Source organism: Strongylocentrotus purpuratus, unplaced genomic scaffold, assembly GCF_000002235.5.
Source record: "Strongylocentrotus purpuratus isolate Spur 01 unplaced genomic scaffold, Spur_5.0 spur5_scaffold_7, whole genome shotgun sequence".
Taxonomy (NCBI): Eukaryota; Metazoa; Echinodermata; class Echinoidea; order Camarodonta; family Strongylocentrotidae; genus Strongylocentrotus; species Strongylocentrotus purpuratus.
In genome coordinates, this window is record NW_022145613.1 from 328,176 (window position 1) to 472,354 (window position 144,179).

General features: G+C 35.8%; 4 protein-coding genes and 1 long non-coding RNA gene across 12 annotated transcripts; 1 reads left to right on the forward strand and 4 right to left on the reverse strand.

Annotated features, from left to right (window-relative positions):
- Positions 1-1,399: 1,399 nt before the first annotated feature.
- Positions 1,400-33,624, reverse strand: GATAe (GATA transcription factor e). Of its 3 annotated transcripts, none has more exons than XM_011668971.2 (6): positions 32,148-33,624; positions 8,038-8,103; positions 7,422-7,567; positions 6,752-6,877; positions 4,710-4,919; positions 1,400-4,335 (listed from the first exon to the last, which is right to left on the reverse strand). In XM_011668971.2, exons 1-6 carry the CDS (start codon positions 33,301-33,303, stop codon positions 3,889-3,891), a joined length of 2,151 nt encoding a protein of 716 aa, XP_011667273.1. In that variant the 5' UTR covers positions 33,304-33,624; the 3' UTR covers positions 1,400-3,888.
- On the reverse strand, positions 26,146-28,086 carry LOC115920067. The gene is made up of 2 exons (XR_004062157.1): positions 27,554-28,086; positions 26,146-27,523 (listed from the first exon to the last, which is right to left on the reverse strand). It is a non-coding gene; the product is annotated as an uncharacterized LOC115920067 (long non-coding RNA).
- Positions 33,625-48,859: 15,235 nt separating the features above from the next.
- On the reverse strand, positions 48,860-63,262 carry LOC580755 (endoribonuclease LACTB2). Of its 3 annotated transcripts, none has more exons than XM_011668991.2 (7): positions 55,829-55,974; positions 55,507-55,670; positions 54,096-54,222; positions 52,978-53,080; positions 52,018-52,242; positions 51,131-51,212; positions 48,860-50,658 (listed from the first exon to the last, which is right to left on the reverse strand). In XM_011668991.2, the coding sequence occupies exons 1-7, from the start codon at positions 55,948-55,950 to the stop codon at positions 50,612-50,614; spliced, it is 870 nt and encodes a 289-aa protein (XP_011667293.2). In that variant the 5' UTR covers positions 55,951-55,974; the 3' UTR covers positions 48,860-50,611. The 3 variants fall into 3 exon arrangements, with proteins under 3 accessions (XP_011667293.2, XP_785886.3, XP_003724707.2); XM_780793.5 differs by lacking the exon at positions 55,829-55,974 and adding an exon at positions 63,080-63,262 and having other exon boundaries at positions 50,294-50,658; XM_003724659.3 differs by lacking the exon at positions 55,829-55,974 and adding an exon at positions 56,319-56,698 and having other exon boundaries at positions 50,294-50,658.
- Positions 63,263-63,325: 63 nt separating this feature from the next.
- LOC576378 (serine/threonine-protein kinase 4) lies at positions 63,326-85,926 on the forward strand. 4 transcript variants are annotated; one of them, XM_011668987.2, is made up of 14 exons: positions 63,326-63,487; positions 65,661-65,753; positions 66,200-66,380; positions 67,070-67,132; positions 67,728-67,892; positions 68,317-68,484; positions 69,664-69,801; positions 70,281-70,394; positions 71,234-71,263; positions 73,126-73,155; positions 75,684-75,876; positions 78,147-78,410; positions 78,905-79,173; positions 85,157-85,926. In XM_011668987.2, the coding sequence occupies exons 1-14, from the start codon at positions 63,474-63,476 to the stop codon at positions 85,313-85,315; spliced, it is 1,881 nt and encodes a 626-aa protein (XP_011667289.1). In that variant the 5' UTR covers positions 63,326-63,473; the 3' UTR covers positions 85,316-85,926. The 4 variants fall into 4 exon arrangements, with proteins under 4 accessions (XP_011667289.1, XP_011667292.1, XP_030830134.1 ...); XM_011668990.2 differs by having other exon boundaries at positions 78,905-79,080; XM_030974274.1 differs by lacking the exon at positions 71,234-71,263.
- A 10,945-nt stretch (positions 85,927-96,871) lies between these two features.
- On the reverse strand, positions 96,872-139,023 carry Sdc (syndecan). The gene is given in 5 exon segments (NM_001124761.1): positions 96,872-100,361; positions 101,497-101,704; positions 102,252-102,292; positions 104,754-104,898; positions 138,839-139,023. Coding segments are annotated over 5 exon segments (627 nt in total). The 5' UTR covers positions 138,905-139,023; the 3' UTR covers positions 96,872-100,194.
- Between the last annotated feature and the right edge of the window lie 5,156 nt (positions 139,024-144,179).

Here is a 144,179-nt window from a genome sequence, read left to right on the forward strand (position 1 = left end):
CATTTGCAGGCCAAAAAAATGAAAAAGTTAAGTTCCAACTGCATTTGAAAGATAATACTAATTTAGAACTTCCCTAAAAAAGGTGGGGCTTGAAAATGTCTTCAAGTGAGAAAATAACAACTATTAGTTTTCAAATCGACTTTAGGGCTATAGAGCCCAAAAGTAATAGTCTTTAGATTTTCAGACAAATATTGTACAGAATGGTCATACGTTTTATGCTGCGCAGAGATTCAATCAGTTTAATCTTGGCCATCACAAGAAGTGGGTTATTGATGTAGACAAATGCTCATGTACCCTTTACAACTCGTTTCATGTATGTTATTACCAAAGAAGAAAAAAGCCAGTCAGTCACTCAATAGTGTCTCACAGTGTAGTCTAGCAAGTAAACGGGTTTCCTTGCATAATATTCATAATTCCTGCAAAGTTCTACAGAATTTGGGGTTGGCTGCAAAAGGTACATAGTACCTTTAAGTGCCCTTTCTCGAAAAAAAAAAAAAAAAACGCCTATATACTTTACCTTACATGCATAATGTGTTGTAAGTATATCTAATATGCATGGATATGTCCGTTTTTATGATTAACGGTGCCATGTCCTTAATCAATAGGCCACTAGGCCTGGTTATGTATTTGTTTCATTTCTTCATTAGGTCAGTTTCCCCAGCCTCAAGGTGCCAATATAATTAATCCCGAGCAGCTCTTCTTTAGTATGCCTAATTATGGCGAACCAAAAAGAGGAGAGTTCACTTTTGGTGGTGATAAATCTATCTGTCTCTCGTGGGGTTATTTTTTTATTTGCCGACTACCATGAACCAATCATTACAAATTAAACCATCAACTAATAATGCGACTAATCAAAGAGGTATCATGAGACCAGCCTTTGAGATGGGGCTGCTGACAAGGGGGAGGCGGTCTTACATGTCGATGGGTTAAGGGGTGGGATTAGGTAAAAAAAATTATTCACCTTCAAATTCCTTCTTCTCTCCACATTTCTCTCTCTCTCTCTCTCTCTCTCTACTCTTCTCCCATTTTTCTAATTTCGCCATTCGATTATGGAGCACATGCACCCGTTCCCACTCAAGTCAATCAATACATCAATCAATAAACCAATGATCAATCAGTAACTCAATCAATCAATAAGCCAATCTTTCAGTCAACCGATCAATGCTCCAACTGATCAATATCACTTAATTTATAAGCCAACAATCAATTCTTCTGCTGCACAGCCAATCACTCATTCAGCAAATCAGCTTTACATTCAATCAATCAACACAGTTTTGATCAAGGAAGAAATCAATCATCATCAATCCATCAACAGTGAATCAAACAGCAATGTAACATCGTTTTAAAAATTTCTTGCGAAATATCCAAAACGAAATAATAAGGAATCGGTAGAAATGTATTTGCAATTGTAAACGATTATGATTTTGTTAACCATAAACATTATAGTTCATGTAATTTAGTTTCTCAAATGATACATCGATTAATAAATAACATCAGGATAACATATCACACTGAACTGGACAATGATTAAGTACTTAACATGATAATAGTTATGCTCATCATAATATAGTACACAGTAATTATAATCATCACTGTTAAGTCTTTGGTTTAATCCGTATGGACTTGTTTCATGTAATGTACAACAATATTGCCGCAATTAATGGACTCCTTTGAATTCATCATTATGTTTGAAATTACAAAATATAATCTAAAACAATTTAAATCTATACTTATATAACTATGGCTAAAGATTTTACCGTACGAGTACCATTTCGAGTTTAGATATACCCTATCAATTAATACATTCCGATCTAATATTTCGTTTCCCTTTAATTCTACAACTAGGGGATATATCTCAAATTTTGTTCATAGTAACGTTATTGTTTCTTTTTTCGCAATCCTTTTTACATGAAATGTTGCTTTATATTATTAGCAACAAACACAACAGCATATCCCTTCTGGTCAAACATTCGAACAATGGTCACCTTATGAAGATTAACACAGTAAAATATGAAGATTTTTTTAACTTATCGCCGATATCTGTTATGAATTTATGGTATATTACACGATTTCTGTTTCTAAGTTATCGTAAGCCGTTATCTTATCAGAAACAGTAATATCTACAACTTTCCCTAAAGATCGATAACTGAAAAACGACAGCACGCCTTAAGGAGCTATATTTATAATAGGGTACTTCCGTTAGACAAAGAAAATACTGACACATGTCTGTGAGGTTACAGATATAAACTCTTCGAAGATAATACCAAAACTATTTACAAGATATTACCACCGTTCATGAGTATACAACGATGGAACCAGATAGGTGAAAACGCGGTGATCACATGATATGAAAAGCAAAATACGTTTCTTGAACTAAAACAAAATAACATGAATAGAAAGGTTAGAAACTGCAACGCGACGTACATGTTTATAGAATCAAATTTACATTGATCTATCATTTAAATCGTTGCTCGTTTCTTAAGCATATTCCTTAAAATGACATAATCATTAGAAGCTCCTTGTTACAGGATAATCATACGTTGATAACAGGTTGCTTCGAGTGGAACAATGGAACATAAAGAAGAACAACCGAACATTGTAAGTTTACTTAAGTCGGAGGAAAAATGTTGTTCTAAAAGTTATGAAGTTCCGAAAACCGAACTCACCCCCACAATATAGTGACGATCTGAACTGGTATTCCCAACAGAAGTTCCACTCCTACATTTTTCTCAGTTCCCCAAGATGCAACGCAAAATCTATATTCAACGTTTTAGTGATTTACAAACGGACAGCAAACACATCTTCATTCTAATTAACTGTAGAATGCTAACATGGGCAAGTTTTTTCTTCATTATATCAATTTGGCAATATTAGAGAACATGGCAATGCAAATAAAGGTTGTCTGGCAAGTTTAGAATAATCGTCACAGCTTATCTTTTCAATTATCTAATTCGCAAGTGAGGCTTTGTGATACACATATACAGTCACCGTAAGTAGATAAGTAGTTTTTTAAGCAGTGCAGTCATAATGTTATGTCAGATGTTATGCATTATATAACTCTGATAATGCATGCAATCATTGGTGAGAAAAGATTTAAAAGGTTACATAAAACTATATTTCTCACTATCAAGGTTGTTCTGTTGACCTTTAGTTAAAGTACAACAATAATAGTTTGTTATAGTTCTTTAACTGGTCCGTATCCTGGACCTTGACTGTGAGTATATCATCAGTTTAAACGTGCATGGAGGTGGCACATAATCATGCTTGCAATCTATCATCCAATATTAGTCAGAGTAACGAGAGTGATCTTATCTTACTTTCAAACTAGAATTGTTTGAATCACATCATCAGTTTTCCTCCATTTAGAAACACGTCATGTCACACCATTTATGTGGTTGTTGGCAATTATCTGAAGGAGGGGTTTCATGAATGTATAACGAAGCTTAATTATGAGTGATCTGACCAATATGAATGTATCTGTGGTATGTCAGACCCTTGCTGGTATCAGATCAATATTGTATATCTTTCTGGTCACAACACAATCATCTTCGCTCTCATGTCCTTGTCTCTGGTGATTTCCTCTGGAAAAAGATCTCTTTCCAAGCTTTAAGAGTCATTTTCATGAAATCATTATTTATCCATGACGTAGTTTTGTTGATTTTCTTCACGTTTTTCCACAAAAATGTGTGGAATCAATAAGGAGTTGAATGAGGTTTATGTGGAAAATGAAACTATATACAATGACGTAATAATAACTGAAGCAATATCTTTGGAATCATGGCATAAACAACATTCGATGAAGAGGTAAATCTAGGTCAGAATGATGATTTTATTCTTCTTTCTATAATATGTCATATGAAATATTGCAGGGTATATAATTCATATTTCTCATTCAGAATCTACTTTGGAAACTGAGACTGGCACGGCAACGGCGGATGGTGGAGAGGGATTAACTCCACTGAACAAGACATGATGTGGTGAGGTAGAGTCCGTGTTGGTCATCTCACCGGGACTGCCTGCATGGTGGGACACACCACCATTGGTATTAGCGCTGAGATTGAGAGGATTGATAGCAGAGTTAGCTGGTCCATTGTGTAGGAGGATGGTCTGTCCTGGCTGATGGGTAAGATGTAGGGTTTGCTCACTGTTGATTCCATGGCTGATATGAGTCGGTGGTGCTCCTAGGTGAGCAGCATAGGAGCCAGGGTGATGGTGGTGGTGATGGAGGGATTGAGCTGATGAGATGGGTCCACTGTGGTGCACCAGGCCAGGGATGTAGGATACTTGGTTGGTGATCGGTGGAGGGGACAGTCCTACACGGTACTGAGGTTCTACCTGCAACATCAAGTTAAAAACATAGATGAACAAAGGTAAAGGTAAACGACAGTTCTTTCAAAAGTTCATATTACATTCTTAGGTTCACCATGTTTGTTCTTTCATAATGATTTGAAGTCCTTGAAGCCGGGCCTTGAATGTCTAAATGCTACACCCTAAATTTCTTTCCTTGCTGTTTTCATTAGCAATTTCATGAGGAAACAATTGAGAGTTGGTATCAAGAAATCAGATAGTCTGCAGACAAGGTCACCATGTGGGTTCAGATGTAACCAGCTAGGTTTGGGTAGGCCTACGAGTTCGAGTTCTGAGAGAATTAATAAGTTGACCAAGAACCTTCCAACTTGAACAGTCTGGACTCTGGAGGATATTCTTACTTTGATAGGGTGGCTGGTATAGGGCGAGGAGGTGGGCAATGGAGACGACTGTTTGCCGGTTGGTGAGGAAGCCTTAATGTTGACATCATTAGGTGATGATTGTCCACCGCCATTGCGTGCGTTGCTCTGTTGATTTCCTTTGTTGGGATTCTTAGGCTTCCTCTTCCGAGTCTGAATGCCATCCTTTTTCATCGCCAGAGGGCGGTTGACCTACAGAAACGAAAAGAAAATTGCCATTACAGGTGACTTGCGAGAGGTACTCTGAAGAATGTCCATCTACACTGTGCATATATGCCTGAAAGTTATATCATGATTTATGTTTATAAAGTACCCCTAAATAGACGGAAAAGATAAATTGTAATCCTTTTCATTCCCTTCTTCATCTAGAATCTTGATCCAATCTTTGTCAATCATTTTCTTCTTATTTGTATCTTGTATCTTATTTTTTTTTTGTCTTTTGTTAATTTGTTTTATAGTAATACATCGGTTGGGTATTTAATTTTAAAAGAGTTCGACAATATTTATCTTTTATAGATGGAAAAACATGAAAAACAAAAATATATTAAAATACCAATACAAACATAAAGAATGAAATGATAGCGTATTTTATGAAATAAACATGCACATCGTGAACTAATACGGCACATGTGACCTTCTGTAAGTCATCATAATGCAGCTGAACTCAACATCCCATGGCCATTACGAAGCATTCCGGTTAATGTCCAAGTAAATTTCTATTAAAAGCTTGCTTACAAGGTAAAAAATACCCTTTGTTATAGTCCATCCTCGCAAAGGTCTCGAGCATTCAGGAACCGAGTGGTTTTTTACAGATAAAATCGAATATACCATATATCTTGGTTTACTGCGTCATTGGACTCAAAATTTATTAGTCATCCTTGTATTCTAAATGAAACCGCATTTCATTTATTTGTGGATATGGTTTCTCTATCTCCCTTTTCTCTGCAACTTGCAAGTCCTACTTTGGTACTGCTTTTTCTTTCTTTTTTCCACTCCAACATTTTTATCAAAGACTTATTTTTTCTGTACAGTCTAGATTTATCTTCTTCACGAGATCCTTTTTCCTCTACACAACGAAGCAAGTCTGGTTTTCCTTCTAATTTGTATTTGTTGTTATCTCTTATTCTTCTGTCTCATTTTTATATCGTATTGTTCATTTCATATATAGCACTACTTTTATCATGCTCACAAGAATACTTTTTTTCTTCCAACTTGTAAGTTTTAAATGTATCCGATCTCCTCGATATTAAACTATTACTTAATCGAACAGATAACAGTCAACAGTGTATCCCATCAAATATTCTGATATCTTCATGCATGCACATGCTGTAAATGTGGTTATTTTCTCTGTTGAATCCTTTGATTCAACGTAATTTCCCATTTCGCAGTCACTTTGATATCAGTTCTACGACATTAAAAAAAGGTTCACCTTTCCAAATAAATAAAGAAAGCATCTATAATAATTGTGTAACACAGTCCGATCAAACAATGTCCCTTTACATTGACCCCAAATCTGCAAGGTCACTCATCTATTTGGTGCTAATCAAAAAGACGAAAGGAAAAAAGAAGAGGATATCCTTACGGTCACTCTCCAGTGATATTACGAAACAAATAGCTTATTATCATCCCATACAAGTGATAAGTGGAGATAGTAAGGTGCATTTCATTTGTTGTGGAAAGTCAGTTGTACTTTTAATGAGGTAGACCTGTCAAGAAGGCACCAAACGAAAAGTGTATCAAATTAAGGGCAAAGCGTGTCTATCCACTCTAACCAAGAAGTTACTAGCACCTTACCGATGTAGAATTATGCAACAACATTGTTTCTTTGTCATCTGCATGTATTTAGCTGGATCTCTGTTTGAATATCATCCAAGCAAAAACATCCAATAAGAATTATAATATTTCTGTTTTATTTTCATAATCATTATGATGAAATAGATTAATACACTATAGCTCATCTTCTTGGATAAAGAGTAATACAAATATAAATAATTTAAGAATAAAATCGATTGAGTTATACTTACGCCGTGTAATTTGAAGTACAAGCCACAAGCATTGCAGACCGGTTCACCGTCTTTATTCCTACGCCACAGTGTTGTAGTGCTAGTGTGACAGTTAGCACATGTAATTCCTTCTCGTCTTGAGCCAGACTGCTGAAAAGTAGTGGATCAGACAGAACATCATCAGATCATGAGCATAACTATTACTTTATTATTATTATTACTTTATTTCTTTCTCTCAACCAATACTTCATAATGGATTTCTTATTCAGTGTTTACTAACCTCTTATTCAGTGCTATCTCTTATTAGGTGTCTAGTGTCTACCAATCTCTTGTTCGGTGTTTATCAATCTCCTATTCGGTGCTTACAAATATTTTTAATTCTTTTCAATCTCTTAAATAGTGTTTACCAATTTTCTATTCGGTGCTTACCAATCCCTTATTCAATTCCTACCAATTCCTCATTCCCTTCTGATCAATCCATTATTCAATGCTCATTATTCTCTTATTCAGTGCTGTTCAATTTTGTATTCATTGCTTATCAATCTCACATTGGGTGCTTATTAATATCTTATTCAGTGCCTATTGGGCTCTTACTCAGTGCTTGCCAAACTCCCATTCAGATTTGCCAATTTCGTTTTTGGTATTTACCATTCTCTTATTCAGTGCTTATAAAATGTTTTTCAGTGCTTACCAATCTTCTTGGGTTTTTGATGAGAGGTCTGTTGTATCCATTCATCTTGTGGTAGAGACCGCATGCATTACATAGATAGTGACCGGTACCATCCCGGCGCCACAGTGGGGTGGAGATGGCTCCACAGTTCACACACTCACGACCCACTGCAGGTGAATAAGCAAATTAATCGATTATCAGAATGGAGGAAAAATAGGAATCATTGTCGTTCATGCTCTTTAATGAAAATAACACTACAATATAAATGGTAGTGGTAATATAGTAGAATTAGTAGTAGTAGCAGTAGTAGCAGTAGTGATAGTGATGGTGTAAGAAGTAGTAAAATAGAAAATGGGGGGGGGCATCCACCACACCCCCACAAACTTTATGATAAATAAATAACTAAAAATAAACAGAACAAGCGAAGGAACTATTATTCGAGGCGATGAAAAGGAAATGGTATAGACCTATATTGAAAGACTGCAGATTTTAAAACACTTAATACATGTATTTTGGTTTATTTCCTAATGTTTTCTAATGCACAGTCATATACTGCCTTTATGCAGTGGGTATATCAAATAGGAGGTTTTATTTTCATTCAGGAGAATAAAAGGCTTTTTATATTACTACTACTTACGTCCATACTCATTAGGCCAGACAGCTGTGTAACCTTCCATGTTCTTCATCATCTGAGCTTCTGCTTCTTTAGAGAAAAGAAAAGAAACGAAGAGAAAAATGTTGTCTTAGGTTTCAGCATAAATAGATTAAATCTGAGCTCAGCTTATTTTGTATAAAGCTGCTTGAAAAGAACGATAACATATTTCTATTTTTATAACTCCACGTCTCCAATTTTCATTTGTCTGTTTGTTTTTCTTACTTATGTAATACTGGTATGCTTTTCTTTCAATCAGAAAAGAAGTACTGACAAAAGCCCAAAGTGATTGGAGTATTACCAAAAAAAATAGTCTCTTCCTTGAGTAAAACTTATTCATAATCATAAACGTAAACCATCATAATATTTGCAACCAATAATGACTAAAAATGTATATATTTCCAGTTTCAGATAAATATATAAGAAAATGACAGATGCAATTATGATTTACATGATTTTGGTTACAGTATAACATAAAACGAAGGGAAATTCGTCACAATAAATGATATTTTGAAAATTAGCGAAACTGCGTTTCAACGTTCGGAAAGGACCTCGAGAATGAGATGTCCAGTAACAAGAATATAACAGTGATAAATTATGTCCTCTATTCCTTAATTTTTGGTGAAATTACGTTTCCTTTGTGGATCTAGTTGGGCTAAATTGATAAAAAGTTGTTTTAATTGTCTTTGAAATTAAGAGAAGATAACACAATTCGGGATATATGTCCGGCAGAACAATGTGCTTTCGATTTGTTTTATCCGAGAGATACCCCGATATTCAGACATTCAAACAATCATTCAACTATTTCAGAAGCCCCTTTTTTCCAAAAAATTGTTGTAGGTATAGGGGCATTCTTTAAGCACATTTTAACAATCGATCACCCTTTAAAACTCTATCCATCCTACGCCCGTATCACCCATAATATAATACGTTTCTAACCATACATCATAATAGTACCTGTGGTCTGTCACTTTTCGAAGAAATTATGCCTAAAAGCATTCACAAACTTTAAAACCTCACTCATCGAACAATTTGGACCAACCGTTCAGTGAAGAAGACATTTTACGACTTCATTCTGCCCTCCTCATAAATTTTAAAGGCAAAAAAACCCGAAGTCGTGTTATCTTTTATATTCTAAATATCTCAAGCTCTATCTTCAATACAACAATTTGCTTCAATGTCATCAAACTAATATCTCTTTTATAATTATGGTTTAATGTTAGTTTCCCATCGAATTTATTTGGATAGGTAACAAAAAATATTAATATAAGGGCAGGATTGCTACAGGAAAAATAAATGTGACAAGAATGTTCCTCATACATTTCTCTACATAAATTCCTCTATAAATTATTCAATTGACATATCATTTCAGTAAAGTTCGACAGTTTCTCATATTTTGATATCATAACATAATTTATATCTCAATCGCAATCAATCTATCGCACCTAAACTACTTTTATATTACTTTAGACTGTACATGTTTTGCTTCCCCTCTCCGCTTCTGAATTCTACATGCCATAATTTGTAAATCCATTTACGAGATGATCCATTTGACATTCGCCATTCTCTCTCGTTTTGAAGTACTCTGTTTGCATTCAACTTGAGAGGAAAAATATAAACGCATGTCACTCAAAAACATGGCAATGTTTTGCCAATCAAGACCGAGCTATAAAGCCTGTGTAGTCTACTGGTAATCCTACAACGAGCCGCTGAGCGCTCCAGCGGGGTGTGGTCTACAATCCCAGCCCTAACTGCCGGGGCAAGGCGACGTACCAAGCGACTCGTAAGACCACCAGATCGCAAGAGCTCCATTGAAGTTGAGAAGGGAAAAGCCTTGTCGAACCAAAGTGACATTGCATTGAAATATCTTCTAGCCGACGAATGGCAATGATATAATGTTTTCATTATCAAAGTGCCTTAAGCTTAAAGCTCATGATACTCTTAAGTTATTAGTTGTGATTGTGACCGTGAAAGTTATCTTTATCTATGATCCGAATAAAGACCTTTGCGATAATGAAGGTGACATGATCATCATGATGGAGGTCTAAACTAAAATTCACCCAGAGCTTGAAGTCTCCATTTGACATTGAATCAATTTAAACACTTTTGTTTTAAACAAAGACATCAAATTATTAGCAAGTAGAAAAAGAGCAAAAATTAAAGGTAATTTTATTCATAAACCCTTTTTACAGATCAAAAGATCAAAACAAGAGACCATCACTTCATATTCGATTATTTTCAATTGATGATGGTGCTTAATTTTTTTTTAAACTATAGACAGTTAGACACATGTAAATTACCGCGGCATTGCAGCAAACTAATATCGGCGTTCCCATAGTCACAGCCCCCCCCCCCCCCCCCCCCCCCCCCTCCCAACAGCCGTTCGCTAAACTTCGCGCGAATATTATTTCTCGGAACGTGATAATTAGAACAGATGTAGTTTTCTATCAAAATTCGCATCCGTGCCTCGGGAATTACAAGTTGGAGTTATGAGAAATTGAACATTCTCGAAAAGAAATAGAGGGCTCATGAGTAAAGTAGAGGGCTCATAAATCCGCGATGATCTGAGGGATTTAACGGAGTAACTCGAGAAACTAATCTTTGTATTACTTTTTGTCATTTTCCACGATAGGTAAAAACTCAAAATGAATTATAAATGTTTGAATCAATCCTAAAAGCCGATTCCTACAGTCATCTTATCTAATGTTTAAATCTTATGCTGATCATGCAATCATTCTTTTTCTTTTACAATCAAGATTTTTTTTCTTCTTTCTTTCTTGTAACAAAAAGATGTTTGGGGACGAGTAAGTTGATACATAAAGCAAGTAACTGCCATGTTACAGAACACGTATCTCTAATCGGGAATGTAAACCAGCAAAGTAAACTTAGTTGAAATTTGGCCACAAAGTAAATAAAAACTTCGGCTACCTGTAATTACACTATCAAAAATTAACTCAAAAGGTCGACGTTTTTTGCTGATTCCGTACAAGACCTTCGCATTGCGTGTATTTACATGTCTGTGTTGCACGCAAGGTTGTGCGAATCAACCGTAAAACAACGCCCCTTATCACCCGTTATCGCATCGAGCTGATAAAGTCTATTACAAAGTAAATCTTATAAATTAGTTATGAGAAAGGGAATTATTAATATTTGTCAGTTGAATGTGAGCTCAATGATATTGGTCTAAAATTAAAGTTTGACATAGTAATTATCAACAACCTAAAGACCCAATTCGAATCTCACTGATCTTTATTTAATTGTAATTGTGGCACTGAGTTCAAAATCAAATTGTGACAAGGTGTAGAGGCGTAGATATTATAATCCATTTTTCTTTGTTATTATCATGAATTTTACTCAAACTACATAAGAGAAAGTGAAATAACATGCATAGTTTCTCCAGCAACTTTGTAATCAGCATTCAGAAAATTGATAAAGCAGAATGTCAGATTTAAAACCGTTATTTTCTTAGTTGCAAAGTGACAGTTTCAACCCTCTTTAGAAAGAATGACATTTAAACAAAATATGTGTGATTGTCTCTGACTTTATTTGAAAAGAAGAGAAACATAAATACATTAGAAAAAGGACACATCCACGACCTGGGTTGCATTTCGAAATCGCCCTATGAGAAACCCATGTCAGAGGTCATCCTACAAGATACCTTCCAATCAAAACAAGGGATTGATTTCATGTAACCACATACTCGGAAAACACAGGAAACAGGGTTCAAATTGGCAACATTGTTCCGAGGCTTCATTTTGAACCTCTGACTTCACCGTGATCAATCATGTCTCTCATTCTTCACGTAGGCGTTCATCTATCTTCTACAATGTGACAAGAAGCGCATTTAATTAATCATGTCATCTCACCCAACAGGTAATCTATCATGTCTCCCAACTGAACTACGCACCGGCGGCACCGCCATCACCATACTCGTCAACTAAATCTATTCTCGGTTCCTTTTTAAGAAATCACTAAGAAACAATACCAATCACATGATCACTTCGAATGAATCCCTTACTCTCTTCACAGGTAGAATAACTAAACACTATTGTCAACGTACAGTCAGTAAAGGGCGGGCGTCGTCAGAGTTTTTTAAAAATAAAACTATTGGTCTGTAAGGAGGTGGGGAGGGGACGTCGGACAAAAATAAAATTCACTTTTGGCAAAATGCGAACTTAGAAAAGATAATCTTTTTTTGAATATGTCATCTATGGTTTAAAAAGCTCTAAACATTTTATCAACTAACCGACTATATTTGAGTTCATCTTTTTTTATTCTCTCTCTCTCTTGTTTTTTAAAAATTCCGTTAAACCAAAAATATTGAGTCCCTGCGGATAGCAATAGTAATATTGATATTAATATTAGTATACAGGGCCAGATTTCATATTCTCCATCACCCCCCCCCCCCTTCCCTATTTTTTTCTTCTTAAAATTAATCAAACCGTCTTGAACAGTTCCATGCAGAATGCATTAAAGGTGGATTTCTACACAGTTTGTTTGTTTGGAAACTAGGACGTGAAACTTGCTCTCAGGGTTTGATCCCATTATCATTTGAAACTTATTTTTATAGTTTAGAAGTATGAACGGTAAAGTTAGTCAAATAAGCTAATGTTTGGTGAGAAGGGTATGAGAGTGGGTTCTTTCAAAGGATGGATTGTAGCTTTAAGTGTAAACTATTCTCTGGTTAGTTAGGATTGAATGTATGTGTGTGTGAAAAGCCGCATCTGAGGGCATTTTGTCCCTCTTGAGATAAGGTAGATTTACTTACAGACTTAATGAATCACTCATTACTGATTGTCGCTCGCTCTTGTGCAAAGACAAATAACCCAAATAATTCCAAACCAAACCACTCATATTTTTCTGTTTTGTTTAAACCTCTCTTAACAATTTGACTCTGTATCCTGATTCTTACTGTTCACCTAGATTGTTTAAACTCAGTTTTAACTTCCTTCTATCATTCTTTCTTCCTTTATTTTCTCCATCCCATGTCTCTCTCTCTCTCTCTCTCTCTCTCTCTCTCTCATTCTGTTAAATAGTATCTGTATTCTGTATTGTCGTCTCTCTCTCTCTCTCTCTCTCTCTCTCTCTCTCTCTCTCTTCTCTCTTTCAATAACTGAGTTCAGAGAATCTTTAAACGGCAGTAAGTCAAGGCGTCGTTATCATTCAAGTTTTTGAATGATATATGAGCACAATGTAAACCGTAATCGAACTATATTTAGCGTAAAAGAAAATGGACAAATTAAATGCAAAATTAGTTAGAGGGGAAGATTACAAAAGAAGTTACCACTCCGTCTGAATTGCGATGAACTATACAAAGGCAATTATGATACACTCCACTTGAAGTGGTAACGTCTTGAGGTGGATGGGGGAGGAAAGGAGGTTGGTTTCGTGTTTTAATTGAAACTGGAAGAGAGCTGAATGGATACTTGAGTAGTGATTAGATGATAATTATCAAGCTTCTCGTTCTTCGATTAAAAGAGGATTAATCAAGCACTGTGTAACAGGTTGCTAAGCGAACATTTCTATCACTAATATTTCTCACGCATCCAATATTGACACGTGCATGACCCTTTTGAAATGATTTCAACTGACTGTACATTTTTTAACAACTTCTTTACAATTTGATTTTCAGACACATCAATAAATTCTTGCAGATACTGAACGGGTGGAATCCACAAAGTTCATTTTATGATCATTTTCTCCTGAACATTAACTCATAGAGTAAAGTCGGCTATAATAGTGTTCTAAGAAAAGAAGAAATGAACAAACGAATAACGAATAATTTGAAATAAATGAAAGAATAAAGTGTATATAGATTATAGAGCCAAACTTCGTTTTTGTTTTCACATCAGAATTACTATTGATTGAACACAGACAACTAAATCATTTATTGTATACAGAATGACAGATGAACGACGGAAATATGAAGAAGAACTATGGAAACTCAAATGCTCAAGCTCAATGAGACAATGCTGTGACCATACAATTATTTATGTATATATATTTTTGTTCATGCAAGCGATATCGTGAAAACATGGAGTTTTATCTTCATTTTATTTCTCTATTGATCATCAATACATATCTAATATTTGTATTATTTAGTTTAATCGAACAAGATTAAAGATTGGCTGAGAACAAAGATCTTGTTGTGATTTTGATGTATACTGTCTGCATCTGACAGATTTATATGGTTGCAGAGCAAAATCAAAGTTATCTCGATTTATAATGGGATAAATTAGGTAGGTAAACGCGCTATCGCTCCTAGAAATAGCAGTAGCACACGACCAATAGATAGAGTATCATTAGCAGTCAGATACTAGATCGGTATATCACTGTATGTTTAGTCATTCATATCTTTAGGGCACGTTAAAGTTATATAGCCTTCACAAAGATTATGGGTTGAAATCGTACTTAAACTTGAGATCTAATCACAAGTAAGATATACCTCAGACATTACAGCTTCGTTTTAATCGGCATGCAGCTTTTATCACCTCTGTATCAGTAATAAGACGAGATTGTGAAGGTATTAATAGTCGGTGATTCCCCCGGAAAAGATATTAAACTATTATCATCAGGGTTATAACAATAATCGTTTCTTATCCTTGAATTTTATTATGACGGACAGAGTGAGATGGATAAGCCACGCGAGACACGATTGGAAATGTAAGCAGAGATATAACATGTATTCTATTCTTCAGAAAATACAACTTAGAACTAGAAACTGAGTTTCAGGTTTCCAAATTTCAAATGTCAAGGTCAAGATTTAATTAATTCCTATAATCTCACAAAAGAAAAATATAGTATAGAGTTAAAATGACATACTCAAACACCAATTTGATATGAATCACCGTTCGCCGGATTCTTCTATAAAACATTCAATTTAATCGGTTTAATTTAATTAGTTATTGAATTAATATTATAATGTATCTTTCAGGTGATGTTCAGGTATAATGTAGTGCTTGTGTTTCGGGTGTTTCGTGCTTGCGCGGTGCCAGATTCAACGGGGCGTATACTGACCGGTAGACCGATAGTCATGGGCGAAATGTCAGCATACAGCCACAAGATAACTAGCCATGCATGCTAGCAATCATACTTTACTTTCTTCTATTCCGCATTCAAATCACAACTATAATAAATAAATATACTTAATTGAAATCATGAATGAATTCAATTAATTGCCAGTGTTTTATTTTGTGTTTCATTTTCAGTCCCGATAATGTTTTATTAGTGATTTGGTTATTTTCTCTTCGTGTCTACATTACTGTTGTTATTGTTCTTCACGTTGCTATGTTTATTATAATTTTAATTGTTATTATAATAATTAGTATTAATATTATTATTATTATCAATATTAATATCATTATTATGAGTAGTAGTAGTAGAAGTAGTAGAAGAAGTAGTAGTAGTTGTGTTGTGGTAGTAGTATTAGTATTGGTGTTCTTGCTGTTGTTGTTGTTGCTGTTATTATCATTAATATTGATATTATTATTATTTTTTATTGTTATTATTATTACTATCATTATTATTATTATTATTATTATTATTATTATTATTATTATTATTATTATCAATATTAATTGTGGCTTTTTTAGTCAGTGTCACGAAAAGGCACGTTTATTACAATAGGCGTGCTCATTCGATCAATTTGTCAAAAACCATTCAACTTCACGTACAAAGTAGAGTTGGTCTCCAACGTTTCGTTTATATTTATTAAACAGTTTGCAATCTTCTGTCATTTCAATTTGATCCAGAAACTGCGCCTTGAATTTAGAATAATATTAGGTATAACACGATCGCAACTAATTTTGAAAAATCAACCTATATACGGCAGTTTCAATACCATTGTGCGTCATATAATATTGAAATATGCGAACATGACAATGTCTTATTGCGTAATCGAACATGGCTTCTATTGCACATACAATAGGGTATAGGAAAAACGAGTTGATTTTTCAAAAACAAATGTGATCGTGTTATATTACGTGCAATTATCTATCACGTTTTATTTCATCAAATTATAGTGAGAATACCATTTTGTTTCTATATTTGGTAGATGTACCCCTTTAATCTGTCAATCAGTCTACATTCCAATCAATCTAGTGAATGTGACATGTGTCTTTCACTCCGACCACACGTGGTTAAAATAAAGTCTAATTACGTAATCCTAAGCAGGGGTGAAAGTGTGCCCCGATGGTCACCATCAACGGACACCCCTAATCCCAGTGGTGGGATGCTAAAACCAACAAACGCTCCCCGTCAAGGTTGGATGGTCTTCATATAAACTCAACCATATAAACTCCGTCTGGGCTTTATGTGTCTCTCATCCGCGTCTTGAACATTCATTTCCATTCCAACTCCCTGCACCACCGTAAAAAGGGATAGTTTTACGGGAAATTCTTTTAATATTGATGCAGTATTCTCCCACAAAATGAGAATTAAAAAAATCCTATACGAATATCGCCACCCCCATGCACGCAGAGACAACTGCTCTTGTTTTTCGAGTTTGTCAAATCGACAAAATTAACGCCTTTTTAAAAATTATTAAACCCATAGTAGAAAAAGTATTGTGATAACTGTAACATATTTTTTAAATTGTCTTTTTTCACTTGTCTGATTTATACCCTCGATCTTTATTTCATAAAATCAGCCTGGTTTTTCGTTTTGTTTTATTTTAAAAGTAGATAAGGCCTGCATGTACCTACAAATTTAGCGCACATTCGAAATGGCTAAACGCTGAACATACTTCTCGGGCAAGCTCTGCCTTGTCTGTCGGGCTGGAATATGACTATAGGCGCGGAGAAGTCGTTGATAATTATTCTTGTCTTCTAGGTATCAGATAAGGGCGTATCGTCAATTTAAATTGTAAAAAAGACTTCTACTATACTGGCTACTGCAAACATTAATTATTATTGCGTAATTATCGACGGTGCAAAATATAGAATGCAATGTTGTTGAATTGACGACAATCTGATAAACTTTCCGAGTTTGATTAAGAAGGAAATAAGAATAACTAAATGAAGGGATGACGATTAGGAAGCATAACATTACATATGGGATACATTGATTCCCATGAGTACCATCACGATCAGTTTAGTAGTGAAAAAATGGGTAATAAAAACGCATCGAGTAACAAAACGAAATATTAACACTACATATTTTTATCGCAATTAAGATAAAGATGAAAATAATGAAATATACACTTTCTTCACCTTTTTACAATCAGATCATGGATACTAGCGATCGGATTCAGATTCCGGTATAAGAGAAGTGTAGCATATCTCATGTCCTTTGTAGAAGTGCATATGTTTGTGTTCTTTCCGTTTCTCTGCTGATAAGACAGAGAGAGAACACTGATTTCTTTTATCATCACTCAGGAAGTGGCCATGGATGTCCTTTCCATGTTACCACACCTAAACATTAGTTCAATGATAGCGGTGAAAAACTATATTCTCTTGTAATGGTCCTTTCCTATCCTATTCGCATAATAATCCAAAACGTTATCTTCATAACATTCTCCATTATTTCCTAGTTTATTTGCTCTTGCATTGTATGACTTGAAATTTATTCATGAAAGTTACACAAACTGACACATTGCTCGTCATTAGTTGATCGGAGGCTATCCACAAAAATCGTTTTGCCGAATACCCCATAAACAAACAAAAATCACAACAAAATTTATTAACGGAAATAAAAAATATTTTACCGACTCTACAACACAGCTTGTAAAATCTTCTGTAATGTAAAGTTTAAATCTTATTCGCATATAATGAAAGATATGTTGCTCTCATCGCTTACAGCACACACAAAAATAAATATCACATGTCCTGAAAATAAACTTGAGTTGAAATGAGTCTGGCATTGGTAATTGACAAATTAGAATTCTGCAAGCAAGCATTTGACCTTTTAAACGTTTAAATACGGTTGTTTCTTAATTTCATCAGCACGTATGACTAACAAATTGGCGAAAGGATTAAGAAAGGTTATACACTTTTGGTTAAATTCATAATTTGTTTTCAACTCAAGCTGTACCATGGAGACAGGGAGTAAATAAATTAAACATCGTTTCTATTTGACCAAACTCGGTTTATTTTCTTTGAACGTTACTTAGCAAGCTTTGTGTGTGGTGACTCCGACCATAGACCTATATAGTATAGGTCCATGCTCTATAATGAAAGTGCCACTAAAATTATTTTCTTGATATTGTCGAACACCCAACATAGGTTTATTGACATTGCTAACACCGCACACACGCCTTTACTCGGAGAAGAGCTGGCATGATTTTCATAAACTGTGACGTAATAATGATAACAAATATACAGCTATGGCTCGTTAGCTGCTGGGAAAGGTGCTATCTTCTTAAAACAAAAATTCACGCGGAAGATGTTATCCTTTCTAAATCAGTGACGACCCAACAGCTTCATACACAAACTTTGTGAGCAGGTTAGCGTGTGCGGCTTTTACCTCGATCATCTCTCATAATAATTATAATAAAAGAACTGGCGCGAAAGACGGAATAATGGTAGAAGGTATTGTGGAGGAGGAGAAGGGAAATTGACTTCTTCTGGTTTTAATATACACAAGCGAGGGGAGGGGAGGGGGGGAATCGTATACTTCGAAATTGCCTTACCCTTCTCAATCCGCTTTCCTACTGACTCTCGTTTACGACTCGTAAGTCTCTTCATTCATGCACTCAAAGCTAATCATTGCATTTCATATCATAGACTCGTTATTCCCCTTATAATATCCGAAGTTATAAAAAAAAACGTAACTTTAGAGATTGGATAGTTCTTGGCAATAATAGTGAACACTAAACTGGTATCAACAAGGAAATAATAACAACAATACGATAATAACAGTAGGCTGCTACATGATAAGTATACACCATTATATTCGGTGACTCTGGTGCAATATAAAATAATCCAATCAATTGAAAAAGATTGAATGAGCTCTCCCTAGAAAATGGCATTCCTATAGATAAAATCAATCATGCAGATTGGCCGAAGGTAAATAGAATAAAATAATTTGTATGTACACTGAAGCAAAAGTTTAAAAGTGTTATAAATATAGGCCAACACCCGTGTACGATGTACAGCACTATACATCTACCAAATAGAACTGCCCAAGTTACAGCATTTTTATGTGGATTTACGAGCATTTCTTGACCTTATTATTATCAATCACTTCAATTCGACTGAATGGGTGTGATAGACTGGTCTGACCAGTGGTTTGACCAGTGGTGCGAGTAATTAGATCTTTCCTGGCCTGAGGACAATTTATTCTGACTGAAGATAGACAGCTCATGAAGGACAACAAAAGTGTTGCACTTTCCCAAATCAAGATATACCCACCTACGGTTATCATGTGGGCAGGTTGGAAGGAAAACCAGAGCTTTTTATCAGTTCGATATCCTTCTCTCAGCTCAACCTCTTTCTTCCCGCTATCTCTCTCTCTCTCTCTCTCTCTCTCTCATTTTCTCTCTTTTTCTCTCTCTCTCTCTCTAAATCTCATTTTCTTTCTTAATTTCCTCAATAATCATATATATTTTCTGCCTAGTAATATCATACTATCTTTTTCACGCACATGAGTGCATAAAATACTCTGAAATATAGTTTTATAGATACCACATTATCTTGTATAAAGACCTGATTACTCGCCACAATCAAGTTTGGTGCTTTTTGCGTTGTTGAATGCCATTTTACATTGAGTATTGTAGTTGCGTATGTACATTTAATAAAAGAAAAGTTTTTGTTAAACTGAAATAAAATGTTCGCATTTACGTCATTATAGGATACATACTTGCAGCAATTGATATTAACTGCGTCTTCGATATAATAGTGTAAGCCTATACTAATTAATACTATAAAGCTTGATGAAAGGAAAGTTTGTTCGTACATGTCTTCTCTACAGATTTAAACCAACTGACTGAAAAATTTGGTTTATGTATTACAGTATTTCCCCCAAAAAATTGATCATAATACCCTACAGTAATATTCGACTGTATATACTGTAATCAATAAAAAAAAAAAAATATATATATATAACAATATAGATGCAGAGTACAGATGTGTTTCAATGTCTCTTATTTAGAAGCTAAAACATAAACCCTAACGAAGACCGAAAAGTGAAAGATCGGTTGTGGACTGGATTATGGGACGCCATTTGTCAATGTTGTTTATTTTAGGTGACTCCTAATTAAGGTTTTATTGTGACTAGAAAGAATGTCGCATTTCTGTCGTTGTCGTCTTGGTAGTCATTTACACTGTCATTGACATGAAACACGCCATGGTCCAACGGGCCATCATACTCCCAGTTCATGACAGATGACCAGAATTGAAGAAGAGGAGAAAAAAGGCAGCAGAAAAACAGAATAATTGATGATATACCACCACGAAGATTCTTAAAACACTAATAGGATAGGTGCACGAACAAAAGAGGGAGAGAGAGGGAGGAACCGACAGAAGATTTACGGAAAAGAAACTAGAGAGAGAAAGAGAGAAATATCAAAAACGAAATATAGGCATTTGACTAAAACATGAAAGAAACGAGAGACAGCAAATAGAAGATAACACGGAAGTTTAAAAAATCCTGGATTTTAAATTCTATCTTGACCTTTATGCCGTGTTGTTTCTTTTACGGCGTTGCAAATCAATTTAACTTATAATGTCACAGTTTCTAGCGTCCTCCTTTTTATTCTCTTATATTTCCTCCATTTTCTTGTTCTGATTTAAACCTTTCTTCCCTTCTTTGTTAATTTGCCCATATTCGTGTCCCATTGGCAATAACGTCAAGCGTTGTTTACAAAGAACCACATAAATCAACTTTACTCCAAAATATGGATCCACCGGAGCCGCCGTACTTCATTCGAGTTTTACATGCTTGTTAAATAACCCTCGGTGAAAATAAATCACGTTTTACCATCTTTCTTCTTCCGAATCATGCCTTCTTTTCAAAATTCTAAACAGAAATGCGACTAAATTGACTGTCGCATTGAGGTGAAGACAGAAAAACGAGGCACTTTCAGACTCTGAAAGTTGTTCACTCTCCTTCTTTCGATGTAAACAAACATAGAAATCGAAACGTCGTTTAAACGGAGCGTTTCATACAAGTGTAACCATCAAAAGAGCGCGGGTTAGGATGCACTGCTAGACTTACACTCAGCCTATATTCTGCCAGAGAGAATCAAGCTTTGTTTGGTTGATGAACTCTATAACGGGGAAGCATACCCTTACATCAAGTTGAATCGAATAAACTCGAGAAATATGAGAAACTTTGCGATGAAAATTTGAGGAAATCCGATCAAAAAGTGAAAAGCTTGTATTTATTGTGTGTTTTTTCTTTTACAGAAAAGATACCAACTACGGCTTCAGGGTAGCAGTGAGGTACAGACAATGAAAACATCTTGCATGTCTTGTATGTGATTCACTGCGGTTTTCTATTAGCCAGAACACTAGTTTAACAAAGGAACTTCATTCAGACTTTCATATCGAGTAAAATCAAAGAAAGATCATGATTACTGGATAACAACATAATATACAGTGAAATGGCAAGCATTTGGTAATTATGGTGGCCCTGAAGGGACATCGCGAATAGACTAAATCGTGAAAAATATGCGATAAAATTCACGATATCGTCAATTTTATCGCATATTTTTCACGAAGAAATTCACGAAATTGACGATATCGTGAACTTTATCGTGAACTTTTCACGATGAAATTGACGATATCGTGAATTTTATCGTGAAAAGTTCACGATATAAAGTTCACGATATCGTCAATTTTATCGTGTACTCTATCGTGTACTCTATCGAGTCTATCGTGTACTCTCCTGACGGGCGCTTCGTAAACAAAACCAGCCCTAGCTGGAGAAGGAAAAAAGGGAAAGGGAAAGAGAAGATAAAAGGAAAGAAAGAATAATAAGAAGAAAAGAGGGAAACGGGGGGGGGGCGAAGGGCTCTTGCCTCCTCCTCACTCCCCCCCCCCCCCCCCTCCCCGCCAAAAAATAAATAAGGAGAGAGAGAAGGGAAAGGGAAAGGGAAAGAAAATATAAAAGGAAAGAAAGAAGAGGAAGATCAGGAAAGAGGGAAACGGGAGAAGGGCGAAAGGCTCTTACCTCCCCCCCCCCCCCCCCCGCCAAAAAAATAAATAAGAGAGAGAGAGAGAGAGAGAGAAGGGAAAGGGAAAGGGAAAGAAAATATAAAAGGAAAGAACTAAGAAGAAGACGGAAAGAGGAAAATGGGGGAAGGGCGAAAGGCTCTTACCTCCCCCTCCCCCCTCCCGCCATAAAGGGAAAGAGAAGGGAGAGGGAAAGAAAATATAAAAGGAAAGAAAGAAGAGGAAAAAGAATAAGAAAAGAGGGAAACAGGGGCGAAGGGCTCTTGCCTCCTTTCTTTTCTTTCTTTTCCTTTCTTTCCTATTCTCCCTCTTTTTCGTTTTTCTTTCTTTCTTCTCTTTCCCTTTCCTTCTCTCTCTCTCTCTTATTTATTTTTTGGCGGGGGGCGGGGGGACGAGGCAAAAGCCCTTTGCCCCCGTTTCCCTCTTTTCTTCTTCTTCCTCTTCTTTCTTTCCTTTTATCTTCTCTTTCCTTTTCCCTTTCCCTTCTCTCTCTCTCTCTGATTTTTTTTTTTTGGGGGGGGAGGGGGGGCAAGAGTCCTTCGCCCTTCCCCCGTTTTCCTCTTTTCTTCTTCTTCCTCTTCTTTCTTTCCTTTTATCTTCTCTTTCCCTTTCCCTTTCCCTTCTCTCTCTCTCTCTCTCTCTGATTTATTTTTTGGCGGGGAGGGGGGGGGGGAGTGAGGAGGAGGCAAGAGCCCTTCGCCCCCCCCCCCCGTTTCCCTCTTTTCTTCTTCTTATTCTTTCTTTCCTTTTATCTTCTCTTTCCCTTTCCCTTTTTTCCTTCTCTCTGTCTCCCCCAGCTAGGGCTGGTTTTGTTTACGAAGCGCCCGTCAGGAGAGTACACGATAGACTCGATAGAGTACACGATAGAGTACACGATAAAATTGACGATATCGTGAACTTTATATCGTGAACTTTTCACGATAAAATTCACGATATCGTCAATTTCATCGTGAAAAGTTCACGATAAAGTTCACGATATCGTCAATTTCGTGAATTTCTTCGTGAAAATATGCGATAAAATTGACGATATCGTGAATTTTATCGCATATTTTTCACGATTTAGTCTATTCGCGATGTCCCTTCAGGGCCACCATAGGTAATAATTAAAAGTGTTAGAAGATAAAGACTAGTAGTTTTGAGACGTGTGTTTGATGGCATATTAGTCAACATTTCAAATAAACGGATAGTGAACTTTCAAGCAGAGGTCGCCATGTCTAAAACCGCTGTATACATTATTAGGGAATGCTATTCGGCTTGATTTATTGCTTGAAGACGTTTCCCTTCTTTGGCTCACCGTAAAAAGGAAAAGTACTAGACTGCACCGTTGGAAGAAGGAACTCTTTTGTGATAACTGGGACCAAGACAAATTAACGAAAATTTAATTAGATATTAACCTCCAATCTATATCCATTTGAAAATAAATAATTTTAATCACAATTACCTAGCTAGAATATCTATGTTCACTTCGTATTACATAAAATCGTTGTTAAACTTTTCGCATTTGAAGTGCAAGCTTCATGCCTTTGGTTACGTTATTTTCATGCAATATATTTTAATTGGCATTGCATGGATATCATTAATAATGATAATTTACAGATGTGTCTTAAAACCGGATTTATATTTCTCATTCTTCCCCGAGAAGGGTGATATTCTTTCCCTCAAGATCACAAAGTAGGTCTGATGAAACACCTGAATGAGAAATGACATTAAAATGGCCCTTCTTTGGTGTGTGGTTGCGTGTTTGTTGTAGAAGGACTTCAACCTCATTTTGCTTGCTCTAATGACCCTGTTAGACAATGTTAGACTTAGGATACTGGTACGGAGTTTCATTCAATTATACGTCATCAACACCATCATGAATATCACTTTGACAAAGTTTAGTGTAGTTATGATTAATGTTAAATTAGTTCATTCACCTACATTGTTCGTCAGCGCCGATGTTACCGACATCGTTGTCGCCGTCATCATCATCAGTATATATCGTTATCAAAGCCACTCTCTCATTTTATTTGGGTTTTTTTTTTCTTAGTCACTGTTTAAATCGCATTCCTTTATCATTATGGCTAACTCCAATCTACATGTATATTAATACGAAGATCTTAAAAAAACGAATTTAACATCATCACACCCTCAGCTCCCGAATGTCCGAGTGAATTTCGTCAGCTTTCTGGACAACTCCCATCATTTCCCTTTTGGTCTCCATGAGGCCATGATACCGTCTTCCTAATGCCCCCACCCATCTCCTTCCCCCATCATCGCATCTCATCTATCTCTGCTCCCTTCCACACCTCCCGACCTACCGAGGTTGTGTGGCTTTGTTCAGCCAGAGACATGTCCCTGGTTCAGCTGCCAGGCACTGACGAACCATACCACACAGGAGCAAGACTTTAATCACCATCAAAATTTATTTACAATATTTGATCAAGACTTGTCATTTCACGACTCTAAAACGACTAGGATTAACCATACGGTCGTCGAGAGAATAAAGAAATCAAGACGATTTGTTTGGCTCAATCATGTCGCCGAACGGATTCAAGCTGTTACTATAGTATACTATCAATTATAGCGTTCCCGTAACCATGGTAACATGTCAAATAGCCTCCTTGCGAGGCAATGATGGCCACAGTTTTTAATTGTATCAAATAACCCATAATGAAGAGACTTATTAAAGAAGAAAAAACACTATTATGAAGAGACTTATTAAAGAAAAAAAAAATGTTTTATAAAAAAATAAAAGATACAAAGTACGATGGGTCTACATATCTGTTGCAGAGGTATTGACGATAAGAACAAGGAAGCGGCTACAAAATTGAGAAATTATTTACTTTGAAAAGTAGGAGGAGTTATGTTTTAAACGGTGTTGCACTTTTTAGGAATGAAATAAATAATGATGCTAGAAAACAATCAAACTCAAGACCACTGTGACAATATTAAAGAAAGGATGCCATTTCATTTTCTCCACTTCTTTCAAAAGATTAAATGAATTGGCATTTATTTTACTGCATTTTCACTATCGGCGAAAAAAGTCAGTCACAGAAATGATTGCAGTCATCATTACAGCGGACGGGCCGAGCTTCGGACGGGCCGAGCTTCGAGGGACAAGTTTGCGCTGGTTTGCGCTGGTAAGTATTTTACGAATTTCTTAACTTTTTCTCCCATTTTATATTTGCTTCAATCTGTTCGACACGAGAAGTCTGATATCACAACTATTCTCCTAGCCGTTAAAGTGTAGCGATGTCTTAATAGTTTGACATATATCTGGCTAATTCTTGTCACCACCTACTCCCCGAACCCACAATGATTAAAATGTCATTTTACTTGAAACTTTTCAGACAAAAAGAGACTTTTACAACCAAGCACTCCCTTGTTTACAGAATATGGCGACTGGATGCTACCATGAGGTGACCAAGCAGACCATGATTTGACAACCCCCCCCCCCCCTCTCTCTCTATCTCTCTCTCTCTCTCTCTCTCTCTTGTTCTCTCTCAATTTCACCTCGTCTCTCTATCTCACCTCTATTCATCTCCGTGAACAACGAAAAGTACATTTATTTTCGACGTGAACATTTTCAAATGATAGATTTGTCTAAAAGCAGAGAACTGAGCAAATTCAAGAAAACGTAATTCACTTAAATCATTTCAATTGTACACGTCATTATATTACCACTGCAGAGCTATCATACAAAACTAAGATTAACACCACCTTTTTGTGTAGGCTGTACTTGGCTATACTTGGCTATACTTGGCTATACTTATGACGTATGGAGAAAACAAATCTTCTCCAATCATTCACCCTCTTTTATAATCCAGAGCTACAACTTCTTTACTGTATAATACAAAGCTATATGTGACCTACCATACTGCGATCGAATGGCTGCAATGACCTATGAAAGGCCAACATGCCTTGCTTCATTGGAACCAATAGAGCCAAAGAGAATGAATAGATTAAAACAATCAAACAACTTTATGACAGTTATGACATATTTAATGATATGAAGATCGGTAGGCAGATATGACTAAGAGGGATGGCACATCGGTGATAATTTTTTCTCTCCAAAACAACAGGTGAATATTCCCATTTTAGGCTTTCGGTGACACCTTGTGGTAGGCTTACTGAAAAGGCTAACTGGTCAATAGTGATACATTATATCGGGCCTTTCAAACTCTTGATCTAATAGCCAATTTGTCACAATTCAATTCATATCATTGAAAATAAATAATTTTCTTATAGCTTGTCTCATTGTTTTCAAACTTTTTATCCATTTCTCGAAGTTTGCATACTTAATATATATCAATTTAAAAAATAACAAAATTTGAGGTCAGATTTCTGCTTTAAACCGTCAGTATGTAGCTTTAGCGTGATCTCTGCTAATAATGTTTGAAGATACCGACTGTAGGCAAACAGACGACCAGTTAATGTAGAATCCCACTCCTTAACGCCTCTATTCTTCTGGAATCTCAGATCCAGTTTGAAGGGTATAAATGACCCTCATCCCAAATCTCGGGGTCCGCAAGTCAAATATTTGCACCGGTTTTAAGAACCCGCCTCTTCTTCAGCTAGTAACATTTACCATTGTCTTAATGACTCGCTAACCATTTTGAGGTACTCGAGTAAATCCAGTTCTTAGGAATTCAATCAAAAATGATTGTATGCGCTGGGAGGGCGGGTAATATAACCTCAACAATTCTTTTTTTTTCTTCTACTTTTTTTGAGGGTGTGTGGATAATAAAGTCATTACGGACAGTTCTTAATATACTCATTTATGTACCTAATGACAATCATTAACAGTTCAGTTATTAAATGTAATGTTCAGTAAGTTGAATATTTAATCAATATCCGTTTATCCAGGGTTCTAAACTCACTTTCTGCACATGGATTTCAATTTCAAGGTCGATGTACTTACGCCCCCTAAAATTCTAAATTTGGGGGTTCCGGACTCAGTGAAATCCGAGGGCTTGATATTTCACAATTATTTGTGTGAAATAGGTTTTTAGTAATTTTTTGATGAAAATGCGGTCGTTATTGCAAAACAATATAGCATATCATTAACCATTCAAGTGAATATCCGATAAATTCTGAAAGATTTGTAACTATGGGGAAAATAACAATTTATCAAGAGAATATCTTAGCGGAATATTTATCGAAATTGTTCAAGTTTTCTTGAAAGTTAGGAAAGGGCGTTTCGGTTAATTTTTTAAATAATATTTTTCTTTTTCATAAAAGATAAAATTTAAACTACACTCTTTTTAATAGCGTTTGTAATGTTTGTAATTCAAATGTGTACATTCAGAACGCGTTCAAACTTTAAGGATATTCCCTGGGGGCCCGTGTACGCATATCTGACCACTGTTGGTGTCTAACTAAAATAAAGGAAGTTAATACAGTGGCACGGGACTCGAATCCGAGTCAGTAGTGCGGAGGCCTTTCCAACTGACCATACAACCTCTAAAATCCACCAGGTATATTCCGTGTGATTTAACTACTTCTGTATTGAGCCGATTCAACAGGATGGACAGAGAATCCGGTAGGACACTCCGAAAGCTGCATCGAATCGATACAGCGCCTCAAACTTTGAAAAGCGAAAGATTTTACGAGGGGTTTATGAGGGAGGTACTCCTGAATTTAATGATTGTTTGAACAAGATTCTAAAAAAGCCATGAACTACATATACAAGGATATATTTACATGAGGAAGTTTATTTCACTTAAACGTGTTCTTACTACCTTGATGAGTTAAAGGGTACAGCACTGGTTTCTATGCTTGGGTTGGTTCCTCGGATTGAAGCGCATTCTAAATGCTGAATCTGTCATTCTTAATTTTGTATCATACAATCAAACAACTCGAAGAGATTATTATGAATGCTATGGTAGAGGAGGACTTTTTTGCGCCTTCAGAAGTTCAGCTCACTTAAATACCAAATATCAGAATACCGGTAAATGAAAAAGTCAATTCAAATGTCCGTTGGGAAGACGGTCAGACTGCCGTTGTGAGTGGCCGCATAATCAAGTACGATTACAATGATCTTGTTAATACGACAAATCTAGATAGCAGATTCATTCGAGTGATAACGAAAATTATTATAATAATGATAATCATAATAAGAATAATGATAAGAGGAAAAAGAAGAAGAAGAAGAAGTAGAAGAAAACGAAGAAAGAAAAGAAAAGAAGAGGAAGAAGAGGAAGAAGAGGAAGAAACAAGAAAAAAGAAAAAGCAGGGGAAGAAGGAGAAGAATTTAGTTTACCCAGGTGTACTAGCGAAACGTTATCACAGAGAGTATCTTTCCCATTGTTTTATTCATAACAAAAATTGATTAGATCCTCAATTAAAGTAAATGCATCTTTCATAATTCTTTCAAAGTTTTGGAATTTAAACATTATGATATTATAATTGATTTACGGCCGAATCGTAAAAAAATATGAATTAAGCATTAATGATTCCTCGATTTATATTTAATTCCATCTGTCAAATTTAAGGTACAAACTGAATCTTTATTATAATTTGTAATTGTATATTTTCTTATAGCGAAATGGTATTAAACCAATCGATCGGTCTCCTATACCACCGCTGTGCCGTGCCATAACATAACCAGGTCGGAACCTGAATTGTACATGTTTGTCGGACGATGAACATTAACATTTTCTTCGCCTCTTTAATTCAGGTGAAGGGTAATTATTTTATTATAAAATCCACATATTTTCCAGACAAACAGGACATAGAATAGCATGTATCTGCAAGATTATTAGTCACCGCTTGAAGAACATCGGGAAGAAAATGCGGCGCTAATCAAAAAGGTTGTAATCCCAAGCTACCCTTTTATTCTAGCATTTGTCCAGGTTCATCCATTAATCTCTTACTAATCCCTTGTAACTGTACGAGATCGCTTTCATAGAAGTACAAAGCTTTACAAAGCAAAGTGAATTGTCTGCTTGCGATGGCATTCATAAAACACAGTTCACATGATTCATACGATTTGTTTTCAGCAGTTTGCGCCGGAGTGTTTTCTTTGTAGTGCTGTGATTATTTCGCGGCTCAAGTGCGACGACAAACAACATACGTATTTGCTCGATGAACAACGATACACGGGTAGAAGAACAAACCAACTTCAAAATCAAATTTAGCGACAAAAGAGAAAAAAGGAGGTGGGAGAATGAGTGTATGTAAGGATGGTGCCAGTAGAATGACTACAAAGCTTACCGCCAATCTACGGGTACACGTGCCAAGATTTATGTTTGAGTTCGTGTGCTTTAGCCCGCCGGTTTGCCGCTAAAACAAAAACGGATTTTGCTCAAAGTTCCAGAATATTGAATATTGATTTAGTGATGTACAACTAATTTATCAAAGTAATGGCTTCTGCGAGTGGTGAATACAAATCTAACATTGTAACAATTCCAATAAATTAATACTTGCAGTATTTCCAAGCTTTTCCCATTTATCATTTTAATTTCGTTCATCATAATTATTTTAAAGTGAAATATAGAAGATAACAAGAGAGTAGAGCTAAATTCTTTTCATTAAATAATTTAATGCGATAAAAACACCCAGACAGCCTATCGTATATATGCACTATTAGCGTCTTATCACAATTACTACAAGTGACATTAAAATTAGAGTACGATTTATCGGTATGATAAATTGTGATAAAATAGATGATACGTCAACATTTTATCTTGTTAACCGTTTACTGCTAATTTAATGGCATTGATGTTGATAAGGTGACAGTGCAGTATAGAGCCCACTGACTGACTGGTCTAGTAAGACTCCAAAATAGAGCTACACATATTTCAAAGTTTATTACCTTTTTAATTTCTTTCTCTGTTACGGATTTGACCATTTTTATTCTGATCCACTTTCCTTTCAACCTGGAATAAAGTGGTAAAATTCGTGTAGGTCGATATTTTATTGAGCAATGAAAGGGATTTAAGTATCGAAATTCGAAATTTAATAATTTCTTTTCAGAACCCTACCATATTCAGATGAAGATTATTTTACTTAATATCCATTTAAGTTTTTAACTAAATGTGTAAATTCGGCATCCATTCACGACCGGTAATAGCAATAAATATAGGCCTATATCATATTTAAAAAGTAAAATTTAATATATCAGGGCCAAGAACAAGAGAACAGATTATTTCTCCATCAAAATTTCGTTCGTAAAAGTACTGCACGGATTCACCTCACCAAAAAGCTCGATAGTTCTCTGTCACAACTCATGATATTGTTTGATAATAATTTTGTCTCTTCATCGTCTGAAAGGTGATACCCTTCCCCGTTTCCATGGTTACAGATAAAGGATACTTCTTGAGCATTCCATGTTTTTAGTTCTGCTAGTCATAATACCAACCAAAACTATATCTCGTGTTGGCGAAGAGAAGGAAAGATTGAACTGTGCAAAAACACGTTGATAAATCCCCTCTCTTATAATTCTTTGTTATAGAAATCGCAACATAACTAACCAGTACACAGAACAGATCCAGAGAGCGAGAGAAAAAGAAAGAGAGATAGACAAACAGAGAGAGGGTCATTTAAGAGAACGTATATCGAAAGATAATAGTCGAGCTTTACTGGAAGAGAGAGAAAGAGATAAAGAAGAGGAGATGACGAACAACAGTAATACTGTAGGGAGGGGGATAGAGAAAAGGAGATTTTATGAAAATAGAAAAGACAGTTTTAAGAACTGTATTTCAAACCTGTGAAGCTCATATCGTCACTATCGGTGATGAGGTTGTGTCTCCAACCCTTCTTCTTCTTCTTGCGCGATATTGCTTTAATATCTGATGCATAACAAACTAAATTCCTACCGAATTTAGTCCAAAAGAAATAAACTACCTTAAAACCCAGACCCGACTTTCCGAAAAAATTACTCTTTTGCTCTTTTGAATAATGTTGTGTAGGCTATAGTACCTTAAAATCTGATTGCTTAAAATGAAAACGTACTTCCAAACAGGTATTATTTTTAATTTGTATTTGTTTAATTAACATTTCTTTAATTTCTGTATGGAGTTTGTAAACGCACAAAGGCAGAAGGGAGATAACAATATCACATAAATAAATGATGATTATGATGATAGCGTTAAAGCGCTTTTACCTTACCGCTTTTCAAGAGACATTTTCATCAAGTTCTTGTACAGTTTATTTCTTGGAATATCTCTAAACACTGTGGATGGATATTATGTCACTGTCACAATGTCAAAAACGTTGAATATTGATAACCTTATTATTACTATCACTACCAGATTATACGACTATGCTATGAGAATACATTAAATGAAACTAAATGTTTTGATGATTATTGTCAGTCAATTCGCCACCATTACACATCACCAATATGCTTATTTCGCCTGTCATTTTGATCATTCCTCTCTCTCTCTCTCTCTCTCCCTTTCTCACTCCTTTATCTGTTTTCACCCGCTTTTATCTCCTACATGGCTAATTCATGATAGTATTTGTATCTTCCTCATTTCAAGTACATGTGTTTTTTCCCACATTTACTTTTCACTGGGCTATATTTAGTATCATCACATCTCTGTCACAAAGAAGGGTAAACGCAGATCTCAACTATCAAAGTTGTCGTTAGTTCACTCTCTACATACCGAGTTTAAGTTCATTTTGTCGAGTAATAATAGACGACTTAAACTTATGAAAGTTAATTAAACATCAGTAGCGAGTCATTAAGGAGGCGCGATGGCTCAGTGGTAGAGCAGCGTTCTTGTAACCGGGAGGCCCAGGTACCGAAACCATTGCAAGCCACGACTCACAAGCATTATTATACCTGAATTCTTAGCAGAGGCCAAACAATAATCAATCATCATCATCATCAAGACAAGAATAGGAGTCTTGAAGAATGCCCTTTCCTATCTTCATAAACGTTTAGTTCATCATAATTATTATACATTATTCATCACAATTTTATAATCAGTTTTAATGTCAATATTTTATCATGGTCATTGCAATTATTATCCATCAATAATTAATTTTGCTTACCTGTCGGTCTGCGTCCTGCAAAGTTTCCTCCAGCAGCTGCAGCTCTGCCCATACTCGAATGCAACATCGACCCATCAAAGCCCGACCATGGATCGGTATATGGCGAGTAGCCAGCCAGACCATTAGGTGTGGAGCCAGGGTGTCGACCAGACAGCGGACTGTTGGCTGTTGTTAACGCTGGACTAGGGGGGAAGGAGTACCCTCGATGATGGCCATCCCCGCCAACCACTCCACCACCACCACTACCATCAGACTGCGGACTCCACACGGCTGCAGCAGCGTGAGCATTGGCCTGGATCACGCTCGGGTTCTGATGATTCGGGCTGCTAACGGCTGGGATATGCTGTATGAACTGAGCTGGATGATGCATCCCAGAGAAAGTTGGACGGGTAGTTGGTACATAGACAGGGTTAGCTGATGAATGGATGTAGGAGGCAGGTGATGCCTCATAACCAGGCTGTTGAGATGGCGGCATGCCACCGGGAGAGACAGTGGGTTGCAGAGCACTCTGCAAGGAGATACTGGCGCTTTGATACATTTGGGATTCGCTTGTCAAATGATACTGGGGATAAAGATACTGCTGATGTAGTCCTGTGGCAGGGTTCTTATCAAGATTACTGAAGAAAACCTCCACGTCTTCTTTAGGTAGTAGGATGTTGCTGTTGTTATGTTCAGGTTGGAGATGACTTACACCGACCTGATGTGGCATACCACGCTTTGCTTCGTGTTTGGCCCAGAACTCTCGGCTTGACTCTCCACCGGTGAATGAGGTTTGTTGAACGGGTGACAAGGGCTCGTCTTTGATTGACTCAGAATCTACAGGAACGTGGATCTCTGTCTTCTCCTGGTTGTCTCCACTTCCAGGACTCCCCTTTTCTCCTTCAGTTCCCTCTTCGAATTCTCTATCAAAGCTGCTTTCAGCGTCGTCGTCGCTGTGATCGTCTCTTGCTACTCTCCCGCTGTCAATGATCACCTCACGATGACTCTCAATGTCCACCTCGCTTGGACGTCGTTCAATCACCTTGTTGTTGTTGTTGTTATTATTGTTGTTGTTATCTGAATGTGAGTTTTTGGTTGGTGTTGATTGATAAGGTGAGGCAGGCTTGACGGGTCCAGCTTCGACCGAGCTTGCCCAAACTCTAGCACTCTGTTCCATGAATTGAACAATTCGACGAAAAACGGGACATCTATATCAAAATCAAACAGTACCAACCGCGAGTAAAAGTATGGAAAGTAGAAAATGAATGGAAAAAATAGTCCAAAGGAGTTGTTACTCTCGACTATCAAGATTAACGAGGGTAAAACAAGGATAGCGGTTGCGATGTTTCACAAACAAACTCGACGTCCTATCTCTGCTGCAGGATAAAACACAACTGATATGATAACGAATCCCAAGCTCACTACCAGTTTGCACCCGTAGAGCTTACCGTAGAAGCAGGAGCTTTGCTGGACTGATAGTGGTTCAAAGTAAACTTTGCCAGGCTGTTAGAGTTGCCTTTACGAGCTCTGATTGGTGTGCTTACTCAAGCGAATTAGCGACGTGTGTTGAAGTAGCTAGCAGTGACGTATTGCCAGGAGAGTGGGGTGCAGTGGTGGGCTTTAGGGGTGGGGTAGTAATAGTGCTGGTGGTAACAGAGAGAGAGAGAGAGAGAGAGAGAGGGGGTGAAGAAAGGGTTGTTTTAGAAGATTTCTAAAAGATTTCAAACTCAGGGATATAGTGCCTGTAAAAAGTGCACTCAATGGACTGCTTCAAAAATACAGTCCAAAATGAAGTAGGCCTAGTGTACGAAGTAAATAGTTTGGTATTGGTATACAAATTATTAATCTTTTGGCAGGTATCATGATCATTGACCAAAGGCATTATTTTCGTCATCCAGATACCCACAATTTGAAGTATCACTTGATAACTCCATTAATATCTGATTGGAATATGATTGGCACAGTCATTCGTAAGAAAGTTAATAATGTGTATTAGCTGAAGATTTCACATAGAATGGAAAGAGGGGAAAGATTGTCACTGGTATATGGAAGGGTGTGTTTGGACGAATGCTCACTTGCTACTGACGTCCTTCTGACCATGGTTCAAATAAACCAAGAAGTCAATAAACGCGACCAAACTAGTCATCTGTAATAACAACGTATAGAGAACAAAGAAATACTGTCACGGTCACATGTTAAAAGGAGAAACGTTCATTAATATGTGATTGTTTGGATGATTGATGTACATAATGCTATTTACAATAGAACAACTCTTGGACATTGTACATACAACAACTGCACATCTTACTCAGCTAAAGTAGTCATTAACACGTTAACAAATTAATAATCATAATTTTCCCCTGATTCTGTTAAAATTTGACTTTCCGTCATTCTGACTCAGTGTTACCTATAACCTACTGGTAAATGTCAACTGTACGATTATACCTGTTTAAAGGTTCGTGTTATGGACTAAGCCTGAGCGTTGTAATGTTTTTTTCAGGTTTCTGGAAGAGATGAGGGATACGAATGCCAGAATAAGCCATGATACTGGATTATAATACAACGTAGTTTTGATTACCTCATAAAGTGAATTAACATTATAACTTAGCCGATGAACGTTTGCTACCACATAACACACGGAACAGATTAAATATCCCTGGAAAAGACACTGCATCAAGACGGAAAATAATTTGCCGGCTTTCATTTTCCATCGTCATTTTTTTTTTCTGGGAAACTCTTCAGGAACAAATAGATATTTTACTCCAAGACAGTTTTCTGTTCAGTTGGACTAACGTAAGTGCGCGCTTAATATAGATCCTTGGTTATAACATTGGTGCTTCTTCTGTTCTGTGGTAAAAACTGAACTGAGAACCAACATTAAAGGATGTGGGTGACAGGAGAGATTTCAAAAAGGTGCGAATGATTTATGAGGTTGATGTAGCTTCCGTGGAAGATGTAGAGATCATGTGACGAAAAGATGGATTGTGAGTCAAACAATGATGTCAAACAGCCCGGTGCTCATGGGGTGACACGACATGACTGGTGCGCTGAATGTGCTGGATGTGCTGCTCAAAGACCACACGAAGATATATTGAAAGGAAACATAAGACATGTAAGATAAGGATGTTGGTGATGATGATAATGATGATGACGACGATCGTGTTCCTCGAATCGAATAAAGAGAGACTTTCAAGAGTTGTGAAGCGTATTGGTCTTTTGGTATATTTTTTTTAAAAGATATTGAAATTATTAAAAAGCAAAAAAGAGAAAGACAGAAAGAGGGGGGAAATAAGAGATGATGAGGACATTGTGATTGCGATGGTTGTTGATTGTCACGATAGAAGATCCAAAGATTGGTGAAAAAAAATTAACTTTGAATAGTCGTGATATCATTATTATCTTAGTGATACACGCAATGAAAATAATAACAAAAGCAAAGTTACACCAGAGTTGAACATGTGACGTCGTAGAATGATTGAGAATCAAAGAAAGGACAACGTAACCATAAATCTTTTACTCTTTACAGAATCAATCTTGACAAAGAAATTGGGATTTTGTTTCTCTCAGCTCTCGTTATCAAGGCTAAATATTTTGCTTACGTTTATTTGTCAAATTAAACCCCGTGGGTACACCAACTAGAGAACAGACATATTGAATCTCGTCATGGAGGTGAAAGTTATTGGTCCATGTTCAGACCTTTACGCTTGACATTGATGGTGTCTTCAAAGGTGAATCCTACCAGTAAAAGTGATTGCGACGCTCTACAAGGAACAACCCAAGCGGGCCTATTACGATACCCCCTCCCTCCCCTTCACATCAGAATAAAACTTGTAGCAATACAACGACGTGCACCACTGCAAATTTGGAGATCGGGATGCATCTCTTTCAAGACAGATCTCTCTTTCTGCAGTGACTGTGCTTGTATGCATGGTTGTATACAGTTTGAACATGTGAAAGTGGAGCGTCCATTAAGTTGGCATAACTCTGCCAATCAAATCCTTGACTTGGCTTTTCCTCTTATCTCGAATAAATGAATGAGGAGAATGCGACAGATGCGTGTTGGTTAGATAAGAGAAGCGGAAGATGACTTCAGAAGATGTCCCATGCAAACCATTTTCATCTGCTCCCATCCCCTTTGTCTTCTCCTGGCTCCTTAAAGGGACATGAGATATTTTAAAGGGACTGGTTAGGAGGAACCAAACAATGAAGGGACAAACGACATTTCAAGAGATTGGTCTACAGACCTCAAGTGAAGAATCTCCCTGGAGCGAGGTCTATGCTAACAACAATTAGGAAGCGACACCACAATCACACCAGAATTAAATTCGTACCTTTTGTTAGCCCTCTTTTTATTCCAATTCTCATATAGAGAGTCTCTAGAAGCTTAGTGTAATGATAGAGTGCATGGTCGGTTAGAAGTATTTTAGTAATCTACATAGGCCTTTACTTTACATCAGTATCTAATGAAGTAATACATTAATGGCTCTTTGAAACGTTTTCAGGTAATGGAAGTAGAGTTTGCCTTTTCATTGTTAAAACCAAATGTTATCATGTTGATTGTCATATTAGCATATACACGAGACAAGACATTAAATATGAGACTATCATCATGATGTGTCTCTTCATCAATGGAATCATTATTATGTTGTCATCAACATTTAATATTGACTTCGATAGAGATACAATGCTGGCAATTGGAACGTTTCACACCATACATTTGCAGCGTTGCCGTCATTTACGTAGTAGGTCCATGTTTAAACTAACTTGAATTACTTCGATGAACCTCAAATTGGAGTCCTTTTATTTTTAAAAGGTGAAACAAACAACTCTTATTCTATATACCTGGTACATGATTGTAGCAAGGTGTGGGCAAGGGAGATGAAGAGAGCCTGTGTTTACTCGAGACAGAGGGAGTCATGGCTGACCTGTCGGGTTCTGATCTGGCTTGGCTCATGATGATGGCTGTATTGAGCGTTCATCTATCATGTTGGTTTGTTGTTCATTGTGTGATGACATCGCTACCACATACAGACTCACTCCCTTGACACTGTAACATGACATGGGGGCAACAAATTACCCCTCCGTGGCTTCTACCAACAGTGGTTGGTATAGGATTGGAAGACAACCCAGGTGCGATGAGTACTGCTCTATAGGGTCATCATGGTCATCATGGTATCTTGTTGCCATAGTGATAAAATGAAAGTCTACGTATGGACCCATAATATGATACTGATTCAATAATCGGAATTGTACTTTTAAACAAGAACTTGTATTAATTGCAATGCTATGGAACCCCCCCCCCCCCCCAACCATTGTCAATTTCAACCTAATATAACGCGCATCTGAAAAAAATTAGGGTAATGCAAAAAAAAGAGAGCCTAGTGTATGCAAATGCGGAAAAAAGTCGGGGAGGAAAGAAAGAGAGAGAGAGAGAGAGAGAGAGAGAGAGGGAGAGAAGAGAGAGAGAGAGAGAGATCGTCAAGCGAGTGAGATGGGAGAGGTAGAAAGTAATTGCCTCTTCATCTTGGTCAAGTCTTATCTGATAAACCCAAAATCAATTCAATCAATGGTCCGGTTTCTATTTTATCTCTTTATGGGAAAAACCCCTACCACATGCCTTTATCTTTCTTTGTACGTTCATCTACCTTTTCAAGACTTTACTCCTATGACATGTTCTCGATATTGTTACATGTATGATAAAATAGTGAATAAAATTGATTGAAACCTGAAAGAAAGTGCAAATGGGGTAGTCTCTCAATATTTTCATTTTGGGGCTGGAATTCGTCATTTTGGTTCAAGCAGCTTATTTGTCTGCTTGTCGTCAGCCCCTACCCCTTCCCCTCTTCCAAGGAGAACGATAGAGATGGATAACTCCACCCCCATTTGCCCTCTTCTGTCCCTCCCTTCACGCCCCCTCCCATCTCTCTCTCTCTCTCTCTCTGCCCCACTTTCCCTCTTCCTCCTTACCTTCCTCCCTCCCCCATCCACTCTCTCCCTCTCTCTTTCTCGCACACGTTCTCGCTTTCTATCCCTCTTCCCCACTTTCCCTCTTCCTCCTGACTCCTTCCCTCCCTCCCTCCCTCCCTCCCTTCCCTCCCTCCCTCCCTCCCTCCCCCTCCCCCATCCACTCTCTCTTCCGCTATCCCACACCACACCTAGCTCATCTACCACCCGCCTACCGGCAGACCGGAGAGGCCATCACCTCTTACCCGTGAGTTTCGGGTGCTACTTGTCTTGGGCTCCCGATCAGATGATGGATTACAGTGTCCTGCCTTAGTGATAAGCGAAATACATTCGGACCCACTCTTATTCCTTACCTAAGATATTTTCCAGTATCTGACCGCATTGATCAATGTTTCAATAATAACGTCGTGTAGTGGGTTGCATGCTCGTGACAGCAGCCTGAATTGTTCCAAATTTAGGAGACCGTGTTCATAAGATGCCCCTCCCTTTTTTTTTAACCATATCAAGCTAGCCAGGTAGTTTGATGAGGCCCAACAAAAATCAAGTTCAAAACAACCAGAAAACAGTTGAATTGGTTTTGTAATGCTTTACATTTACGTAATATATGTATAATGTTTCATCCTAATTAAAAGTCATTTGAACTTTGCTTACATGCATTGAGAAAGAAACATGGAATATTTTATCAGAATAGGAAATTAGGAACAATTGTAATATAAAACAATTTATTATGATTGATTAATGGAAGGAGAAGGATACAGAACTATTCTCTATTTTGACAATATTCATATTCCCATAATCATGATAAAGAAATTTAGAAAAAACAAGAGTGCGATGACCACATACCAAACAGGAATAGATACAATCTTTACTAACATGGATGCGATAAGATTGTGCACTGCTGGATACAACAACTCCATGATCATGAGGATGCTGGAGCAAGGTAGAGGTTTAACTTTACAAGTTTAGAAAACAATATGAGAGGAGTATTAATGGGTGAAATATTAACATGATTATCAGTGAAACTACATGATTCTCATGATGGCAATATGATTACGGTTAATAGACCGACGTAATGACGTGTAACCATTATTAGCAAAATGAAAATATTAATGAATCGAAATAATGAGGCATGATAGGCTTATCACTATGTTATGAATATGGCACATTATATCATTTCATGAGGAAGTCGACCAGTTCATACTTTATTTCAAAGTTTTAAAACATCGACTTGTCATACATTCCTCTTGGATTAGTGGATGAACGGACAAGTTGGGTACATGTTTTTATTGGTTCGGTTGGATTTTAAAAAAAGTGAACCACATAAACTTTATTCCGTCACAAATAGAAATCTGATACTAACCTCCAATATTATGATTATCCGATGTATCCCAAATAAATAAGGTCGCGTTCTGTTGAAATGCAGGGCTATATGTCTGTAGGTACATTAAAACTGACAATTTTTTAGAATCGGAAAGTTTAGGAATGACCGGAGATTGTCAGTTGTTCATCCGCTTTCAGTAATAATTCTCTGATTTGGGGTTTCCTTTGTGGCTTTCTATATCCCTCTTAATGAAAGTCCTTTAGCATAGACAATTGGTTATAATTTTTATGCAGTGTATACACGGAATATGGGACAAATTATGAATGAGCTGCATTGATTTCAAACTGTAATCCGGCTAGCTCCCTCCATTGCTATACTGTGGACTCTATGAAAATACTTGAACCAGAAAGCCCCAACTCCCTGCTTGATCTGGCAATATTCGTGATAATACACCCATTAGACCTAGGCCTATATGGAATCACATCATTTTAAAATTATATCAAGAATAAAATCAGTTCACCTCTCATTTGAAATGGGAGAATCGTGTTTAAGAGAGAAAAAAAAATTATAAAAATAAAATGATTATGATTATCCTAATTTGCTGTGTCCTTTCAGTTTGACAATATCTAAAAACTGAGCGAACACAGTTATTATTGTGATGTGTAATGTATTGGTTTGGTGAAGAATTAAACAAACAATTTTCCATTCCACCATGAGCCTATCCGCGAATACCACGAGACAATCTATCAGAAATCAGAACTCGGTTTATATTACGCTTCAACATGGCACAAATAAAAGCAGTGACATACACCATGCAGATTCCAGGGAATAATGACAAGATTATTCACAGTGGCTAATATAAATCTTCAATCCGACTTTTGAAATACAAAGTATGTCAAATTATTTTTCTTACCAATATTTAATTCCAGTCCAAAATCAGCGAGTCCGCAATGGCTATTGGTTATATACATTATAACTGAATGCCAATACGTCCATGTCAAGTTCAATATCCCGATATAATAAATAAAGGTGATGTTGTTGAATTGATTTCAGTTTAGAAAACTCTTTGACCATCCTAGGCATATATTTCCTAGTATAAACAAGAACTTCCATGATAAATATTTTTCAGGGAGTGTATCCGCGTGTCCATTCTGCCGTTTACAAATCATATCAAATACAATTTAGAAAACGTGTAGCGTAGGTAGGTACGGTAATATCATTATGATGCTAGGCTTTAGTAATTTTTGCTCAACTATAATGCTCTATGCCCACCATAAGAGGAGGGGGCACGGTTCATAAAAGGGTTACCAGACTTTTGAGTTGCCTTTTTTCACTCGAAATTGGACGTCTCTGACTCCAAGCAAGCAACCCAGCAAAGAAAAAGTAATGTTATCACAATTTGTGTCGTTTTTACTCCAATATTCTTCAAAAATTGAAAGGGGCAGACTTTGGGCTGTGTACTTAGGGTATAACACTTTGGTTGCAAAAGGGACAGGGGCACAGGCCGACTGTGCCCCTCGCCTAAATCCACCAGTGTTTTGCAATGGATGGGGTGGAGGGGGCGTTGTATGACCACGGACACACTTTGCGACCTAGAAGTGTTCTTTCAGGCCTTCAGTACCTCAATTCTATTGGTCATTTTCAGGTTTCTCTGTATTTATTCAAAACACTTTCTTCTTTATTCTTGAAAAGTTCTGTTGACACGAGATAGAACGATATCCGCTGAAACACTACCGGTTGTACTTTGTTACGTCACGTACAACGTCAGGTCGACCAATCATTGCGTAATATTATCCTCTCGATTGTTTTAACGTCCCTGAGAAGCCCACGTGTTTAGGTCAATTCAAAGAAAATTTCACAGATGTACCTTTATTACTAAAAACGTATTTAAGCGTGTTAAGAATCTGGTTCAAGTTTAGCAAAAACCTGAAATCCATGCATTTCGGGAAACATGAACATTATAGAGAAACAAAAGGTTATAAAAATTCATCGTTTCTGACCTGATATTCAACGTCTATAGCAAGTTTTACTTATTTTGAAGTATTCAAAACAATCAATGCCATTTTTTTTTCATGATGTTCATATAGCTAAATACATGGAAATTCATAATATAATAGAAAGGCATATCCAAAAGTGTTCTTCTCTTTTATATTCTTGCACGTTTAGTTATTTCTTCGTATTTTTTTAAAAATCGTATTGTCGTATGCATGACATTCCCAAAATTATTATTGATCAATACAAGGATGCCCATTGCGTTATTTTATAATTATACTTATGTGATGTAGATATAGGCCTTGTTAATCAGTTATTGACATGAACTATTTGCTTGTTTTGTGTAAGCCAGGAATTATTGTCTTGTGTGGACATCATTGTGTCAATTCAGCTACAAGGTCAATAGTTTGACATATTCCTATCCAATCTTTGCTTTTTATTCATAATACCTGATACAAGGAGCCCATGCAACAAATTTTTGAGATTCATATAGCTTATTCATTTCAACTTCTTTTTCTCCCGAATTGTATAAATATTTCAAGTCTTTCATGAGTGGATGAATCCATCTTGGTTGTACATCATAACGATTTGCTCTACCTTAATTTCCTACAATAACCTAATTCTTAATTTCAACCCTGAACCCATCACTATTCCTCACACTAATCCTAACACTAACCTAAAACTCCATTTAAAATCTTAATCTAACCCTATATACTTTTGACGAAACCAAGCCAGGAACATGCATTTTCGCAGGAGTAATATAATGTCGGATCACCAAATCTTTGTCCGAATATTTAAACTGCTAAATGTTCAAGCGAGACGCAAATAAAACTAAATTCTTATTGATTGATACAATATTTCATATAAAACCTGAAAAATTGGATCTTGAAATCATGGATAAATTAAAACAAGTTTACGTTACTTATACAAACAATTAACGAAATAATGAAAATATATTTAATGAGCTTCACTTGTTCAGCATTATCTGTTAGGTTATTGTTTATATATCTAAGAAAGTGAACTTGTATCTGCATATTTACTCATTTCCATTGTGTTTTAGTTGCTCCGGAGACACGATGGAATAGTAATTAGTTTTCCTTCACACCTTGGAGGTAATAGGAAGCAGAAGAAGAAATCATTATAGCGTGACCAGAGACGTATAGACGGACGTGGTCCTAATTCCGTCCGTTTGATTTCCGCCTTGACCAGTGGTCAAACAAGGAAAAGATGAAGGAAGGAATCCACACACTCACATGTCCGCTTCTTCTGACAATCCTTGAAAAACACATATCAAATCAAACACATAAAAAAGAATCCTTTTTATTATAGTAACCGAGTGTTCTCTGTCGATTAGCTATTGTATACCCGACAGGAAGGAGAACATAATTATTCATGATCTTACCTGCTCGGTGATTTGACAATAGTTGTTGGATTTTCTTTGGGGTTAAAAATGATGGGGATGCGGAAATGTTGTTATTTTGTACATTTTCGTTGTATTTTGTTATCATAGAATAGTATGCATTATACTTTTACATACTAAAATCAAAACATTAATGAACATATTTTATACGAAGAAATCCCCATTTTAAACTTAGAGTCGACTTGACAGTCCACAGGCTGATTCAATATGGAGGGAGCAATCCCCCGACCCCCCCTCCCACCCTCCACGGCTCCACCCACCACCACCACCACCACCACCACCACCACCACCACCACCACCACCACCACCACCAACATCATCATCGAATGGACACACAAAGAGGAAGAGGATCACATTATTGAAGCAATTCACACAAAGGTAGACAGAAGAACAATCCCTCTCGTGGGAAATTAGAAGTGGCGGTTTCGGATCCCCCCCCCCCCCAAAAAAAGAGTATAATTTATATTCCTTAAATTTAATGTAGATTTAATTTAGAAAATGTACTATACGATATTCTTTCATAGTTCTTCGAAATTCGAATAAAAACAATGAGAGCGCTTTTAAGATATTTTACCCTTGCTATTACCAGAATCAAGCTTTACATTCAGACTGCATGGGTGGCAGTGCATAGGGGAGGGGTATGTTGTGAAGGGATTGGGGTATAATGATGCCAAGTCATTCCTCTGATATAAAATCCATCTTCTTATAAATACCAAGAAGACAAGAGTCAAAGGTAGGCAATTTGTTTGTTTGTAATTGACATGTTTGGGTTAAGTACACACTGAACAGTCATAATCCAGTCATAAAAACCAAAGGTATGTCAACGTTTGGTGTTCAATCTTATACCAGTATATCCTCTCAATACACCTTCTTCGTTAAAACTTCGTTTTATTCAGTTTCCATATATTGTATACACGTAGCAGTTTTCCACTGTATAATGCTTGTTTGTTCCGCCATTTTGAAATTTCTGGTTATTATCTATCTTCTTTTAAGTGCAATATGAAAATCGTTTTTCATGAAAAAAATTTATTAAGCGATCTGTCTTCTAATACATTATCTTACAATCACAGTCTTATTTTATGTCACAAGGAAGATCATCCAGCCAAGAAAAACACATTTTGTTTTAAGGTTGCTTTTGTTCACAATGAAGAATTAATTTCAAACATTTATGCATATTTTCTTTTTGAAAGAATGGTCTATTTACTGTCCATTGAGAAAAATGATATTAAACGAATATTGAGAATCTGAATTCATTATGAACTAACATCTATGCTTATGATTATAAGTCTATTTTTTTTAAAAAACATTACTCGTCTGAAAGAAGGCGCGGTTTCAACTTTCAAACTGAAACTATAGATATTAATTTATTGATTTATTCGTCCACAATATGGAAATATACTTCCCACCAGCATTACAATAATACAAGAAACAGAGTACAATAATATGAGACATGCAAAACAATCAAGCAAAATGTTTTAACAGTATGTCTTTGTAACCTTCATGTAAATCGGTACGTCGTGGTTTTTAACTTGGCTCGATCGTCTGTCTTGCCTGTAGACAGGTTATCGAGAATACTCCTATCTAGTGCCCTGATTTAGGTCATCAGATTGAGATGATTTGTTACATCACCCTAACAACTAGAACATCAAACAGAATTTATCAGATAAATGTTGTTTTCGCTGTTGTTGATACTGTCAGCGCCTACATACCAAAATGTCTAGGACAAGTCGAGCCAACACGCATGATAATCCGAAACTGTGAATTATATTACAATAATTTGGTTTATTAATTGTGAATGCTTGACCCCCCCCCCCCACATACACACATATAAACACCTGTCAGGGGGTAATGTTAAATGTATAGGTTTATGTAGATATCTATCATGGAATGTATGACAGTGAGCTAGTTGTTGCTGTTGATTGTACCATAAATCATATATCCCAAATTACCCTTATAGATGTGTACAGCCCAAATATTTAGACCCCACCCCCTGTATAAGAAAATAAATCACCTCAAACTGTTTTCATTAGTTCACAACAAAATATGATATAGGTTAGACGAAAAGATTGGAAGTAAACATTAAATCGTATAGAACATTAAATACATATTTTTAATAGTTTGACAAGAAATGTAATGATTGTTTCAGCAGATCCAGGATTATGGTACCTTAAATGTCAAACGGGCAAAGAGAACAAAATACAAATACGGGATGTGGTCAATGTGTTTTTTAATTTGTATTATTTTCTTTTCAACCAGAGGGGCCCCTCTCTAGATCCGCCAATGTTCAGTCTAGTTTATTACAATGGTGATGAGACTTTCAAATATAAATAGAGACACCTTTTCGTCACGTTCTACACGCAACGTTTCCAAAACAAGTTACATTTCTTTAAAAAAAAATGTTCTTTTCATGTCCTCCACTTGACGTATATTTATTCATTTTGTTTATTTAATGGCGGATAATATAGTATTTTCACTTTATTAAAAAAATAAGGACATGAAGATGACACTCCTTGCAATGAAAGCTTGATAGAGTTTGTGTATAACCTTGCTGCATGCATGCCGAAGCAGCATTCATCTTATTCAATCTCAAATCCACGTGTTCAATCTTATCACTCACAACACTCATAAATAGCCTCTTTTATACACGCTCATATCTCTCTCGAAATTGAGACAAATTTAATCGAGCTGATAAAAAGACAGTTATGATAATAATGTATTATCATAATCGTTCTTTATCAAACCCACAATGTATTATCACAACATAGAAGATTAAGAACCATAAACCACCTCATTCGGCTATTCTAGCTTATCGTTTGGCTGTTTGAGATTAATCAGATACCGATAAGAACCAGTGGATATAGTTATGTCGTTAATATCCCGACAAATTTGTTTGTCATTACGATGAAATGATGATTAAATTATGAGGAATAAAAGGCTTCTTTATTGAAGTAAGTGTTGTATTGCTAACGCTTTGTCTTTGCTTTTGTGAAACTTTTTATTTTTATTTCTTGATATTACTTAGGACCATGCTAACATCCCCACATGACGTTACCAAAATTCTTTAAGTTAGGCCTATTTTGTTATAATCATTTAGAACGCCTTTGCTTCATTTTGCCTAGTCTCGTTTCACACATAAACCCTATCGTTCGTGTCTATGAGTATGAATGTATTTTCTAGCGAACATAACTGAGAAAAGACCCAAAGTTATAGGCTTGCGCACGGTCCTGTATACCAGCGGATGATGCGGATGACGAAGATTATGATGATGGAGCTGAGGAAGATGAGGATTGTGGTGATAATGATGTGGAGGAAAGAGGAGGAGGAAGAGAAGGGTGATGATTATAATAACGACGACGACGACGATGATGAGGCACTAAGCAAATGTAAGACAAGAACTTCAAAATGTGGTGTAAAATACAGAACGTCCAAGAAAGAAAAAAAAATCAAACGCTTTTTATATATATAATTCTTTGTTTTTCAAAAAGTAAAAGTAATTTCAAATGATATATTGATTACATTAATCCATACATGCTTCACTGAGCAACATTGTTTGGAAAATGGCATGTAAAAATCCATTTGTGCCGGAGTTTGGTGAAACAGTGAAAACGGATCACACTAGAACATGACCGGGAGAAAACACGAATTTTAAAACCTAATTAAAGATTGTTTTCATGTGCTTTTTTTTTAATAATCATAAAATAAAGGATAATTGATATAGTGATGATGGTGAGGCTAAAAGGCCATTATGTTGTGCTCACATGTAATTAGGTCTCTAATTTTGCAGTGATTTTTGCATTTTTCAGAACTACATGTGCAACTTTTAGGAAACGCAAAACGGAGAGTTGGATGATATTTCCACAACAATCACGAGTAAGTGGGTGTCTTATCTTACATTACAGTAAAGGGGAAGGTATGGTCTAATGGATACATAAGGCAGAAAAATAAACATCAGAATGTGTAAATTTTTCCTTTCAGGATGGGCACCTTTTCATTCACAAAGGGGGCACTTTTTCACTGCTCAAGGTTTATTTATTGGTTTTGTAAATTCGAAGAGTTTGTTTAAATTAATTAGTTCATTTTCTAATAATAAAACCTATCATACCTTTATAAAGAATTGCACGTTATTCCCCCTTTTATTGGAGGGGTGGGTTGGTTTATAGGCTCCTACAACTACATATGGACTCGTTCTGAGGTATATATCAAATTCTTTTTTTTTTGTCGACGGAATAATGTTTGCATAAAACAAACTAATCGATTTTGTTTAATACTTACTCACTTTGAAGACATTCAACTACTATGAGATAACAGTTTCTTCGTGTTTATGCTCTCCTCTTCTTGGATATTACTGCATCATTGATCAATTCAATAACTGGAATAAAATGAATCTTTCTATTGACAGTGCATATTAATAACGATGTTAATTCCGGTTTCAGTTCACTGTGTCTAAGATGACGCCATTGATGACGAGTATGAAGTCAACATGTGACGTGTTAGTACACTTGACCGACAACACCCAGCAGTTTACCCAACACTTCTACGTTGGAAGGATACTTTGCCCGTGGCATATACCACTTCAAACTTACCCACTCGAAGCAGAAATGTATACAACATGGAAACTTTCAGAAAATATGGTACTTCAAGTCGCTCGTCGACCAGCATAAACGTGTGCTACACTAATCCACTGTCATTAAGATTCATAACATCAGCAAGGTATCGTCTAAATTATCAATTTGTAGATTATGAGCTTTCAAGGAGGCTGTCGCTTTTAAAACTACTGCAAAAAAACGTTTTCTTTTGTTCGAATTAGACAAAAAGATTGGACTTTAAGGTCATTCGTGGAATGAACAACCATAATCTTTGGAACTTAAACATCATTAACTATGATATTATGAGTACATCTAGCGGGAAAACATATATTGTATTTGTTGAAAGTAAATGTTACGGTTAAAGAGCGTCTGTTTTAATCCAAGTTATAACCAATACTAAAACTATAACTATACTATAATTTACATCATTTAAATACAACATTTTTAGTGTGATGAGAGCAATGTTTTTTTTTTTTTTTTTTTTGGGGGGGGGGGGGGCAACCATTTAATCCAAGAGGAAAGTACTAAGCATTTGTTAATATTTCGAATCATATAGAACACCAAACAAATTACAATTTATAACTCCTCTCCAGTTTAATGAATTGTCATTGGGGGGAATCGTTGTTTCATGTATTAATGAATAATATGTTTTCCTGCACATTACTATTTCGTGTTTATAGATGTTGTTTGAAAAGATAACCGGAGGTTCTAAAATCATGCCACTCCATGCACTTGCTACGGGGTTCTAATGTCATATTTGGTAAAATTGGAAAACTGTAATATTTTGTATGGTCGGTTAAAAACAGTGATGATGGGCTACGCTTGGGTCACTGTCATAAAACAAGTGGTACCTGAAAAAATATCATGGGGGAAAGACGAAAAGAGAGAGAGAGAAAGGGAAAGAGAGAGAGGGGGAAAGACGGAGAGAGGGAAAAAGAAAGAGAGAGGGGCAAAAGTGGGAAAGAGAGTGTGTGTGTATGTGTGTATGTGTGTGCGTGTGTGTAAGTGAGAGAGAGACACACACAGAGAGAGACAGAGAGAGAGAGAGAGAGAGAGAGGGGGGGGGGGGGGAGATAGAGAGTTGAACAGTCTATAATTTGGTCACTAGATGGCAGTATATCACACACTTGATATAGCACATACAGTGTATAGAAAAATTACATTTGCCATAGTGTAGATGTTTGGCTACTCTAATTAAAAATCAATCCAAAGTAGCCACTATCCTAAATGTCTCGGGACACATTTTAATGTCCCATTAAAAAGAACTGATTCAGAATCAGTTTGCTGAAGACAAAATAAGAAGTCGAACAGCCTTCAACAAAGAGTTAGCCACTATGGTAACACACATCTCATTACCAGCAGTTATTAAAACCTTCTCATACTCCATATCAGATATATCATGATAGATCCTCATGTACACAAGAACAAGAAATTTGTAATAAAACCAGTGTAATGTATAGATTTATAGTATTTAATAAAATAACTTCTGTTAACATATCACCATATTATTGCCATGATCCAGAAATGCTCATCACCCAAATATTACCACATGCTCATTCTGCTGGTACCATTGTTTATACATATACATGAATAACAAATATTTGTACTGAATGATGGAATTGATCTACTTCATCAAACTCCATAAGTAATGGAATATGAAAGGTAAGCCAGTGTACATACAAAATAATTCATATGCTATTAAGCACGGTTTTGATTCAATCTTAACATGAAAATAAAAAAGATCATTCAGATGATCTACACTGAAGAATGTTTATATATGTATATATGATGGTAGGATATAATCTCAACAGTTTTGCTTTTTAAAATAGAAAAAAAAAAAAGAAAGAAAGAAAGAAAGAAAGAAAGAAAGAAAGAAAGAAAGAAAGAAAGAAAGAAAAAAAGAAAAGAAAAGAAAGATAGCTGGAAAGAAAGATAGAAAAAAGAAACAAAACATACTTAATGATACAAATGTTAATGAAATTTCAATACATGATAAATTATAATGTAAAATGGCTTTGTAAATATGTCATTACTTTGCAAAGTGACCCTTTAATACAGCTTGACCTACTTTTCTCTTTTTATAAACAAATAAAACAAAACAAAATGAAGATAGATAGAATATTCTACCTCCGTTAACAAGAATAAATCAAATGTCAATTGAATTTGTGAATTCTTAATCAGTAGATGCATCCATTGGGGTGATACTTGATTGAGTAATCCCTTTGGCAGCTCACTCAGGTAGCTGTACAGGCAATACAACATGCACTCATAATCTCAACAAATTGCATAGTTACATGAAATATTTCACTTTATCTATTGTATAGAACTAGCACTTAATAGTGTTTTAAGCTTTTTAAATTATAAATATTGTAAGTGTGTTCGATATTTTTGATGCCCAAACAATTCTAATATCATTAAACTCATGGCTCCTATGGTAGTTTGTGAATGCTGAAATGACATATGATGAAGCATAGTAAGATGTATACACAGACCTTCCAAATAAAATATAATTTGATAGAAGATGTAAAGAAAAAATAAAGAATAAGGACAATTTGGTTTGGACTAACTATTAAGACAATTCTATGACAATCTACTTACAGGCAATCAAATGCAATTATTTCAGTAGCTGACATCAGTTATAGAAACTTGAATACAAATTTATGAGAAAAGGGCACAGATCTTATATAAGTAAATGTATATATAGGTTTCTGTGTGTGTAGTTTACAGCTGGTTTTCTTTGTTTGTTGCAGATGTGAAAAAGCAATTAATATATGAAGATTGATTATTACATTCTGCGTTTTGATCGCAATTTCAGAGTGATTCATTTCATTACCGAACCTCACTGCCACAGTATCAATCACATCATTCTTCATGATCTAAGTCATTCAGTATACATAGCATTCTTTCCTTTATTGATTATTCACCATGGTTTATATTCACACCTCCGTACGGGCTGTGGATGGAAAAATCTGCCCAAGAGTTTTTAGCTGTAAAAAATGTAATTTAAATAAGAATTGCTACATTTCTCTTCATGAAGCAGAAACATGGGTAATATATTCCCATGGAAGATATATATTCCATGCCCTATTCGAGAATATGAGCTGTAAAAAATATCATTTGAAACATGGGCAGTATATCATCATGGACGGTTGCCCAAACTCTCCTAATCAATGGCACTGTCCTTGGTAATGCTAGGGCGCCCTCATAGGTTGCTCTTCCAGCAGTACTTCTCATCAGATGCTGCCCTCACTGTTCAAAGGAAGCATAAGACATGACATTAATGCAATGATTTAATTTTGGTATTTTACATACCGGTACACTTCTTTTTTTTTAATTGACAAAATATATCCAATGCATTGTTTTAATAATATTAATTCAAAGCACCATCTTTCATTTATACAATACAAAAAACAAACAAAAATACAATCCGATCTAATCTGAGAATGTGTAGAAGACTTTGGACTTTGCTAAACCAAAGGCATTGATGAGGCTAAAAAATACAGTATATATTATATGATTCAGAGAAAGGAAAAAGGCTAGCTGTATGCATTATCTGGATTTCTGAAAGCTGGATGTATATATTTATTTATCAGATGAATAAATCAACTTTAGCTTGAATAAGGAGTACTGACAAATATGGCATCATGAAATAATAAAGTAACCTACATATTCAAAACTGGAATTGGATTTAGGATTGTCATATTATCATCCATTCACTTACCAATCTTTCCTTCCTTCTCTAGTTTCTCTAGATGATGCGAGACATTTCTGGCTGCAGCAGGGTGAAGGATTTCTGGCGTTTCCTGAAATGTAACAAAGAGACAAACAGTTTTGAATGAATTGTGTACTAATTGCCCAACATAATACCAACCTATCAGAATTGAACATTCCTGAAAAATGTATGCCAGAATTATTGTTGAATTATATAAACTAAACAAGATGGGGAGGTTGAGAGAACTGATCTTAATCAACCATACATGTCCAAATTTCTTGGGTCTCCACGTTTAAATGTTACATGATCTACTCAAGGTCATCTGCAACCCCACTGCCATACACGTGGACCTCAATAAATTGACTACCGGTACATTTACCCATGTTTGACACAGAAAAACAAATATATCACACCAAATTTGTTTCAGAGACTTCAACCATAAGCTGTACCTGAAGTGAAGACTCTTCTGCATGGACCTCTATTCAAAGTGAAGACCAATCTGAATGATTAGGAAGATTGTGGATCATGGATAGAATCTAAGGGGCAGTGTTCCTAAAAGCTCCTGGATTTTAAGGGTCTCTTTTAGTCTTTAATGACTTCTTTCTCTGCAAGTATGTTTGATTCACTAAACAAAGTAATTAGTATACAAACATATTGCTGACCTTAATACAGTCACGTTAGTTTTTAGAGGGAGAGCACAAAGCTGAAGCAGGAGAGAATTATTTTTAAGCATAAAGGAAAATTTGGAAAAACCATCCAAGAACAGAAGATCTACAGCCTAAATAAGTAAAGTTGTTTTTTCTGTTGTTTTAACCAACAATTCATCTAACCCTTGAGGTTGTTTTCTTTCAAGCATGTCACCAAGACTGTAGAAGAAGAAGAAGACGAGGGCTTACTGTGTAGATGATCTTGACAAGATCCATGGCATCCATGTCTGTACTGCCATGTTCCTGAAGCACTGCACTGATCTGACTCTCTCTCAGGTTACGATGATCAATATACATCTGAAGCTTAGGCACAGCTTCATCAACTATGGGGCCGTGGCCGGGATAAAGCCGTTCAGGCTTGAGGGAGACTAGTAATTCCAGAGATTTCATGTATGTATAGAGGTCTTCAAACACCTGAAAGAAAGAGAGAGTTGAAGAGAGATAGAGAGAGAGAGAGAGAGAGAGAGAGGGGTGAGAGAGAGAGAGGGGGGGGTGGAGAAAAGGGGGAGAGAGGGAGGAGAGAAAACAAATCAGTGAATTACATGATCAAATATAGTAAAAGTTTTGTGTAAAGATGAATGTAATATGAAATTGGAATATATAAGTCAACCTTTAAGCCTCATAAAAGTATTGGTATTGTGTTTATTACAAGCCAACATGCAAAGATCAAGACATCATTGTCACATACTTCCTATGCAGGTATATTCAATCTATCAATTCTGAATTATACAGATAGTAACAAATATGTTATAATATCTGAGTGGATGTACGTGTGTGTTTGTGTGTGTGGGGGCACATGATTAAAAACGAATAGGTAAAAAGAATAAGGTTACATTTACACCAGGGGGTCATAAATGTGACAAAAATGATGACAAGTAAGAAAGGAGAAAAACTGCTCCTTTTGTATAGGCGTTATTAGTCACAAAAAAATTTAAGATATATTTTGCTATGGGGCACATGTATACAAATTCATACAAAATTGTATTCCATTATTTAGGTAAATGTAAGCCAGAGTGGGTTTCGTCAATTAGAATTTGAATTGTTGTTTTACATCCTCAAAGGTCTATTTCATTACGAATGAGTTTATGGATATCTCTCAGTCACCCTTATCAAGTGTTTGGTTCATAATAGCTTGGAGGTGATACTTACAGCTGTACCTTCTCCTAGAACACAGTCACCGGTAAATACTGTATTCTCTTCCTCTAGTACTAATATCATATGATCATCAGTATGGCCTGGAGTGTACACAGCCCTACAATCAAAGAAAAAAGAAGAAGTTTTATTAGTTCAGGATGACAGCTTTCATAATTAACATATGTCATACTTAATCAAATTGTTCTGAGTGCATTAGATGAAAATATGAAATATATCAAAAAACAAAGGCAATGTAATTGGTCACATGATGTCATGTGACTACTGTAAAAGTAATTCTGACATTCTAGTCATCTTTTCCCCTCATAAAGGATGGGGAATTATTATTCATGATAAATACAGGAAATATAAAGGGTATGCATTATGTGAATCGTGTTGACAAAATTTATCTGTTCCCCTTCACATTGTTATACAAAACATACATAATGATATACAGTAGGCTTGCGGGTGCACCATGTGAGAGAGAGGGAGGATTGAGGAGTCTTGAAAAGGACTTTCGGTAATCTTTCTTGAGGGTTTGTTAGTCCTGAAAAGGACTGTTGGTATAGTCTTGAAAAAGACTGTTGGTTATCTTTCTTAGCTTATAGTTCTAAGGAGAACTATAGCGCTTGGAGAGGATGAGTGGTGGGAATGGCTCGACGTTTCAAACAGGTTGACTATCCATCATCAAGATGATGTATGACTAATGATGCTAATTTCAAGAATTGTAAGACTGTTCAACAGCTCAAACAATCAGATAAACAACACCTCCTGAACTCATAAATGATAAATATTTTGTTTATGTTTTATGTTGCCTATCTTTTCTTCCTTATGATTTTTTTAAAATTTGATGCTAATAATAATAATAATATTTAATTTTTATGTTTTATGTTTTTCCTGTTATGATTTTTGATATTTTCTTACAATGTAAAATATGTTATGTGTATACTTTGTTAAGGGGTCATTTTCAATAAGCCAATTAGTGCTATTCATGATCCCGCCACTATTATTCATATGTATTTGTTATTGATTTGTAAATTGTTTTTAAATTGAAAATGAATTGAATTGAATTGAAGAGTGGCGATAGCCATCACCTAATACACGGAACTACATCATATAAATGCAGAGAAACTGACCTCAATGTAGCGCCCTCTGTTTGTACTTTCTCTCCATCTTGAAGGTAGTTGTATTTGAGTTTACCTCCACTGATCTCTTCATCTTGGTAAGGATGACGTGGCAGCTTCGACACCTTCACATCGTCTTCTGTTAAACAAATGGTAGTGAATATTGAATTCCAGATTATACTGTCAAACCAGAAAGTTTGCATGAAATATGCATGAAATATTCATGAACTTTGCAAGTGGTTCAAATTCATGAAATTTTTGTGCCATGAAATAATTTAATTGCAATTGAAACTAGATGGAACTTCGACTGCGCGAAGTTGAAAATGATGCCTCCGTCATAGAGCAATTTTACAAACCAAAACAGAAGAAATGTTTCAAATTCAAGTTTAATTGTAATCCATTAATAGGTTCTCAGAATATGATTACAAGCAATTTCTCATTTACATATATGACCCTTTGATCTTTGACCTCATGACCCTAAAATCTACTCAGTTCATTGGCTCTGCATAATGAGCCCATGACCTCTGACCTTTGACCTCATGACCCAAGAATCTACTCAGTTCATTGGCTCTGCAAGATACATACATGATCTAAGTTTGGCAGGAATCCATCGATCTGTTCTAATGATAATGCGATCACGAGCTGTTTTTGCATACATAATGAACCCTGTGACCTTAGACCTCGTGACCCCAAAATCTAATCAGTTCATCGGCTCTGCAAGATACATACATGACCAAAGTTTGGCAGGAATTCATCAATCGGTTCTTCAGATAACGCGATCACGAGCTGTTTTTGCATACATAATGAGCCCTGTGACCTTTGACCTTTGACCTCGTGACCCCCAAAATCTACTCAGTTCATCGGCTCTGCAAGATACACACATGACCAAAGTTTGGTAGGAATCCATCAATCAATCGGTTCTTCAGATAACGCGATCACGAGAACGGAACGTACGGACGGACGGACAACCCGAAAACATAATACCTCCGGCTACTTCTTAACAGAGGCATAAAAACAGTAATTCGCACAATTCATGAAAGATTCTTGACATTAAAGTTTCTGGTCTTTACAATAGTTCCTCTTAATGAAAATGATTCTCAAGAAATGCAATTGCCCATTAATTTGGGCAATTTAGTAAAAACTAATTGAACAATTACCAGATGTGGTGCTGCTCTTGTGACTGTTTAAAAACCATTGTTCATTCCCTTTACTTCCAAAGGAGAGGTTTATTCCTTGAAATACAGTGTGCTGATACTGGCTACAATGATAGAGCCAGGGAAATCATTTCTAAGAACAATTTATGATATGATTTGATGTGATTATAAAAATCATGTCATAGATGAATACAACATGCATGTATAGAGGCACTCTAAACATGCCGCGTTATTATGATTATTATTGATAAGCTTTCAAGTTCACTTACTTAATTGAAGTTCTTGAAAGATATCCGCTATACCTCCTACATGATCATGATGCCAATGAGTTACAAGGATCTCTTGTATTGAGGTACCATTCTCTGCAAGAGTACTCCTTAAATTCTTGAGAAACTCAGGTTTGTTTTCCTCCCCAGTATCGATCAACACTCTCCTATATAGACACAAGCAAAATAAAATAGCAAAACAAAAAATTATTTATACAATAAAGAAAGTAATACAACAAGTGCCCAGTTCTGATGGAAGAACATGTCAGGCATTAACTACCTGGTACGCTTTACAAATAATAGAAATTTGAATTTTGAAATGTACCTGTTTCCAGAACCAATTAAGTAACAATTGGTTCCTTGTAGATGCCCAGGACTGGCATTGTCTCCTAAAACTCTCCACACAAGATCAGATATTTGAGAAATGTTAGGAATGTATGCAGACATGATTAAAGCTGTGAAAGATTACATGTATGTGGTACAGTCCTATATCGGTTTGCTATCAATTAAAAAATGTGATGGTACCCTCATCTTACACACTTCCTGTCACTTTATCATGCATGAAGTAAACACTTTCAATTCTCATTGATTAGCTTTTTCACTTGTAGCAAAAGAGAAAATGAAACAAAATTTGTTACAAATCGTCTGTTGAGAGCCAGAAGGGTCTTAATTCTGTGTAATCAGTATAGGAGTTAATACCTTCTGGCTCTCAGCAAACAATACGTTACATGTAGGCTACCGTAATTGTTATGTATACCACCAATGTAAATTACTTAATGCACATTTGGAACATATGTTGTAGTATTCAACTATACCTTGTTCCTGTTCCAACTATATAACAGTTTGTTCCAGCAAGGGTATAGGGGTTAGGGTTTAGACCAAGAACTCGCCACACACAATTGGATAACTGTGATACCTCTGGAAATGCAGCGGCCATATCCTTGGTTTCAATTATAAATCATATATTTATATTCTACAATGAAAATATAGTCTGTATCCCGTTGTCCTATAATCACTGACACTGGTTAAAAATGCTGCTCCAGACAAGTTATCAAGTGAGTGAGATACACAGCTATTATCAATGAAACATGCAACAACATGCCAAAGATCACACAGAATTTACAAAATTAAATGAAAAAGCGAAACAGCTCAGTTGAAGCTGGTAATACATGTACATAGCCCAGCTTTTTCATCCAGACGAATTCCTATGTTTCATACCGGTAGAAGGAACTGAGGCAGGGGTGCATGTACCTGCATAATTGCTCAACCGGAAATATAGATTGTAAAAGCAAAAATCTAGCCTTTCCTCATGCCATAAAATTGTCAATCAACGACACTTAGGAATATATATATTGCCTGTCAGTAGAAAGTAGAAAGCAAAATAGTTCCAGATTATGCATGTAGATCATTGGGGTGAATAGCCATTTGGTCTACAACCAGTTTGTTTAATGCCCATTTCGTCTACTACCCTTGGTCTAATAATCATTTGATGATTAATTGTTATTTTTGATTAATGAATAAGAGCATATGAATAAATAGTAGATAAAGTGGGCATTTCTTTTTTTTTTGGGGGGGGGAGGGGTAATTTTTATTGTCTTTTATAATTTAAAAAAATCCTTTTTACAACTTCAAAAAAAAAAAAAAAAAAAATTACCGGTGGTCTATATACAGTACTTTAATTTGAAGGTAAGTCATTACATATGTTTTCATCCATTGCACTAACAATTTTTATTTAAAATAATAAATATCATGATAAGTTTCATGAAATAATGCTTTCCTGTAATTTTTGGATGCATGGCTATGGCAAAATCATGCATCCGGTAATTACCGGAAAGCATGATTTTGCCATGCACCTGGTAAATCTGTAAAATAACAGATTTTTGTATTTTTGACGATTTTTTTTTTGGCCCCATTTAATAAAATAGATGATGCACAGGTTTTAATTTGTGGGTCGGTGGAATTGTGTGCACGAGGTACCTTCAAATTCGGTCTAAAATCAACTTGGCTGCTCCTCGTTCAAAGGTACCTTGTGCACACAATTCCTACCGACGCACTCAAACCTGTGCATCATTTTTATACCGGTACATGTATATACCGGTAAATCATAATTTTCAAGTATCTTTCAAACCATATTATATTGTTTAAGATAGTCAACAGCCAGGCCCGAGTCGTTACAGGTTTTGCAGAGCCTCGGTTTGACTTTTTGAACAGGGACCAGGGGCCGTTCCTAGAAACCGTCATAAGTCTAACTTCTTGACTATCCTATTGAAACATGTGTTATAGAATTAACACACGTTTCAATGGGATAGTCAAGAAGTTAGACTTATGACGCTTCTAGGTATGGGCCCCAGGTTCCTGAATGGGAATTTCCCCCACACAAAAAGTTGAGTGTATGCAGGACAGGAGTTGAGATTAAATTAATATGCAATAGACAGACAGTTACTGCTTCCAAATCAATTTAAAAACAATACCGTAATCAACGTTGTATAAACTAGTGCTGTAACATCACGGATATCTCCAATTCCGTTTAACCGCCAGTCAAAACCGGACGGTTTTCGGTTAAACGCTTTAAAAAAATTATTTAAAAAAAAAAATAAAAAAAATAATAAAAAAAAAAAAAAAAAAAAAAAAAAAAAAAAAAAAAAAAAATCGTTTTTTTTAATTTTTTTTTTACCGACTCTGTCGGCAACTTTCATTTAACTGCGAGGTGCATTTAAAGGGGCCGATTTGTGCTTGTGAACTTGTCACAAATAGTAGTAACAATGTTGTTTTTAGAAGAATGTGTAAGATCATTAATGTAAATTAAAAACAGTAGAGGACCTAATGTAGGACCGAACCTTGTGTAAAAGTTGGATGAATTATTATTATAAACTACATATTGAGATGATGAGATCTATTACAAAGATTACTTTCAAACCAAGATGACAGACAAATTGGAGTGTTGTTCTAGTTTTGGAGTGGTGAGTCAACACACAGATTACTGAGCTGGGAGACATTGCCAGGCATAGTGCCAGCTGGAGGGGCATAAATCGAAACTTTAAAAAAAAAAAAAAAAAAAAAAAAAAAAAAAAAAAATTATAAAAAAAAAAAAAAAAAAAAAAAAAAAAAATATTTAAAAAAAAAAAAAAAGAAATCGGGAAAACGAAACCGTCCAATTGAAAACGGAATCCGCCATGGGCGGTCGGATACCGGACGGTTTAAACGTTTGACTACAGCACTAGTATAAACCGCCCTCGTGTATTAACTGTACCCCTCTTTTTCGCCCTTGGTGTACCGTGTATAAACCGCACCCCCGACTTTGAATTTTTTTCGGCGGCAAAAAGGTGCGGTTTATAAAAATTACGGTATACAAATGATGCACAGGTTTGAGTGCCTCGGTAGGGATTGTGTGCACAAGGTACCTTTGAATGGTTTGAACCCATGAAGCGCAGCTGAGTGGGTTTTAGACCATATTCAGAGACGCCAAGTTCAAAGATCGGCAATGCGTGACATTTTCATGATTCGGCACGCGAGCGTGCGTGCGAGGGTATAACATATGTATAAGGTATAGCGTTTTTTCACGTGATACTTGGTAGCTCTGCATATTCAAAGGTACCGCGTGCACACAATTCCATCGACCCACGAATTAAACCTGTGCATCATCTGTTTATAAGATGGGGCCCCAAAAATTGTCAAAAATACAAAATGTTGTTATTTTACAGATTTACCGGATGCATGGCAAAATCATGCGTCCGGTAATTTTTTTTTAAATTATAGAATTTTTCAATTTTTTTTTAACAGATTATAATTATCAAAAAACACGAAAAACTAATAATTATCACCAAAAAAAAATTATCAAAAAAATTATTTCAAAATTTTTTTTTTTTTTAAATTGAGAATTATTTTTAACAAAAGGATATCGGTGGTATCGATCGCCGATATCGCGTGCATCCAGTAAAAATAATTACATGGTAATTGACCAATCAGATTGCAGGGATTCTTCTACCCATCTTATAATCTAAATTGTACATCAGGAAGCAGGTGTACCATGAAGAAAGAAGAAAAAAGTGCCCTTAAACCAAGCTTCGATGTCCTCAAAATCTATAGATGTGTTATCTTATTCTTGTGTTTTGTATTTTCCTTGAAAAGCAATGTAATGGCAAATGATCAGCAAATTACTAAATTGTTCAAATTGTATTGAGTTCTCAAAAGTAATCAGACCATTAGCCGTGGTGATAAACAGGACATGACACTAACAGGGCTTTCTGTTTGATCTGATACCAAAATCATATTCCAGTCAAACTTTCTATTTTGGACTATTTTTTCAGCATCCTTAAAAAGTTCAGTATTTCACTCAAGTTTAAGCCCCACTTAAGTTTGAAAATTTCTCATTTTCGTCATATTTAAAGTAGTGCTGTAGTCAAACGTTTAACCATCCGGTATCCGACCGCCCATGGCGGATTCCGTTTTCATTTGGACGGTTTCGTTTTCCCGTTTTTTTTTTTTTTTTTTTTTTTTTTTTTTTTTTAGAGTTTCGATTTATGCCCCTCCACCTGGCACTATGCCTGGCAATGTCTTTCAGCTCAGTAATCTGTGTAATCCACTCAGAAACTAGAACAACACTCCAAATTGTCTGTCATCTTGGTTTGAAAGTAATCTTTGTAATAGATCTCAATATGTAGTTTATAGTAATAATTCATCCAACTTTTACAAACTGCGTACCACAAGGTTCCATCCTAGGTCCTCTACTGTTTTTAATTTACATTAATGAACTTACACATTCTTCTAAAAACCACATTGTTACTATTATTTGTGACAAGTTCACAAGCACAAATCGGCACCTTCAAATGCACCTCGTTTTTCTTTTAAAATTTTTTTTTTTTTTAATCGTTTAACCAAAAACCGTCCGGTTTTGACTGGCGGTTAAACGGAATCAGAGATATCCGTGATGTTACAGTACAGCACTAATTTAAAGTAAGGTACAAACTTGTAAGTTGTACTGAAATGCTCATTGATTTTTCTATTTCATGTGTGTAACAGTGTACCTATGGTGAGCTGAGTGTGTGTCAGTTATATGTGAAGTGCGTCACCTGTATAAAGCAGTGTGTTATGCAAGATGACGTATTTACTTTGATTTTACTTACTTTGATGTTGAAGCATAAAGATAAACTTATTTGCCCCTCCAGGTAATGCTATCTCTCTGGTATGGACTGTACTTAAGGGGGTGGCCGTACCAATATTTCCCAAGGATGGATTTGAACTGATTTACACTTGTTGCTCAGGGGCCGTTTCTCGAAACCAACTCCATGACAGTCATATCTTTGTCGCCGACCTACGGAGATGTCATGACGTGGATAAACCTTTTCACAAAGCCATGACAGACATGATATCGATATATCGCGATACAAGCAGCTCAAGAACATAATCTTTGTCACGATCCATTTGATTTATCACGAATAACCCAAAACAAGTTTTGGGGCTAAAATTGTTCAAAAGAAACATTTATATATTAATTCTCCTAAAATAAATAACAAATAGTGTCATTATCAAATGCAGATCATCAAATGATTTGCATATTTCTGTAAAGATTCCTAAATTGAAGAAAGAAACCGTGAGGTTTTTTTTTTCTCGACAATCCACTCACAAGGTAGTTGAAGGATACCGTAATGTGATAGTTTATCAATACATACTTTTTTTGTTTATTGTGACGAGGAATTTTAGGCAAAATACCTTTTCTCAGCCAGTTTTTATTCTAGAGTCTGATAATACTCGTTATATAATTGATTTGATATTGAAAATATAATTTGAAAGAAGTAATTAGAGAGGGAATAATAATGCACATAGGCCCCTAAGGTATGATGGTATCCTAAGAAAGACTATGGATTGACTATGGACAATGGTGTGTAACATTCTTATCTCTTCTATTTATATCTTATAGTTTCATGATTTTTGATTTAATGTTTATATTCAGCTTTTTTAAATTTCTGTATAATTTGTATTATCACTTCTGTACATTTGCATTTCACATCCCAGAGAATTACGTACCGAACTCGTCTATATTTTTCTCAAAATGATAGTGAAACTAATCGTACATTTCGCGGCACATGGAATACCAACAAACTGACTTGTGATGGCGCTTTACAGCAATTAAAAAGATATGATGGGTTCGGAGCAGTGACAACTCATTGTCGCGGAAGTTGTCGCTCATCTTGGCAAAGACGGCTTCGTGAAACACTTGGCTGACAAGTTGCGCGACAGTGGCGAGATGTCGTTGATCTTGTAGTTATGACGGTTTCGAGAAATGGCCCCCTGACTGCTGAGTCTGGTAAGACAGCATCAGATAAGACATGTTCCCTGAAAAGCATGGCTCTTCAAATGCCTTCATATTCTAAATATGTCATGTAACATCGTAAAAATCCAGGGTAGGATTTTTAGGCCACGTGTTCGTGTAGTCCCATATACATCTTTCTGTGTACAGTGTTTGTAACTTTACCAAGACTTAGCCAACTTTCTTATCATTTTGATGATTCCAGAACCTTGCAATACACACAAATTCTTATATGCTAGATGATCAACCTTTTCTGGTCGATTCCACACTGCTTCTTTCACAATGCAATCACATGACCAGAACTCAACTCCATCTTTAAAGAAAATCTATAATAAATTATTTGACAAAAACAGAATCACATTTTTGGTTTTTAAATTTAGGCCCACTTATTTAATTTAGGTGTAATGTAATGTAGCCGACCGTAGAGTGGCAAGTGACGGTCATGGCAAGTCTAGATTTCGACTAATATTTGAATTTAATAGGAACATTAATAATTAGACCTAGTGCCCGATAAGCTATGTGCAGTCATGCTTACCATAGTCTAAGTCACATTGCATATTTGATTGCTGCCATGCCAGTCTGTATTTAAAAACAAATTAATATCATCTTCTACATAGTACAGGGCTATCAACCCACCCAAATTTGGAGGGAGTCTCACGTCACCACGCTCATTCTCCCGCCGTCTCACCAGCTCGGAGTCGTACTAGCGGGAGAATCCCGCCACCACGCCCTTCCTACCGCTCTCCCGCTTTGATAATTGATGTAGATCTACAATGTAGAATCTCCTGGTTTATGAAAAAACTTCCTGTCAAACATGGGGGGGGGGGGGGGGGGGGGGGGTGAGCACTAAAAATAAAATCATTATTTGTAAATAAAATGTATTCAACACCCCCCCCCCCCCCCCCCCCCCCCCCCCCCCCCCCCCCCCCCCCCCCCCCCCCCCCCCCCCCCCCCCCCCCCCCCCCCCCCCCCCCCCCCCCCCCCCCCCCCCCCCCCCGCGGCGTTGAGCTATTGTACAAATACGATCTCCCTCGAAGCAGTTCCCCTCAGTTGACAACCCTAGCCCTGTCTTCTATTTTTCAACATTCCATCATTGCACTTCACTCCACTTTAGCTCTCTAGCCACTAGCCAGCATGGCGCCAGCTAGCTAGCTCTTTAACTCTTCAAGGTTCATCTTGTCAAGACAAGTCAAGTCGAAAATGACTTTCACAGGTATTAACGAGTGGGACTTAACATGGAATAAATTACTTGTTTCGAGTGGTATTTACCTCGTCCCTGTGCCAACAATGTAAGTGTTAGTGCCACGAAGCGTCATGGGTCCAGGATTGCATCCTAAAACTCGAATTATTCGAGCTGAAAGACGTTCGATATGTGGAAGTATAGTGCTCATTTTGCCGGAGTAAATCAATTCTTTTATCGTGTGACCTTTGACATGATTTTATTTGTTTTCTCTCGCATTTTCTCACTGTAAAAATCTCGTTGCAGTATGGTCGCACGATAACACTCGCAGCGAGAGAGATAGAGTGTGACCGATCTTCAAAGATTTCCGGTTTGTTTTGGCTTGGTAAAGTTGGTATATTTTCTTACTTTACCATTGTCTTTGATACCGAACAGATGTAAATCTGTCATGGTTTTCAGATTTATCACAGGATCACGGCAAAGATGACTTCAACAAGGTAAAAACATGACTCATTTGAGCAAGGATCAGTTTATATGTGACGTGTTTTTGCATTGCCATTGACTGAGTACGCATTGAATGTTGAATGGCATTTGACAAACCACACACGGGTTTGAGTGTGTGGGCACAGCCTTCCAATGCTTGCTGCAATACATGCAGCTAACTTCAAAAGGCCCAAGTGATCAGCAATGCTAACAATTTTGAGTAGATCTAAAATTAAACTATTGAAGCAACCATTATCTTTGGCCATTTGACTTACAAAATATCAGCAGAATCAAGGAAAAAAGTATCAATAAAACCCAAAAGATGAAAATTAAAATGTCACATTTTTTAGGGATTTACATTTTTTTAATTTACCGAGTGATCAAGATGATCAATGACACTGAAATACTCCAGGCGATTTTGGACAGGCTGTCTACATGGGCAGACAAGTGGCCAATGAAATTCAACTTTACCAAGTGCTACGTCCGGCCCTGACTTTACCTCATTGACGATACCGCACATATGTGACATAGCAGCATTACTATTAAACTATCCGGGCAACATTGTACTGCAGTACATTCACAGGGAAAAAATTAATATTTATTTTTCGGGGGCTACTTTTCAAGCTTGCCTTCATAAAAATAACACTCTAAAATTTGTTTTGCATTGAACTCTATGCAAATTTACTGGGGCTCTTTTCTGATTTTCGGGGGCTGTTTTAGGCATTTCGGGGGCAAATTCGCCCTGAGCCCCCGTGTATTTTTTTCACTGTACATTCATGTAATATTTTGTAAAACCCGCTGTATGAAACTTTCAAATGTTATGATAAACAATTTGATGAATCAATGTTGAATACAAATAAGTAACGAATGCGAATGGAACTTACAAGTTTTGTTGGTGAAAATTTCCTTTGTTTTGCAGATATTTGAGCCTACTGTTTGGGCCAACCATATTCAGCCAACTAAGTTCAACCATTTTCTGATTTTATGACTTTTTTCAAAATGAAGGGAGACCTCAGCGCTTGATTACATCGCATTGTTTATCGTTACGATTGGTTGTTAACACAGGTCACTTGAATGTTTGTAACTACAATGTCAACAGCTGGAGACGAAAGACACCAACACTGACGCTTGCAGAATACAACTGCAGATCTCCGAGAACAACGGAGGAAGAAGAAGAAGAAGAAGAGTGACACAGGTCAGCGGCAGGCTATCTGCTCATTTGAGATAGACAGCTAACCCTGTCAATTGGGGCTTTGATCGGATTGGAAGATCAGAGCGACACCCTCGCACCTGTGATTTTGGCAAATAAAATTGGCAGGTTTTTTTTTTTTTCATGCCGAAAATTTTCAAGTCTTGGGCTATCAAATGCTTAAATAGTACCTTTAGAAATAATTTTACAAAATTTCTTTCTATTTTAGTATTAAAATCATGTACTAAAATGGTATATGATTCAACCTAATGATTTGATTGTCCATGTTATGTTGTAATAGTAATAATAATAATAATAATATTTAATTTTTATATAGCGCTTAATACAAATGTCTCTAAGCGCTTTACAAATATACTATTACCCCGGTCATTGGTTTACACGCTAAAGCTAGTAGGAGGTCCATCCTGTTTATGATTAGACCAACATTCCAATAACTTATCCTGGGAGAACCAAGTGGATAAAGAAGTCACAAAGGCCAACTGTATGCTTGGGATGATTCGTCATAATCCGTCTGGTTAATCTTTCTAAGAGGTTCAGAAACCTCGTCTAGAATATGCATGTAGTGTATGGGATCCTTATTTAAGCAAACACGTCGACAAACTAGAGTGTGTCCAGGACAGAGGGGCAAGATTTGTCACTGGTAAATACGGAACAGATGTCCATGTATCAGACCTAAGGAGTGAAATAAAATGACAACCACTACAAAATCAATGTTAAGTAGCTAGGCACTCATTCTTCTTCAAATCCATTTAAGATCAAGTAGCCATACCCAGACCTGAATACATCACACAACCCCAGAAGATCCTGAAGGGACACCATGGTCTCTCCTTCTAAAACAAAAGATGCAACACGAATGCCTTCTTGAATAAAACCATTTGAGCCTGGAATCTACTTCCCCCTATCATTGTTGCTTGCAATTCAGTAGAAACTTTCAAAACCAAAATTCTAAGAAATGTTGTTCTGTTAATTTCTTGCAGTACCGGTACGTGTATGTTGAAGAAGCTAAGTGAAGATGCACTCACTAAGGAACCTGAGGAGGTCTTTGATCTCTTGGAGAAGCTTGGAGAAGGGTGAGTAAAATGCTTCCTCATGATTACACATTTTGAAATTTTAAGAAATGAAATTAACTTTAAAAATTTTTTTTTTCAATTGACCAATGTAATCATTGAATTTTTGTCCAATATATTGTGCTCTTTCATTACACTAATGAGATCATATGGCAGTTGGATACCATATATGGGACCCAGGAATGTGGTGTGAAATATCTTTGAGCTGATTCTGTGTACATAGAGGTCAGAAAAAGAAGACATCTGTCAATGCACCTGTAAGTGTTAAGCTTATCTGAGCAAATTCATTAGCATCTCCCGAAAAAATTATACAAGCAATTTTTTTTTCCACCAGAAAATATAATATTAGTTCATCAAAACTCAATTATTATACGTTCAAAAAGCAACATTGTTTGAGTTAGTCACCATGCATCTTATACAATAAACAAGTATCTCTTATATCCCTGTAGTTCCTATGGCAGCGTGTTCAAGGCAATACACAAGGAATCTGGGCAGGTACTGGCCATAAAACAGGTACCAGTGGATACAGATCTACAAGAGATCATCAAAGAGATCTCAATCATGCAGCAATGTGACAGCACATATGTTGTCAAGTACTATGGAAGCTACTTCAAGAACACAGACCTCTGGGTAACAATAGTTTGTTTATTTTTTTAGCCTCATTCAAATATAATATGGTAAGCATCATTTAAATAAAGAGAAAGAAGTCCAAAAAACCAGCTGTAGCAAAATAAGTTAAATGGCGTAGTATGCACACTTTTTAATGTCCTTTTTGTAACCTGCACGTGACATTCTATTTTTAATTTGTCGCTGTGATTTCCCTGAAGCGGTTTGTGTTATATCTAAAGGAAGCTTTTAAGACACTGTAGAGAGGTTCATATAAATGGTTAAAGATTTATTTGTATTTATTTGGCATGACATATCCTTGCAAAATAGAGTACAGATATTAGTAATGCTGAGAGCATATGAGACAGAAGATCACCAATATGAGGTAGGACCTGACTCAGAGTCAGAGATATGTTTATTCACTGGAATGTACATATAGGCCACAGTTTTATGAGACACAGAGAGTTCTTTTTGACACAGGCCTATTTTTTGTTATTTCATTCAATCCTCAAATGAATTACTAATAGAGTTTGGTGATTTCTCTCTGATAGCACAGGATATCAACAATTCTTGATAAATTGTTTGATGATTAGTAAGAAAGAAACTACATTGTTAAAGTTGTTCTTTTTTAATGTACATATAATACAAAATTACTAAACTGCACTTTCATCTTCTCTCTTAACTCCTTGCATGCTGTAACCTTTGTCCTGCAGATTGTGATGGAGTATTGTGGAGCAGGTTCAGTGTCAGATATCATGAGGAGAAGAAATAAAACAGTAAGTAACATGAATGCTATTCAAACATGGTTTACTATCTTTGTCTTAGTAAAAGTGACTTGTAGATTTTAGAGAGAGCATTCAAGTAAAGTTTAAACTTTATATTATTCTTTATTAGACTAACCCAATTTCACAATTAGTGAGTCTATGTAGTCTTTATAGGCATTTGAAATGTAACTGTTACAGTGATATATTTTTAATAAAACAGACACTGACTGCATTTTATTGTTTGTTTTCCTCAAATATGAATATAGTTACCACTTAGTTGTTCGGATGTTATTGTAGTACATGAAATTGGGAATGGGGAAAAAGGAAAGTATGTATTGATTTGTTACCATGACAACTACATTATAAAGGAATAGAATTATGTTTGAGTTTGTTTTTGTATATATTTTTAACCACTGCGGTAATAATATACCCCATTCCAGCTCTATTTTTACTCTCTTTTTTTTGCATTTGTGTTTTTATTCTTCATACCTAACTCCACCTCCCTTATATTTGATCCCTCCCTCATCTCTTTTTAACCCTTTTTATCGCTTTGTTCTTTTTTTCTAATCTCTGTCTTTCACTCGTTATGCCTGTTTTGTTTATCTAGTTAAATGAAGCTGAAATAGCAACCATTCTCTACTCCACACTGAAAGGCTTAGAGTACCTCCACTTCATGAGGAAGATACACAGAGACATTAAAGCAGGAAACATACTCCTCAACAACGAGGGCAATGCCAAACTAGCAGACTTTGGAGTTGCAGGACAGCTCACTGTAAGTTCTCTAAAACATTATTACATCATCGATTTAGACCATGTTGACTTGTCCTCCTTAATTTATATGCCACTTCTTGCTATTCTATATTGTCAAGTAATTGGCTACCAAGGTGAAATGTGATTTTTAAATTGCACATATTTAACATCATCATTTTACAAGTTTTCACAATAAGAAACATGAGTATTAATGATGAACTTTTATTCCATAATTATAGTGAAAAGAATATCTTTCCACAGGGCCACATGACTCTGGATTCCGAGAACATAATCACTGTTTCACTCAATTCTTATCACTATCAGTGAGAACTTGACCATTTTTCTAAAATGTATACTATTGCTTTTGTCATCTGAATTAAAGCCATGTTAAGTTCAAGTCCTCGTTAAACCATGATCTAATTGGGCTACATATTTTTCCCTTCCAGGACACCATGGCAAAGAGAAACACAGTGATAGGAACACCATTCTGGATGGCACCTGAAGTCATCCAGGAGATTGGCTATGATTGCAAGGCTGATATCTGGTCATTAGGTATCACAGCATTAGAGATGGCTGAGGGAAAACCACCATATGCAGAGATACACCCTATGAGAGTAAGTATAGAATAATACTTAGGGTATCAAATCTCCAGGAGATTGGACATGATTGCAAGGCTGATATCTGGTCATTAGGTATCACAGCATTAGAGATGGCTGAGGGAAAACCACCATATGCAGAGATACACCCTATGAGAGTAGGTATAGAATAATACCTGGGTTATCAAATCTCCAGGAGATTGGCCATGATTGCAAGGCTGATATCTGGTCATTAGGTATCATAGCATTAGAGATGGCTGAGGGAAAACCACCATATGCAGAGATACACCCTGTGAGAGTAAGTATAGAATAATACTTAGGGTATCAAATCTCCAGGAGATTGGCCATGATTGCAAGGCTGATATCTGGTCATTAGGTATCACAGCATTAGAGATGGCTGAGGGAAAACCACCATATGCAGAGATACATCCTATGAGAGTAAGTATAGAATAATACCTGGGTTATCAAATCTCCAGGAGATTGGCCATGATTGCAAGGCTGATATCTGGTCATTAGGTATCACAGCATTAGAGATGGCTGAGGGAAAACCACCATATGCAGAGATACACCCTATGAGAGTAAGTATAGAATAATACCTGGGTTATCAAATCTCCAGGAGATTGGCCATGATTGCAAGGCTGATATCTGGTCATTAGGTATCACAGCATTAGAGATGGCTGAGGGAAAACCACCATATGCAGTGATACACCCTATGAGAGTAAGTATAGAATAATACTTAGGGTATCAAATCTCCAGGAGATTGGCCATGATTGCAAGGCTGATATCTGGTCATTAGGTATCACAGCATTAGAGATGGCTGAGGGAAAACCACCATATGCAGAGATACACCCTATGAGAGTAAGTATAGAATGTTCCGTGGTTGGACTAAGTATGGAATAGTGCTCGGAAGGAAGAGAGTGTGTATGGAACGGTCTATTGTGGGATGGGGGTAATTATTAAACTGTTCTTCAGATACGGAGGGTAAGAAAGTACTTTGTATGAGAGTGTGCCAGCCTCTTACAGATGATAGTCATGGGGTTAAGTCAGAGGACATGTTTGTTTGAATGGTATTCATAAGCTACTCTAGCAGCTGAAAGCTCTGTGTACATAGGTTAGTGTACATTGCTCTTGATTGCGACTTGATCACAGCAGGCCCACATTGTTTATTCATGCGCCCTTGTTTCTCATCTCATACAGGCAATCTTCATGATCCCAACGAAGCCACCTCCTACGTTCAGAGATCCAGAGAAGTGGTCCCAAGACTTCATTGATTTCACCTCCAAGTGCCTCATAAAGAGCCCTGAAGACAGAGCTACAGCTACAGATTTATTACAGGTTAGTCTTGATCCTACTATCAATCATCAGATTACCTCAAATGATTATGAAAGATGTAAGTTGGGTAATCTATCATGCAAATCTGTAGTATAACTTCAAATGTTTCCTCCTAAAGGAAGTCCCAATTTTATTTTCATAGTTTAATAGTTTTATACTTGTTACTTGTTTCAGACTTGATCAACTAAACATACATGTATTACCAAGTTTGGCTTCAACAATTTGATATTAGGAGAGGAAGATATACTGTTTATGCCTCGGTTTGTCTGTCCCTCCATATGTCACGTTTTTTCAAGAACCAATTGATAGATTCCCGCCAAACTTGGGTCATGTATGTAACTTGCAGAGCCAAAGAACTAATTAGATTTTAGGGTCAGTCGAAGATCCATCTAGTTTTTATAATATAAAATTGAAAATGATGTTTGTGTTACTACATGCATGCACTGATGTGTCTATCTTGATGAATTATTTTCTCTCTATAGCATCCATTTGTAAGGGACGCTAAACCAGTATCTATTCTCAATGCCATCATCAATGAGGCCAATTGTATCAGAGAGAGAGAAAAGCTCAAGGAAGATGACGATGATGAAGGATCAGTAAGTATTGTCATAGCAATATGATTGTCTCAACTCATTAGAGGGTTTCTTTTCCTTTGTGTGTAGTGGAACCTAGAGATTAGCTCCAAGAAGTCAGATATGTATAGGCATCATTTTGTGGGAGCCTCCATCCATCTGTTCATTATCCACATGAACATGTTATGTCTCTATCACTTTGGTACTAGAGGTATTTTGTATTTGAGTTGTCCATCCATCCGTCTGTCCCATCGGTACCATGTGGGTTGCTTGAACAGTTCCAAGTCATTTGGACTTCTTGGGATCTATGAGGTGTAGGTATTATTCAGTGTATCCATCATTTCTCCAGTTGAATGTTGTCCATCCATTTATCAAGAGACTTTGAGGTGAACACGAGTTCTGGTAAAGACAGAAAATTGATTTTCACCACCAAAAAAAATTACCGTAAATGTTGAAGACAATTTTTTTTTTTTGTAGTCTTTTTTTCTTGTTCTTATTCTTCTCTTTCTTCTTGTTTTTCTTCTTCTACTACTTCTTCTTCTTCTTGTTATTTTTCTTCTTCATCTCCTTATCCTCTTTCTCATGTTACTCTATCTTCCTGTCCTTCTTTTCTTGTGCTTCTTGCTCAAATTTATTATTTGTACTAGATATTTTTGACCAATTAGTTAATTTTCATTGTTGAATATTTTTTTAGATTTTGTGAAAATGTATAACATGTCAAAACCAGAACTCAAGATTCATTCTACTAAACGATGTGTGCTGTGAAATGTCATCATCTTCAGTTTAATACATAGAACTCAATGATAATTCTGTATGTAATAACATGCAATATGTATTTCTTCCTAACATATTGGTTTTCTCAGGATTTTGAAGATGATATGTACACCATTGTGGTAAGGCTGTGCATGCATAGAATGCAAGAATCTTGGAATCTTTCAGCATAATACACAATAGAGGTCCCCTATCCATTATATCAGATTGGTATTACTGTCTAGTGACACATTTAAGATAAGAGAAAGAAAGTATAAAGCATACAAAGATACACAAATAGGAATATTCTTATTGTGCAATTAAGTCCATGCATCACGATGGCCACATAGCTTAATTTAACATTAATATCATACTTTCAGGAAGGATTACCTGTTACCTAATTATGATATGCCACAATCAAACCTTTAAATGTTTCTGTTTTAAAAAAACCCAACATTTGTATATAAATATATATATACATCTCACGTTCCTAGACTGTTTTCTTCACGCCTATATATATATTCATGTATATACATATACATATACATGTAATGACAACATTATAGAATGTGCATAGGGTCCTTATGTGAAAATAGGGTACTATATGAGTCTGCATTTGTAAGTTTTACCAAAGATTGTTATGTGTTTAATGATATCTAAAAGAAAAAGGAGCAACCAAATATATTTTGGTTCTATTCAAAGACCTAGGGCATGCTTTCATAGATGTGGTATGCTGAAAGTAAGATATTTAAGAATATGACTTCTAAAAGATAAGTGCATTTACATTTACTCATACTGTATATCTATCTGTATGTTAAGCATTCTAGCTGATTGTATTGAAGAAAGTGAGAAAATTAGAAAGGATCTAATAAGAAAGATAGAGAGAGAAAGAGAATGGGGAAGGGGGAGGAGAAAATCATTCTTCAACACAGGGGCTAAGGGGATTATTACAATTATTTTCAATGTGGTTAAAAGGTATAGGTATCTATAATGACAACTTGTAGGTGTGCACTATATCCCAATCTTGAGAGTAGAACATTGTTGAGAAACTCAACTTTGAATTCTCCTTGCACGTAATGCATCTTGAGCATGATGTATAACTTTTTGAATAAAAGAATCTTATTTAGGATGAAATTTGATAGTTTGTTGTAAAGGACATGTGGTTTCCCCTTCATCAATCACTGTAACATGCTAGACAATACATACTCTTTAAAATGATTGGATAGGGGATTTATTCAACATTTGTGAATTAATAATAATAATAATAGTAGTGAACATTTATAGTGCACCATGTCTGTCAAAAATGACACTCCTGGCGCAGTTGTGTGGAAATTTTGATTATAAATAGAACAGTCCATTTAGAATCTGCCACCTAGAGATATTCAGTGTATCATATTACCCGGACCAAGTCTTACAGAACCTGAGATAGAGCAACTCCACATCACATATCTCGATATTCCTTGACACACTTTAGTTAGTTTGATATTCATGAGTGATGCTTTGCTCTCTAGAGGACATGCCAGAAGTTTGTGTATTTATTGGTGCACTTGCATGGACATGTATATACGTGTCTTGTCACAAGTAGATAATCTGGATAAATAAACATCTTGAAGCTATATTTCAGAATTGCAAAATATATGATTAGAAAACATCTCAATCCTTTCTGTGTTATTGCCGGTAAATGTCGCGCAGGAATTACATGTTAAACTATGTGTTAGGACCTAGAAAGGCTTTATTATAGAATCCGCCACCTTTAGAGAGAACAAAATTTCCCATGGAAGGTATTTCATGCCAACTTTTATGAACAAAGCATTTAGAATATCAGTTACATGTACATGTATACTCTTGAAAGTTTGTTTATGACATTTTTTTTTAGAAAAAAAATGATAGATTTATTTAGGGTTGTCAAACAATAGGTTATTCTATAAAGTATTAAAAAAAAGTTTAAAGATGGCGATTGATAATGTTACATTCTTTCTACTTGGTTGCCATGACTACTAACCAGGAGGAGGAGGAAGATACAGAGGGTAGACTGGTAAGCCAATCAGAATCTAATATGCAAATGAATCAGCCCAGGGAATGCTTCATATCAATCAGAAAGTTTGTTTTCAGCATTGCATGTTTCTAAATTTCATTTGACTCCATACAGACATGTGTGTATTTTATTCTACAGAACTGATCAGTAGATTTTTAGTTTGCATGTTTTTGTAGTTTGTATGCATTTGACTCAAAAACCACCTTTTGAATATAATGTAAACTGACCCAATTGTGCATCTGTCCTCATTTTTTAAAAGCAAACTTCATACCATTATTTTTTTAACTGTACAGTATTTTGACAATCATATTTTAATTTGGTTGACTGAAGTTTCATTGTCATGGAATGCATATTCTTTCACGTTCTAGCATTTTTATTTCTTTCTAAATGTGTATGTGAACTAGTGATAATCATGTTGAAATGTCTAACTGTGGATGCATTTTTTTTCCAGTTCATTCTTAAGTAGCCTGTTTAGGCTCTGTTGTATGAATTGCAATTTTATTATAAATCTTGCTCTGCCTTTCCATTTCTGCAATAAAGAATTTAGGATCAAAAAAGTTTAGATTGTTTTAAGAACCTATGCTTTTGGGTGCAATCTTCAGAATAAGGTCTGAGCACTATCATATTGGTTAAGATCACAATGCTAAATCATGTGATCATGAATGAGAAATAGAAATGTTCATATTGACTGGGAAGTGCATTTGATTTCTCTGATCCAAAAGTAATTTATTTCATTGTGTCTTTATTTTATACCATCTCTTATTTAATTGTAAAATGTATGTATTTTCTTATTATTAAGATTTTTTTTATTTACATATGTAGACTTCATTATTTTCCTTTCTTTATCTCTCTCTTTCAGCAAGTACATTTGCAAAATTTAATCATAATACCGTATTGCAAGCAAAAGGGAGATTCCTTGCAATGTGTCCTGTGGAACATGACATTTATCCATTGATTTCATCAAATAAATGAAAATATCTTGATGTGACCACAGACTAAGGATTCTTTCAGGTATCCCAAACATTGTTAAAAGCTCATGTCAAGATTATTTTGTTCACTTTGGGGTGAAATAGGTGTACAAAAAAAAAGAGACATATATGTTGTTCGGGACACATGGCATAGAATCATCCAGAAATGAACTGGGGCTAGGAAGGCAAGGCTTTGTTTGATTTAATTTGCTTTCATTGCTCTATAAAGCCTCATCCAGACGTCACATGGAAAAGAGCATTTAAAAAGAGTGTAAAAGAAATGTATGTGAATGGCAATGGGCAATAATATGCCGGTTAAAAACCAAAACTTACATGTAGCCGTGAGCAACAAAGGACATTAAGCGTACTGCCTGTTCATGTATTATAATATGCCAATGTGTGAAACACATTGTACCCACCCACCCACCCTAATCTATGTTTCATATTTTTATAAGTGATTTACCATCATGGGTCTGAGTGGGCCCTAATAAAAATGATTAGAGTGTGTTTTCATTGTACAATGCTCCAGAGGTAAAGCTCATATTGTGGCTCTACTATTTAATATGTGTAGCCAAAATGTAATGTAAAGCAAACTGCAAATTCATCCCTCAAATGATGTGAGTAATCACAATTGTTCAAGGAAAAAGTATTGCAAGTGCATCCCCATCAGATTTGAACTCTGTTTTTGGCCTTTAATTGTCCATTCTACTTGTATACCGGTATTGCATATAATATCATTAGTGGAAAATCAAAGAGACAGTATTATGTGTTCTTTTAAATACTTGAATCTGTCAGTTTGATACATTTTGCAGTTTTATATCGAGTTACCATACTTTTATCATTATTATTTTTTTAATTATTAGAATATGTGAAAGCAAGCTTATGGACCATCACTTCAGCTAGCCCTGATGTGTAACAATGTAACAGTCTTGATAAAATAGAAATCATATAGAAACAAGCCCTTTATTTAGTATATTGTTGTTGTTCGTTTGGTATTATAATGGCTATTAGTCAAATGTGACTATTGTTGCCAATTTCATCGCATCTCTTTCTTATAATGTCTTGATAAAATTATTATTTTTTCTTTCTTTTTCCAATCTCATTTTAATATAATATTAGTCATAGTCTACAAAAACAAAAAACAAAAAATTATTTCAAATTAAACCACGATCCGCACACACTTCCAACTCACGCCGGCCCTGTCCTTTCTATGATGCCTTCTTACCAGCCCAGCGAGTTACGTTACATATTTTAATGTAGGGTATCCTCAACAACGACATACAAAATGAAAATAATATGATAAACAAATGTTTTGTATGCACTATACATTAGTTTTGGAGACACATGACATATATTGAATAATGGGCTTATTTCAATCTGATTCTCATTTCAACAGAATCACCACAACAACTTAAGAAACTGTCATATTGAAGCAATGTTTGATATAGATTAAATAATCAAAATTTATCAAAACCTTTTGTTTCATTGCATAGAATAGAATAGTATTGTAACAAGTATATTAATATCTGTGCATCTGCTATTTGATCTGTCTGGTTACAGGATGAAGATGATGTTGACAGTGGAACGATGGTCAGAGGGAGACCTCCTGTGATGAATGAAGATGATAGCGGTACTATTATCATCAGTGGCTCAGCTGGTAATACAGCTAATACATTCATTGAACATGATGATGTCACAGACATAGACAGTGGGACTATGATAGAACACGGTACTATGATTGATCATGATAGCGGTGAGTGCAGGCTCTCTTCTCCTTGCTTCCTCCAGAAACTCAATATTGTGCTAAATTTATAACAGAAAAGATAATTTTTATGCCTCCGCCACCGAAGGTGGTGCCGGAGGCATCATGTTTTCGGGTTGTCCGTCCGTACGTCCGTCCGTACGTCCGTACGTCCGTCCGTACGTCCGTACGTCCGTCCGTACGTCCGTCCGTCCGTCCCGTTTGACCGTTATCACAATATCTCAAGAACCATTTAAGATTTAAACTTAAGACTCGGGAATAGTATTTATCACCATAGGAAGACGATCTGATTAGATTTTGGAGTACGTAGGTCAAAGGTCACAGGTCACAGAGGTCAACTTATGAAATTCCTTGTATTGAGTTTGTTAGCGCGATATCTCAAGAACCATTTGAGACTTAAACTTAAAACTTAAGGATAGTATGTATCACCATAGGAAGACGATCTGATTAGATTTTGGAGCACGTATGTCAAAGGTCAAGGGTCACAGAGGTCAACTTATGAAATTCCATACATTGAGATTGTTATCATGATATCTCAAGAACCACTGGAGATTTAAACTTCAAACTTAGTGATAGTGTGTATCACTATAAGAAAACAATCTGATTACATTTTGGAGCACGTAGGTCAAAGGTCAAAGGTCACAGGGCTCATTATGTATGCAAAAACAGCTTGTGATCGCGTTATCTGAACAACCGATTGATGGATTCCTGCCAAACTTTGGTCATGTATGTATCTTGCAGAGCTGATGAACTGATTAGATTTTGGGGTCACGAGGTCAAAGGTCAAAGGTCACAGGGCTCATTATGTATGCAAAAACAGCTTGTGATCGCGTTATCTGAAGAACCGATTGATGGATTCCTGCCAAACTTTGGTCATGTATGTATCTTGCAAAGCCAATGAACTGATTAGATTTTGGGGTCACGAGGTCAAAGGTCACAGCGCACATTATGTATGCAAAAACAGCTCGTGATCGCGTTATCTGAACAACCGATTGATGGATTCCTGCCAACCTTTGGTCATGTATGTTACTTGCAGAGCTGATGAACTGATTAGATTTTGGGGTCATGAGGTAAAGGTCAAGGTCATGCGGCTCATTATGTATGCAAAAATAGCTTGTGATCGTATTATCATTAGAACAGATTGATGGATTCCTGCCAAACTTAGATCATTTATGTATCTTGCAGAGCCAATGAATGGTTCATAAGATCAAAGGTCATGGGCTCATTATGTATGCAAAAATAGCTTGTGGACGCATTCTCATTAGAACTGACAGATGGATTACTATTTAACTCAGGAAATCTTGCAGAGCCAATGAACTGAGTAGATTTTAGGGTCATGAGGTCAAAGATCAAAGGGTCATATATGTTTATGAGAAATTGCTTGTAATCACGATATTCTGAGAACATGTTAATGGATTACAATTGAACTTGAATTTGAAAAATTTCTTCCGTTTCGGTTTGTAAAATTGCTCTATGACGGAGGCATCATTTTCGACTGCGCGCAGTCGAATTCCATCTAGTTATTTTATAATTCCACGGGGCGATTTTTAATTTTGCAATCGCCCATCGCCCTCGTGTATTTTGAGCCGTGCTCTCTTCTCCTTGCTTCCTTCAGAGGGGCAACCACTTTTTACAGGACAGCTCCTACCAGAGGTACTCCCAGACTGTGGAATCTACTTTCAGATTTCCTTCATTAAAAAAAAACACACTCTACTTTATTCAAATATTTGAAAGCCTTTACCCCCAAAGTACCCTTGTATGTACCATTGATGAGTTTTTGTATAGCTGTGTCAAACAAACTTCTAGCAAGGTTTAAGGTTGTCGGTAGTATTCACATGGTAGAGAAATGAAGGAAAAGATTGATAAAATTGATCCTCGATGTGGTATAGGATTTTTTGGAGGGTATGCAGTTTTACCTGTTTAAATAAAACTAATTTAGATTGTTGAATGTATTTTGTAAAACTGTTTTCAGGTATTAACTTGTTGGTTACAGATGAAAACACATTGAAAATACATTCATGTCCAGATGCAATGTCCTCCTTGAATTTTCATGAAAGTTAAAACAAAAACTGAGTGTGTATGACGAAAAGTAAAAGAATATAAGCTTATATAAATGGAGTATGGAATATTATCAGTATCATTGGGTTACCTCTCAACATATAGTGAGTCTTGCAAAATTGTTTCTTTTAATCTCACATATCATGATTAGATTGTTCTATTTCATAAAGCTTGATGAACATGTATGTTGTTTCTTTGTTTAGGGACCATGATAGAACATGGGACAATGATCGATCACGATAGCGGCACGATGGTTGATCACGATAGCGGTACGATGATCGATCACGATAGTGGGACGATGGTCGACCACCACAGTGGAACAATGATCGATCATGATAGTGGGACGATGGTGGATCATGATAGTGGGACAATGATTAATCATGGTAGCTTGAATGATCTAGAATCCAACATGGGTACCATGGTTATTAATGATGATGATGATTCAGGCAATGATGGAACAATGAAGAGTAAGTAATCAGTAACAAAACAACCACCATTTTGTGATTAATATTCAGGATAATTGTTTCACAATAAAGAATATTTTATTAATGCATTCAAAGATCATCACAATCATTTTTATGAGCATAAATGATACAGTGTTCATAAGCACATGTTTTTTTTTTTAATGAAAGTAATTTGATGAGATGATAAGAATTTCCAATTTGATATAATGGTATTACCGGGTATGTTCTTTTCCGAGAATTTTCACCTCTCTCCAGTTACGACCTTCTCTTTAAATCTCTTTCGTAATTTAAATTCCTTTCATTTATCGCCCACTGAAAATTTCAAATATTTAAAGGTTATTACAACAATTGCCCTTTTCATAATACCATCTTCTTAGAGCCAGACCCAGAAGGTTGCTAACTCTATGCACAATGGATTTATCTAACATGTGATTTGATTGATTAGGTTAATTCTGTGTAAACCGTGATATATTTGTTTTGTTATGTTTTGTTTGTAGGGACAGATACAGCCAAAGCAGATGCATACAAACCTCAATACCTTGAACATTATGAGAGACAAGAAGAAGCTAAACAAGCCAAGATATCATCTCCTGTTACACCTCCTATCAATCCATCAAACGCACCCACGGTACCCTCTAATGCCCCTATGCACATTGCCCCTGGCAACCATCGGGTGAGTGCTCCTCCCCCTGCTAATCAAGAAGCCCCGCCCCCAAAACCACCGCTATTCCTCCATCGGCCATTCAGCGAGATGGACTTTGATTTTGTGAGTTTTAGTTCTTTGCATTCATCGCATTTTTATTTTGTTGATTTTATTTTCTCTATTATGATTTCATTCCACATCTCATTATAAACTAACAGTGAAGGAGTTGATTATTTAAACCATTATGGTAGTAATGTTTCAAAAGAATAGGACATATCAAATGTTAGTTTCAAAGTTGTTAATATATTTTAAAACAAATTGCATTTACTCACATCACACAAAATTAACATTTTTCTATGATTTCCTAATTGTTTGTTCATAAATCATGCACCGATCTAATAGTCACCCAAATGTTATAATAGGTTATTAACATTGCAGAATGGCTGGATGAATGAACAGAATAAAATACAATTGAGAAAGAGAATATTTAATGAATATACAAATGAATTGAATGAATAATACAATAATGACTGATTGCATGAAGGGGTGAATAATTTGATTTTGTGACTGAAAGCTGGAATGATGGATAAATCTAAGGGTAGAAATGAATTACAAATGGAGGGTTGTGGGTATCAAGAGCTTATCATTATTGAGTGAGATAATGTGAAACTTTGATGTCTTTGAGTTTGAGTTATGAAATAAAACTTCTGCTGTTGAACCAGAAACTTTTACGTACTGTATGAAACTTGACAAATCTTGGGAGTGGGAAAGATATAAAAGATAAGGAAGCTTCATGCTAAGAAATGTAGATTAAATCACATCTTGAAGTACAGTCAAACCTGCTTTAGTGACCACCTGTTCACAAAGACCACGTTTGTTGTTTCCCTTGAAAATGGTTTCTCATTGAAACATGTACTAAAGGAACCTGTCTACAAAGACTACTTTTTGTGTTTCCCTTGGGTGGTTGCTATAGACAGGTTTGACTGTATTTGAAATTTGTGTCTTAAAAACAGCCATCGATCATTATCAGTTAGTGAGTTTGTCTGATCTAACAGTGTATTGATGTAGGTAAGTATGATGTCAGAACTAACCTTTCAAACTGTAGAAGTATAGCAGGGCTATTTTAGCTTTCTGTCAGTGCAGCAAATTAATTGTACCTTTTCATTCACTCCTCACTGTCTGAATCATAACAGAGAGGGCAGTATAATCGTAGCAGAGAGGGCAGTATACTCTATATTGAAAGGGAAATCCAACCCTAATAGCAAACTACTCTAAAAGAAACTAGAAAAATCAGAGAAGCAGACTGGTGACAGTTTGAACGAAATCAGACACAAAATTTGAAAGCTGTAATCACTAAACATATGGGCACTTCAAATTGACTGAAATCTGTAATATCTCTGTGATGTACTGGCAGACAAATTTCACATTTGGTCCCAAAAATGACTAAAATTTCAATTTTTCAAAAATCTATGACTGTCTTTCCTTTCAGAATTTCTTTTAAAAATATGTGATCCACAATATATTTTGAGTAGTGCCCTATTAAAGGGTGAAGGCACTTGGGAGAAAAACAAAAATTTATAACAATTTTGTACAACAATACCACAACAATGTCACAATCCAGTACCCATATTGCCAATCTGACATTTGCATAGTTTTAGTGATATCATATTTCAAGTACTTATAAAATTCTTATTATTAGTCACGTTTATTTCAAACTTTCACCTTGTGGCTCTCTTATTTTCTGCTTTCATACAAATGAAATTATTACAAAGGTTGGATTGCCCTTTTGTCTCCCATGGAAGAAAAACACCATGAAAAAAAACTTTCTTTAGACAACAGTGAAAAGCTTGAAGTCCTATTGAGTTTATGTTACCCAAACAAAATTAATCATTTGAAAACTTTCTGAGAATTTCTTTTGTAAAATATTTGTTTATCACAATCTGAGAGAGATCATTACGTCTTTGATGCTAGCACTCTTTATTAACATGTCAGCTATCCATGCATGGATTACATTCATTCTTATTTGTTTGCATGGATTATACTAACAATGATTCTCACAAGCTGAATAGGCCTTGGAATGTGGAGATTACATAATCAAGGTAGTTGACACCATGGACATATTACTGCTGAACATTCAACTGTGATTCTTTCTTTGATCCAATGATAGTCACCACCTTCTGATTATGTGCATATTAATGAGAACATTCAGCTGTTTTACCAATAACGACTGCGTAAGCATTTTCGGGCACTGACAAAAGAGCAGTTTCCCTCTCTTGGGTTTTACTTGGATGGTGTGCTCTGTAAGAGTGTGTCTTAAATAAAAACATCCCCAATGGGGAGCAGCAAAGTTGAAAAGCAGACGATTTTGGTGATATGAAATTTATTATTACTGATTCGCACACTTTTGCACACACCAATGACCTTATAAAACAATTAGAAGGCCATGATCTTTATAGCCCTGTGCGTTGTAATTCTGGAATATTATGAGGAAACTGGGGAAAACAGGATTTTAAATCACAAACAATCCAAATAAAACCTATCTGGTAATATCAACATGTTTTTCAAAAATAGAAAACAGTACACGGAACAACAATTTCCAATTATTAACCAGAAGTGCACATCGATTTCCCATGATTTCAGCGATTTATTATCTTCTGCGCATGTAGATTAACATGTTTAAAATCACTATCTTGATTCTGTCCTGGCTTATGGGCGGTGACCCTCATTAGATCAAAGTGAAGAAACATGTACTGAATGGTATTGAGACGACACTGATGGAGCAATCACAATGAATTCGTTAAGAAAACGATGAATGTCCATTCGTAATAGGTCCATGTTCACACCCACGTACCCTTAGACTGGTTTGAACCATGGTTTGAACCATGGTTTGAACCATGGTTTGAACCATACTCTCCAATGATGTAATCAGTTTCTCTATCAAAATTAAAAATCGCCCCGGTGGAATTATAAAATAAAGATAATCTTTTCTGTTATAACTTTAACACAATATTGAGTTTCAATTTTCAAACCTTAAACCAATGAAATGGAACTAAGATTAGCGTGCAAGATTTCTCGTTTTATGAGTAGGCCTATTATTAGCGATTCAGCTCGCAGTGCAGTGCCGCCGTCAGCAGTGGTTATAGGCCTACTGCGCCGTTAGTTAGTAGCGGTGCGTGCGCACGCTGCCGCGCCATGTCTGCTGGAGCTGGAGGCGATCGGGCAAGGGCAGAAACATATGGTCATGGCCTGGAGAAGTTTTTCGTTGTCAGCAAATAATGAACCTCGACCAGTAAATCAATATTAGGGACTTTTAGATTTGCACGATGAGAACGTGGACTGCAACGTGTGACCTCCTTCTAAGGCACTGCCAGTGCTTAAAAGGACGTCACATGTGATTGCCAGTGCTTTAAAAGGACGTAACACGTCCACGTCCACGCATATCTAAAAGTCCCTTTTGAGGAGAAGAGGAAGACCAAAATGTCGTGGAATGATATGGTAACATGGGCAGATCTGCGGCAGGGGGGGGGGGGGTGGGTAGGGGGTTTAACCCCCTCCTCCCACCCCCGGCCCCCTTGGGCTGCCAAGTGAAAATGTGATATTAAAGCGGGGGGGGGGGGGGGGGGGAGGTGGATTCTGAAGAGGAGGACTACTAATCTATTTTATTTTTTTCAGGGGGCGGTGGGAAGTGAAGCGCCGTTTTAGCATGACTTTCTTTTTAACTCTTACTTTCACCTATCTCAGATAACCCTAAGTTTTTGGTTGCTGCTTTATATGTAGTTGATAATGCATAATTAAAATAAAGAGAGAGAGAGAGAGAGAGAACCACCATCATTTTGCAATGGTTCAGGGTTCGTGTAATGTACATTTGAAACCATTTCTTAGCGTCTCGACCCTAAAAAAATAGCAAAACTATTTTTGAGGAAAAGCATTATACTGAATTAAATAAAGAATAATAGCTTTATATTGGATCATACTAATACTGATACGGACTAAAGACAATGTGGTATTTGTATAGAGGTATTCCAAAATGACATTCTGATAATCATTTTGTTCTGGTATCATATACGCATAATACAACTGATCTTTATGATTTCTTAACGTGACATAGCTTCTTCTCCCTCTGCAAACAAAACAGAAAACAAGGTTATTTAATAAAAGGACCATGCGACAAATAATCATTGTGATTCAAATTGATGCAAGGATTTTTTTGAATAAGCAATGCTTTTCACCAGAATCTTCTTTGTAAAAACGACTTTTACAAATCTCAGCCATGCATTTCTGCCACTGTGCTGTAAGATCACTTTGAGATTAGGAGAAGTGTATTATGTAATGGGTATTTTAGATTGAATGGAACGTCTCAACTCAGTAAGCATGGCTGAGATTTGTAAAAGTTGTTTTTACAAAGAAGATTCGGGTGAATAGCAGTGCTTATTCAAACAAATATTCGCATCAATTTGAATCACAATCATTATTTGTCGCTTAATCCCTTTTAATGACCATGTTTTCTTTTTCGTTTGCAAGGGGAGAAGAAGATATGTCACGTTAAAGACATAAAGATCAGTGTTGTATGCGTATATATTATATACACAGGCCACTAACAGCTATGTAGCTTGTAAATTTGTAAGATGGAAAATGCCGATTGAAATGATAATGATGAAATAGCAAATAATTGAGGAGTATCATAGCCAATTAAATGGATATTTGTATAAAAAAGAGCCCCCGTCAGTAATAAAAGAACCCCCGTGAGAAGGCTCACGGGGGCTCTTTTTTCGGGGGAAGAGCCCCCGTGGACAAAAAATTAATTTGAGCCCTGCTCCGAATATCCAAATTATGCAAGGAAACCCATTTACTTGCTAGACTTCACTGTCAGACACTGGCCTTTTTCCTTCTTTGGTAATAACACACATAAAATGAGCTGTAAAGGGTACATGAGCATTTGTCTACATCAATAACCCACTTATTGTAGTGGCCAAAATTAAACTGATCAAATCTTTGCGCCGCATAAAACGTACAACCATGCAGTACAATGGTCTGGAAATCAAGACTATTACTTATTGGCTCTATAGCTCCTAAGTCGATTTGACAACTAATAGTCGTTATTTTCCAACTTAAAGACATTTTCAAGCCCCCATTTTTTAAGGGGAGTTCTAAATTAGTATTATCTTTCAAATGCCGTTGGAAATTAACCTTTTCATTTTTTTGGCCTGCAAATGGGACATAGTACCTTTAAGTGTTGGGAGCCCAACATTTGATGCCAAAAATTTGCTTAAATTGTATTACAATGTGAAAGAGGATGTCATTAAAGACACACTGACACTACTGCAAAGATTTCCCCCCCCCCCCAAAAAAAAAAATGTATTTTAAGACAAATTATGTATTCTGTTTTCAATATTTGCCTTCAAACACATTTTTGGGGGAAATCGTTGCAGCAGTGTGTCTTAAGTGACATCCTCTTTCCCATTATGACACAATTGAAGTAAAAATTTGCCATCAAATGTTTGGGGCTCCCAATACTTTAGAGGAGCTTTAAGATACATGACTACATACAGTACCTTTTTAACATGGTGTACTTGACTTCTTCAAAATCATCTGAAAACATACCTCTACAAATGTCCTTTATTTGTTAATAAACTGAGGAACAGCACAAGGCACTATATAAATCCAATCATTATTATTGTTGTAATTACTGTAGTTCTTATGCCTCAGCTACTAAAGTTCTTTCTGTTCGACCTAGCTTAAACATTCAGGTATAAACTTCAAGATTGCTACCAGCGTGCATCTTGACCTTGACTTTGATGAGACGGATCTCTCTTCCAAGCTGAACTGTGATAGGATGTGCTGTGACAGCAAGCAGGTCATGGGGCATCAGCATTGGGAGTTGACCTCAACATATATGTTAGGGTCATTAGTTCATATGTCAAAGTATACAGAGGTCATTTCACATGATATCTGATATTATAATGAAGATATTATAGTCCAGAACATGCAGGAATGACTTTAATATAGGTCTAATACATGAATGGTATCTACTTCAATATATGTTATCTAATTAATAGGGTATTTTTTATATTCCTGTGCTAATCTTTGTTTTTCCACTTTGTTTTAGTTGAAGCAACTGTCAATAGATGAACTTCGTGAGAGATTAACTTCCCTTGACCCCCAGATGGAAGCAGAGATAGAGGAGCTGAGGAAACGATATCAAGAGAAGAGAAGACCAATCATTGAAGCTATGGAAGTCAAAAGGAAGAGAACACAACACTTTTAATGATCAGTCTTATTCATCTCAAATTCTGTGTCATATTTGTTTGTTTCCTTTTTATTTTACAATCAATGATGTATAAATAGATGGAGTCCCGACTGCTAGTTAACAAGCAACAGAGTTCAAACTTCAAAGGGTATGTAATTAAATCAATTACATTTTTGCTCTTTGATAAAAAATGTTCTAAGCTGGCAAATCATATTGAATTTAAATTGATGATTCAATAGACATAACAAACAAAACTGATAGTCTTGAATGCAGACTAATGTTAAACCAGGCAGTTCAATGTAAAGAACCAGGCTAGCCAGAAGATACATGAAAAGCTTTTAAGCATTCAGAAATCGGCTTAGATATTGAATAATAAGCTACGTTAAACAAAAACCACTTACTATAGTAGTTATTCGATAGTATTAGATCATGTCCTTCCCAATACCAGTACACAATGGAGTCATCCATGAAAACTCTTGGGATATTTTCTAAGAGTTATCATGGATGACTTCATCTTCGTCTAGCCGTATTGTGAAGGACATGATCTAATACTATTGCATACCTACTATAGTGAGTATGGGCAATCAGGGTATTCTATCAGAATTAAACCTAACTTTTGCAGACCGAAATGTTATAAAAGAGAAAAGTCATTTGCACTGAATAGATAGGATGATAAAAAGGGAGGTCATAAAAAAAGTGAGCAGATTACCCACTTAAAGAGTGAATGTTGTTGTGGTTTACCAGTATTGTGAAGGACGTACCAGCCAGTGTCATCAGATTTACCGTAAATCTCTTCATACTCAGTAATCATCTTCTGTCTCGGCAGTAAGATTGATTTATATAATATTGACTGGCCTTGAGGGGTATATCAGAAATATTGACCAAGCTCAGATCATATTGCCCCGAGTCGAAAGACGAGGGCAATATGGTCTTAGCGCAGTCAATATTTCTGATATCCCTCGAAAGTAAAGCCAGTTGATATTTTTATTGTTATCCAAATCAGACATCTAAAGCAAATTCAGAAATCCACCATGACAATCTCAAAAAACTGAACAAACTTTGTCAAACCAGCACTGTGCATCCAGTGCTTGACGAAATTTTCGATACACTGCAAACAGTGTGCATTTGGTGTGATTATTACGTCACAATAGAGTACTCGCAAAATGCGCAGGTTCTCGTACGCATAATAGATGCACAATGAAAATGACAAAATACAGCGCGGTCAATACAAGATGCCCGGATGCGAGACCGTGGAAAATACAAAGGTATATTTTCACTCGTCTCTACACGCAAAGTCTATACGGGCAGGGAGACCAAGGAAAATACAAAGAATATACCCATCCGTTCCCACTGCTAGTGAAAACTAGGGCAATACGGTTTTGTAAATGACCAGCTCAGATGTCTGATATGGGTAATAATAGGTATTATATACCTCTCTTTAGTATGCTGTCAGTAATCCTTTATTTTGTTTATGTGTGAATGAATGGCAACTGCTCAGCAAATTATGAAGAAAAAAAATGAAATTATGAAAAAGAAATGAAAGGTCATATGTACATTTACTGCTTTGTGTCTGAGCGAGGCTTAAGGGGATGATTTCAGTAATATGTGACTTTTTATTTGCTCCAGCCAAGTGTGTGTGTGTATTGTGTTTTTACAGACGTGTGTCAATCAGATATGATTATTTACGTCTGGGGACCGAGAAACACTTATGACCTTATTGGGCAATTTTTCTGCTTGGTTGCCATTCATACCTAATAATACATGCATTATGAGGTTTTATCATATATTCAAATCACAGGTACTCAAATCCTTCCTTGGATCTGTTTTTTTTAGTTGACAATGACTGGCATAACTTAATACCATAATAATCAACTTATTTGATTGTGGACATCAATAGAAAGATAAGACAGATAAGATGAGAAGAACTGTAATGAATATTTAATGTAATGTAGTCATTGAAGATAATCCATACAGGTGCTATGTTAACTAGCACCCAATAAGATCATTTCTCAAACTTGTTTTGTTCTTTATAAGCATTAGGATGATTTGAATTGGTTGGGACAATTTTAAATAGTTACATGTTTCAAAACAAGTCTTCAATAATTGGTGTTAGTCTTTGGGATTCCATTATGGATTATAAACCTTTACATACTTGTCACTCTTCTTATTGCCATCATTTTTTACAAACTCTTCCCGATCCATTTCCCCGTTTTCCTGTTTGAAATCAGGCCAGATTTGCTATCAAAGAGTGTTTTTGAAGGAGTGATTGTTTAGGTTCTTGAGTGAATGGTTTGATCAACATTGTACCTTGATAGATGATATAAAGCAGGAAGTACAATCATGTGGTTAAGCTGAGGTTGGAATGTTTGGATAGTATCCTTTGATAGAATGACCCAATCAATGTAAGCTATCACCTTTATTAAAGATGATCTGAAAGTAATTAAAGTAATTAATCTTTGTTGTTTTATTCAGAGATCTCAAAGTACCTCTCAACAGTCAAAACACTTCAACATTTTTGTAATCTACAACACCTACTTTGATTACCGGTATATATACTTAATTATTATTTAAGAACTCAGCTTCTCCTTTTCTATTTCCCTTTCAAGCCTAATTTGGGTACATACATTTTTTCTTTTCTAACGTAATAATCCTACCATTTTATTATGAGGAAATATTTTGTTGGTTTTATGCCGTTTGTAATTAATTAACAGCAAGTTCATGCACTTTTTATTGTAAAACCATTAGTAATTCAGCTCTCGAGCTACACTGATGATTATTGAATGAATGCTATTATTATAACATGCAAAATATCACACCTATGATATCTCCAAACAATTTGTTTTTATTCCTATGGTTTTAGCATTTTATATATGATACTTTTTCATACAAGTGTGTATTATGATGGAGAAACAATGATCTACCGGTATGTTGTATACAATACAATTGCTTTTATATCTTGCTTTGTTACAAAAGGGAATAGGTAGTAATAATACTATCATTGTGTTTTTGTGAAGAAATAGTTGCATCCCTTCTTATGATGCCACAAAAGTCACAAATGTTTGAAAGAAATTAGCTTTCATGAGCATCATCTTTTTAATTACAGTGGTGATATCGATTGGTCTGTATCCTACTCAATCCATGTCAAATGTTGGGAGGAAGTTTGTGGAAATGTTTTCTTTGTTCCAGATGTATTTAATGTACAGACAAACTGTAAATATTTTAGAGAGAAAGAAATGATTATAGTCTTTACATGTAGCATTATTAGTGATTATGCAAGTCCAATGGTTTTGTCATGAGTAATTACCACCAACCTAAAAACCATTGACTTTATAGCCATGTTCTTCCTCCAGATTTTAAAGCTTTTTGTGAGAATATTTTCACATATGATTATACAATTGCATTCTTGTTTTTTATTTCAAAATGACACAAATATTGCTTCAGGTCATGGATCTGGTTAAAGTGTACCTTATCTCGTAAGAACAGGATTTGTGTACAACCATGCAGAATGTATAAAATATTCCTTAACAAATCTTATACTGGTATTCTACAGGTTATCGTAGAAAATAAAATATATTTGAATCAAACCTAACATGTAGAACCTATTGGACTATGGTTCTGTGAGCACCCTATTCTACTGTAAGCAAATCTTTTGGGACTTGTATTTTACCGCCATATTCTGAAATTGTTGTCTTTGGCCAATTGTTTCACCAATTCTGCGCATTACCTCGAATACCATGTTTGTTTTCTTTGTTTTTGTTTTCAATTCCTTTATCACTTTCAAATTCAAATTCAAATTCACTTTCCATAAGCTACTCTCTCTCTCTCTCTCTCTCTCTCTCTCTCTCTCTTTCTCTCTCTCTCTTTCTCTCTTCAGCCTGGTTGATGCACTGTATCTATGTATATGCATCAACCTCTGCTTCTTATATCTTCATTTATCTTTTGCATACATGTATACATACTAATAATTGTTTCTTAGGAAACATAAACATGAAAAATCTATGTCAATTAAAGTGCAAATAGTATTTTAATCTTCCTATTTTTCTTGTAAATACATGTAGAGTAGATTCTTAATCAACATGTCTTGAGTGTCTTATTGTTTAGTTTTCAGTAGAATTTTTCTTTGAGTAGCTGCGTAATGTGCGAGTTTGTATATTTTAGTTTAGTGTTTATTTGGTTTCTTACTACTGCTACCCCCTCAATCAATCTTAGTTTATTACTACAAATATTGGATTTATTTGGAGGAAGTATTCACTTGCATTAATTTTCTACACTGTGCTATCCACCAACTTTGAGATCAGATTGGAGTATATTATTATTGATGTGATCACATGTTTATCAATATCCTTACTGGTAATTCTTTTGCAGATTATTTTCACTTGATATTTTGAATTTGGTTGATGATTCCCTGTTGTTGGTGTCATTGGTTTGTTTAGCAATTGAAATACTGGAACTTATTTAGACTCCATACATATTTGGGAGTAAACTTGATTTCCCTATTTTTCTCAGTGTTCAGAATGTGGATCATACTTTGTGCTGTAGGGTGAGTGAAACCACAAACAAATATATGTGAACAAAGAGTATTTTTGATACTAGCAAAGTGATGTTTGGTTTATGTAATGAACATTTTCCATTTTAGGCAATGATTGAGTTATTTGTATGATACAGTATAAGGCCCTCAGGCTTTTTGTTGTTGTAGAAACAGCCTTGCTTTTATAAGTCCTTTTTATGTAAAAATAATATCTCCTTTTGGTGAAAGCTCTCCCTCATCACAAAGGACTGTTTTCATCTAGCTCTCGATCTCCTTGCTTAACCTAAAGAACTTTCCCGCCATCTTAAGCTCCCATTCTTTTGTTCTCTTTCATTCTTCTCTTTTCTCTCTTAATCCTGTCTTATCCTGATTTATTCCCTGCAATCCTTTCATTCACTATAGATAAACCATCCCTGTCTTTCTGCTATTAAAGGCAGTTCCATGCATCGATCAGAGCTCTTTGCTTGCTGGGTTTCATTTCCCATGATTCCTGCATGTCCTACAAGTAGTGAAGCATTCACTGCTTCGTTTAAGAGAAAGTAAATGCTCATCTCATGATGGTTGATAAAGATATTCAAGTAATAATTGATGATGCTTTTAGCATCTGTCTATTAAATGGTAACACATTTCCAAGGTGAATAATGTTAGTCCTCTATTATGCAGTAGTCTTATACTAATAGAGGTTCACATGCCATTTATTCTGACACTCACCTGTATGGCTTCTGAACACAATAAGGCAAGCTCTTTGCAAGCCTGTAGATCTACATACCAGTATATGAAGATACAGTTTACAACTGGATTATTCCTACTCCTTGTGAATTTGTGTGTGTTTTTACGAAACTCAAGAATGACAGGTGGAATTAAAGTAGGGCCTTTGTTGAATACTATTGATGTAAGTTTTAATATGTCACATACTCAAGAATCATAAATTGGGACAAATCAATGTTTCACATACTTCAAAAAATTACACACTTGGTTTAGGGTTTGAATAATATGGTTGCTAACTGTATGTTCTTCCTACATGAGTCTAGCAAGGGAACCATCTATGATGCTTACATCAGCATGGTGTAACAATCATATTACCGGTACTATTGTCTTGGTAGTCAGAGTCAGTGCCGGCTTTAATAATGTTATACAGTGTGAGTCAAAAAAAAGTTTACACCAAGTCAATTTTTGCACTCTCACAAACAATGCCTCATGTTCATTCAAGCGTGAACACATACCACACAAAAATGATACCAAATGATTTGGGATAAAACACTCTTTCATAAGATGTATAATAATTTACTGTTCATAGATGATTTTTGAAATAATTAGCAATTTTCTAGGTGTAAACTTTTTTTTGACTCGCACTGTATTTACATGAATGTGTGTAATACATGTAAGAGCACAAACAGAACCTACCACTTGTCAAGAAATGAGTAAGAACATAATGCATGTTTTGACCTAGGACTGTTTCATAAGGCTGTAGTTCCGCATGTTAAAACTTGGGGTACCCGCTGTAAAATTCAATTCCATACTATGATATTGCTGTCTGGAATAAACATGGCATAGTATTGTGAAGTCATAAAAAGAGGGGATACAAACCTCATTTTCCTTTGTCTTTAAATACTAATTCATGTGCAAAGGGGAAAATGAGAATTAAGATATGCTGCAATCGGCTGTATTTTTTGTAAGGGAATTACTTAGGGCTAGGTTTTATTTGTATACGATACAAAGTATAAAATGGACTGGCAAGCTATTACTTGTAGAGAGAGTAAGGTGTCGGTGATCACGTGATTAATCAGTGAAAGCAACTGCTTCTACGTGGAACTGGGCTGTATTTTGTAAAGCCTCTGGTTTTTAAGACTATACTGCAAGTCATGCAGATAGATGAGCTTAATAGATGATGCAACAGATTTATTTAAATATCGGAGAAATAAAAGTACATTGAAAAAGGATTTTATACAAAGACTTTGTGTCTTCCTTGTTTTGTGTGGATGTATATGATGATTCTATCAACTCAAAGCTTAGCAATCGATCGTACAATGGGTACAATGGATTTTTGTGATTTTGCACGGACAGGAAAAGAAAAATTAAACTGTAAAAAATAAAAATAAAAAATCGCTACTCTGTGTAACAGGTCGGCAACGAATTGGATAGGATGAAAACCAACTCCCTCCGCAAGAAGATGCATATTTCCTGCATTAATGTGATTTAAATCAGTGGTGGATCAATGGGTGGGGGGGGGGCTGCGATTCAGCCACAGCCCTCCCTTTAAAAAAATGGAAATTGGGGAAAAAGAGAGAATAAAGTAAGATAAATCAGAAAAGAAAGAGAAAATAATGTATAAGAGAAGAAGATAGAGGGTGGAGGAAAAAGAGAGAGAGAGAGATAGAGACCAAAAAAGGGAAGAACAGGAAACTTAAGTTTACACATACAGATTAGATTTCCGAAGAGTTGGCTCAAATTGTAAACAAATGTACAATGCCGGTACTAAAAGACAGTTCTATAAAATTGTCTTTTAATTTTTCTTAAATACATTGGTGATATTTCTGCAAAATTTTCAATTGTATTGTATTGTATTTATTAACATTTATTTCCTTCTCAACAGCACAATATAAAACACAATGTATATATACATGATATATGTAACAATTATTTCAACATAGAGTATACAGTAATTAATGGTAATACCCGGTCAGAGCTGTCAACCATTACGTTTTCCCTGGAATTATCCTGTTTTTTCCTCCAAATTACGGTAGTAGGCCTACGTTTTTTTCTTCACAATTACTTTTTTTTTGTCAATTATTTGTCTTTTTTTTTTTTACATACCGAATGTCAAACAATTGCCCTTAAAAGTTGATTTGATCACAAAAAAAAAGAAAACTAAGTTTAAAACATACTTGAAGAGAAAAATATTCTCAAAAAAAATGAAATGCCTATAATACTAAAATAACAAAAAAAATACCTACTTGTAAATAAACTATAGGTCCTAATATGGAAATAACAGCATGAGGAATGGATATTTCTGCATTGGAAGTGTATCGTGCATGGTTGTAAATTTCATTTTAATGAATTCCTTTTTTTTTTGCCATCATGGTTCCTTTGGTCGCACAAGGTTGGCAGCTCTGATCGGTGTTCGTTTCAGTCTTCAAGATGAAATGTATTCTTTCCTTGTGCATCTACATGTAGGTGGGCAAAGGTCAAAATAATGATTTTCCTTCACTTTGCTGTGAAAGCTACATCTAGAGAACATCATAAAGTGAGATACCTGCATGCTCTTAGACGGGTTGTCCTTCAATTCTACAAATAAACAGGCATACTTTATTAAAATATATTTAGTTTTCAGGGCAGGGTTGAAATATAGCACCTGTGTGATATCAACTTGGTCTCAGGCAGTGGCGTACGCAGGATTTTTTCAAGGGGGGGGGGTTTAACATTTTGCAATCAGGCCAAAAATTTTGCAAAAACTCAGCCCGCCCCTGAATAAGCGGGAGGTGGGGGGGGGGGGGGAGTAAGAGGACACTTTTTTTTTTTTGGTCTCAAAAAAATTGCAACGACTCAGCCAGCCGCTGAACAAAAAGTAGGGTTTAGATCAAAATACACACATAACATAACGCGCCTGGTCTCAGGCACTGGCGTACCTATGGGGGGGGCAGGGGGGCAGAGTGCCCCCCCTGACGGGCTCCAGGGGAAAAAAAGAAAAAGGGGAAAGAAAAGAAAAGAAAGGAAAGGAAAGAAAAAAAAAAGGGAAAAGGGAAGAAAAAAGGAAAGAAAGAGAAAAAAGGAAAAAAAGGAAAGAAAAAGGAAGAAGAAGAGAAAAGGAAGAAAAAGGGAAAAGAAAAGGAAAGGAATAAAAATGGGGAAATTTATTTTTAAAAAAAGACCATGGCCGTACGCACCAAGGGGGGGGGGGGGGGCAGTTGACCACAGATATTTTGAAAACGTACAGTTTTTTTCCCTGAAAATGTAGTGTACGCCTTTAATTACCAAATCCTTCAATTCTACTTTTGAAAATGCAAAAGTTCCCTCATGACCAGTTCGGTCGCTCGAACTCCCTTCACTCCTTTTGCTTTTGAGATTCTTCAAAAACTTTTAACGCATCTTTCCCCCTCCCCCACCTGAAAAATATTCCGCATACGGCCCTGAAAAATTAAAACATATGAAAATAGGAAAATATAAGTGATATAACAAATTCGAAACTCTTCGCTGGCGCAAACTGCTTGCTAGCCTATTTTGTATTAAATGTTTTCACCTGCTCGTCCCCCTGAAAAAAGAAAAGGATTAGTATTGCCTAGAATAAAATTGTGCCTGCCCCGACGGGCCCCAACCTGCAACCATGGCAACAATAACACACAATATATGTACCAAATGTTACTAAAAGAGACTAATTCATTTTTCTCGCTCGCTACACTCGCTCGCGAATAAAATGAATAGACATTGCTTTGGAAACAATTGTGCCCACCCTTGACCTGCAACAATATCATTAAAAGTGGGAGAGTTTTTTCGCCCTCTCGCCAAAAAGGAATTGAATCGCGTTAAACGCGATTGCGTCCATCCTGACCTGCACCAATAAAAACAAGTTTATTTATTAATTTTTATTAAAAGAGAATTTATTGTTTTTGCTTGCTCGCTATGCTCGCTCGCCAAAATGGAATTGACACCGCTAACGTTCCCGCCCCAACCTGCAACAACCAGTTAATAATTATGTACCAAACGTTATTCAAAGAAGTTTTGGTGTGCTCGTGCTCGCCAAAACGGAATTAACATCACCTTAGACATGATTGTGTAAGCCCTGCCCTGCAACAAAAAAATCTGAAATTTATGAACCAATTATCATTACAAAAATTTTGCTCGCTCGCTACGCTCGCTCACCAAAATAGAAATAACACTGCTTTTAATAATCACGTCCCTGACATGGAACAATGAACCCAAGTTTATATATACCATATTTTCCCTATAAAAGAGAAGTGATTTTTTTTGCTCGCTCGCTACGCTCGCTCGCCAAAATAGAAATAACACCACTTTTAATAATCACGTCCCTGACATGGAACAATGAACCCAAGTTTATATATACCATATTTTCCCTATAAAAGAGAAGTGATTTTTTTTGCTCGCTCGCTACGCTCGCTCGCCAAAATAGAAATAACACCACTTTTAATAATCACGTCCCTGACATGGAACAATGAACCCAAGTTTATATATACCATATTTTCCCTATAAAAGAGAAGTGATTTTTTTTTGCTCGCTCGCTACGCTCGCTCGCCAAAATAGAAATAACACCGCTTTTAATAATCACGTCCCTGACATGGAACAATGAACCCAAGTTTATATATACCATATTTTCCCTATAAAAGAGAAGTGATTTTTTTTGCTCGCTCGCTCGCCAAAATAGAAATAACACCACTTTTAATAATCACGTCCCTGACATGGAACAATGAACCCAAGTTTATATATACCATATTTTCCCTATAAAAGAGAAGTGATTTTTTTTGCTCGCTCGCTACGCTCGCTCGCCAAAATAGAAATAACACCACTTTTAATAATCACGTCCCTGACATGGAACAATGAACCCAAGTTTATATATACCATATTTTCCCTATAAAAGAGAAGTGATTTTTTTTTGCTCGCTCGCTACGCTCGCTCGCCAAAATAGAAATAACACCGCTTTTAATAATCACGTCCCTGACATGGAACAATGAACCCAAGTTTATATATACCATATTTTCCCTATAAAAGAGAAGTGATTTCTTTTGCTCGCTCGCTACGCTCGCTCGCCAAAATAGAAATAACACCGCTTTTAATAATCACGTCCCTGACATGGAACAATGAACCCAAGTTTTATGTACCATATTTTCCCTATAAAAGAGAAGTGATTTTTTTTTTCGCTCGCTACGCTCGCTAGCTCGTGGAATTATGTGCCCACCACTAACCTGCTACAATATCATTAAAAAGAGAAATGTAGGGGGTTGCCTGCCCGCCAAAATGGGATTGACATTGCCTTAAACACGATTGTGCCCGCCCCCTACCTGCAACAATGAAACAAATTTTATATAGCAATTCATTGAGAGAAAGATGTATTTTCGCTCGCTAGCTAAAATGGGTATAAAATCACCCTAAACACAATATTGTTCCCGCGCCCTGCATGGGACAATTGAACCAAGTTTAAGTGGCAATTCTTAAAAAAGAAGTGATTTTTTTTTCTTGCTCGCTACACTCGTTTGCAAAAAAATTAAATTAACGTCGCTAACAAGTGAATGTTCCCACCCCAACTTGCAACAATACCAGTTTATATACCAAACGTTACTTAAAGATTTTGTTTTGCTCGCTCGCTCGCCAGAAGTGAAAATTAGCATCGCCTTTTTTGTTTGTTTCGGTCGCTTGCCCCCCCTGACGGAGTATCCCAGGTACGCCACTGGTCTCAGGCCAGAGCAGTTTCAGGATTGGCTGTAACAGGGTTAACCATGTCCCTCAATGTAGGCAATAGTTGTATAGAAGTAGTAGTAGACGTAGTAGTAGTAGTCATGGAAGTAGCAGTAGTAGTATAAAGTAGTAGTAGTAGCAGTAGTAGTGGTACATGTATGTAGTATTTAGTAGTAGTAGAGTATATAGTAGTGGTATTGCTTATTTTACAGATGCAATTTACACCAGTTAATAGTAAAAAGGCCATACACTAGTTGGAAGTTACACCTGAAATGTTGAAAACAATCCATCCCTGATAAATACATACCTTGTGATATCCGAGCTCTCACTCCCATCCTTCATATTTGTATTCCTCCATCCACCTTTTTCTTCTTTTCCATCTCTCTCTCTTCTCTCTTCTTTTTCTTTCTTACAATCTCTTGTTCTTTTTTTCTTAAACTTTCTTTTAACTCTCCATCTCTCTCTATTTCTCACACACTTGGTCACGTTCTCAATTCCAGCCACGTGCTACCTTATCATCCTTTCATTTCGTTGAAATTATATTAAAACTTCATCCTGTATCATTTCTTAGAGAAACAAGTTTTTGTCATCCAAAAATCGACAGCATCTCGTACTTAATACAAAGGAAATTTGAAGGCATACATTTTATGAAAAAATGCTGGTGAATTTATTATAACGTATGGCAGACATCTTTAAGAAAAGGGATAAAAACCAAACAAGACAAGTGAATAAAGTGATATTAATATAAACACTTAACAAGGCTCATAGCAGAAATGCTTACAAGTGTGTTTCAAAGTTTCATCTTGGTTATTAAAGCTAGATTTCTCTTTGTAAGTTTTATCATCATAAAAAGGTCTTTTCTTTATTAAAATTTCTTTATTTAAAATGAAGAAGAAAAAATATCCAAATCTTCCTAAAAACTTCACACAAGTAAAAATAATTAGAGATTGATTTCATGCAAATTGTCTTTTCGCTGACACAAGTACCGGTAGTTGCAGATATTAAAAACAATTCACAGCATTTCAGTTACTTTGGTCCACAAACAAACAAGAAAATACTTCACTGACATTAAAAGGTGAGTGAATTCATTTTCAGTCTTTATACCAAGGGTAAAATTTCAAATACCTGTTGATTGATTTTTTTTAATTCAAAATTTCATGTACTTCTGTGAAGTTTTCTAGTTGCTAGTATGCCGAACAACCCATGAATTGTTACACTACTATACTATTGTTACAATACTATTCCCCACAAAACACAGGTATAATTAAAATGGACTCTTTCTTATAAAAGTTTCGTTTGTGTAGACTCGTTGCTCAAACTTATAGTCATAGATGGTAAGTTCATAGATGGGTCAGTTTCAGTCATTTAAAACTTCTATTTTACTACAGATTTAATTATTAAATTGTGGCGTAATTGACTTGATAAACAAAGAATTAGAATGACACAAGAGAAGCCCTTCTTGATTCAGGTTTCAGGGTCGCATAAATCGGTGCATAGTTCATGATGTTCATACACAAATTACAAATGACACACATTTTTTGTATACATGTAGTTCAACTAAATCAGTTCAAAATATTGGCATGAAGTTCAGCTAGAATATCAGTCTGCTAGCCTGCCTGCCTGATAAACTAAAAATTGGATAAGTATTTTGAGTAGAATGCTTGACTTCGGGAAAAGGTTCTACAAACGTATGAACATGCTATATACTAAAGGTATAAATAGAGTTTGAATATTGACTTTGAATAAATGTCTTTGAGTAACTGATTCAAGCAGGTAGATTTTGCAATTGCGCATATTGCTATATGAATAAAAAAAGAAATGATGATCAGATAAAATTAGCAATACTACATACCTGTATGTGTAGAACTGTGTTCTAAAGTCGTTTAATAATATACATTAATTTCTACCACCAGTACAATAATAAAAGAAAGCAAGCTTACAAGCATATATACAGTCTTGCATCAGCTAATACTCATGGTATTATGCTTCAGCATCTAAAATGACTCTGTTAAATATCTTAACGTACATGGAAAACCCGCTATGTAACTTAGACACTTACTCAAGTATTGAATAAAGAAAATGCTACACAATTCTTTGTACAATTTTCATACATGTAGCGCATTTAAAACCAATTAATTGGACCAAAAAAAAAAAGTTATTTACTTTTTAGTCACTCTTTACCAATACGCATTACTTATACATGATACGTGAACAAGATACAAATAGCTTGACAGAAACAAGAGGTGTAAAAATGAATATATTTCACAAGTTTTCACATCGCTTTCATACTCTCATGATTTGAGTGGTAAGTCTTGGACATGTTTCGCATTAACTCTGAAAGATGCAGTTTCCATCTATGTGGTGTCGTCAAACAAATAGCTTTTCATACATTTTTTCATTTGTTTCTTTTATAACTCCTGAAACAACTAAAATACTGGAAAATTTGGTTAGAAGAATGTCAAATGTGAGACAAGATTGTGTAAAGATTTTTGTTTTTCTTTCAATTTCTCAGAAAATGTTTTTTTCAGACCAATCAACATGTACACGTACACAACTCTTGCAAACTTTCATTCATCCAATACAAAATAAGGTGATTCATATAACCAAGCTAACAAACTATCATACTTCACTGGCAGTCAAATCTATCTATATGTTGTATAAAAATGAGAGTGCAATATTTCATTGGGAACTAACACTTATATGTAACGCCATGTGTACCTTAGCAGCACATGGTGTCCATTCAGAAGTACAACTCCATTTTTCATTCTTAATATCTTGATTTTTCTTATAAAAACATCCAACATACTGATATGCGATCAAAACAACATGATTAGCATTGATCATAAGGAGTTTTTGTTTTGATGTTGTAACTAAGAGGAAACATTCCAAAACTGGATCCACACTGACAGACACTAGATCAAGCTAGTCTACACCAATTTATCTACTTCATTTATACACATACACATTTCCGTTCTTGGTGATTTTTCCATGGAGGCACGTTTCATAGTAATAATTAAAGAATAGAAACAGTGAAACTTCACTACTGTTTGTCTTGTCTGTAATAGCTTACTTTGGGAAAGAAGTAGGTATCTTTCATACTTATTTTTTGATACGTTGGAAAATAGTTATTTCTAAACCTGATTTCACATACAAGAAAGCTAAGATATATTATGTGATGCATATACTGATTAAAGAATGAGTAGACTAGAATGTGGAATGAATGAATGTCTGAATGAAAGAATACCATTTCTCTACTTGATGACTGTACTCAGAACAATCCATTTAATCTCCTTCAAAATGAAGTATGCATGGAAGATAAAAGTCACTCTTAAGTACACAATTTTCTATTTTCAAGGTAAAATAAAACTAAATGAAGTACACAGAAAAAAGGAAAAGGAGGAAAAAAAATTAAAGGCTAGACATTGTGCAAAGATACATCATAAAAGTGCAAAAATTTGTAGAAAATATACCATTCAACTTATACAATCCATTAATAAAAGAAAACGTTTCCCACTTTTATTCGATTTTTTCTGTTTTGAGATGCTGAAGAATTGATAAATAGAAAGAAAAAAAAAACATCTATTTTTCTTCCCATAGATTAAAAGCGCAATATTAAAAATTAAAAGAAGATATCTTCTCCTCATTTACAATGCTACACCCTGAGACCTAAAGCACTGAGAAAAAAAATATTTTTCAATGTTCCTTTTCATTAATGAATAAATAAAAAATAACTTCTCTTTTCTTTCAAAATAAATGAGAAAAAAATTGCATATAATTTGGTATTTGAGGTCAGCCAGCCCATGATAGAATGGTTTGTGCCTGCAGGCCTACACCATGTTTCATTTGTCCAAATTTGATCCAATCAATGTTATATTAGTTGGAAAGTAAACCTGAGCACTATCCCTTGCCCAAAACAAAGATACGCAAATAAAATAAAAGTCTCTGCAAAGAAAATGAAAGGGTTTTATGCGTAGAACTCTTTGGTGTCTTTCCAGTATGCTGTAGGATCCTTGACTTTGTGGGGTTCATCCAGGGAATAACTTCCTTCATCCTTCTTCTTGATACGGTAGATGACAAAGAGGAAGAGAAGAACAACCGTCAGCAGAATCAGAACCACTGCACCAACCATACCTGCAAACAACAAAAACATCCAGTATTATTCATTTGGAGTTGAAAATATATTCATCATGCACAGAAAACATCCATTATTATTCATTTATATATTCATCCTGCACAGAAAATAAAGTAATTCACAGATTGATAGTACTCTATACATGTACACATGTGATCAGATGGACAAACAAATGGGACCTATACATGTATATAGGCAAGTAATAAATGTATGTATGTATGTCAAACTTCAAAGGGACATGTACATGTACTAAATTAATTGTAAAACCATTTCATAGCAGACAATTGAAATATGAAACTCTAGTAGATACATAATATGTGAGAAAGTACTCATAGAAAGTATACCAAGTTCACTTAGAAACAAGATAAGACCAATTAACACAAGCTTTCTTGTGAAAGCTTAGTGTTTTAATTATATACTTATTACCAATTATGGTCATGTGATTGCATTGCGAAAGAAACGTGAAATTGATCAGAAAAGGTTGATCATCTGGCATAGATGTACTGCAAGGTTTTGGAATCATCAAAATGATAAGAAATTTGGCCCAGTCTTCATAAAGTTACAAGCACTGTACACAGAAAGATGTATATGGGACTACGCACACGTGCGCGACACATGCATTTTTATCTCTTACATACCAATAGATACATTAATTTACCAAATATATCAAATATATCAATTAGTAGGCGATTTCCCGGCAAATTTGTTATCATCATGGATTATTCAAAACATATTCTTTCACATGATTGGTAATAAGAGCTTCCATTTCATTTTTTGAAATTGGGGAGCTTCCAATACTGGTCTTTACCTTTAACTCTAAGTTGGACTTAAATATTATGGAGAGCCATTTGTAGACTTATAATGAAATATATTAAAAAGCAAAATGTCTGAGTATTTTAGACTTTTCATAAATTCCACATCAAGAACATGAAATCTCCCATGGTAATAGAAAATATGAATCATTTGAATCAACATTTTATGCCTTTTAAAATAACTTTTACAAATATTTTCAGGGATGCTAATGGCAATCCATAATTTTTAAGTCCAACTTTAAATAGAGAAAAGTTCAACTTAGGATCTTTGTGAAACACCCCCAGGATAGGTTGAGATGTATGCATGTGCTGGGCTACTAACCTGCTAAGATAGCTGGATTCTCAAAGATCATCTTGAAGAAGTTCTGTGGCTCTTCATTAACATCATTAGGTCCACCATTAAGGGCATCATTATCATTCTTATACCGGACCTCATTCTCCTGATCGTACATCCCTCCAAGGTTATTTGAAATAGTGGACTGGTCCTTTCCAACATTCTCTTGTATATTGTTGTTTATGGTGGTTAGTCTCTGTGAAGAGAAGAAAAGAAGAAAATTCATAATCAAGGCTTTGAAATAAAAGTTTTAAATAGAAAGCAAGTTGGAACAAACTGTTTTTTTCTTCTTCTATTTGTACCATCTAGTGTTTGTTTAACATATGATTTATGCTTTCATTCTCTGTATGCACCATCATAGAGGGGTAACACTTAGATTTCAAAACTGACCATATTTATCAGTTTATCGAGCTGCTACTGACATTTAACCCTAGAAAGTCTCAATAAACCAATCAAAATGGTTGGCTTAAAAACTACATGACATGGTAATGTAATGTAGTTGAGCCTAACTCAACCAAATATGCTAATTCTGATTTTCATGAATACTCCAGTATCAAAAGTCAGTCTGTACAATGATTGGTAGCTGCAAAGAAATATCATAGTATAATTATACTCTTGTTTTTGTATGGCGCATATTACTTGGATGCGCTTCCATTAACTGCTTTGGATAATTGCCCTAGCAAATATGCAAATTATAGTAAGCAATTTTGAGTAGTAAGGTTTGTGATGCAGAAATTACTTACCGTTGTGGGAGAGAAGGACACATCTGGATCTTCAAGATTATCTGAAAAGCAAATAAGAAAAAGGGAAAAGCATTTTAGAGGTGAATTCCATCGATATGTATTTTGTAGTTGAATATCAATCATCATTTGTTTATATTTGTAGATCAGTGATTGATTTAATATCACCACTTCCTAGTGTGCTCACTTCCCACGGCCCACTCATATCAAATCTTTTTTCTTCATTTATGTTGGATGATAATATTTATGAACCTTATATATTATTTTCAGTTCCTCTGTGTCGTCATACATTTTCAAAATTTTCATTTTCATCTATTATGCAAAACCAGTGAGGAAATATGAAATAAGTTGGCTTATTGTTATCTTCATGGCTTCCATATTTACAGGTCAGTAAGTTCATAGAATAGAATTAAACTGGAAGAGTGGATATATTCAGACTCTTTTTACTCCCCTCAACGGACCTTTACTGTTCCTATGGTACCTTTGGCAGTGTATAAGCTATACAAAAGAGGAGATTCATTATGTCTACTCTACATGTAGGATCTACAAGCAGAATAGCAAATGAAATACATTGGTACCATGCACCAGTACTCCCTCCCATACCCTGCAGGGGTAGCAGTTTTTTTGAACGATTTTTTGCACAATTTTGTATTTGTTATTAGGTTTAACTTAATCCCACTGTTTTCACACTTGAATTCAGATGCCTATAATTGTGCTAGTACAGCAAAAAAAAGTTGTCTCTGAAAATAACAGGGGAAGCTATAGCAGTGACAACCCCTCCCCCTTATTTTTTTTATTATAGAAGTTGACTTTAGTTTTGGATATATATGTATGTAAAGCTGTAAACATGTATGGAGTCTAATCTTGGTTTGAACCAATGTTGTGAAGGCCTAGGAAACGACTGTGTCACTCCCACCCCCACTCCGCCTCTTGGACCACACCTTCCTCTCTGATCCTAAAAGTAGAAGCACAAGTGACCTTTAACTTCAAATGTCAATCATTTTCCTGCTACAATGTCATGCATAAGAGCAACTGATAATGGACTTCTAGTGAGGAACGGATTTCATGAGATTGTTTTAATCAGTTCAATTTAGCAGGGTGACAGACATAAATATCCTGTACGCTTGCCCTACCCTTCAACTTATGTACAGGTACAGTTATGCACAGTAATATCTGTCGTGTCAAATCACAACTTCCATTCAAAAACTGCTGAATGGTTTTCTGTATTGTTAAGAAAAAAAATCAAATATTTCAGAGTACAAAAATCTCCAAAGTTTGCTCTGGGAAATGCAAAATTTCTGCAAACATACTAAAGCACAAGCAACACTTCAAGCTTTCATGATGTCAATATACTACATCACCTGAGAAAATATCTCTTCTTACACTTATGCTCCCCAAAAAGATAAACTATAATTTAAACAAAAAGCTGCATTGTTCATGTACACAACTTTACATTCCTAGTTTAGATTTCTTCAATTTCAATTGAAATGGGGCCTGAAAGACTATAGCTTTCACCACACGGTGTATTGAGCTTATCTGAAATACCAATTCCATTTCCTTCCTCAACCTGTATACAAATCAACCACTCACTGTACAACAAACTTGACCTTAACTCAGTATTCATTACTCATAGTCAGGACTGAGCTATTCTACAAAGACAGATAGCGTTCAAAGGGAAGAGGGCTCATGAGGGCACCATCTCCTTCCCCCCCCCCCCTCTCACCCAAGCAAAGCCCTACCTGCTATACCTTCAGAACAACACATAACAACAACAAATAAATATACCCACTGACAGTGTTTTGGCGTAGCCATAGTGTTGGGAGTAGAGTACTGTAAACGCTGTTATTTTTGCATGATTCATTTTTTGTGCTGAGCGACCCCAAACATGTTCGCTGGTTCTTAAAGTTGTGTTGCACGCAATTCAGGGCTTTCAGGCCATTCAAAACACGCATTTAAGTAATGCTTATATTTTCGCAAGTTCCAAAAATTCCCGCTTGCTGTTCTTAGCGCAAAAATTAATGTACTGAATGTAATGAATATTTCTACATTTACAGTACTTTTTTAAAATAATTTTAAATAAAGATTATCAAAATCTGTTCACTGAGTGGCCTTCATCTAAAATCGCAAATTGTATAAAACTTCAGGCGTCATCTGCTCCTACATTATGCGGCCATGTTGTATGGTTTTATGAAGACCCCACTTGTTTGTTTGTTTGATTGTTTTAATTAACCACGATTAAAACACCTGCTATCAGCCACAAGGCTGTTTTTCAGCAAATCCGTTAAAATATTTGAAAGTCAGGCAACAGTATTCAATATGAAATAGATTGTGTTGACAATTTACGTACTTGGGTACTGCAATGATGTTCATTCACAATAAGAAACTTGATTTTTTTTTTCTTCTTTTTTTCTTTGAACAGTTTAGATCATGCAAACATTGCAGTAATTTTCTGCAATCCATCTTGAGGTAGTTTGAGAAGATCTATGGAGGTAGGCCTATACTTACTACTTGTGCCTGATCCCTCCACCAGATCTTCATCATCTGTAGTAGGACCCACCACACCGTTAGGTCCATCTCCACTCGACATCTCAATCTCAGCTAGCATATCAGGACTACCTTCCGTCGCATCATCAATGTAGATCTCATCATTCTGCAACATCAATATTAAAAAAATTAACAATTGATGAGACATTTTAGATATTGTGTTTACACAAAACATAGGATTAGACATCAAATAATACACAGATCATCTTATTAAACAGAATCGATAATTCAGAGAAAAATGCATAAAACACTTGTTAGTTGAGTGGTACAACAGTGAAAAAATATTTTTAGTCACGGAAGCTTGTTTTATATGCCATGGAAAAACAAATCCAGCAAGTTTTTTTTAGTTTGCTACATACAGTGTACTTCTTCTCGTAATTTTGTTAGGTTGTTGATAACAACTTATATTTTGCATACTAGTAATAAATAAATGAAATGTGTAAGGCAGCTTCACTCAAATTGGATTTCTATTACTAGAACTTATAAGCTTAAAATTGTGCAAGCAAATTATAATGACAAACAGTAGGGTAGGGAAGTGGCTTTTAATTGTCATCTGTTAACAAAATTTTGCAATCTAGACACACCCATGCAGTTTTTGTTGTAGCCAATTTCCAATTAATATCTTGTATGAGATTGTTATACCAGACTTTCTGGTGAGACAATGTATCATAGAGGTTTTTGGATTTCTTGATAAACATGTGACTGTGTCTACATAGGGTTAGTTAAACTCTGGCTCACATAGACTATTAAGTCTTTTTGAGAATATTAAAGAATCTTCGACTCCATCTCTCTTTCTCTTTCTCTCTCTCTCTCTCTCTCTCTCTCTCTCTCTCTCTCTCTATCTATCTCTCTATCCCTCTCTCTTTCATCCCATGATACTCATCATCCTATATCCTCCTTACTTGACTTGCCCTGTCGCAAGTCATCACCTACGCTCAAAACATTGATGATCTGTTTTTCTCTCTCAGACACTTATCAACTTTCAGGTCTACAAACAGGAAATCTTTAATACAGTTTTTCAGACAAACATGTTGCAATCTCATCCATAGAGCTCAACTTTCAGCTCTTACATACAACTACCGTATGCAAAGACCTGTCTACATGTATACGCAAAGACTATAGACAGTCACACAATTACTCATATGACAGCATACATGTGTACAGAGATACAACTTTATCAAACATGACATTTTAGAATAATTTGTCTGCTGCCCACAAGAGGTACAAGAGCCAGCTAATAAATTTTAGAAAAATTATTGATATCCATTCCTCTGATCCTATATTCTTCGTCTTAATAACAAATAAATGTTTTTCACTTTGTGGATGTTCATCATTACACTTTTTTCTCAGAAGATACAGTAATAGACATCAATACAGAAACAAACAAAAATCAGTTTGAGAATTGGGAAAGAGAACAAGGATTCCTAATAAGGCACAGATTGTGAAGATATGTAAGAAGTGTAACAGGAACCATGGATATATGGAGTGGTCCATGTAGCCAGTCTGTTACAGGAACTTCTGGGTAGCTATGGCTCAGGGTCACAAGGTCAAATCAAAGCCTGATGATCCCCATCCTATATCAATATCAAATCATATACTGACTTTATATTACACATGAAGTCCTCCTCAGACCATTAGAATTCAAGTTGTGTCAAACAAACTGTAGCTTACAATGTACATGTGTTAGGCCTACATGTACATGTGATTCAAACATTTGACCTGAATATATTTCTTAGTCCTTACATGTATGAACTAATGTGTCAAGAAGACATTTTACATACTTGATAACGAAACACCTTTTTTTTCTTCAATCATCTAATAAATATTCATAAATAATAACCTTCAATATTCTCCTATGACATGGCATTCTTAGGCCATTCCTAGGCCATATCTAGGGCCTTCTTAGGCATGGCCGTAGCCAGAGTTGGATGTTTTTGGGGGCACATACATGTAATTGATCGACGTCCTGGGGAGGGGTCTAAAAAAGTTCAACCGATCTTGGAAACAAAATTGGGCCATTGCCCCCCCCCCCCCCCCCTGTTCTTAGGGCCTTCCTAGAGCATTCCTAGGGCATTTCTAGGGCATTCCTAGGGTTTTCCTAGGGCTTTCTTAGGACATTCCTAGTACAAAGTACTCATACCCACTCTCTGGAAATTAATTTCACAAACTAACAATTTTTCCTTCTCTTTTAAAATGTACACACAGTTTGTTGCTATGTGTGTGGATTACTGTGATTTATGAATTGCATTGACTTGTCATCATTAGCAACTGTTTCTACGTTGTAGACAGTAGCCGCCACCTTCTAATCCATATCACATATCGGTTGTGTATCAGGTTATGCCAAGAAATGTAAAAATATACATATCAACAGTAGTCACTCATAGTGCTTACTCATGGTCTACAGTGAGTGTTGATCAAAATAGCAAAGTTGTTTTCTTTACCAATTAAGGGCATATTCAGACTTCATAGTAATCCCTTATTGGGAATAAGTTGGTATTTTATGAAAAATGTTCAAAGAAAAATAAAAATGGCATATTTTTTTTTCCTTTGACTTGATGTCAGATTCCCCCCCCCTCCCCGCCCCCCCCCCCCAAAAAAAAAAATCAATGTTCAGTTATTATTTTAGGTTTAATGGCCTAATCAAAAGTAATAAAGAAAACCTTCTAAAAAAAAAATAATATAATTCATGAAACCAACTCGGCTGTCGATTGTTTATAAGAAAGTTTTTCAATATGGTTTTATGTCACTACTTCAAAACTTGGAGGAATCACTAACACATAAACAACTGTCAGCGTTTATTTATCAGCTGAACAAGTTTTTATTAACTTTTAGTGATATCTTTCTACGGCACCAAGACTGTCAACACGCCTGCATCATACATACATACATGTAACTTATCTCATCTGATATTGACAGGTAGTAGGTTTATTAGACATCTGTCCTAATTCTCACTTCTATTTTTGGCTCTGATACACTCTCATAATATCATGAGTGAAAACTTCATGAGCTATACACATGAACTGTACATGTACCAAATGAAAAACTTTATCCCACCTCCACAAAAAAGTGATTTTTTAGTAATGAATTGGCAAAAGTAACATAAGAGTTACATTACTCATATCGTCGGTGGGGTGACAAAACCTTGTATCTCAATTTTTTGAGATTTTGATTTTTTTGCACAATTTTGTACCTAATGGCCTACGACACCACCTGATAAATCCATGGAACGCCTCCTTCTCGGTTTTTCACATATTCCACACAAACACCCTTAAACTAAACCTCGTAACTTTAACCCCCTTTGAAACTGCACTGACAAAACCTCGTAACACAAGATACGTAATTCCTTCTCCTCGTAACCCACACACGGCCTAACAGTATCGAAGTTAGTGTATTCAAATCCTCGTAACTTAATCAACCAAAACCTCGTAACTCATTCAGAGTTGAAAGTAAGAACTTGTATCTCAATTTGAATACAAACTAAAAACTCGTATCTCAATGTAGATAAATGCAAAAACCTCGTAACTCACTTTCAAATATAAAAACAATTATTTTACTGTATTTCAACAATGACATTAAAAATTGTATAAATATTCCAGTTTTAAAAAGAAAGGACGATGTCACAGCACTAAATTTGTTGAGACAGGAAAGTTTTTTCGCTCTCCTGAAAATTCATGATTTTTGAGATACGAGGTTTTGTCACCCCACTGACGATATGTTCTTTGACATGTAAAAGTACATCCATTCAGGAGGATATATTCACATTCATGTTTGTGAACTTCAAAAAACATAAAGGCACATTCAGGGAAAAAAATACTTTAAAAATTTTGGGGACTAATTTTCAAGCTTGCTTGCATGCATGAAAATAACACTCTTTAATTAGTTTTGCATTGAACTCTAGGCAATTTTTTAGGGGGCTCTTTTATGACTTTCGGGGGCTCTTTTTAGCATTTCGGGGGCTTAATTCGCCCCGAGCCCCTGTGTATTTTTTTCACTGGGCACATTAGACCAATGTAACAAACAAATATCACTTTTGAATCAGTGTTATGTTATTCTAACTTTCAACATGTCGGGGTCTGAAAGTATACAGTAATATTTATATTATACACGTGAAGTATATTGAGCATATGATGTACATGTATATAGTGCATTGAGCAATAGGAATGTTTGCTACTGTGTAAGGATTGTCTGTGGATATGCTTTCCATCAGAGATAACGACTTCTGTACATGGAAATTGAATTAGCCTGACATACGTCACAGCATACCACACTTTAGGTAGGTGGAATAGAGAGTAGTCCAAAATGCATTGGCAAGTATTCTTGCAGGGATGTTTAGTTTCCAACTGAAATCTAACTTAATCAGCAAAATTGAATATACATATATCTTACATCACATTCAATGCCATTCTATAATTAGGAGAGAATAATAATAAATGGGTTTATAATACGTATGATTGCTCTTTTGAAGAAAGTGAAAATGTGAAAAACTTTTGAGTTCGATTAATGAGAAACCTGACAAATTCACACAGGAGTATCAAATGAAGGAAGAAAAAAAAGGTCATACCATACTGCACATGTAACACCATTTGAACATGATGTTGTGCCTGTATACAATTTATACAGCCTCTGGTTCTCTTTCTGTTTCCGATATAAGAACATACATGTACACAGATACTGAGATAGGCTAAATTCAATCAACTGTATGGCAGTGTATGGTTCCACTGTTAGTCATATTGGTAAGTGGCTACATCCCACATGCTATGCACCATGTGTACAGTTTTTAAATGCACATATTATACAAACAAAATATACTATCCTGATACAAGACTTCCAAATTTAATATTGATACATGTTTCAAATTAATACAAATGTTCATATTTCAATCAAGGACTAAAGAGTAGTTTTTGATAAAAATTCACCTACCTGTATTATATTTCGGCCTTATTGGTAAAACATGACTTTCAATCGAAGCGATGTACTTGAAATTACTTACATGTACCCCCCCCCCCCCCCCCCCCATTCCTGAAGTCCCAAATTAAATTCACTCTCTTGAAAATATTTTCACTCTGTGCAGGGCACACAATGAAATTATATTTCCTTTGGGATATTATACATGTACATGTACCTTGTCCTGGAGGACAATCATACCCCCAAATAAATCAAAACAAAAGGTCTGAGGAGCAAAGACTATGGCATTAACAAAATATTTCCAGCCAAAGAAACAGATGATTATTAGTTTATACCAATGCCGAAAATAACACTCCTCTCTCGCCAAAGGCTAACTTGATGAAATATGACATGTACCGATATACATATGATGTGGATCTGTTGCGTATTAGCATTTGGCATTAGCCTATCGTAGCACTACACATTGAATTTCATTAGACCGAACGCTTTCTCTCTTTACACTGCTGTACTGGAATATTTGCCTACATGAACATGTACATGTATTGTAAATGTAAAGTACAGCAGCATGACCTTCTAGATAATGGATGTCTATTGTCAAAGGGAGAATATAAAGCCTTACATAATTTTGGACAGACTGAACACTAGAGGAATAAATGTACACTGATGGCAAATAACGATTAAAGTATTTTCATGAAATTAAAATTAAAAACAAATTAGAATGTATTAGAAATGTTCATCTCATCTCATCTCTAGAGGATGGTCTAAAAGGCAACTTTGATATCACTATTTTGAATGGTTTCTTCTCACATGGGATGCCTTAATATCGCTGCATGCATCTGCACATGATGGTCCAAAATCAAAATACACTAAAGGCCTACAAGTAATTAGATAACATTTTCATTCAATTTTTTAAACATCAAAACAATACACAAAAAGAATTAGGGTAATTATTTCTCCCCCCAACAAGATAGGCCTACCTTATCATAGAATTTGGATTTGTGTGTTCACTTGTATATCTGATATGCTGGTCAGTAATAATTCTAATTAAATGCCTTGGCAACAAGTAATCACATCATAATTACATAATTGAAGTCCTTATAGCCTCATGGTGTCATCTGTAATCTCTTTACATCCTTACTCACAGCTGGCATACAATCATCATTCCCAAATGACGTTTATCTCCAGATTAATTAGCTCATTTCCCCCTCCCGGAATAAACATCCTCTTCCCACAAAGAGTAAAACTATATACTGTACATGTATATGAATGTTACACTTTGTACCAAATTTATATTGCTCTAGTAAACTCTAAACCATAAACTTTATCATTCAAGACAATAGCAAAATCTATTTTTATTATTTTTGTTTGTTTCTGTTTCACAATACATGTAGATTCATATTTGTTTTAGGGGGGTTTCGACTTAAAAACTTTGTATACTGTGTCTTGCATACTGAATGTGGATATAACAATCTAAAAAATAAGCCTTGTAAATTATCCATAGCAGGTCTGCGCAGATTTTTCAAAGTGTGTGAAAGGCAAGAAATTTTCACTGAATAAAAGGATTAAAATCATATTTTTATGGATAACAAATATAGACTTTGCGCCTTAGCTCTTACACTTGACTGCTCAAGTACAATACCAAATCTTGGGAGAGAAAAATGGTTTCCGGTATGGTGAGAAAGGAATTCTTTTCAGAGTTCTTTTCAAAAGTTTATATCTAGAATGAATGATATTTTGCTTGTACTATAGATCCTTCTTTCTGAAGCACTGTTCACTTCACTTGTCTCTGGAAAGCTGTGACCATAAATTCAATACTCAAAGGAAGAGTCCACTATCAAACAAATATCGCATGCTCCAGCGATTAATATAACAGAAAATATGAACTAACAAATTCAGAATTTCCCACACAACTTTTCCATTTCACAGAGGACAAGTTTGAAATATAATGGCACGAGGTAAATACTGAATTTGGAGGTGAATATGTGTTAAACTGAGTGATGCATGTAATATTTGTTATATTGAGGGTATTTGTGATCCTTTTGAGTCGGGCCCTCTCCATAACATTCGGGTTGCCTTCGCATCAGATGCGCACAGCTAAGACCATGCAAATATGAGCAGGAAAGAGAAGTGCGCAAAATCAAGTTCACTTTTGTACCCGTTATACCATGCAAATAAGGTTGTTATATTGCACGCTCGAGCACATACAACAAAATTTTGAGCTTTAAAAAAAAACACTGTTTTATAATGTATGTATGTATATTATTTTTTAAAGGGTTATGTATGAATGTAAAAATTATTATCTACTGATTTTATCCCTCTTAAATAATTGAAATTAGAAATAATTTTTTATAAATCAATTTAAAACAAATGTACATGAAAATAAACTAAATATATACATGTAGGATGCATAAACTTTATCTCACATGAATCAGGGGCACATCTTAGAATACAGCATGTTGAAGGAATAGTTCAATTGTATCTGTCAAATTGCCTTCTATGCCATTGCCAAGTGAACTTTCTAATATGAATTGAATACCATAGCAACATCTAAATTTCCATAAACACTCAGCATAGTAGAAGAGATGAGTTCTTATTCAACAATATTTAATGTTTGAAGCATGAATTGATACCAAGAGCTATAGGTATTTTCACATCTTCTCAAATAAATAAAAAGTACCCATAGTTGTCACATGCTTTTTCAAATCCAGACTATGATTTTTGTTAAAATATTGCAGTTGCCAATTTCAGCCCATTTTTTGATTCTTTTTGCACTGACATGATTCTGAGGAAGGTAGTATAGACTGTAGAGCAACCAATAAGTTCTAATAATTTGCTTTCACTCTGCTAAATAATCAGTGATATTGTCCCTTATTTGGGAAATGTACATGGAGTTTGAGAAAATAACTACCGGTAGTCTTGTTTTGGGATTTATCAGATATTTTCTAATCACACCTGCAAAGTAATTTGTCTTTATGATCATGTTCTTCATCCAAATCAGCATTTTACAAGAATACTTTCCAGATTTTGAGGGTGTGAAAACATCTTTTCTGTATGGAAAGCCTTTCTTCATAGTTACTACTCCGAAGATCAAGATACATAAATCTTGATCTAACGAGACACGAACGATAGCTACATAAAAATTGTAGTATGTAATGTACGGTTAAGGGACAGTGTAATTGTTGGTATACAAAACATTTTTTTTACAGGAATTAAATTCATGATAAAAAGTTGTTTACAATTTATGATTTGTTATGGTTGGTACAAAGCATTTAAACCTGGGTTTAAACAATTAATAAAATGTTGGTGATGAAGGTACATGTATGGTTCTATTGATGTTTGTTTCACAGAAGGCTTAACAACCAACACCACCAAGTCTGAACAGAGCGAGCGACAGGTCACATGATCAACATCCTTTCCGTCAGTCTCTTCCTAAAATTGGCACTCATTCCAGAATGTGTCACTTCCTAGATTGAGAATGGATTTAGCTTCCAGACTTTGCCTCTAATAACTAACCTATGTAGCTGTCCCAAATGCCCCAGTATATCATATGACCCCATCCAGTGTGAAACTTTCTTCTCAAAATAGCTTTCCAAAATCTCCTAACCATTTTCTTTCTTTCATTTTTCTTTCCAAGCATGCTGGGTTTTAAAAAAAAAAGTTGTACTCTTTCCCCAAAATGACTTTTTGCTTAGGAAGTTTTATCTCCTGCAATTTTTTTTCTCAAGTGAATCCAGCTTAATATGTACATGTATAGACTTAGGCCTAGTATAAGTAGGTCTATTTCTATTTCTATTTCAGGTCATTTGCTATACCAAACCTAAGCAAATAATTGCTATAGCTCTATTTATCAAGATGTGAAATATCATGGTACTGTAATATATCATTATTAATACATACACAAAAGTGTGAGGAATATCAAATAACTAAAATTCTCTTATTCCAGATATCAATCGCATATAAGTTGCAATTAATATCAACTCTTTGTAAGACAGGTCCCCGGGTCATAACTAACAAAAGCATCATAGAGAAGACTTGTTTTTAAATGAAATACAATAAAAAAATAAAAAAATTAAAAATGGAGAGACAGAAAGTACATGTACAGAGAGGAGACAAGGAGGGGAGGGCTGTCCCAAAAGTCAGAAAGAATGAACAAAGCAAGAGAATTAATAGGCTAAAAAATGAAAAAACAGGGGAATAATAAACTACATGCATGCAAAAGAACACTGCATCATGTAGCAAATTCTGAAAAATAGCAAGGGGTATCCTGCATACCTATAATTTCAAATTTACAGAATGCTGCATTGTGTAATTTATATTAAATCGGTAGAACAATAATTCATCAACCTTTCAGTTTGAGATTGCAAACGCTCCCAGAAAACAGAGAGCTTCATAGTAATGCAGCCTTTAATTCATCATCTTCTAAAGCACAAAGTCATGACTAAAATCATTCACCCAATACACATTCACTCTAAATAAATCCCAGTGAACATTGTGATTCATTGCAGCATGCTGGTAGACAGAGGAAACCAGTAGTTCCAGTAGTGCTGCTACACAGTTTGCCTTCAATTGAATTATACTAGAGGCAGGTAATGTAAGATTGAATTCTCCGGTGATGCTGTTTCATAGTCCTCTGATGCCCAAGAAGAAGAGGTACATGTATGCCTACTCTACCTCATCTTTCAGGACAGACACAGATTTGAAAATATTGCAGAGATGGACAATCACCATAGACAATTAATCAGGATTTTTTTGTTCGTGTTAAAACATGTAAAAGATGACATGAACACATTGAAATATCTGAAACCAATGCTACAAATTTATATATTTTGAAGTCTGACAAATATTTAAAGAATGAAAGGAAACTGTATATGCGACACCTTTAAATTGTAGGAGATGAATAGAATCGCTCTCAAATAAAGAATGCCACCACACTAGCTTGACCAATATTATACTGTGACACTATTTTTACTGGCTTGATGATAACAAATCCTAGATACATAATATTAGCTTGAGTCTAGTCTAGTCTTGCTGAGCGAGCACCTCAAACTGAGAATGAGCACACGCATGCATTGTCAAAGTCAAGCACTTGCCTCTCATTTGGTTTAACTCAACGCATCACTCATCCAGAGCACTCCTTCATTACGGCTAAATTCACAAATTATCACTCGCAGGCAATCGCGGCGCTGCGGTCATTAGAGGCACAGCTTCACCGTGGTGATAATCACTATGCGCAACCTCCAGGGGGATGAGACGGTAAGAGACACAGAGCGGGCAAGACACAGAATCAGGTGACACAAAATCTCACACATTTTTTTCGTGGCTATGTTACCTTATCCTCACTATTTTGGGGAACAGAGTTCCCTTTCTTTTCATATGATCTAATGTGCCTTTGGGGGTAAATGAGGAAGAAGTTGTGAATATTCAATTGCTTTGTGTGGACATCTCGCTCTTCACTCACGTGTGTGCTATGCCTCTTTGTTTCCAACCATCCTATGAAAACAAATTATCTTGTAGACCACACGTTATATATCATTTCCCATTTCTCATTCATGATTTATCTATAGGCTAGATACCATTGGAATAGATGTGTCAGGAGAAATATATTCCATACATGTATATGTATGAATAGAGATGGCTTACAAAATGAGATATAAGGGGGGATGTAAAATGTGGAATACAGAATAAACAGAAGCTAACACTTAACATGTTATTAAGTCTACCATACTCTTAAAACTGCATTGCATCTTCCTTGTTAAAACAATGGGAGCACATTGATAATCTATCATGATCATGTACTGAATTGTATAAGGATTCTCACTTATTTCTTATTTCACCGTTTTTCTACGTCACTTTGACAGGCACATTTGAAACTTGATTTATTATCCCAGGTTTTGGTGAATCTATACCTATACATGTATTTAACGAATGTTTACAAATATATGATGTAATGTTGTACAGGAAGCCCTGGGATGGTTTGGAATAACTTGCCACTAGAGCTCTTTTTCCTACAAAGTCAGTTTTATTGTTGTAGCCTCTTTTTAAAATAATTATTACAATTGTGTCATGAGCAATTGTATGAGGATTTCCAAAAGTAAGCATTGAGCATTTGTAATATAAACAATAATATTACTGTTTAAATAATGGAAATTGGAGGCCAGGGCTCATATTAATAAAATCTTACTAAGCCTAGCTGTCAAACACATATGTAATATAGCCTATGTACTATAGCCTACATGATAGCCTACATGTACGTAATAAGTTTGCAAAGTTCTACATGTACACTCTATGTTATTAATATTTTATTAATATGGGCCCTGATTTTTACATTTCCATTTTGCTTAATCATTTCCACCATGATATGTGTCAGTTACTACAAAACCTTCAAAGAATAAATTTAACAGGCTTATGTGCATTGATAATTGTACGTTACATGCACTGCCAAAAAACAAAACAAATCTGCATGTGTTTCAACATCTCCATTTAAGCTACATCACAGCTCAACTCTCACACATTCCAATAATCTATATGAACAAACTAAAATAATGATGGACACAGGTATGTCTACATTATCACAGGACTCGGACTATAAAAAAGATATAGGACATTGTACCTATTGACAGTTTCATTCATAGCAAGTATCTCGACTTGGTATTGTGTGGGTTATGATCACTGGACATTCTTTTCAATAGTAAATTATAAAATGTAAAAAAATACTTAGTTTAAAAGATATGAAAACCAGTCTATAATAAATAAATTGTATATGTAGCCTACATCTTCACCACAGAGTATAAACTGAAGTATATCGTCACAGACTACCAGAGTATTCAATATTCAGCTCCTTTCTACTTTGACACAGGGGCATGCATGAGGATAGATGAACGTGTACAATATGAGAGTACAATGACATAAAGCCATGTGTTCCTAAACCATCAGAAATGTTTATACTGACCAAGATACCTGTTATATCAAAGTCAAGTAAATATAAAATTCACTGACAAAAGTACAAAACGATTTCTTTATATCGACTGTACAGATGGTGAAAGTATGGAACTTCCTTGAGCACTCATCAATTTCTTTTCCTAATATGTCAGAAAATCCTCTTTAAAGGGCAATCCAAACCTTGTATTAAGTTCATTTGTATGACAGCAGAAAAATAAGATGAACAGAATGGCAAAAGTTTGAGATTAGTCTGACAAATAATAAGAGAGTTATGAATTATTGAATTAAGAACATCTTTGCAGATCTCAAATTTTGTTCAGTTGATTGTGACATAGTTGCGGATAACTCTCCCGTCTGTCGTGTTAAAAACTATCATTAATTTCTTGGGGCACTTCCTAAAATAAACTATGGATAGCATCTTATTATAGGTCATCTACAGAGAAAAGACCCTCCTGAGTCACACATTTTTTGAAAAAATTGAAACTTAGTCATTTTGGTTGGAATAAATGGAAAAGTTGTCCGCCACTACATCACAGAGACATTACATTACATCCAATCTCTCTCTCTCTCTCTCTCTCTCACTCTCTCTCCCTCTTCCCAATAATGAGTACAACTATGGGTCATCACTACATTACATATAGGTTCTACAAGTAATTTTGAGCAGCAGAGAGAATTCAATTATTGGGACGACAGAGAAAATCAATGATTTTACGCATTGCGGAAAACAAACACAAGCCAAGATACCTACCAATCTTCCTTAGTGACTTAAATTCTTCATGTCACACTCTCACAAAAGTTCAACCTATGTATAGGGAAATGTGTAGGGAAATGTGTGCGGAAATGTGTGCAATGTGTACAAATAGGCTTTCTGCCAATCCTAGTTTTCCCTACTCACACAAAACTATGTATGTAGGACTGAGCCCTAAATACAAGGCCTGCTTTAGACTCATATCTCCTTTGTTTACAAATAAACCTTTAATCAAATAAAAAAACAAAAATCACTATCACACACTGAATTGCTGGAAGAGAACCCTACTGTATCCTATTTTAAGTTAAATTTAAAATTTAAAACACATTGTCATTCTATTCTCATTTCATCTTCTTTTTCATGTTCACACTTGTCAAAGAGTTGTTATTGGCCACGTTTTTTTTTAAAAAGTGTTAGGTGAAAATAATTTGAATTGTCAAATTCTTCCACCTGCTATCATATCTTTTATGTATAGACTATAGTCAAATTTTATTATGATTTTTTTTTTCTCAATATCACGAAAGAACATACCGTAATTAACGGTGTATAAACCGCCCTCGTGTATTAACCGCACCCCTCTTTTTCGCCCTAACTCTTTTTTGCCGACGAGGTGCAGCTGAATGTGTAAGATCATTAATGTAAATTAAAAAATAGTAGAGGACCTAGAATAGAACCTTGTGTAATAGAAGAAAAATTGGAGTAATCATTATTATAAACTACATATTGAGATCTATCAGAAAGATTACTTTCAAACCAAGATGACAGACAAATTTGAGTGTTGTTCTAGATTACTGAGCTTGAGAGACATTGCCAGGCATAGCGCCAGGTGGAGGGGCCTAAATCGGAAATTGTTTGTGTGTGTACCGTGTATAAGATGCACCCTCAACTTTGAATTTTTTTCGGCGGCAAAAGAGTGCAGTTAATACACTGTTAATTACGGTACATGTAGAAAATGTAGAATGATTACATCCAGGGGTCTTAAGAAACCTACACAATAACTACCAAACAACTAATCTCCTTTCAAATAATACCAAACAACTAATCTCCTTTCAAATAATACCAATACAAAGACAGATTTTCAAATTCTTCAGACATCGCAACCAAAGGAGATAATGCCTCAAGTCATCTTAGTTTAGTTAATCATGGCTCCAGCCCAGATATAGCCTCTTGGACGTAATTTCTAGCCACTTTTGAGCCACTTTAATGACCTGCTTAACTTTAAAATACCCCACCGAAATGGAGAATTTCTCCCACTTTTTTCTTTCTTGTCACATGACTTATGTTCGCTATTGCTCATATAACCAAGGTTGTAGGAAAGGAAAACACTCAGAAAAACAGATACTTTTCATGATATGAAATTTGGCCTTCATTTTTGTAGTTTGAACAGCCAACCTGGAAATGCCTTGCCAGTGATTCACTTGTCCTACTGGTTGATGGGAATTATCCATCTAAAATGTGCCAAGTTGTTTTGTTGAAAATGTATCCTTTCATTCAAAATTGAATAGAAGTACATACATACATGTATGTCAGCCTGTACCATACATAATGTTTTCTTATCCTATTCCAATCCTAAAGAACTATAATCTGGTTTTCAAATCAGGAAGTCTTGCTCTATTGGTTTTCAATTCTGAGAAGACTGCTGGGCAAGATCATCTCTTCTTTGCACCAACTGGAATCACCTTGCCATTGACCCCAACTGACCTTGTGGAGAAGTGGGCCAAAAACATCCTGCTGTTGTTTATTGCTGGGGAAAGATTCTGACACACAATTATATATGGAGGTTTTCAATTCTGATATCAGCTGTACACATATGGAGTAAGGACATGTATGCCATGTAGCTGTACATTGTATGTGATTACATTTGGAAATAAAAACTATAGATATGGATGTATGATACCAGCTGCATAGTATAAACATACCTGGCCTAAAATGGGATAGATGATGTTCAGATATAAATGTTAAGCCTATAATAGCTTTACAAACAATAATCTCCTGATTTCTGATTGAGGTAACAATGTAATAAAAAAAGAACACTACGTGTAGGTATTTGACTGAGGGAACAGCAAGTACGGGATCAATCCTAAAATAAGTCCTAAAACCAGAGTAGGCCTTTACATATTATCTTTAACTTGGAAGTACTCTCTACATATTTATGAGCAAGTTATAAGAACTACTAGCTGGTCTGTGCTATCTAATTGGAATGTGTAACATTTCTGATAATTTGGGAGGTTGTGTGAAGGTAAAAACTGATTGACACTCATGCAGACGCTAGCTGGATATGATAAACTAGATGACTAGGGGAAGATTTTCCCGACTGAAGCCTCGGGAGGAAGTGACTGAAAACACATCAAGAGAATCTTTCAGTGAAAAGATAAACTGGGATGCTGAAGCATAGTATCAAACTTTGAACTGTTAAAAATAGGATAATACTTCGACAAACTTAAGCTTGCCTTGTTATAATGAAAGGGAATGTATCATACCACTTCAAAGTATGGTACATTTCATCGTTGAGTTGTCTGTTCACTTTAAGATTAGGGCGCCATGCTCAACCTAGTACATGCAAGGTAACTTCAATAAACGCCCAAGATTTTAATGACAAAGAAATGTAAGTTTAAGATTAGGGTGCCATGCTCAACCCAGTACTTAAAGGTAAAGACCAGTTTTGGAAACGCCCCCCTCTGAAATGGAAGCTCTTATTACCAATCATGTGAAAGAATAAGTTTTGACTATTACGTGATGACACAATTTTTACCCTCATTTCAATAATTTCTTTAGAAGGAATTGAAGAAGAAAAAAAAAGAATTAAAAAGATTGTTTATATACTGAATGAAAGTGAAACCTTTCCTTACTTGGTAATGATGTTTCCTGGCAAGGCCTTAGCTTTGTTTGATGAAGTATTTCTTGGGACAGTGATCGGAAGCTTTACGTTTATAAAGGTAAAGACCAGTTTTGGAAACGCCTCCATTTAAAAAAATGAAACGGAAGCTCTTATTACCAATCAAGAGAAAGAATATGTTTTGACTAATACGTGATGATACAAATTTTGCTGGGAAACCGCCTACTAATTGAAATATTTGGTAAATTATTATATCTGTTTGGACCGGATAGATATCGTGGACGTGTCGCGTAGTCCCTTATATATCTTTCTGTGTACAGTGCTTGAAACTTTAACAAGACTGGGCCAAATTTCTTATCATTTTGATGATTCCAGAACCTTGTAGTACACACCAATACTTATATGCTAGATAATCAACCTTTTCTGATCGATTCCACGCATGACCAGAACTGGTATATATCTTTAAGACTTCCATGCAATAGACCAGTTCACGTTTAGCACATGTCCCAAATGACCCCGAATATCCACAGATCTCCAAAAAGAATACTTCCACCTGTGTATCATGGAGTGCACTGCTTGTGCATAAATGAATAATAACATAACTTTCATGAGCACGTATCCAGGATTTTGTCTCCATGATTTTCACAATTTGGTCTGCAATGACCTTTATCTGTTCATGCTAAGACTGCAACTATAAACTGGCTTATTTGCAAGGCATCTATAATAAAAGCTCAAGATTTAGATGACAAAGAAATAGAAGTTTAACCCAGCAGGAATTGGGTGTGTATGTTTCTGAGATCCAGGGTAGCACAGAGAGAATTATTTGGAGACATGGCATGCCCCCTTGCAGAACAGGAAATCTCTGCTAAGACACTACCAAACTTATAATATATTAACTCAGTGTTCAATATATAATTGGTCTACATATATATTTTAGGCCAAGTAATATCTGACATGATATAATTTAGGGGGCCTACACATTTAAGGCATACTTTTGTCAAGATGTATTGAGCCAAATAATCGGTCAGGCTAGAATTATAAATAAGCCATGTAATCCCCCCCCCCCCCCCCCCCCCATGACAGCTTTATAATCTATCTGAATATAAACCCCGAAAATGAGAAAAGAAATGCTTGTTGATGTACAGTAAGGATACTTTGCCATATAAACATGTATGAGGTGTTCTATACTATACCCACACTGGTTTATATTACACCAATCCTCAAGGCACTTTACAGTGTTGAGACGAAGAAAACACTGCATGCGAGTGCACTCTGAGTGCACCTTCTACTGAATAATGTGGTCTACTTGGAGAGCGCGGATGGGAAGATAAGAGTACGCTGCAGCTGGCAATCTCATGCATTTTCATGCACATGGAATAAAGAAATGCCCCATTTGCTGGAATGCATTCCTAGATCACAGTGAGTAATCTTAATGGGTAAGGATAGGGGAAATAAATAATAAGTAGCCCTATATGTAGTTATAAACCTTTATTGCCTATACAAAGGAATGGCAACAAATACAAGCATTTTACAGCTAGGCATGTTCTTTCTACCATTGTAAAACTCACAATATTACATGATTTTATAAATACTGTTCAAACATGGATGACCTATCAGGAGTTCATACCCCCCCCCCCCCCCATGTATGATTCTTACATATCGATATATTTAATCCCATGTCAATCTTGTAATTTCTTCCAAATGTTGATCACAGCCCAGTTTTAAGGTGTGTCAGGGCCTGCAAACACCATCAATATACTGTACCAATGGAAGGTCTTTGTGACAGATTGACAGTTAACATAAAAGAGCTAGGAAAAACTAGCTGGCTGAATGGCCCATTACCTGCATCCAGTAAACATGAACCATAAATCCATGTGGATGAATATATCAGTATGAAGGTGTAGGTCTTTAGCCTATATAGCATAATATACATAGACCAAGCTGAACAATGTTACTCAGACCAGCCTCCACATATTATCTCTCTCCACTCTAAACTAGTCTGAAACATGAACCAAGCTGAACAATGTTACTCAGACTAGACTCCACATATTATCTCTCTCCACTCTAAACTAGTCTGAAACATGAACCAAGTTGAACAATGTTACTCAGACCAGCCTCCACATATTATCTCTCTCCACTCTAAACTAGTCTGAAACATGAACCAAGTTGAACAATGTTACTCAGACCAGCCTCCACATATTATCTCTCTCCACTCTAAACTAGTCTGAAACATGAACCAAGCTGAACAATGTTACTCAGACGTGACTCCACATATTATCTCTCTCCACTCTAAACTAGTCTGAAACATGAACCAAGTTGAACAATGTTACTCAGACCAGCCTCCACATATTATCTCTCTCCACTCTAAACTAGTCTGAAACATGAACCAAGTTGAACAATGTTACTCAGACCAGCCTCCACATATTATCTCTCTCCACTCTAAACTAGTCCGAAACATGAACCAAGCTGAACAATGTTACTCAGACCAGCCTCCACATAGTATCTCTCTCCACTCTAAACTAGTCTGCGACATGAACCAAGTTGAACAATGTTACTCAGACCAGCCTCCACATATTATCTCTCTCCACTCTAAACTAGTCTGAAACATGAACCAAGCTGAACAATATTACTCAGACTAGACTCCACATATTATCTCTCTCCACTCTAAACTAGTCTGAAACATGAACCAAGTTGAACAATGTTACTCAGACCAGACTCCACATAGTATCTCTCTCCACTCTAAACTAGTCTGAAACATGAACCAAGCTGAACAATGTTACTCAGATGAGACTCCACATATTATCTCTGTCCACTGTAAACTAGTCTGAAACATGAACCAAGTTGAACAATGTTACTCAGACTAGACTCCATATAGTATCTCTCCCCACTCTAAACTACATGTACATGTAGTCTGCAACATGAACCAAGCTGAACAATGTTACTCAGACTAGACTCCATATAGTATAGATCTCTCCCCACTCTAAACTAGTCTGCAACATAAACCAAGTTAAACACTGTTACTCAGACCAGCCTCCACATATTATCTCTCCCCTCTCTAAACCAGTCTGCAACATGAACCAAGTTGAACAATTTTACTCAGACCAGACTCCACATAGTATCTCTCACCACTGAACTAGTCTGAAACATGAACCGAGTTGAACGATTTTACTCAGACCAGACTCCACATAGTATCTCTCTCCACTCCAAACTAGTCTGAAACATGAACCAAGCTGAACAATGTTACTCAGACTAGACTCCATATAGTATAGATCTCTCCCCACTCTAAACTAGTCTGCAATATAAACCAAGTTAAACACTGTTACTCAGACCAGCCTCCACATATTATCTCTCTCCACTCTAAACTAGTCTGAAACATGAACCAAGTTGAACAATGTTACTCAGACCAGACTCCCCATATTATCTCTCTCCACTCTAAACTAGTGTGCAACATGAACCAAGTTGAACACTGTTACTCAGACCAGACTCCCCATATTATCTCTCTCCACTTAACTTATTAGTCTGCAACATGAACCAAGTTGAACAATGTTACTCAGACGTGACTCCACATACAGTATTATCTCTCTCCACTGAACTAGTCTGAAACATGAACCAAGTTGAACAATGTTACTCAGACCATCTTCCACATATTATCTCTCTCCACTCTAAACTAGTCTGAAACATGAACCAAGCTGAACAATGTTACTCAGACTAGACTCCACATATTATCTCTCTCCTCTCTAAACTAGTCTGAAACATGAACCAAGTTGAACAATGTTACTCAGACCAGCCTCCACATATTATCTCTCTCCACTCTAAACTAGTCTGCAACATGAACCAAGTTGAACAATGTTACTCAGACCAGCCTCCACATATTATCCCTCCCCACTCTAAACTAGTCTGCAACATGAACCAAGTTGAACAATGTTACTCAGACCAGCCTCCACATATTATCTCTCTCCACTCTAAACTAGTCTGCAACATGAACCAAGTTGAACACTATTACCATACTCAGAACAGTCTCTACATATTATCTCTCCTCACTCTAAACTTAGTCTGCAAGCACAGACACTAATTTGACATTTTGCAGTACTGTAATTCCTAAGCCCTTGAGCAGAGCCCAGATCTGTCATAGTCAGGATGTCAGAGTAAAAGGCCTATTGTAGTCTCATAGTGCAGACCCTGTTACACAAATAACTGAAAATGGTTTGTGCCTGCACACTAGCTGTAAACCACATGGAGACATCTATAATCATTTTTTTTTTCTTTCTATTTTACTGGGCAAGTCTCATATTTGGAAACGAGCCAGAATGGTCTAAACTACAAACCAAGGATGAGACAGAGGTGTTGTTTTAGAGATAAAACAGACAACAAAGTTCAAGGATATAGCATCATGAGACATGACCATCAAACTATAAAGTTAGTCATCATTAACCATGGTCGCTTCAAGGGGATTTACAATTACAGTACAATATAAAGTACCAAAATGATGTCATACCAATTAGGCTTGTACATTTAAATACCATTTTAAATATCTGAAATAAATATTGAAATATGCTCAATTTCATCTATTAAATATAGAATATACACGTAAATGTAGCTGCACTAAATGCGGTAACAAGACCTTATTTTTCAAACCTTTTTTGTACCTCTGAATACAATTGTTGGTTTCTTCTAATGCTATTATTCATGACCATTGAGAGATGGGTACCAAGACAGGTTCTTCTCCATTCTAGATAGGCATTGAGAATTGTTCATGCAAGGGAAAAAAACCAATAAGCCCTTCCTTGCAAAGAACTATGACGTAGTAAATGCACGGAGAAATTATAATACAAAACAGCGAAAGTAGCTTAAGCTTATTTTATTTTAGATTTAATAGGCTTTCTTAAAATGATAAACTACATATAGAAGGCTTTCCAACCTTCATGTAAGTGAGAATATCCCCTGATTATTCAGTACGTAAGTTAGGGTGTGTCTGCAAGATGGAGTGATCTTTTATTCCCACTTTTTGGTTTAAAGTTGCATAATGCAATTATTCCAAACCATTGACCCACAACATGGATGAGGACTATCGAGACTATACTAGACAGCAAGGATTTCTTTTGTAAAAAGTTCTATACTAAACCCTGTCCTTTGTAGGCCTACATGTAGATGACAATAACAAAACCAATCAGTGACACGGAAGATTCTGCTGTCTCTGGCTTCACACCCACACACTCTAGCAAATCAGTCAAGAGTTTAATCCACTCGACTGTGATTAATATTCTTTACTAGTTCCATCATATCTTAGGAACAGGTCTACAATGCAGTTGGGTCAAATTTAAAAACAAGTATCTCTAAATTGCCATTGCAAGCCATACACATTGATTCATCAGTTTGTAATCTCTTATGGCATGGAGGCCTATAGGCTATAGAAACATTTTGAATTTACTTTCTCTTTGTATAAAAAGTTTGATGTTTCCCAACTGAGAGGTCATCGGCACTGAAATCAAAGCTAGAGGAAAACGGATTTCCTTCACCTACTGTACCTACATCCCTATAAATCACTATACATGATCTCAGGAAGCTTCTCAATCATAAAGCATTGTCTCTATCAGTATCGGTGGCAGAGCTGGAGTCCAGAATTTGAGCAAGTACTTGGGTGTGTGGGGGGGGGGGGGGGCTGTCTTACTGGACGATTTGAGCCAATCAGGGAAGGGTGCAGAAGGTGGTCCTTTCATCTATTATATTACTCTTTTCTCCTCTCCCTTTCCCTTTCTCTCTTATTCTATAGATTGTTCCCTTTTCACCATTCATTGGGTTGCTACATGTAGCATCCCCCCTTGCCCCCATGTAGCTACATGAGAGGTTGTTACATGTATATCCCTAGGATGAGTGCAGCAGTTTTTGAACCAATGAGGATAATTCCAGTCAATTTTCTCAGAAAAATCACAAAACTTTTAAAATTATGAAGAATAAACCTGTGTCAAGTGCATTATTCCTAGATCACTCAGGATATTCCTAAAAATCTCTAGACAAAAAACAAAAGAAATCCAAGTTTTAAATGTCAAAAGTAGGTTGAGTTCAGGCATGGTTATTGAAGGGAGGGAAGAATCTAGTTTGTAACCATTTCCAAATGTTGAGCAGGCATGCTCTTGGCAGATTTCTAGACAGGGCTTGCATCTCCCTCACCTTGGACTTGAAATAATAACCAGCCTTCGGACACAAGACTCAACCAATTGTTCCGATACGTAACTTGAACCAACAATGGAAAGTTCTACACTGCAATTCTATTCTCTATGTACTTTTGTCATGAGATGATTAACAGACTACCAGCACATACCATACACTGGCATAAAATTTTTCATTTAGAATTTAAAACACTGATTGAAAATTCACAGAAGGCATTCTGCATATATGTAGGTCTGCATTTCATTATAGCACATGCTTTCTTTATAAAACACCAAAAGAACTGATCACAAATCGATAGATATATGCCCAACTGCAGCAACCTCTATAAAAAAAGGAAATTGGATTGAAAAAATAGCTCCAGGGCCTTACACTTTACAATACACACCTCTCTGACTCTCATGCATCATCAATTTGCATGCTACAGGTTTGGCAAAATTACTTCAGCATTGCTGGACAATGCAAAAGAAATGACAAACAATTGCATTTTTTTTAGTAGGTCTATTGCATTATGAAAACTAACTGCACAGCAAAGCGAGATAGAAAAACGATCTGGGTGGAGCGGAGAGGATTAAAGAGATCAAATAAAGGAGCACAATTTTGCATTCATCATAGCCACATCATCTATACATTACATCAGCTAATTTACTTCAATAATTTTTTCCTTCAAAATATTGCAAATTTCAAACAGAATTTTCAGGCCTACAGAGAAAATTCATGCAAAGTCAGGACGTACATGTACATGTATTGTACATAATTTGAAGCCATTTTGAACATGGCCCATTTCACCATCACTGATATAAAATAGAAATGCAGCCTTACGCATCAAATTTGGAATATTCATTCAACTTGCTTAAGTGCACTTTCACAACCAGACCACATTTTGAGTTATGTGATCACTATTCAAAGGAAAGTACATTGAACATAGACAGAAAGAATTTACTTCATACAAATAAGAAGTTACATGTATACATGTTTCCACACAAATTTGAAGAGTCTTTGAACTTGAAAACCATCTCCAAACTAGGTTGTATGGTATCACAGTAGTGTCATGGTTGTATCGACTCTTTTGTTGTCACCATGTTTGTCTAACCTTGCTTTGGGTTAGGAGCCAACAAAACCAAGATTGACATTGGCAAGTTCATTCTCACTGTTTAATGTAATGCCCCTCCTGTAGGGTCGTATGTACACATGAGGATATTAATTTGACAAGAATGTCATAGATTTGAATGAGTGATGAGGAGCTAGAGCAAGACTGAATGTTGATTAAGTGGTTTATAGAGCTATCAGAGGAAAATGAAACACCCACAACCTTAGCTTAGGTGAATCATGCAAGCACAATGTGCCTTCTCAGAAAAAGTTCATTGTCCACGCACCCTGTGGCTTGGCCTTGTGCACAATCTATCTTATCTCTGTCCATGTAGTGAGTGCCATCACTAACTTCATGGCACAGAAATTTAAGTTTCAAAATTGAAGTGATATATACACTGTTTGTAGTTTTTACATACATGTACATGTATGATTAACTTTCATTGGATATACCAGTCAAGTTGCCTTTTATAGAAACTCATTCATTAAATATGGGCCTATCGACTACGATAAAAAAACAGATGTAATGTCCTCTATGCATCATATTTTATTACATGTCTACATTGTACAGACATGTACCCATCCATACCTGTACAGTACTTTATACATGTACATGCAAGCCCTACATCATTGTGACAGTTTGGCCTCCATGTACATACATGTACAGTGTATATCTGATGCACCGATAATCCTGCTTGTCATAAATTTCCTTCTGAAGGGAAGAATACCTGAGTACATGTATCTCTGTAATGTGATTTTCCCTACATGCATACAAGTACCGGTACTTGACATTGATAGTAATACAAGAGGGATGTTTATCAAGGCATTCCTCAACTTCCGAACTATAAGGTTACAGACATTCGTGCTGTGAACTTGGGCTATGCTACTATCATGTCTCTCCAGACGTGGTAATTCAATGTTTCATTGACTAGGTTCATTACAATTCCGGTTGAAAACTTATACACGATACTCAACAGTATTCAACCATTGATGTCATTCTCTCTTATTTTTTCCTTTTCCCTTTTCCTTTCCTTGATACAAATAGGTGTTTATTACCATGCAGGTTTCTGGGAATGATTGATGCTGCGTAAGTGAAGTGCTACAGTACTACATGTATCTTGTTTCATCTTTCAAAACAAATACATTGATGCACAATGCACATACATACATGTACATGTAAATTGAAGAAAAAATAAAATTCACATGCATTTCAAAATTAAAAAACATACAGCGCATGTTGCTCATGGCTCCGACAGCTACGTGTACATGAAAGATACATGAAAGATACAAGAAAGATGGATAGAAAGGGAAGAGAGTTGGGCTGGAAAATTCATAGGGTGCTGGGTGAAATTGGGCATGTAATTTGAGTCTGCAGTAGTGATTTGAGCATGTCAATATTGGGCGCCTATAATGAGCTTAGAGATATGATATGAAATATTGAGCGAGCAGACCGGTGCACAGGGGGAAGCCTAGCCTCTCACTGCTACAGGAGGAGAAGTAGTCTGAGTAGGTCTGACTTGCAAACAACTAAGGAAAGGAGAGCAACATCAATACTAAACTCATCTATTTTGTTTTGTACAAACTATGTTACACATGAAAGATGTTGTTGCGTATTCTAACCCCTAATGAGTGTGAAGACAAAAATATAGGACAGTTATCATAAGCATTGATATGGCTTTGATAAAAGAGGAAAATTTTAGAAGAATGTATCAAAGTAAAATAAAGAAAAGATAGTTCTGATAAGGATTTCAGACTTTCACAGTTGTGATTGATCAAACAAAATCTGGCAAATTGTGTGGTTTGCACTCAGGGCGCTATAAAAATCACACTTACGTGTAATGTTACCTGTGAAATACCCGAATCCTACTCCATGTTTAAACCATAAACTCAACTTCCCCTCCATTTCTTTTCTCTTTATATCCTTGCCACTTGATCAAATTAAGAGCTTTTGTATCATAAAAACCGCAACAGCAAATTCTAGAATTGGTGAAGTGGAAAAAATATTTTTGACAGTCAATCAAGCATTAACAGTCTTTGAAAAAAGGTTCACATGTCGCCTTTAAAAGTAGTCCTTGTACCTGTAAAACCATTCTCAAAGATTCAGTGATCTCTGCTTTCAATATTTGTACCTTTCTCATTTAATACATATCCAACAGTGTTTTTTTTTTAAGAGAAAAAAAGAGGTTTAATCAAACAGATAAACCTATTCAAAGACATGTCAGAAAAATGATTTCCACCTGAACCATAACCTTGCCCAACACTAGCCTAGATGAAAAGTTCAACCAAAGCTTTATAAAGAAACCAGTAACTCAGTGAGATATGGGATTTAAACCTTGTCATGCTTGGATACTTAATCAACCAGCCAGCCTAGCTTTTTATTCAATTCCTTTTCTTTCTATTCTTTTTTGTTTTCTTTCCCGGTTGACTCTGTTGGGAGCCTAAATGACAATGCAGTCCTCAGTGTCCAAACTCCTCTTTTGTTTAGGGCTTCATTGTACAAGTCACGGAAGAAATGTTGATTTTGCCTATTTGTAGCACAAAGAAATCCATGCTCTGATAGAAAAGGTTTTGGTGATATATAAGCTTCTGCCTCATAAGTTCAGCAAAGATTGACATCCATATTTAATGTGCACAAGATGTATACAAGCAACTTGGTGAAACATACACAATGTTTGATTTATTAAGCATTCTTTTTTAGGACAAGTTCATATTGTGTTTCTACATGTAGCCTACATACATGTACGCTTGCTCATGTCATATAAATTATGAAGTGATATGAAAATTAGAGTCATAGAGATTAGAGAAGCATTAATATTCAGGCTCCACAGTCTCAATTTGAAGCTCTTCCATCACCGACTTATAGGGCAATTCAACCCTTGTTATAACTTCATTTGTATGAAAGCAGAATGGCGAAAGTTTGAAAAATGAGATCACTAAGTTAGGTTTTGGGAGTAGCGCACCATAACACATGTATGACTTGTTGCTGCTCCTGCGATATAGCGTGGAACGCAGGAGTCATGAGAGCAATAACCCAAATAATTCACTTGTGTTTTTACAACTAGAAATTAAGCTGTGAAAACCATTTAAGTTTTAGTCTTAGGTTAAAAAAAATAACACTCAAGAGGTGCAATTCAGGTTTGTTACCATGTTTATGGGTAGTTACCTAGCAACCTCTGGCAAAACTCTGCATTGTGAGAAAAACCCATGGATTTTAATTGCAGTGTAGATGCCCCTACAATGTAGTTAAAGTGTTGTTACATCAGTTATTTTCATCTCTGTTTAACAATTGTTAAAAATGACCATGTCCAGACCTGCCAACCTCTGGACTTCAAAAGCTGTATTCTTTAATCCCAAAAGTTGTATTTTACTGACAGAAGTTGTATTCTTAAAAATAAACACGGACTGTTACGCGGATCAATTTTTTTTATGGATCATTGGTTGAATATGCATGATTTCGTCACGACTGTTGTGTTCGATGAACCAATGAACATCCCCAAATTGCCGATGTGAGATGCTTGTAGGATACTTTACAGCACAGAATGGGCTAACACACACTCAAAATACCAAAAACAAACAAAAAAATAATAAATTTAAAAAAAAAAAAATTAAAAAAATTTAAATCATTTTTTTTTTTTTTTTTGAAAATCTTATTTAATTCAGGAAAATCGTACTGTCGTATTTGCTTCTAAAAATCATACTAAATACGACTAAATCGTACTGGTTGGCAGGGTGTCCCCTGGGTTTTATCATCTGTCTCTCAGATTTCAGCACACGTACCTTCAAGTACATTGTAAAGCTCACAATCCTCTCCACAAGATTAGGTTTCAATAAGAATCCACGCCTTAATTTAACATTTTATTTTTGGACACTGTTACATTTAAACAATGAATGATCACCCAATTGAAGCCAAGAATAGAAAGCTTGAGATTAATTCTTTAAACACCATGTGTTGTGAATCTTACTCAACTTTATTTTGAGAACTACTTCATTACATGTGTTGTTTCTCTTGATTTAGCCAATATCAGTCTGCTACATGTAAGTGTAAAAGCAGAACTCCCCCGCAGAGTTTCCCCCGTGCTGGGATGTCTCCCTTCCTCTTACAGAGAAGACATCTCTTCTTTAATAAAAAGCTCACATGCAAGCTTGTCATGCTACTCTTTTCTATAAACCTTTTCTGACAGGCATCTAATGATTTTGTTTGACAGACAAAGTGGCCATGGCTATGGCATGGCACAAAGACATTATTTCTTTCCCCAAAATGAAAAGAACTAAAACCATGGTAAGATTTGTTTTTCTGTTGTGTTCAGAACAGCATGTATTTGATGTTGACAAGGTCTAACTAACAGCTACATGTAAGAAAGCATAAATGTATATGTTTGGAGATGAAGCCATCCAAGGGACTTTAACTGAGGATATACCGGTACCAATCTTACATCTGACAAAGTACAAACTTTATAAAGTTTATTTGGAAATGATTGTACTTATTGGCCTACTATCAACTAAATTTCTGATTTATGAAATGCAATTTCTCACTAAACACAAGATTGTAGAATGGAAAATTAATCATAATGCTGGGTGTTGCTTCATCATGAGCCATGATAGCATAGGTCTGTCCATCTGTTTCCCTGGTCTGAGGTCAAGAGTTGACTATGCTACCAAATTGTCTGTGGCAAGGATTCCTTTCATTTCTCCTCTGTGAGCCTCTTTCTACATCATCGGTTGCCATCTTGTTTTTCATTCACCTGGATGCGAGCCATATCCGTGATAGTCTTACTTTACATACTCTTTGAGCAAAATGTGCATTAACTTATCATGAAGGATAGAACTTCTTTTTAATATATTGAGAGATCAGGAAACAGGGAAGAACTGATTTTGCTTGCATTAAAGGTATTACAAAGTTTTGGTATGGGGTCATGAATTTGGTTCAAATTAACATATTGGAAGCATTATGCGTTCCTACAATATTCATTGATCGTTGTCCCGGTTGAAATCGAGTCTGAAGTTATGAAATTATAAATAATAAACTCTTTATGTTGTATAGCTCCCTCTCAAGGTCAAGATATCAATTTAGCTATGAAACAATGTTTCTTGTCTAAAATCGACCGATTAGCTATTCCCGTTTGGAAATTATATATCACAACTACATATTCTGAGATTTTCATGGTCGCAGCTACCATTGTATGGCCGTAGGCGCTATTTGAAATTTATCAAAATTTACCGGGATTTTTAGGGATTAATATTTTTAGTGCATATATACATCCACAGGGGCATCCAAATATATCAAAATTGTAAAGATTCACTATCCACCCAATTTTCAAAATTTCCCAAAACTTTGTATTACCTTAGATTTATGTATAATGTAGCATACATGTACTATAGATGTACAGGCCTATGAGACAAGCTGTGTGTCTGATAAAAAGCCTACATGTAGATGTGTTTCATTGGGCCATTTGATTGTTATTCCAGAAATTCTTACCTGTCAAAAGTTGAAAATGTAGACCTACTTTTAATAGTTTCTGCACATGGATACAAATGTATGCAAGCCCTACTTGGGTCTACATGTACACATGTAAAACCCTAATCTTTTGGAGATATAAGCCTCTGGCCTTAGTATCAACACTTTGCACAAATGTGTGTGATACATTTGTAAATGTTGGGGGGGGGGGGGGGGTATCAAGTGTAGGTTTAGTATATTTTCCATGATAGCTACTGAACTATGTCTGTTTGAAAACGTCAGAATATCTTGAAGGTACATGCACCGTAATTAACGTTGTATAAACCGCCCTCGTGTATTAACCGCACCCCTCTTTTTCGCCCTCAAAATAAAAAAAAAATAAAAAAATTTTTTTTTTTTTTTTTTTCTTTTTCTTTTTCTTCTTTTTTCTTCTCCCCCTGAATAAGTGTTGTAACATCACAGATATTTTCGATTCCGTTTGAACGCTAGTTAAAACAGGACAGTTTTCGGTTAAACAAAAATTAATCACTTTTGCCAAAGTTTGATTGTAAGAATAGTGGTCGGGATTGGGCAGACGCCAGGCCGACCAGCAGGAGGGATCTTCTTCACCCACAATTCCTGATGAAAAGCACTGCTTTCGTCCGGCACTAATTTCACATGAAAACATAATGAAGAGATGTACTTACATTCATATTCCTGTCCTTAATCATGTTTTATTTGCAAGTGTACATGAATCTTTATTTCAATTTGACAGTAAATGATTATTTTTCAATATTTTGTCCGGTGTTGTGTAAAGTTGAGACTCATGCAAGCTGCCATATTGGATTTTCAATTCAGGCTCTTTCATTACTGTTTTTATAATTGTTTATTTTTAAGGTTAAAAAAAAAAATTCTCGTAACTTTCCAGAATAAATAAATTACAATACTATAATATATATCTATTTCTTTATTTATATTGTAAAATTTGGCAGAAATTGTTGCAATTATGTATCATGTAACCAACATACATGTACATACACTCAAAATACGAAATCCCATCCAATTCCCACCACCAGACATATATTTAGAATCAACAAACATCCATCTTCACATAAGTTAAAATCATCAATCAACCAGAAATATTACAATAATAGTAAAAGTACATTTAAAGGAACATCTCATGATCAATATCAAATACATTGGTATTGGTATACAGTTTTAAAAGCAACTTTTGTTTAATACTGGCAAACAATTGTCCACAGGAACTTCAGGAAGTATAGAAAACTTTTATGAAGCTTTTATAATGTTATCCACTTTTATATTGATGTCGCCAAGAAGGTCTGCTTTCTAACACTACGCCCGGTCTGGCTCAAAAGGGACTTGTATTCAGCACACAAATCTAGAGTGGAATATTACACTGCGTTTGTCAGGAATCTCCCTATTCATTCTTCACTCTGCACTTCAACAAATGGGGGAATGTAACGCTGAAAGGCATTCACTCTCCTGCTTTCACAAACCAGAGAGGTAAACATGATGATGTACAGTACATGTACCTACCTGCAGTACCTGCTTTTTGCAATGTACAATATGTAGGTAGACAATAATGTACAGGATCTCCTTCTAACATAGGCCTACATACATGTACATGTACAATTGTACATGTAGGGAATGTAAGGTTATGCAGTACATGTACCTGTACATGAAAAAAATTGGAGATTCAATTCAATCCAATTAAGATGGACACATACATGTACAGTATATACAGTGTACATGTGTAAGAGTGATAAATTCATCTTTGAATGATGATGAACTTGTACTAGGTAGGTTACGTGTACATGGAAGTCACTATAGCCACCTACGGGTCTGAGACGTGGACGCTAAGGAAAAATGACCAGGATAAACTGGAGTCCTTTGAGATGAGATGTCTGCGGACAATAGCAGGAGCAAAGCCCTCGCCTACACAGATAACGCGTGGATAACAAATGTCACAAATTCCAACATAGACAGATAGAATAACATTGATAATTTAGATTATTAAGCGCAAGGGTAAATATGACAATGACCCGGAATGTAATACCATGATAACAATTCATCAAATTACTTGTAATACTTGTAGAAAGAAATTTTTTTTTTTTTTTTTTTTTTTAGTCCTGTGCACTTAAGTCAAGGAAGTCACCACTTCTGCTAGAGCTACTCTAAAAAAATTAAAACATGTAGCACTGGTCGAGTAAGCTAGTTGTTATCATTTATCAATCATTTTTTAATTACTTTTTAATTGGAAAAGCTGTGAAATGAACAGCATACATGGAGCTACTTGACAGGGCAGAATGTATGACTGAGCCTCCATCCGTAGTAGGGTCCATGCTCCATCATTGCCCTCGTTACACTCATCCCTCCATGACTGATAAAGTCAATACAGTTTTTTTTCCTTCCTGAATAGCATACTTCACCATAGCAAAATGGAGTATGCAGTGCTCATTGATAACTGTCATTTAGTCTTTTTCCACCAATATGATTATTCAGGAACTTGAAGAAGAATTGCAATCTACAACTTAAAAATTGAATGTAGAAAAAATAAAGATCCTAACAATACATACATGTACAAGATCCTAGCATTCTGATAATTTATCAATCTTGGTAAATGAGCTTTCAATTTGTTGGCTATTGGAGACAATGTACACATTGTAATCAGCCATTAAAGCAACTAAAACATGTGACCTGTATGAGGTCTGTGAACTACATCAGATTTGAGCTTATCATGACACGACCCTCCTACAGTAAAGATGACTGGATTTCAGGATGTATGCTAATGAACAGCCAGACAAGATGGAATTCACAACAGGGTATCAAATCCCTGTTCACAAGCAGCATTTCATCATCATGTAGTGCACTGTGCACTTGAACTTTAATACATGTATCCCACAACTCTCACCGTACCAGATTTTGAACATCTTGGAAATTTGACTGTTTGACAAACTGGGAATGATGCTAACTTTCCAAATGATTATATCTCTATCTACATGTACTCACATGTGGATCCTATATATGGATTACACAATCAAAAGGAAATTATTTGCCCTTTACTGTAATACTAGGTAATTGTTCTTTTCATTTTTTATGATTTTAATACTTAAAGTTATGACAATTTCATTTTTTGCACCAATTATAAGTGCAATTAACCTCACAGTATTTGCTCATCCCTACATGCACTTATTAATTTACATCATGCAGACTCTTTAAACAGTCTACCGGTACTACAATACATGTTATGTACATGTACATGTAGTATCATGTGTTTCAAAGCTACCATTCTCAACTCACATTCAGTTTAATTGTGCTCATACACTGTACCCTGGTATCCTGTATAGCTTTTTATATCATTCTTATAATTCCATTGCAAGTACAAATTAAATAATCTGAAAGATAAAAAAAAACTTGGCTATCACAGTGATCAAAACAAAATCTGCTTTAAAATGTTTCCTGTGACATTTTTTGATCAAAACAAATTATAGACATTATTATGAGCATACAGTATCTCATTTTCTGCCTGGCTGGACATTCACTTTATTACACATACAATGTATTAAGGATTTTACCTACAGTAAGAGAAAACATGTACCTAATGTACATTGTACAATAATTGTACAATAAATCTGAATTGTTTTTTGTTTAATTCTTTTGTCCCATACTCTTGCAAATAGAAAGGATCAAAATGTACCTGTTAGACAATTCCTTTTCCTATAATACAAACCATGCCCAGGTCAAACAAACCACTCATATCCTTTTAACTTCCTGCCATTCAGTTCCTTGAACTTCCTTCCTGACACAAAACAAAAAGTTGCAACCCACACCAGATGTTCAGAATCACACAACTATTGTTTACGATAAAGATAAGAATCCATTGTAATTCCTACCAGTAATGGAATCTGTACTTCACATGTACTTACCGTATAGATAATGACAAAGGTTCATAATTTATCTCATGCATTTTTGACATCACTGGAGTTTTTAAAAGGTAAAGTACATGTTGTATGTACAGAAACCTACATGTAGTGGATACACCATTTTCAAAATGTATTCAAATCACCAGCAACAGGCTATTCATGTTCATTCACCTGTTATATATTTTTGCATCTGATAGGCAGAATGCAAATCTCATACATTGGTTTAGGCTAGGAAGACAAACATGCTTTGCCTGACATTGTTTTTTGTATGCAATTTGCAAATTGCAATCTGGCTACTAAAATACAATTATTTGTACCAGATGAATGAGAGGCACTGACCAAAGACATACATGTACAAGTGTACATGTATGTATCAGTTGAATTTGATTACGTTACAAAAATGGCCTAATATTGGATAAAAGTGTGACTGAATGAAACATGTTCTAATACAAACGTAAGTCCTAATTTGCAATTCTGAACTCATGAAAATATCTAGCCTAGGCCAACAAGTTACCCTAGCTTACCCTCACCTAAAACCCAATGGCAGCCAAAACCCAAAACCCTTGCTCTACATGTAAATATTTCTTTAAAATACGGCTTAGGGAAGGGATTGAAGATTAAATCACCAAATATCAGTCTATTATTAGACAGCTAACCCCCCCCCCCCCCCAAAAAAAAAAGGTAGAAGACCAAAATGCTAATAATCAGTCCATTTTAGAGTTATAGACAGCCTTTAAAGCAACATGACGGTCAAATGAGTCGTGTTACAAAACCGTTATATGTACATGTATCATGTACAACTATATAGTCCACATACATGTAGTTTCACAAAACCGTCATCAGTACAAGATCAACATCTCCATGCTGCTGCTCAACTTATCCACTACATTGTTTCCCAAAATTTTCCATCGACTCCAAACCCGTCATCTTTTTAGAAATCCATCTCATGGCAACACAAAAAGATGCAAACTGAAAATTTATTTTAAAAGTTATTTTTTTATTCTCAAGCTCTCATTTCACTTATCAGAACTTAGTAATGTTAATATAAAATCATCTATTTTTATAAATTCTCATAAGTTACACATTTTTTACAAGCATACACACTTTTACAAGCAGTTTGAATGAAATTTAGCCTCATAACTACCATTTGTATTTCAGGATAAAATCTGATGGATTTTGATAAAGACTATATTTTTTAGCCGATAGTATAAAAATCATGGTTTTGTGGTTGTCCGCTTCCCAACATCTCTGTAGATCAAGAAGATACGACTGTCATGGAGTTGGTTTACTGAAATGACCCCCTGGTTATTGACATTTGTCAATCATGATTTTGTTCACAAGTCAACTTCCGAAAACGTATTTTACAGCCAAGAAAAACAAAATTATCCTCAAGATTGAATTAGAAAACTTTTAATATTGACTTTTAAAACGAGGAAAGTCCAAGCTCACGAGAATAGTTCCCATCATGCCCATGATATTATATCTTTCTCATCATCGTCTTTGAATTTAATCACCTTATAATTAAAGAAAGTTACTTAGAGTCTAGTCTACAAGTTTAATCACCCCAACATTTTTTAAACAAGGAATTGGGGCTGGTTTTAATTGTTTTAATTGTATGAAATTGTGTGGCTCAGGCTCAGCTCACCTTTGTAAAATGTACATTATATTTGCAAAAAAGTGATGTGTAGTATCATTTTTATCAAAGATGCACTAGTATAAACGTCAGATATTTCGGACAACCAATCATTCGTCATTCATAGTCACACATGGTATCAATACTGAATACTACGCTGTTTTTCCATTCACACAGAAACATACACACAAGTGCACAAGTTACTGCAGTAACTGCGCTGACTATCGTCGAAATTTGTATGCATATACCGTACATGTAGGTCTATAGGAGGTCTATTCTGTGCAGTGCGGGCCGGGGCGAATATGCGAATGAACCCCGACCGCTCATAATCATATCTGCTCTCAAAAACTCACCACTTCTCCGCTACATGTCCCAACGAGGGCAACCAAAAGGGCCCCACAAAGCAAAAGAACTCGCATTTTCCTTGTTGTTTGTTGGTTTACTCAAATCTTACTCCAATTCTTGTACTTCTTTGGTACAAATTCAGATCGCAGGGATGACTCTTCTCAGCTCACTGTACTCGACTCGATCGACTCTGTGTAACTTCCGAATGAACGATAACGATAGTGCAGTGTTGCAATCGAAATCGTTCATCGGTCATGCATGGCATAGTGAGTTGTGGGTAACACGTCACATCCTGATATATTCATGCCTCTTCTCCTTGTTGTTGTTGTTCTTCTTCTTCTTCTTCTCCTTCTTCTTCTCCTTCTTCTTCTTCTTCTTCTTCTCCTTCTTCTTCTTCTTCTTCTTCTTCTTCTTCTTCTTCTTCTTCTTCTTCTTCTTCTTCTTCTTCTTCTTCTTCTTCTTCTTCTTCTTCTTCTTCTTCTTCTTCTTCTTCTTCTTCTTCTTCTTCTTCTTCTTTTTATCTTCTTCTTCTTCTTCTTCTTCTTCTTCTTCTTCTTCTTCTTCTTCTTTTTCTTCTTTTTCTTCTTCTTCTCCTTCTCCTTCTTTTCTTCTGTTCTTCTTTTCTTCTTTTTCTTCTTCTTTTTCCTCTCTTCTTCTTCTTGTCTACATCAGCGCTTTTCAACATTTTTTTCGAAAAGTCACATCAGTACCCTTTTAAGAAATAAAAAGTTTCGCGTCGCCCACACAAGATATATTTTGTATCACTCTGGCATTCGTCCATGCAGTGCCAAATATACGGGCACATATTTATGTTTCTAAAGTTTGCCCCCTTTCACTAGTTTGAATTTACCTAAAACACCTGTCAAGCACGATTTATAGTTCATCAGGTCTTGCCTTGTTTTAAATAGTTGTTTTTCCTCCGGAGCTGAATTCTTTTTCTTTGTAATCAAGTAGTTATTGACAGGTTAATATACAGCAAGCAATGATCTGTTTCATTCCCGGGGCTTTCTTGGGTAACGCATTCCTCAAAGTCCTTTCTATAATCTTCAGCTATTTTCTTCCTTACAAGGGGTACCCACTTCAGTAGAAATGTGGTATGAGGTAAGACGTAAGACGTATTCAATGTGAGTTTTGTTGCATGCCTTCATCATTTCATAATTATGTAAATTCTCAAATGAGCCTATTCAATGTTAAATTTTCTTGCACGACTTCACCTTTACATAATTATGTAAATTCTCAGTTATTAAGACTACTCCATGCTTTCATCGATCCTTTCTTTTTGTTATAAATTTATATTCTCAATTATTGAGCCGAACATACTCGTTGTTGAATTCTCTGGCATGCTTTCATCATTTCATATGTAAATTCTCAAATGAACCTATTCAATGTTAAATTTTCTTGCATGACTTCACCTTTACATTTGTAAATTCTCAAATTACACTGTTTAAATGTTATATTCTCTAACATGCTCTCATCATTTCATATGTAAATTCTCAGTTATTAAGACTACTCTATGTGAAATCGTCTTGCATGCTTTCATTTTTTTTTTTAAATATAAATTTATATTCTCAATTAAGCCGAACATACTCGTTGTTGAATTCTCTTGCATGCTTTCACCTTTCCTTTTTTTTAATTCTCAATTAAGCTTAAAGTTCTCGATGTTGATTTGTCTTGCAAGCATTCACTCTTTATTTCTTTTTCTTTTTTTGATTCTCAATTAAGCATAACGTACTCGATGTTGAATTGTCTTGCATGCATTTATCTTTTCTTTTTTTCTTTTTTTTTTAATTGTCAATTAAGCTGAACTTAAATTGCCTTGCATGCTTTCACCCTTTCGTTTTTTTAAATTCTCAATTAAGCTTAAAGTTCTCGATGTTGAATTGTTTTGCAAGCATTCACTCTTTATTTCTTTTTCTTTTTTTGATTCTCAATTAAAGGAAACCAAAACCTTCATACTAAGTTACTTTTATTGTAAAGTTTAAAAGATTTGAATAAAATCAGTGAAAATTTGAACAAAATCGGGCAAGGAATAAGAAAGTTAGAGTGTGTGTGTGTGTGTGTGTATTGGGTTTTTGCAGACGTGTATCAATCAGATATGATTATTTACGTCTGGGACCGACCTTTAAACGTCACCATCCGAAAGACGTGACTCAGTTTCGAACCTGCGTCCTCGGCTGAATCAGTTTGTAACTTCCACTTTTTAGCTGGATTACAGGCTTTTTTAGGCTGGATTAGAGCTTTTTGAAATGGCTAGTCACTAGAGGGCGGTATTCAATTTGATGACATCATCATCTGTGACTAACTCTCCATGCCTTTTGTACATAAAATTTCACAATTGTGTTGTTTTCTTCGTATTTATTTGTGTTCTTGATCCGACTTCATAACATGTGAAGTAGAATATCATTTTGCATTCTATATCTTGCTTTCAGGGGAGTACATTATCTCAATCACAAGAAAGAAGGAAAAACATGAAATGTGACTAGAAATTTCAAAAAGCTCTTACTTCCTTATTCCTTGCCCGATTTTGTTCAAATTTTCACTGATATTTTTCAAATATCTTAAACTTTACAATAAAAGTAACTTAGTATGAAGGTTTTGGTTTTCTTTGGGCATAACGTACTCGATGTTGAATTATCTTGCATGCATTTACCTTTACTTTTTTAATTGTCAATTAAGCTGAACTTAAATTGTCTTGCATGCTTTCACCTTTTCTTTCTTTTTTGATTCTCAATTAAGCCGAACTTACAAGGCAAAGTTTATTTGTATAGTTTCTTGAAAAAATGAATTACGTATGAAATCAAATGTAATATCTTTGTTTACCTTTCTGTTGGAAATGAAATAAATATGAATATGAATATGAATACTATGTAATAAGTGACCCTTTTTTATCTCGTATTAGTGTTCCTTTTATTTTGACACGTGCCTCACTTTATATCCTTTATAATTAGAGCCGTTTTCATTCTGATAATAGCCCCTTTTTTCTTTGTAATAAGTGCCCCTTTTCCCGTTCTCATAAGTGCCCATTATTCATCTCAGGTGAGTCCCCCTTATCAGGTACGAGGAGTGCCCCGTTTTAACCTCTGATAATTTCTCATTTCACTTTGACATGTGCTCTTTTTCTTTTCAAATAAGTGTCCTTTTCCCTTGGTATATTTGCCCCCTTTTCCTTTCACCATAAAATATGCTCCTAATTTAATTTTCCTTTAATTTCACCCCGAAGCCCGAAGTTTTTCATGATAAGATGTTGCTTTTATAACCCCATCAGAATCTTTTTTGCTATAAGATGTAGTTTTTCGCACTGAACATGTTTTATCTCGCTCGGAAATGAGTGTTCAGTCCATCACAACCAACTGCAAAATATGCGGTTTTTGGACCATGTAAAAAGAGAAACAAACATTGAAATCATCCCTGATAATGTAATCACAATGTGTAGGGGTATATACCGATGTCTAAAAAAAAAAATTAAATTTCCGCCTTGAGTTTTTGTTTGTAGGTGCCCCCTTGTTTTTACAGAAAGTGCCCTTATTTGTGGGTGCACAGTGCACCCTCACTTTGAAAGATACTCCGCCGCACTTGTAAGCACCTAGGGGACTGACAGCCTTAAGTCATCTCCGAGGGACTTGTATTGAGGATTAATGCCTTACATAAGGGCATTAGCGCATCGACTTGGTTTCGACCTTCCGGTTACGAGACCACTGCTCTACCACTGAGTCATAATAGCGTCTCCTTTTCATGCCAGAAAAAATTATCGATAACAACGACAACAAAAATGGAAGGTGACAAAGAGACTGGATATTAATTTTATCAGGAGCTCAGAAGGCCAACAGTTTGGATCGAATCATTTTGTCTTCTTTTCTTTTCTTTTTTTTTTTTTTTGCTGTTTAATAGCGTAACTTTGTATATTGATGTTTGGTGAGACAGTATATTATTATTGATGATAAGAACCAAAAATATATGTAGATCATGATAGTAAGTTCTGCAAATGGCTAACATCACACATTATGTGGTTAATGGATCCATGGTAGTGTGATGGGGGGCATGTAGCGTCTGGTGGTTTGGAACAGCTTGTCAGTGATGATAGGCTTAAATTGTGCTTAAAAGTTTGGTCGTGCACCTTTTTGTTAATAGCCATGTTTATAATGGCGCAAGTGTCGTATCATGCAGGGTCGATAGCGCCTCACATTGGCACCAATATTCAGTGAAGGATTAGCTCTCTTCATCAACATCAATTATTTCACCTTTTTTTTTATGAGAAGTGCCTCAGAAATTGATTGATGTGCATGGGCATCATCCCATTGAATGCTGTTTACAGTATCAAGGGCGTGTTCTGCTATATGCTGAATAAGAAGTAGTGCTCAATCTAGGCGTGGTTTCAGGAATTTTGGAAAGGGGGCCCGGCACTCCAGATTATTTACATTTTTTTACATTTACATTATTTTACCTGACTGCATTCAGTAGCAAAAGGACGCAATGGGATAGTACCAACATTATTGGCCCGAATTCGTAAAGGAGGTGTGTCGACAAACCTAGGTTTATGTGCATCATAATGACGCGTTTTGACGCGTTTTTTTTACAAACCTGGTTTGTAAAAACCCGTCGAAACGTATTATGACGCACATAAACCTATAGGTTTGTCGACAAACCTCCTTTGTAAATTCGGGCCATTGAGTTTGAAACGCACTTCTGATCAAGAATGGTTGAAGAATCATTTGGATATAAAGGATTGTCCCTTCACTATAATAACCTCTCTTCGCTCTAATGATCTCGAGGCAGCAGACAGCAAGAACTCGTTTCAATAATAAAATATTCCACAGGAGTGGTCGTTAGAAACTTAAACTATACATAAAGCTCACAAGGAGCTCACACTCTCTCCAATTTTATACAACAAAAGGTTGTCTTGGGAACCACTTCTATCTTTACAGTTGAGGTGCCGGGCAGAGCCCTTGCCGGGTGTCTAGGGGGCGGAGCCCAAGGAAGTTCTTGAACATTTTTTTTAAATAAAAAATTCAAAATAGTCGTCACGGGCGAAAGAAATTGTAAATTCCTCCTTGAAAGTCACATAGCACTTTTAATTTCATTTAGAAATAATAACCTCTCTTTCTTTCTTAAAGACAGTATAACTTTTCAGCGTAATGTACTTTTGTCCGCAGACTTCTTAGGCACATGTCAAGCCAACTCATCGGAATTGTAAAGTGTAAATTTAAGTTTCTTTCTCGCTCTCCTTCTCTCTCTCTCTCTCTCTCTCTCTCTCTCTCACTCTCTCTCTCCCTTTCTGTCTCTCTCTTTTTCCTCCACCCTCTATTTACTTCTCGTTTACTTTATTTTCATTTTCTTTTCTCATTTTCCTCT

Excerpts from the sequence above, each read along its gene's own strand:
- GATAe (XM_011668970.2), bottom strand. The coding sequence starts at position 33,303 with ATGGAACAGAGTGCTAGAGTTTGGGCAAGCTCGGTCGAAGCTGGACCC. Across the intron at positions 6,881-7,421 it reads TCAAAAACCCAAGAAGATTG|CAGTCTGGCTCAAGACGAGA; the intron begins GTAAGCACTGAA and ends ACTACTTTTCAG. Across the intron at positions 4,920-6,751 it reads TGTACTTCAAATTACACGGC|GTCAACCGCCCTCTGGCGAT; the intron begins GTAAGTATAACT and ends TCGTTTCTGTAG.
- LOC580755 (XM_011668991.2), bottom strand. The coding sequence starts at position 55,950 with ATGTCTGCATACATTCCTAACATTTCTCAAATATCTGATCTTGTGTGG. Across the intron at positions 51,213-52,017 it reads TTGTCAAGATCATCTACACA|GAAACGCCAGAAATCCTTCA; the intron begins GTAAGCCCTCGT and ends GTTACATTTCAG. Across the intron at positions 50,659-51,130 it reads AGAGAAGGAAGGAAAGATTG|TGAGGGCAGCATCTGATGAG; the intron begins GTAAGTGAATGG and ends TCCTTTGAACAG.
- LOC576378 (XM_011668987.2), top strand. Across the intron at positions 70,395-71,233 it reads ATGACGATGATGAAGGATCA|GATTTTGAAGATGATATGTA; the intron begins GTAAGTATTGTC and ends TGGTTTTCTCAG. Across the intron at positions 73,156-75,683 it reads AAGATACAGAGGGTAGACTG|GATGAAGATGATGTTGACAG; the intron begins GTAAGCCAATCA and ends GTCTGGTTACAG.